Source organism: Pongo abelii, chromosome 3 (genome assembly GCF_028885655.2).
Source record: "Pongo abelii isolate AG06213 chromosome 3, NHGRI_mPonAbe1-v2.0_pri, whole genome shotgun sequence".
In the NCBI taxonomy this organism is placed as follows: Eukaryota; Metazoa; Chordata; class Mammalia; order Primates; family Hominidae; genus Pongo; species Pongo abelii.
The window spans coordinates 105,626,362-105,770,540 of record NC_071988.2 but is presented as its reverse complement, the minus strand read 5'-3'; the positions used below and the strand labels follow the sequence as shown (position 1 = coordinate 105,770,540).

The 144,179-nt window shown below is 38.6% G+C and overlaps 1 long non-coding RNA gene across 1 annotated transcript; it reads left to right on the top strand.

The window, feature by feature from the left end:
* Positions 1 to 30,078: 30,078 nt before the first annotated feature.
* Positions 30,079 to 122,767, top strand: LOC129059019 (uncharacterized). The gene is made up of 4 exons (XR_008524597.2): positions 30,079 to 30,176; positions 51,676 to 51,752; positions 84,957 to 85,115; positions 122,650 to 122,767. It is a non-coding gene; the product is annotated as an uncharacterized LOC129059019 (long non-coding RNA).
* Positions 122,768 to 144,179: the final 21,412 nt, after the last annotated feature.

The window sequence follows — 144,179 nt, the reverse complement described above, 5'->3', positions numbered from 1 at the left end:
GTCCAGCTTGTTAAAGAGTGACAATGCTGTAATGCAAAATAACATCAGATGACAAAATTCCAAAGAAAGGGTACTAGTCTAGGTTCTGGTACTACCTACTCATATGACTTTAAGCAAGTCTTTCAGTATTGTAGAATCCATTTCCCCTAGCAAATTAGAAATGAATATAACCCGTTGCCTCTCCCATAGACTGAAGTGATGACCAAATGAATGAATGTATTTGTGGAATTTAAGTACTATGAAAATGGAAGATGTCATTAATGTTTTAGATTGCAGGTTTTTTTTTTTTTGGCTCTAACATGTAGAAGATGTAAAGGACATACATAATCAGGTGGCAAGAAATGTAAATTTATCCCTGCAGCAAGAATAGACAGACCATTTCTCTAGTTTTCTGGCCAGACTATGCACAGGCATATGATTATGATATCTGTTCTGTAGATAAGAACAGCCACTTGAAGACATATAGAGGGTCCATAAGGAGGTATAAGATTTAGATGGAATATTGAGTTTTGTCTAATAGTAAAGCAATCCTTCCAAACATAGATGGCTAATAGATGAGGTTTAATGCAGTATATAGATGCTTTCAACCTGGTTACACATCAAAATGTGTGGCACTTTCTAAAACTACACATTCATGAATCCCTCTCCTGGAGATTTTTGATGTAGAGGTTTGGGTATTTGTACAGTTGAGAGCCATTGCTGTGCCTTTATAGTTACCGACTAAAGTCATTACTGTGGAATGCAGTGAGGTTAATGTTTCTGTTGGTTGTAGCTGGATTTTGCCAGTGTCACCCACATTGCGTGAGTCTTCATTAACACTGAGGTCTTCACTTTTACACTCTTTTCAGCTTGCATACCATCTGGTTAATCTGCCTTTCCTCCTGAGCTTCCAGTTTCTGCTCTAAGCTTGCAACCTTCTTGGCATTCCTTTTAATCCACCCACTGATGATTGAGGCCATCGCAGGCTCTATCAACCAGAAGTGCCTCCTTTATAAGTGATCTCTCTTAAAACCAGCTCAAATCTCAGACTTCCATGACACCTTTCTAAACCAGGTAAAAGAGAAATGTGGATGCTTGCCACCTTACTTCTGTAGCTTTTATGGATAGGGATTAGTATGATGAAAGCAATATTTTAGAAAGATTAAGCTGGAATTCGGGTGCTGAATGGCTATCAGGGAGCTAAGAATGGGAGTAAGAACATCAGGTGGAATTTTATTGCTTTGATCTAGAGGGATGATGGGAGAATGATATAATTTCCTAGTAGACTGAAGTGGGGATGGTAGTGGGAGTGAGGAGTGTGGAGGATGGAATTGGTCTGGGGATAGCAGTGAGTCTGGTTTTAAACATCCAAGGAGTTGAGTGACAATAGGACTTTTTGTAAGATAGTAGTCCACGAGTGCAAATTTCACTAGTAAACAGTATAGCAGGAAGCCCCTGAACAAGGGAACAGAAATATTTGAGGTCTTGATTCCAGTTCTCACTAGTTGCATGCTCTTGGGCTCCTCACTTATAATTTCTCTGCTTCCATTTCTTTCTCTGAGGATCATAACACCTGCTGTAATTACCACACATGCCGGAATATGTGGATAACATAGGCATCACATTTCTGGTTTCCTTATGTGATAAGGTGTTTGGATAGACTCCACTGGAAGAAGAAAGGCCATCTGTAAATGTGGCCTAGGGAACAGACACCATAAGCACTGCAGCTTCTTCCTACCTCTGGGTTATGCATGTTGCTCTTGGACTTTAAAGGCCTGGTCTTTGCAGTCCAATTGCACTGGGTTTGTTAATAAATGACATCCAGGGAACAGCTCTGGCATCAGGATTTGTCTATTCAGGCAGGGCTTCCTGGAGTGAGGCAGCATGCTGCCTCAACAGAGAACTCTGTTTATCACTTTGGAGATGCAATAAAAATAACAAATGTCCAGAGTAAACCTAATTCACTATGCTACTTAGTATTTGAAATACATAAATATGTCAAGCAAAAGACCTCTAATAGACCCTTTTATCCTGGTAATAGTGTACATATAATTTTCCTCTCATTAGTACAAAAACTACCTAGGGAACTCTCGGCCCATCCTTCATCCATTTAATCTGCATTAGCTTACTTTTACCTTGTGTTTAATCTGCTTTCCCTCAAGGTGTTTTGAATAAATCAATAGGAATACATGATTGTTTAATGATTTTTAGAAGAGCTCCCTTCGACCACAGCTGCATGATTTAGAATGACTAATTCCACTTTTTACAATTGATCCTTCCCTGTGTGGACCATCCATTTCTGCCAGGCCATTGTGAGAGAATTCTACAGCAGACTGCTCCCTATTCCCGGGGCTCCTGGCGGGTGGCTGGTTTGTTGGCTGGCAGGGCCCCTCCCTCATCATCATCTGATTAAGTATCACATCAAGGCCCACTCTCAGCTGCTGCTCAGCTGCTGCTTCTAGGCAATTTTCTGGCAGCTCAAATGCATCCAATTTCAAAATCTCCCCCGCAGTTTCTCTATTGGCTGTACATGCCTGAGAACTGGACTGTCCTTTGAGTACGCTCAGACTTTCCTGAGTATTCTGATGACAGAATGGGTAGAGATGTAACAAAGTAGCAGCAATTCATTTTGCTAGAGGCTCAGGGTGCTGTCTAGGTTGTGTATGTGTGTGTGTGTGAGAGAGAGAGAGAGGGAGATCTTGGAATGCCTTTTCTATATAGTTACTCTGAGAACTCTGAATTGGGACTGACAGTTGCTAATCTCAGCCTGGGTCAGTTGCATGAATGTTCTGAGTAAGGAGCTGTGGATGATGATATAAGGAGCATGGAGACGCAGAGAAAGTTGATCAGTAAAGAGGGGTGATGGAAACTGTAACGCCCTGTAGGAGAGAGAGCCCGAGAGTCGTAGCTGCCTTCTTGCCAGCAGTCCAGGCTCTGCGTCTAGTCCTCTGAGACCTGGCCACATTCTCTCCCTGGGGTTCTCTGACTCTGTTTTCTTATAATAAATCCTCCTTTTTTGCTTAAGCAAGTTTGGTGTTTCTATTACTTTAACCCAAGGAACTTTGATCATAAGAGAATGATGTTGATTTAATTCTATGATGGATTTAAGTGATCATATTAGCCTAGATTCCTATTCCTAGTAGATTCATGAGGATATTCTTGGAGACTTCAAGGTTCATGTAAAAAGAGGTAAACAAACTTCATTCACAATTTCCTGAAGTGATGCCCAATATTAGAGTGAAAGTGAAAGGGTTCATTCTTTCTATATTGTTTATTATATAGAAAATAATACTAATATGTATTTTATTATCAGACAATGCTACATTTTAGTATGCATCTTGGCATTGAATGCCAGTTTATTCTTCCTCTTCAATCTATTATTGTACCTCCCTGAGTCTATTTTCTGATTTATTATATATAAAATGGGAATAATTTCTTCTTCTCAGGGTTGTGAGAATTAAATGCACAACATATGTTAAGTGCCTGGCTCATAGCTAATGTTCATTTCAGCACAGTGAACATTTATTGAGTGCTTGTGATATGTCCAAATAATAATAGCTAAAACTTAAGTAGCCCTCAGTCTGTGCCAGGCACTACTCTATCCCCTTTGTATATTGACTTTATTCTCACACCAACCCCACGAGGTATGTAGCACAGCTGTGTGTGTCCGATCCTCTGCCTTCTGCACTCACCCTTCTTACCTCCGCTGCCCTTACCACTTCCCATCTCTAGCACCTGGCTTCTCTGTCTGACTGCTGGATCCTGCTGAGCTTGCAGGTGGAGAGAGCAGGAGCAGAACTCAGACTCAAACCTGGGCAGCCTGGCCCTGGAGCAATGTGCCACACACGGTGCTACACAGATATAACTTGTTTTATTGAGCTTCACTTTATCATGCTTCACAGCTGTTGTGCTTTTTACAAATTTAGCAATAAAGTATTTTAAAATGAAGGTATGCACATTGTTTTTTAGACATCATGCTATTTCACACTTAACAGACTATAGTATATTGTCAGCATAACTTTACTGACACTGGGAAACCAAAAAATTTGTGTGACTTGCTTTATTGCTATATTCGTTTTATTGTGGTGGTCTGGAACCAAACCCGCGATATATTTGAGGTGTGCCTGTACTGCCTTTTCCAGACTAAGCAGGACACAAGGAGGTCAAATGCAAACCAGAAATGTGTGCCTTCTTTCTTCGTTGCTGGGGTTAGGGAGAATGGAATTATGCACAATAGTATTTCAGAGCTTAGGTCTAGAAGTCTACCCCTTCATTTCTTGTAGGAGAAAAGTAATGCTCAGAGATGGAAAGACTTGAATGAGTTAGCAATGGGATTAGATATAAACTCATTTTGCATATTTTTGGGGCAGTTTTATTTTATTTATCTATTTATTTAGACAATGTCTTGCTCTGTTGCCCAAGCTGGAGTGTAGTGGTGCAATCACAGCTCACTGCAGCCTTGAACTCCTGGGCTCAAGTGATCCTCCTGCCTCATCAAGCTGAGTAGCTGGGACTACAGGCATGCACCACCACACTCAGCCGATTTTTAAATTTTTTGTAGAGACGGGGTCTTGCTATGTTGCCCAGGCTTGTCTTGAACTCCTGGCCTCAAGTGATCCTCCAACATTGGCCTCCCAAAGTGCTGAGATTACAGGAGCCAGCCACAGTGACTGGAGACAGTTTTTAAACTTCAAAATTTACATGTTATCTTTTGTGTCATACCTGACATTGTAATAAAATCAGTTGTTAAGGTTATTAAAATGGCAAGAATTTGGGCATAGGAATCAGCTATGTTTTGGAACTGTAACTGCTGTGGCCAAATGAGTGAGGCTGGTGATGGCAGAGGACTTGGCAAATCAGCTGGACAGGATTCTTTTCCATAGTTCCAATCATGTCCAGTCCCTGACTGCATCAGACTGTAGTCAGTGTAGGACTCAGATGTACTTTTAAAAAAGGTAGGGATGAATCACATTCTCATTTAAGATTATTTTAAATATCTTCTGGGAAGAATAAGTGACAAGAGTGAATCTCCATTGGAAAAAACAGAAAGAAATTCAGTTAATATTTTTAAAGTCACCCTATACACATAGACAGACATTGATCAATTAATCTGAGGGAGATTGCACAATGAACACTTCACTTGCAACTCTTGGTACCTTAGGCTGACAGTGCTGTGTCCCCTGTTCCAACACTTTTTCATTAGGCCGTAAATGCCTTAGTGACCAGTTGTGCTCTGTGTTCATGCTTTTAGTCTTCAGTTCTTTAGTCCCCAAAAGAATTTCAAACACTGTTCTATCTCAGTAACTTCCAGCCTTTCTACAATAAAGAAACTCAGTTAATATTTTTAAAGTTACCCTACATACATGGACAGACGACCACAACAATGTGGTAGTATTTGGTTAAGCATTTTCCCAGCATTCTCTCATTCCATTCTCTCAACAACTTTATAAGGTGGGTACTATGATGAGCTACATTTTAGAGATGAGGAAGATGAGGAAGTTGAGGAATATAGAGGTCTTCCAGATTATAAGTGATGGAGCTGTGATTCAAACCCAGGCAATTTAACTAAGCAACTGTGGATAACCTCTCGTCTTATACATATTCATCTATTTGAGGCAGTTTCAAAGTTTCTGTGTTCCACAATCATGAGAAGGGACATGGGCTAGACTCCTTCTTTACACACTGTGTTTCATTTAATCTGCCCCAATTCTGCGAGTTACTTCCTGCGCATTTTATAGATGAAAACACATGAGCTTGAGCAGACAGTGCTTGCCCAGAGCCCCCCAGCTGGTAGGAGGGGAGTTGCAGTTAACCCAGATTTGCCTGACTCCAGGGCTGGCATCTTCAGCCCCTCTGTAGCACTGCCTTTCTCCATGGCTCTCTCTGTTCATATATTTTTAAGAGGGCTTGAATAAATTGTTGATTAAATAGAAGAACAAAATACTTCATTGTACTTCGTTTAAACTTAGTATGTGAAGGCTTTGTAAAATGAAGTGGGCGGTGGGGGCTAGGGTGGCACGCATTGTGAACTTTACTTTTCTCCTAAACATTGGTAATAGCATAAGAAGATACAGAATAAAAGGAAGGTAGCTTTGAGGAAGTTTGCTGAACTGGCAGGAAGAGAGTGAGTGGGGAGCCTCGTTTGGCCAATCAGGCTAGGGGAATTTCAACCCACAAAGGGAAGACCATGGTTGAATCTTTAGTGTTTATGAATCTGGAGGATACTTCTCTTTCATGTGGGTTTCAGAGAGGGCTTGACTCATTCCAGAAGGATTTTATTCAGTAGAGTTGGGAAAGGCCTGTGTTATTTGTAGCCCAGAGATGCTATGTGTTTTAAAATTTCGTAGCACCTCGTCAGCTTGAACTTCAGTGTAGAAAACACTGGGCTCAGGATCAATCAGAATTTAAAGGCTAGAAATTACTGAGATAGAACAGTGTGTGGAATTCCTTTGGGGACTAAAGAACTGAAATTCTGCTGCCTCTTGCCTCAGGCAGTTCTGCTGTCTCCTCAGGCTCATGTACCACTGTAACTTAGGAAACTGCTGTCCTGCTGCCTTTCTAGCTAGAAGAAGTCTTAGCTGAAAGTCAGGTGACCACCTTTGGTCACGATTGTAACCTGTGATAGCTTGTATATTCATAATGACTTTGTTAAGGGAAACTTATCTCTGGACCTGTGAGTCAATGGTTTTTGTTTGCTTGTTTTTGTTTTTTAAAATAGTAGTTTGGAGCCAGGTCCTCTTATTCTATTAGAATGGATGAAGTGCATATTTTTATAAAATGGATCTCTTCATACTCACAAAGTCCAGAAATAGAATCCAAATGACTCAGGCAGAAAAATATTATTTAGTAATTTATTTAAAGTACAGGAGCCATACCGTTAACCCTCCTGGCTGCCTATTTCATAGGTAGAAATCTTGCCAGATGCTCTCTAAAGCTAGCATACTGAGTCAATGTTTCAGGTTGAGCAAGATCTCAGGGTCCACCCGTGTGGCATTTTACAAAAATGGATAATGAAAAGAGGGAATCAGCCAACAAAGATAAAATTGAGCAGAGAAATGAAAAGTGATCCTCTTAGACATAAAATTCAAATCAAACTTAAGTGGAGTTTTAGAAGGAATAACTGACTGGAGAGACTGTTCACACTGTTACTCTTGTTAGTGCAAGAGACTCTCAGTGTGCAGCCAGAGGTCCACAGAGGTTGGCATTTGACATGTGTAATGGGGCATTATTTTTAGAAGCCATTTGATTGTTATAGTGTACCAGGCATTTATCAGATTGACAAGCACTCAGACAGTCAATAAAAGTAAAAAGTTTGGAAATGTCATTTGAATGTTTGAGGCCTCTAAAAGTATAGAACCGTCAATAAGAAGTAAAAAGTTGGAAATCATCATTTGAATATTTGTGGCCTCTAAAATTATGTGATTAATTCACATCCTAAAATCCTACTTTGTGAAATAATTTATGGTCTGAATAAACACAACTATAAATCACCCTTTTCATGTCTGATGGGTGGATGGAGTATAATCTCTTTTTTCACTCTTTGAGTGGGGGTGAGTGTGAGGTTCAATGAGAGAAGAGTTTAGTTTTGTATTTTTGACTTTACATTTGCAAATGACGTTTCCTTGGACTTGAAGTGAATATGTGTGATAAATATATGGCATTGTTAATAGACTGTGTAAAAATATTCTTGTGCATAGAACCATGCATGGATGATCATATATGTATACACATTTCTACATGAGATTGTTAATGGACTGTTTTAAACTTTTACATGTTTGGAGCATTGCTTAAAATGTTTGCAATTTGGTAGCTGATCAAAGCCTTGAAGGTTTTGTGTAAATCAATAGAGCTGGCGTGACCAGTGGAGAATCTGAGGCCAAGGGAGGTTTTGTTTGAAGAATGGCACTGTTGCGGGGCTTGCCAGCCAGACTGTGAAGAATGCACTTCTGTTTTTGCCTCCCTACTGTACCTTCTTTTATCCTCTGCTTGTCCTCTAAGGACATGTGGAATTCTTCCCAGCCCCATTCTGCTTAACCTTGCTTCTGATCTTTCTATTCAGCCCTTTAAGACTCTCACACACATAAACATCTTTCTCTGACAACATGCCCATGTAAACTGATTCCAAGACCCAGCCTGGTTTGCATGCAGTTAGCTTGGCTCATGTATCCTGAAGGGGGCTGCCTTGGGTTGGACACATAAAGCCCTTGAAGTCATGCCAAGCAAAAACACTGGCAGCAGGACAAAACCTAAAGAGCTGAGTTGGCTACCTGTCGTAAAATGTACATGTGTCAAGCTGCTACTCCAGTCTTAGGCTCATTGTAGTCTGACACTTCCCAGAGTCAAGAATTGCTAATATTTATTTCTCACTTTGTTTGAAATGAAACTTTTGGGGTTAAATTGGTTTTGGTCACAATGTACTGATTTTATTTTATATGTGGAGAGAAGGTCTAATTACAGATGTCTACCTTTTCATTAATTTTATGAGCAAATCATGGTAAAGAAACACACTATAAAAGTAACAAAATACTAATGACACAATAATTATAATACTTTTCCAAAAGTAATATTTAATATTTGAAGAATAATTCTCACTTGTTAAGGAAAAAATTTTCCTGCTTGCACTTTAAATTAAAGATGATAATAAAATATGGATTGGAAATGAAATCCTCCAGTGTTGTTTTATGGGTGATTTTAAAAAATAATTAATGAAACAACTCATTTTGGATACAGACAGCAACCTCTCTGATGGGAAAACAGCACAAAAAGTGTAGCACAAAATTAACAGTTTCCATGACGCAAGACATTGCTTTTTCTCTAGACACAGATACCAGCGGCACCTGGATGGATGAAAGGGACCCTTCTTTGCCAGAGGAATAGGATATCTTTTTGACTCTAAGATGCATTCCAACTTCAAGATGTTGAAATATATAAAAAAGTGTTAAAATCCATAAAATCTGGTCAGTCGGTCTTGGAACTGGGGTAGAATCTTTGAAGCTTTAAAGGGCTTAACAAGTCTTGTTTTTTTCACAGTGAAGGGTCCCTGCCATCAGTCCAGGCGCCTTGGTAGTTATGTCAAGATAGAAAGCAAAGGGGCTTGGATTCTTTCACATTGTGGGCATCCTCAGGGTTTCTGTATAGAGGGAAGCTAGTAGGTGGTGATTTTGATAAAGAAAAATGAGAATAACAATATCTACTTCTTTGTGTTGTTGTAGAAATTAAGTTAGATGACTCTAAAAAGTCCTGGTGTATAGTAAGAGCTCAACTAATATTAGCATCTATCCCCTCTAATCTGAAAACAGGAAAGTAGGAAACATATAGAGAAATTTCAAATTTTGTAATTGTTCATTTACATACCCATTACCCATCTCCAACTTTTGCCTCAAACTGCACTACACATTTTTATTTCTCCAGTGCCTAGAATATTGCTTGGCATACAATTTATGAAGTCATTGTTGAATTAATAAATAGGTAGTGGAAGATAACATAGGATATGTAGATTGGAAGTAAATTATGGATGAATAGACTAGAAAGCCATGGACAAAATCTTTTTCATTCACTATTTAGTAAATGTTTATTTTCTTCCCCCAAAACTTGGTTCTTAGAATCACTCATGTCCTAGACTAAAAACTTTGGGGGTTGTGTCCAACTCTACCTTTTTCTTGCGCAAAATCTTCTCATGTGTGCCTTCAAATTTTTGGATTTATATTTCCTTCTTTATTCCTGTTTATTCCTCCCTGTCAAGAGCCTCAACACATGGATTACCTCAGAAGCATTCCAACTTCCATCCTGGCCTCTGGCATCTTTCTCTCTGTCTTCAACCTCTCTATGTGAGATTCAAGACTAATCTTTCTAGAAGATTCATTTGAGTATTGTATGACCAGGCTCAAATTTGTATCTCATCCTTAATCACCATGTCCTCCTACTTAACAAAACAAATCCACCTCCTTAATGTGACAGTCAGGATCGTCCACTGTGGAGAGCCCATTGTATTTAGCCTATCTTAGTTCTTTCCACACACACCATCAATGTTCCACTCCAGTCAGATTTGTATACCTTTTTTCCCTCTATATCCTCCCAAATCCAAATACTTCTTCCTGCCATTTGACTTTGCTCATGCTTACTTCTTTGAAATCTCCTTTCTTCCTCCACACTTTTCTAAATCCTATTCATGTGCTCAAGTCCATCTTCTCCACCAAGCCTTCTCCAGTTATCTCAGTGCGTGTTGACTTTTTCCCCTGTTTGAAAACTTCTGGAGTTATTTTTAACTGCTTTACATTTGTCAATTTTGCTTCTCCTGCTAAACTGTAAGAAGCCCTTAATGCAAAGTACCAGAGCTTATATATCATTTGCATTTCTCTCAACACAGAACCAGGAGTTTATCAGAGGAATTGAAAATGTTTTGTTGTTGTTGTTGACAAACTGAATTAGGGGACCAGTTAAGATGACTGAGCAAGGAACTCTATCCAATGAGAAAAGTGATTCTCTAGGAAAATAGCATGGTCCAGTGTGGGGAATGCAGTGGAATGGAGGGAGGGAGAATTTGTGTCAGAATAAGACATTTTAGGCAAATTTGTGAATAATTTTGTGAATGCTGTTGAAAGTTACCTGAACTTTATTTCCAAAATGTGTAGATGGTCAAGGACATGGTGCAGAAATACTACTAAAATATCCTCTATGTCTCAAGATGTGAATCTGGTAATGGTGTGAACCCCAATTTCATTTATACTTTTTCTGAGGCTTTTCAAAGCTGTTACATGCAACACTGTATTCTGTGAGAAAGTAATAGTTTTTGTGTTGTTTGGCTTTAGTTTTTTAGGCTCAATATATTTGGGAAATGTGATTAGCCATCTTTGATTTTTTTTTTTCTGCAGAAATGCTGTCTTCAGCTTGCTAATGAACCATTATGAATCTCTAGATTCATGATGATGAAACTCCTCCTCCTCTTTTTTTTTGCGTGGAATATATATTGCTATCACAAGGAGTACTGATGCTCCACAGAACACAATTTAGGAAATACAGTTGTAAAGGTCAAAGACTTTTCAATTGTTTGATTAACACTAGTCTTTTTTGTAATTCACTGTAAGTAAATTTAACCTGTCCCTAATTAGGATATTGTCCCTTCAAATTTCCTAAATGTATATGGCATTGATATGGTTAACAAAAGTCAAGCTGCTCAAAGGTAAATTCACAGGAAGCTTTTGCAATGGGCAAGCTGAACTCTTTCCTACAATTGTGCTATCATGCTAGCAGCTCTAATGTATCAAGCTTAAAATATTGCCAATTTTGATGTTCAAATTGCTATTCTAGAGCAATTGGATTTGCAAACCAGGAACTGGTAAATGGATGTTGGATAAAGCTCACAATGGAGACATAAATGCTTTTTGGCACCATGACTTGGCATGGATAGATATCAAAGTTTATTTGCTCATTTTTCCCTGAACTGGAGGCATTTTAACCTATTTAAAGTTCTAGATTTTCAGAGTCAATGTTCTATGAGTTCATTATAAATCTGTGCCATAATAACCTTCTGAGAAGCTCAAGGATTTCAATTATGTACTTCAGTTCTATTATTTTTTAAAGTTCAGTATTCCATTCCTCTTTTGGGTATCCAACACTGCATCACCATGGCATGACCACCATCAGCACTTTTACTACTATAAATACCATTTAATGAACACTCCTATAAGCCAGACACTGTGCTAACAATATTACACTTGTGTTCTTACTTATATTATCTCTCAGTACTCACAACAATTATTTGAGATAGGCTTTTACATGTGAGGAAATTCAGTTTGTGAGAGATTAAATAACATTTGAACTCAGTTCAATCAGATTTCAAAAGATATACACTTAACCATTGTAATCCATGAGTTTAGGCATAGTCCCTACGAGGTGGATATACACATTATATGTATAAGAAATCACATATGTTCTCATTCAGGTATCCCTTGGCCAAGATGGACACAGATTCCTTTCATCCTATGTTGGTTAGCTAGGTTCTCATACCAAGTCCAGAAACCATTGGATATCAAATATAGGCGGTCCCTACTTTGCAAGATTCTATATGAATAAGTTTCAGTTACCATGGCTTACTTAATCAACAGCAGCCTCCCAAAAATATAGTTCAAATTTCATTCACTATGGCATATTAACTGTGAATAATTGCATAAAGTATAAACGTTGAGGCTGGCTCTTCAGTCTACCAATCACTATGTAAATAACAGGTATGCATTATGATTAGTGACCAATCACATCATTTCTTTCAAAATCTGTCAGTGATTTGTCTCAGAGGATCTGTTATTCAGCTCATGCGCAGACAGTAAAGTGTGTAGTTGCATTGCCTCTTTATCTTTTTTCTTTTCACTCGCCAAATATTTATTGCATACTCACCATGCTGCGTACTAGACATAAAGTCGTGAACAAGACACCCTCAGAGGGGCGGATGCATGGTTTGGGATACTGATGAACCCATGTGGCATTTTACAAAAATAGATAATGAAAAGAGGGAATCATCCAGCAAAGATAAAATTGTAGCAGAGAAATGAAAAGTGGTCATCTTGGACGTGAAATTCAAATCAAACTTAAGTGGAGTTATAGAAGAAATAACTGACTGAGAGACTGTTGACACGGTTACTGTTCAAGAGACTTTCAGTATGCAGCCAGGAGAACTTAGTGAAATAAAACTTATTGACATCAATGAGGGAAGTGGTTGTAATGAAAAGGATAAACATCTCCCCACGAAGTGACATTAGCAAAAAATTTTACATTAAAAGAACTTTCAGAGATACTTCACAACACTGGCATCACAAGAGATAGGAAGCTATCATTTAGAAATGTTGGAAGCTGCTCTTTACTTAGGAGGGGTAATTTATCAAGACATAGAAAAGATGCTTATGTGTATGTGAAAAGAAGGCAAGTACTGTTATATCATAATGAGATTTTTACAAAGGAATAAAACATAAATATTTCTAATGTTTTTAATTATGGTATACTAGGTAAATATTAGTTTTACTATTTTTCACTTTATTATACATTTATGATTTACAGTAAGGGAGTTTTTAACATTTTGACAGAAATTTTTATGTGTCATGGGACCATCATGTTTTTTCTTCTTCATTATTAAGATTGCTTTGCGTGATTTCAGCTTGTAAGATCTTTTTTTATGGTCTCAAACTACCATACAAAGTGAGGACTGCTGGCATATTAAAAATGGTGCCCATACCTATACACCATGGAATACCATGCAGCCATAAAAAAGATGAGTTCATGTCCTTTGCAAGGACATGGATGAAGCTGGAAACCATCATTCTAAGCAAACTATCACAAGGACAGAAAACCAAACACCGCATGTTCTCACTCATAGGTGGGAGTTGAACAATGAGAACACATGGACACAGAGTGGGGGAACATCACACACTGGGGCCTGCTGGCGGGTGGGGGTCTGGGGAAGAGATAGCATTAGGAAAAATAACTAATGTAAATGACAAGTTGATGGGTTCAGCAAACCAACATGGCACATGTATACCTATGTAACAAACCTGCACGTTGTGCACCATGTACCCTAGAACTTAAAGTATAATAATAATTAAAAAAAAAAGAAAGAAAAAAAAAAGAAAAACAGAGAAACATACCAGGGAATGTGAGGAAGAGGTTACCTACTGGAGTGCCTCATCTCTAATTAAGTATTGGAATTAATTATCCTTTGCCAGGTAACTATGCCAACTTTTAGTCTGTTTAAAAAAAAATAAACAGGAAATGGTAAAAAAATAAAAATAAAAGAGGTGCCCATATAATTAATATTGTCAGATACTATCACTTTAAATGGGAAACTATGATCAATATTTACACTGTATTTCCTATGCTGAGCTGTAGTAAAAGACTTCACAAACCAGAAAGGACACTGAGAAAATATCCTGAAAAAAAGTTTTGTAATTGTTCATTTGTTGATGAAAGTCAATTACATGGGACTATAGGGACTCTATAGAAAGGTGTATAATGCAGGTTGAGCATCCCTAATCCAAAAATCTGAAATCTGAAATGCTCAAAATCTGAAACTTTTTGAATGCCAATATGATGCCATAAGTAGAAAATTCTATACCTGACCTCTTATGACAGGTCACAGTCAAAATAAAGCCAAAACTTTGCTTCATGCATACATGCATACAATAATTATTTACAATTATTAAAAATACTGTATAAAATTTCCTTCTGGCTATGTGTATTAGGTATATAATGAGACATAAATGAATTTTGTGTTTAGACTTGGGTCCCTTCCCTAAGATGTCTCATTATGTATATACAAATATTCCGACATCCAAAAAAGTTCAAAATTTGGAACACTTCTGTTCCCAGCACTTCAGGTAAAGACTACTTAGCCTATATATAAAAAATGTTTCCCTACTAATATTCTGATGCCACAATTACTATTCAAGATGTGGCAATTAAAGAAGCAACTTTGCCAAGGGACTAGGGAGGTAATCCGAGCTCCACTGGAAATATCGGACTCTATCTGCACTACAGCTTGAGACTAGAAATGCCACTGTTAGACTGTGAATATTCTTTTTAGGATGAAGTTACCTCCATAATGTCTTCATCATATTTAGTAAAACCAGGCAGAGCTGGGATGAGGGTGTGGCTGATGGAGTCGATGCCTTGGGCTAATTGGCTGACTATTCACTGTCATTCATTCAACCAATAATTTCTACCAATAGTTTCTACCACATTCAAAGCCTCGTGGTCATGGGTGAATAACTCAGTTATCTCTGTTTTTTCTTATGAGGGGGTCTTGATCACATGGATCACATATTCGAAATAATAGCAGGCAAACCCCAGCTACAATTACATAAATTCTTCACTTAATGCAGAGAGTTGTTTAGGAGATTCCATTTTGGAAGACTCAACAAATACTTTGATAATTTTTGCATATGACTAAATCCTGGGGAAAATGTTCTTCTTTATTTGTGGAGAGAGCTCGTCAGAATAGATTCAGCTTGTCAGTTGTATTAGACCCATTTTATACCTCACTCCAGATCTGCCTTGCCCCATCTGCCTGTCTCCTTCCCTCAGTCCCTGGTCATTTCCCTGCTTCCCCGACAGATCCACTCCAGGGAAAGCTCACACTGTTTCTGTGATTGTAAAGCCCTCACTGCCCCAGCCTCATTTTCTAACGCCTGTGGCTGTTCTAGCCTCCCCTGTGGATGAGGGCCAGGCTCCAGCATAGTCTTCATTGAACCTGTGGGGAAATGCAGCAGTGAAGTTGCCAATTTCTGACCCAACCTAATGTGTGTGGGGCTCTGGCTTCCCCATTGGCTGCCCTGGGGGGACTAGAACACATGACTGGCAAACATAGGGGAGCTAACACCCCAGCGAGGAACTCTGACCAATAAAAGACAGAGACAGAAAGGAGCCAGTGGACACTTGCTTGTCCTTCTTCTCTCTGACAGGCTATTCTAAGATGCAGTGGTTTTCTTTAGCCTCGCTGGAAGTATCCAGCATGACTAAGCTACTAAGCTACTAAGTTGACACCAGGGATGCGGTGTCAACTTGGGAACATATGACCTTGTGTCTGCTTTCCCTCTTTCCCTGCCTAGATTCACCTCCTATGCTTGCTTCCCTGGGATTCACTCAATAAAGCATTAACATTGAGATTTGCCTTATGCCCTTTTTTCTAGGAACCCAAGCAGAGATACCAGTGTCTACTAAACATAATCAAGGGCTAGTCTTAAAACACTCTGGTAGCCTATAAGGATGCTGGCTTATGTCATTACTAGTTATATTTTTACTAGTTTCTTAATCTGTTACAAAAAAACCCTTAAAACCCAACAGACAAAACAAAACAAACACCTCCGCACAAAAAAAGCTGTATTTATTTGATAAATCCTACTTTGTATACCATATGGTTAATACTAATCCCTTTTGAGGGTTTAAGATGGCGCTATCCCAAAGGCAATGTTGATTAGAGAAAGTATAAGCACATATAAGCTATCACAAAAATAACTTAAATATGAGTACACCTAAGCTTCCAAAGGTTTCAGGTAATGAATGAAATGGTTTGTCAAAATGTTTCATTCTGCTATTAAAGCCACTAATAATGATAATAAGAATTATTTGTATGAGACCAGATAGAGAAGACAGATCACTCCAAAAATTAAATTTTAGAGAACTGTTGCTGCCTTTACTTCTTTTTCCTGGTCCATGAGGCTCCACCGTCAGCTGCCTGAGGAGCTCACAGAGAGGAGGCACCTAAATTAACATAGACATAATTATTCAAAATAATTTTCATTGGAAAAAGAAATCCCATTTTAAAGGATAAGGAAAGGCAATCAACCTATCGTTCTGTAGCACAGCTGACAAGGTGCACAGGCCTTAATAGGTCAACACACAGATACTGTGCCACATAAAAATGGGTTCTCTTCCCTGTTACTGCCTTCTGGTCCTGAAAACCATTAATCCTATTAATTGCGTATCAAAAGACTGATAGCAATTCTACAAATGAGTAAACACAGAGATAAAAGTGTAATCATACTAGTCCAGCAAATTGGATTCAGGTCTTCATTGAACAATCCTATTTCAATTCAGCAATTTTATTATCACTGTTACTGGAACAAATCACTTTATTAAACAGAAGAAGCTTTTGTGGAGGAATTTCTTCTTGTGGGCAACATTATGAAGCGCTCTGACATAAAAACAGCACTTACACTTGTCAAGGGATTTCTTTAGGCAATTCGACTAATGGCTTGTGACAGGTAGGACTTGAAATGTTCATTCAAGCCTTCCATTTTGCTAGGCAGCTGTATTTTTTTTTTTTCATTCTGAGGAAAAAAGGTCCTTTCGATGCTTTTAGTGGAATTAATATTTTTAGTAAGGAGTTTGCTGACAAGAGGATCTCTCTCTCTCTTTCTCTCTCTCTCCCCCCCCAACACCTCCCTCTCTTCCTCCCTCCTTCCCACCTTCTCTTCTTCCCACCCTCCCTCCTCCTCTCTGGAGGCAGTGGAGTTTCAGGAACAAAAGCATTGCAGAATAGAGCAGCATTTGTTTGTATTTAATTAAGGTAGACCATTCCCTAGGAAATTTTGCACAGGGGCCCTTAAAATATTTGAACAACTCATCCTATTCCTAGGCTAGACTAGAAAATGAACAAAATTGAAATGACAATCAACCATGAGCTTGGTTTCTAAATTCCCTGGGGCAAGTAGGACGCTGGGGAGTTGAGACAAGAGGCAGGAATGGAGTCTGGCCCCTTAGCAGCTGTGGGGCTTGGAGCTGGGGGAATCAAAGACAAAATCCTAGGGAAACGGTGGAATCAGGACTCACCAGGCTGATTTAAAACAATGCTACCCAATAAAACTTTCTGTGATGATGAAAATGTTCTCTGTGTGCTGTCCATTATGGTAGCCACTGACTGTCAACCTGTGGCTGGGATCTCTCAAAATGTGGCTAGTGCCACTGAGGAAATAAAATTTTAATTCTACTTGATTGTATTTAATTTCAGTTAATTTAAATTGGGATATTGGCTATCACATTAAACGGCAAGGTCTAAAGTGTTAGAACTATGAGGTCTAAGCAGAAAAGTAAAAACTTTCTCCAGAGAGAAAGGTCTTTAATAAGGTTTGGCAAGATATGGTGAAATGTTCAGGAGCGTGAGAAAAGGTCAAAAGATATCAGTAGAAACTGAAAAACTCCCACATGAAACATTGACATTTGGTCACTGATTAAAATAATACTTTAAAAAATATTAAATATAGACCTAAGCAGACTAAATCCCCCTATAATATCAGGTCTGAATAAACTGAATATCCCTTAAAATGCTGTTCTAGAGACAGAATCAAAGTTGGTCAACCAAGGCCACAGATCCAGCACAGATTGCTGTAAACTTTAAATAAATAGTCAAAAAAGATTATTTTTTGATCAGTAAACTTGATAAATTATGATTTGAACATTTGACAAATTGATTTTTTTAAGCGAATTGGTTACTTTGCATATTGATCATTTGGTAAAACGGCTTTCAGTGAATTGGGCAGCTATTCGCATCTCTCATCATCAAGCATCTCCAGGATGCTTGAACTGTCTCTCAATTATAGGAAAGCCCATCCTTTTCCATCTTCCTTTGCCTGGGAAACTCCTACATATCATTAAGATCCAAGTACATGCCACCTCCTCTGTAAAGTCCACCCAGATTTCCCCACCCCATGTTTATAGGCAGAAGTAACTGCTAATTTCTGTGGGTTTCCAGAGGGATTGGCAACTGTGAGGATGAGATAAGCCTAGAACTGCTGGTGACATTTCTGCTCAACAGTGGAGACTCTGCCTGAAAACAATAGAACAGGTAGGAAAGCTGAGTCAAGAGATGAAGAAAAAAGGACAGATTGCTTATGACATCATCTTAATACCTGGATCTTGCCACATCTCACAATTTCCAGTTATATGGAAAGTTTTTTCCCTTTTTGATTAAGACATTTTCAAATTGTTTTTTTGTTGCTGAAACTAAAAGCATCCAACCAATGCAGACATACCTGTGTTTAGAAAGTTGAAAGTCATATTCTCTTGAATTCTGCTTATAACTTCTACCCTTTGGCCCTAGTTCTGCATCCACTTCCCCATCTGTGTGATTCCTGTTTTATGCACGAGGCTGCCATATACCTCCATGTCTTAGATTAGCTGGGATAAACACATCCAGGTGTAATCTCATGAACCAGTAGGCTGCAGTGCCAGGTAGCGTAGCATGGGGGAGTGCACACCTGAAGAGTGTCTGGTTCTATTCTGTGCCTCTCTTGCTGAGACAGGGTCCACCTTGAGCACATTGCAGAGGTGGGGGCAGTTTTCTGTGAAAACCACATGTGTTATAGTTTTCTGTTAAGGACTCAGGCTCTGGGATCAGGCTGCTTAGGTGAAAATCCCTGCTCCGTCATTTAGCAGCTGAGTGACCTTAGCAAAATTACTTACCCTCTTAATATCTCATTTTTCACACCTGAAAATGGGAATATTGGTGAATGCACTACCTCATAGAGCTGTGGAGGAATTCGTGAGGCCTTAACAATTGTCAGCTCTATGACTACCTTTCAGGGTACTTGATGTGAGCTCCTGCCCCTCCCTAACCCCCTGAGGAATGCTCGAGGTGGGCCCTGTCTCATGAAGAGGGGTACAGAATAGAGCTGGACACCCTGCAGGTGTGCACTCCCCTGCTGTCAGCTACCCAGCACTGCTTTATCCTTCGGTCTGCTGCCTACTAGTTCATGAGGTTTTTGTTTGTTTGTTTGTCTTTTGAGATGGGGGAATCTCACAATGCCTCCCACAATGTTGTCCAGGCTGGTCTCAAACTTCTGGATTCAAGTGATCCTCCTGCCTCAGCCTCCCAAGGAGCTAGGACTATAGGCATGAGACACCATGCTCAGCTAATTCATGACCATTTAAAAGCTTTATCCAATCAGGGCAAGTTGCCCCACTTAGGCTAATCCCAGATAGCTTTGAGACAGAATTTCACCCTGGACTAAAGTAAAGGAGCTGTTAAAATGACCTAGATGAAGGAAGAGGCACGAAGCCAGATTGCATTTACCATGGAAGACTTAAAGGAAAGTACGAAAAGGAAGGTAAGAGGATGTGCCGACATTTGAAACCACTCTTCTCTTCTAGTTTTATTTCTTGTGTTTGGACTTCTGCCATTGCTGATACCTCTGTTATTTTCTAAATTTTGTAATGTGGTGGTAGCAGATGCCTTAAAACACTGCAAAAGAAATGCCCTTCCCGTAGTAAAACGACACCCAAGTTTGGGATCTTTCTCTCTGGGTTCAGAGTTAAGATCTCCTTCTTCTTAGGCAAGATGTTTAATTTCTTTCTCTCACCTATAAAATGGGATGGTGATAATACAACCTCACAGAATTATGTGAATATTAAATAAAGTGATGCAAGAGAAGAAGCTGTAAGAACATTTTATGTGCTTATGTTATTAATTCTAGTTTCCTCTAGTTTTAGCAGAGTTTCTGCCAAACTTATTTTGTATGGGCTCTGCACCACATACATAATCTCTATACACAGATGCTGCTTAGTGAGAATAGCTACACAGGTGTGCATCCAGAGCTCATCCATGAGAAACCTCCCCCAGAAGTTTCAGATAGATATAAGAGAGGAAAGCAATTGGATTTTAGTAATTTGCACTAGAGTGTGAATGATTGATAGACTTCTCTCACTCTTCCCAGTGATGCTTACTTGTTAATGCAAATGAATCTCTTAAGCTTCTGAACTGAGCCAGGCAGTAGGAAAAGACTCTTTTTCTTAAATCACACATTGAGGCCCTTTGTTCTTATTTCTTTTTGTGTGCAAAGCAGATCCTGAGAGAGAAAATGGGAACATGAGTAGAATCATTTAGGGTTTGTAGAACTGAAATTGGGCAGAAGAGTCATCTGCCCTGAAATACCTTGGAATAATTCTGGATCCATTATTAAGAGAGATGAGAAATGGCATTGGAATGAGAGGAAATAGGAGTTGTGGCTTCCAGTCCCTAGAGGGGGATGATGTTGAGTTGGTTCTGCTTCAGTGTAACCATGGCCACCCCCATCTGTTCCTCTTTCCTGCGGTGAAGAGGGGACAGCACAACCCTAAGGTAGCCTGAATGTTTAACCCATCTGGGTTGTGAGCTCCTTTGATTCTCTCAGCTGGAGAGTTGGGCAGGCTGGTGCCTCTGAGATTTAGATCTAAAATCTTCAAGAGAATTTAGGAATCAGGCCAGGTGCGGTGGCTCACACTTGTAATTCCAGCACTTTGGGAGGCTGAGACTGTGGATCACCTGAGGTCAGGAGTTCAAGACCAGCCTGGCCAACATGGTGAAGTCCCATCTCTACTAAAAATACAAAAAAAAAAAAAAAAAAAAAAATAGTTGGGCGTGATGGCAAACACTTATAGTTCCAGCTACTCGGGAGGCTGAGGCAGGAGAACCTGGGAGACAAAGGTTGCAGTGAGCTGAGATTGCACCACTGCACTCCAGCCTGGGCAACAAGAGTGGAGCTCCATCTCAAAAAACAAAAACAAAAGAAACAGAATTTAGGAATCAAATCATGTCTTGTTCTATTCAGCTGCCTTCTCCCATGACCCACCATCTGACTCTAGAAATTATTGGCTTATATGGATACTAAGTATAGTCATTATGTGCACTCCATCCCTGATTACCATTCATTATAGCAAACACTCATTCAGTCATTCCATAAGTAGTCTTGTAGGTGTGCACCTGTGTGTGGACAAGGATAGTAGAGGGGTCATTGTGGAAAACGGCATGCTTTGACTTGGCCCTCAAGTCATTTAACTTTCAGTTCTGAAAAACTTGTAATAATGTTTGAGTCAGAACACATCCCCAGGTCTCACACAATCTCTGAAGAGAGGGTCAAGAATGATGTGATGCTGAATAGTGTCTTTTACAAAGATGATTTGGTATTAAAAAGAGGAAGAATGAAAAGAAAATACCACTAATCCCTTTCCTTTATTAAAATGGCTGTGTCAAAAAAGCCGGATGGGAATGTCCCGTGCTCACACTGTTTCCAGAAGCATCTGTGGGTTACCCCCTCCCCCACCCTGTAGCCTGTTGCTGGAGAAGCCCTGATGCTGGGGTCTGCCATCTGAGAAGCCATAGTGGTGGAGAAGCAGGCAGGTACCGATTCGACTTGCCCTTGGAACTTCTGACTTATTCACTGAGTGCAACTGAGAGCTTATTTCCTGCTGGGCGGTCAAGGGCTGCTTTCACAACTAGTTGTTCTACATTTTTTAGCAGCAGCAGTGTACTGAATCTGCTGCTTTATTGAATTTACAAAAGTTACAGCTGAAAATACCAGCATTTACTGAACGCAAGATGCTCTCAAGAGAATTCATTCATTCACTCACTGATTCTTTCAACCAAAATTTACTAAGCATATACTCTGACAGGCATTGGTCTCTAGGTAACTTAAGGTCTTCTAGGGGCATTAAATTCTTTTAGTTTGGATGACATAACAGTTTATTTTTGTCATCCTCAGAGTTTTTATGTGATTTGTTTTTTATCATAAATGCAAACCAAAACCTCTCATTTTTCCTATCTCCAGCCAAAATTTCCCCAATGATCCAAAAACCTAAATTTTCTTCTGTCAGTTCTTTTTCCAGAAGTACGTTATGTTTACCGTAGCTCTGCATTTAGTAAGGGGGCAAGAAATTAACACAATTTGCCTGACTAGAGGAGCATTTAAAAACTCTTCTGTTTGGTGATTGTCATATAATTTCCAGGTTTTCACAGAGGAAATGGAATTAAGATGAAGGTCGTCATTAAATTGAAACAAAATTTACTCCTTTTGCAGCTCATCAGCTACCAATTAATGAGACTCTCACAAGCACCGAACAATACTATAGATTAGGAGCTCCTGTCAGCCCTCACACTTAGATCAGAATCCATAAAAAGCCCACTTTCCCAGGGATGGCCAGGGAGCAGCCCTGGGTCTGCCAAGTCTCTGTTATTGAGGATTTATTTAAATATACTTTTAAAAGCATTTTCTCCTTTACAATGAAGACTTTTCTGTGTGTATTTCAGTAGACATTTAAAATCCCATCCATAATCTTTTTGAAATCTTTCCCTCATGAAAATGTCTTGGCTTGAGACCTAGCTAGCATTTCAGTCTCTGAGGAGGGGAGGAAAAGCTGTGAGAAAAAACAATGACATAGAAAGGGGTTGCCACTGAGAATAAACACTTTGCCCTGCCTTGGGTAAGTTTGAACTTGGGGAGGGAGGGCATGAGACCCAGAGAAAGGACTGGTGTTCTTGCCCCTGGCTCTTGTGTCTTTCTTGGAGTAATTCCAAGGACTTGGAAGAGTAGGGACTGGTCCGGGGAATCTGAAATTTAACATCTCAATTGGCTCTTCCTCGTTTTCTCTTTTTACCCAGCTGTGTGACTGTGTTTTATGCACGTTTGTACACTTGTGTGTAATTTTTAATTTTTCCTTTGTTTTCTGACTTTGGTTTTGAGATTCCAAAACAAAGTTCTAAAGTTACTATTATTGTGCTAAAGTTTGACATTGGCAGTCTGAAATTTTGGAGAAAAGACACTCTTTTTCTACTTACAAGGTGATAGCAAGGTTTGAAGGGTTTTTGCCTTTCCCTCAGTAGTATCTCTGATCCATCCATGGTCTCTAAGATGATCCCTTTTATGGTTTGAAGACAGACCCGTGCTGGCAAGACAGTTACCTCGTTATCAAATGTGGTGAGGCCTTGTCCTCCTTATAATGTTATGAGTTCAGGATAAGCCACCAAATCAAAGCACTGTGGATAATATTCGTATTTCTTTCTTAAATTCTTCTCATCCATGCACCTCCCATGCCACTATTAAGGAAAGTCTGGAAGAGAGGGGAGGTGCAGCATGAAGAGCTGGGTAGGGACATAAAAGAATCTTGGGGAATATCTGCTTGGTGTCAGTTTGCAGAATGACTGAAAGCAGTGGAGAGTGGTGGTGAGGGCACAGTACCTGTCTTGTGGGTTCTCCTTTAGAAGGCTGTTGCAAACATGGATTAGCTTAGTGACAACATGAATGGAAAACAGGAGAGCTAATTTTTTAAGCCAGAAGTGATTGGCCTCAGATTAGATGGAGGGACTGAAGGAGAAGGAGTGAAAGATGATGCTTCTGTTTTTGAAGAAAGTAGCTCCCAATCAAGGAGAAGAAGAGTTAACTAATAAGTAATTTATTAAGTGTCCACTCTACATTAATATTGTGCTCAGGCATCAGGGGCACACACAAAAAAATGAAAGCCCTGTTTTCTGCCACAAGACAGCCATACTGTAGTTTGAGATAGTGAAACAATCTGTTACAAGACAGTATAGACTAAAATGACAATAATAATAGCAGTTTCTATTTATCGAAGTTAGTTGTGAGATGGGTCCATTGCTAAGCACTTTCTATTGTTTTTGTCGTATTCTCCATACAGACCTAGGACAGCAATGTGATATAAAACTGAATTTTGATAAAAAACAATAACTTTTATGTAGTACTTACTAAGGGCTAGGGGCTGCATTAAGAGCTTCATAGAGATGCTCATCCCTCTGAGACTGGCACTACAGTGACTCACAGATTGCAGAGAAAATGAAGCTTTAAGACTAGTTCTATGTCCAAGTTACACAGTTAACAAGCTTCTAATAAGGGCTGGGACACAAATCTGGGTCTGCCTAATTCTAAAGCCAAAGTTGTTAATAGACAATGCAATGCTAAATTATCTGGATCAAAAAGAAATATCCCTATACTCCTAAAATACAGGCATTTAAGATTTTTTAAAAACATAATCAAAAGCTCTGGCAGAACGAGTATTCACATAAAATTGCCGTTTACTTATGGCCAAGCCCTATTAATGAGAGCTTCATATCTTCCATTTCCTGTGTTAGTTCTGTTGACTCACTTTATTATTTCTGAATGGGCACAATTAATTGCGAGGAAGCCTTGCATGTGCTCATGCTACCTATGAAAATGCTGTAAAGATTCCCTATTCACTACAAAGTGTAGACTGTGCTATTGAAAGTAAAGTACTGTCAAGATAAATCAGGGAAAAACCCCTCAGAACCGAACGCTGTGTTGGAGAGTATCTTTAAAAGCCTATGCTTAATATTCCCTTGGAATGCTTTAAAGAAACACTAGTTGTTTAAAGGGCTTCAGCCACCCTCTGCAATCTTAAGCATCAAAATGCTCACAGCTGGCTAGAAGAGGGTAACAAAGCAGTGCAGTGTGGTCTCATTTCAAATCCATAGGCTCTGTGGGTTTCTGAGTTTCCCTTTTGTGTATGACATAGAGTAAACTTTCAAGAGAGTTAATATAAATCCTTACATTCTCATTCACCATCTACATGAATGATTGTGGATAAATAGTCCCATATGCAAAAGGCTCTTGTGTGAGTTCAGTTCAGAGCCTACCAACAGCTCCACTCAGTTTTGGGGTTTCCAATCCATTCTTAAATTGTTTAATTCCAAAGGCAAATCTTTTAATGTCACCCTCCTGTCTCCTTCCCTTTCCAAGCAAACTGTGCTACAAAAGCAAAGGCCTCCCCTGGCCCTGTTTACTTAGAGTGCAAACCCTATTCAAGCCAGTGATGTCAGATTAAAGGAAGAAAGGGGAAAGAAATCAAAGCCTTAAACTGCACATAAAAGGCAATCGCTGGCAACCAATCTGTTCAACTTCCAACTATTTGCACTTTATGAATAAAGGTCAATCTGTTATTGGCACCCAAATGTTAATGTTCTTATGAGGGTTTAAGCTGCTTTAACAGCTGAATAAGTGAGAGTGAGCTATAGGGCCACACCTAATCATTCAGGTCCAGCTGGGACACGGGGGAGCATCTCAAAAAGGCAAGAGAGGCAGATAGTATGTGTATGAAGAGCTAGCAGAGGGGAGGTGGGCACACATTTAATGAGGGGTAAAAGATGAGATCACTTGTAATACAGGAAACTCAAGACTAAATGTCCATGTGGCTTTTTTCTTACATGTTTTACATGCTGCTTGCTATATATGGCAGCCAAGCCTGCCCTAGACCTGGACAGCCTTATATAATCAATTAACTTCTAATATGTATTTAATTTCTCTCTTTTAAAAACAATACCTCCAAATATTTCATAGCCCTTCAGTCACAGTATCCTCTGGATCAGTGGTAGACAATACAGTAACGAGGCAAACCTCTGACTTCCTGCTTGTGAGAATGCCCTTCTCCTTTCCAGTCTACATCTGTACTTAGGGACACAGTCACACTAGAGGCATGGAGTTTCTGAGTGAATAACAGTAGATATAGGACAAAAAACCAACTTGGTCATGCTAATGGTAGTCATAAAAGCATCTTTTTTTCCTAACATGTTTTCTGGTGGTGGCTAGCATAGGGACAATTGAATTGTACAGATTTAATTTCTGCATTAGGCAGAAAATAAGTTAATACAAGCCAAATGCCAATTTTTTGTTCCCTCTAAATTAGTCCATTCCAGTGGGGTCAACACTTAGTAGAGGGCACATTTGGTTTTGTTCCTTCTATCTGTGAGGCAAACACATCTCAGAAGTTTCTGGGTCTGTTCCTAACTAAATGTCACATCGCCTCTATTGGCCTCCATTTCCTTATTAGTAAAATGACTGGTTATCTTTAAAATCCCATCCAACTCTGCTGCCCTCTCTCAGCTGATTTCTTCAACTATGTAGTAGAGATATGTTACTGTGAAGTTTAAGGAGTTTCTTTAAAAAGACCTTTTACCCCTAGCAAACTAATGCAGGAACAGAAAACCAAACACCACATGTTCTCATTTATAAGTGGGGGCTGAACAATGAGAACACATGGACACAGGGAGGGGAACAACACACACTGGGGCCTGTAGGGGCAGGGGGTCCTGGGGGAAGGAGAGCATCAGGATAAATAGCTTAGGCATGCAGGGCTTAATACCTCGGTGATGGGTTGATAGGTGCAGCAAACCACCATGGTGCATGTTTACCTATGTAGCAAACCTGCACATGTATCCTGGAACTTAAAATAAAATAAAATTAAAAAAAACTAAAATGTAATACTTATGTAAGACATACTTATTACAAGTAGGACTTTTATGAAAAATGAAGGGTATCCTTATGACCAGACATAGGAAGGGACATAGGGTTATTGCTTATCCCCACTTGCTGTAGTGTGAGCAGAAACAAGCTGTTCACGTCCTCCTTAATTTTCCCCACCAAGCCTTTGCTGACACAGTTCCTTCCACTTGGCTCATCCTTCCCCAATTCTAACCATCTGTGAATATGCAACTCAGATACACCCAGTTGAAATGACTATTTTTCCATCTCTCTTCTGTGATTACCCTTTATTCTGTGGTTTCACACATTCCTTGATGGATTATCATTGATTCTGTATATTTTTGTCTCCTTTAGAAGACAACAAATCCTTTGAGGTCTGGAACTGTGCTTTTATATCCCCTCCAGTGCCTAGGAAGTTCCAGATTGTGTGGAAGGCAAGCAATATCTCTTTGTTAAACATAATTCAAATAATACTTTTTCTTCCTGCCTTCCGAATAAGCTAATTTATTTTTAAAATAGGTAATACATTCAAATGTTATAAATGTCACAAGTTACAAATTAACTCATAAAAAGTAATTCTTCTTCCCACCCCTTCTCCCTGTCCCTCATTTTTCCTCCAGGAAACAACTAGTATTACTGGTTTCTTGTGTTACTCTTTTTAATTTATTTATTTTTGAAACAGGCTTCCAGGATGTAGTGAGTAAAACTGAGACCATATCTAGAAGTGTTTAAATGCTAAAGGAGGGAGAGTCTCAGAAACTGGGAAGAATCATTCTCTATTCTTCCCGTCCTTCTGTGGCAGACAATACTTTTCCAGGGCAAACAACGGCTGCCTCCATTCAGGAACTGCAGGTTCTAGTGGAGTGAAAAGATGTTATCAGCAAGCTGTGTCTTGTTGGGCAAGACCTTTAACCTCGTTGTACCTATTGGGTTGATGTCTACCAAATCTCCCATCCCTACAGTTCTCTGATTCTTATCTGAAAAAGAGTCATTTCACAAAATCAGAGAATCAGCATTTGAGAAAATGAATTCGATATTAGCATTTTCAATAAGGAATTTAACCTTTGAGCTGGTGAAGTGGCTTTGCCAAATCAATCTATTTAGGAAATTAAAAATAAAATTAGGCACATTTATTGCAAATTAAAGTGAAATGGAATTGAACATTTCTAACTGGCGCCAGAAAAGAGATGTCCCGTGGGGATCATTGTGCCAACAAGGGAATGGGGCCAATCTCAAGTGCTACGCATTTCTTCTGGAGCTAGGAGGCTTATTTCTGCTTCTCAGATGGCTTTGGGATAGGGGTAAGGCAGGGAGGGCTGTGAGATCTGTAGAACTGTGCTCAATCTCTTCTGTGTATGTATTGAGTCAGTCAAGGTCCTGGCAGGAAACAGGTCTCACACTCAAGCTAGGTAATCTGAAGAGAGTTTAAAATGGGCTATTTACAAATGGCTAAACAGCATTTTCAAAAATAAAACAGGGAGAGTCTAGTATCTTGAAGTTAGTAAATGGGAAACTGTTATCACCCACTCTTTGGCTTAAAGGGGCAAGGAGGAGAAGAGGTATAGGAGGCTCTAGAGAAAGCAGCTACACAGAGAGGGCTCCTGATGAGAACTGAAGATTGCAACATCCAGCATCCACCCATCCTCCTTTGCCTGAACAACCCTAGCTCCTCCTTTAGGATTCCTCCAGGTATCTTCTCTGCTGGGAGAGCCTTCCCTGAGCTCACCGGTCTGAGCTCACAGCCTTCCCTGAGTACAGGGTTTAGTTGTCAATGTAAGAAATATGTGAATCTTCCTATCCTAGCACAAATCACACTGTTTTGTATAATAATTGACTCTTTACTTTTCTGTCTCTCTCACGTGTCTGTGTGCTTCTTGAGGACCCAGAATCTATCTTATTGGGCTTTTTTTTTTCCATAGTATCCAGTCAAATGCTTGTGGAGTGATGGGAAGGAAGGAAAGGACTAGTTCTGTCTCATCTCATAGTGCTTTCGTGTTATTACCACTGGGGGACGTGGGCTAGAGCTACAGGCAATTCTCTGAATGCCTAGAGAGTTTTGCTTTGTATCTCCTGTCTAGAATTAGCCCTGAGGAGATCACCAGCTAAATGTGAAAGAAAGTTTGCTCAGAATTTTCATCATAGCATTGTTTAGGAAAAAAAATTAAAAGCACTAAACCTGATGAGGAAGATACGTGAAAAGACATTTGTGATATATTGCTGTGTGAAAAAGCACGTTACCTACTAATAAGAGCACTATGATCATATTTTTGTAAGGTATATGCATAGTTATGTGAATTTGGACAATTTATTAATAATTAACCTCTTCAAGCCTCACTTTCCTCATTTGTAAGCTATATCTACCTCCGAGGGTTGTTCTGAGGAGTAAATGCACAGTATCCAAGATAGCTCGTGCATGGTTAAGAACTCAGTATGTGTTAAGAACTCAGTATGTGTTCTATTAATCTTATCTACATGCACAGAAAGACATATGAAGGAATGTTCGCAAAGTATTTCCACTAATTATTGTTATGCACTTTACTTTTTTCTTTGTACATTGCTGTGTTACTTGAAATTTTTTCACAATAATCATCTATCAATTTTGCAACAACACTAGCTACTAGAAAAAGAAGAACTCTTGTTTTAATTCCTCCACCACCACTTGTTAACTTTGTGTCTTTGGGGAAGTAACTGGACACCTCTGTACCTTATTTCCCTCATCTATAAAATAAGTATTCATTTCTTTTCTATCTCTGAAGCTTTTGCTACAGATGAAATGAGTTATTGGATTTGTACATGTTTTTAGAAACCATCAAAGTAATACACAAATATTAGATATTATTATTGTTAACTTAATTAGAATAATTTACTTGGATTTTTTTTCTGCTTCTCATCCGGGTGTTTTGTGGGAGACAAGCTGCCTTTATGAAGAGGCCTTAGGAAGCCCATCAGTGGTGGAATTGCTGGTAACACCAATGACCTGTTACCATCCTCATGATGAAACTGAGAATTCCTAGCCACCAAATGATTAACACGGCATACTATGTTCTGAGCTTACCTTTGCCCTGGTTTGTTTTCACTGCCTGAGATCATTCTTCTCCATCCTGGACACATGTCTCTCTCTTTTCAGTGTGAGTTTTATGTATTTTCATGCTTTGTTGCTGACTTGTGATATTAACTTAACAAGAGTGAGAGGTGAGCCTATTAGCACACTTTTGGTGAATTGGTAAAAGGATTTAGAGGGTGAATCACCACGCTGGTTCATGAGGTTGAACGGGCTTTGGGAGCCACTGGGGATTTGGTAATATTTACCGCAACTTCTGATGCATCATCTCTTTCCTCTTCACTCACGAAAGATGCAGACGCCTTCAGGGAGGAGGTCCCAGTCGAGCTTGACAGCATTCTGGGAACACAAGGAGGGACCTGTAGTCAAAATGCACAAATCTGAAGGAGGCCTTTGTGCACAGAAGCTGTCCTGCCTATAAATGTCCCCAGTCACCAGATTAGTGCCAATTTATTTTCCAGTGAAGACACCAGGGGTCCGGGGGTGGGGTGGAGTTTGCAGGAGGGAACAAAAAGGAAAAGGCATACTTAGCACTAACCAAATGAGAGCCCCGCTCTGAAGTAACGGCCAAATGAGCGTCCACTGAGTGTCTGCTGATGTGCGTGTGCTGATGCCTCGTAAGTAGAACTGCGAGCACATGTGCTTGGGTGAATATTTGTGTGATCAGGTTATGAATATTTCTTTTGTGTGACACATTTAAAATTGTAATTAAATTTTTTGCTCTAGCTGAGAAATAACATTTATTTTTTTAACCATGAAAAACAAGTTTATCGTAAGAAATGATGGATAAGTTTGAGTGTATTTCACTGCCTGCTCCTCCCTCTCCCACCACCCTCCCCTCTGCCCCTTCACCCCCACTCCCCAGACAACATGTTTTAGCACACATTGGGCTCTTGATGTGTTCAGGATTTAAGGCCTCCCTGAGAACCAGAAGGAGTACATTTACTCTTTCCTTTCCCACTCTTTGGAAGGTTTCAGTCCAAGCTTATGAAAGTCATTTCCATTTTCAAAAGCAGAGTTGGTAAAACACTTTGGAAACTTTCCCTGCACCCCCATCCCCTCCCACCCCACTCCATCTTCTTGTTTGAGAAATGCAAATCTAAAGCCAATCCTATTTTATGTTAAAAAGTGAAAAACATTTCAATGTATTCTTGTCTTGTATGACTGGCTGAGAGCCTCTAAATCCCCACCATTTACCAAATTAAACTAATTGAAAGTGCTTCCAAAAGCCACATCTGTAGGCTGACGTTTGTCCCTGCCTTTCACTTTGGGCTCGGGAAACTGTTCTCCATTCCATTGATCCCTGAATAGTCATGCCTGTCAGGAAGCCACATCAGCCATTATCATTCTAATTTTACTGCCTTTCTTGGTCCCTAATCTAATTTGCAATGATGCTTAAGCATTTCGCAAGGCCATAGCACTTTCTTCAGAATTTCAACAAGAGCATTAAACCCCCAATTTACATTAATGAAGTGCACATTTAATTAGGGGAGAGGGTAAATGGAGGGCTCTTCAGGAGCAGTTTGTGTGATATGATAGGCACTCGAAAAGGAAAGGAGATATATCTGATAAAAGACTTGCCATCCATCAGATGGCTTGATTTCTTTCCCTCACCCCCCTAGGATTTTCCCAGCCTCATCTTCCTTCTCATTTCCACCCTTCCATCAACTAACTCTACCTCTCTAAAATTTGCTCCAAAGCCATGACAATAAAATTATGAAAGCAGACCTGTCAACAAGGGAGGGCCGGGCATAGAACTATTTAAGAGGATCATGTGGTTTTCAGTTCCCCTGCTGCCCCCCAAAGGGAAGATTAACTTGTTCTTTTAAATAATGAGAAACATAGGAAACCGTCGCCAGTCTCCCTGTTTAATGAATGCATTAAGCACACGGGCTGAGCGGCACAGAGCTACACAAACTTGGCTTGCTGTTGCGAACAGGGTGGGCAGGGGAAGGGCCGAGGATGAATTTCTGGTCATAGATCCTATGCAATGAATTCCTTACCACATATTATCTGAGATGCAGTGATGTCATGCAATTAAGTCACTGCCATAGGCTCTGCTGGGCAAGGCTTCTGACGCAAAGGAGGTATGCGTGTATGTATGTGTGTGTGTGTGTGTGTGTGTGTGTGTCCACATGCATATTTATCTAGATACAGAAATACTTTTCCTCCCTTTAGCCTTTTGAATATGAATTCTAGCTATGTATACTTTTCTTTTGTTCTGGGGCTACCCGTTTTCTTTCTTACTTCATGAGGTGTAAGGGTTGGGGCAAGGCTTACATATAGGTTTGAATTCTGGAACCTTGATTTTCTTCCTTCAAGTTCTCCTTCTCCTTCATCTGTTATTTAATGATGGTGATGTTGATAACAGTACCAACTCTCTCAAAAATATAGTGATGTAAGTACAACAAAAGCAACTCAATAACGGAATGCTGTTTCATGCTTAACATTTTTGCAAAGTTGATATTTTGGAGCTAAAAATAAAAGCATTTGTTCACAAAAGGATCCTGTTTGCATGTCCCTCAAGTATAAAAGTTACATTTTGTGGAAAAAAGTATGTATTCTACTAGTTCACTAACACCAGCTAGACGTTAATATGTAGTTTAATACATTTTCTGTCTTCCCACTACCTTATGAAGATACTGGATAACAGTTTCCTGGTCTTTGGGATAAGCACCATTTTCAAGCACATACAATTGGAAATCAGTAGCAAATCACCTCTCTTCCAATTACATAGCCCATGGTTATTCAGTATGGCTCTGAGTAGCAGGAAAGAAGCCCCTAAAATTAATTATCTACTTGTACCTTGAACCTGAGCAAAGAAAACTAAAGTTGGCACCACAAGGATGGGGAAAACAATAGAAAATTGATGAAAAGAAAAAGAGGTAAATAATATGAGGGCATTAGATAGTAAACAGGAATTTGAAGAAAAAATGCAAGGGAATAAAAAATTAAGGAGTGAGGTAAGAATATCACTTTTATATCCCGAATCTTGGGGTTCTTCATGGTTAGATCTGGGTCAGCTGTGTGATGTTGCACAATTTACTTTACCTGTTTAATATTTGGGTTTCTTATTTGCAAAATGAAGATAGTAATGGCACTTTATAAGGCTGTTCTGAAGATTACATAAAATACTGCACATGAAGGATTTACTGCCTGGCATCTAATAAACAATAAATGAAAAAAAGAGATAACATAGTAAGTATTCAATAAATGTTATTAGAGAAGAAAGGAAACACAGATACATTACATGAGTGAAAACCCTCAAAAGGATCGAGAAAGTTATGAAAGAGAATACGTACTTAAATGAGAAGTGACAGGGGTGAAAGAACAAATCCCATTTAGATAATAAACAATGTTAAGTGTGTGACCTTCTGTCTTTTCTATGGATGTGTCCAACAGAGAAAGAGAAGGCTGTTAAAGACCATGTCAGAGAAGGAGAAAATAAACTAGGTGGATGATACATTTAAAAATCTGCATTCTAGGCTATTAGAATGTACCTTTCCCACTTTTCCACAGTGGAAATTGATTTTTAAAAAATGCAAATAGGGAAGTTTTGCCTATGTCTGGGATTAGAGGTGTGCCTTTGTTTTCCATGTAAAGCACAATGGGTATCTCTCTGAAAATGACAGTACCTGACTCCTTTTCCTCCTCATCTTCCTCTACCATCCATGGTGGATATCTTAAAGACATCTCTTTCTCCAATTGTCTTCCCAGAGACAATCACTATTGCAAGATATTTTAGACTTCTTTAGAGATATCTATGTATATATGTGAGACTCAGGTTTTAAATTTTGTTCTTTAATCCCTTCTGTCATGCCCAAGCCTGGAGGAAAGTCATGTCAAATGTCAGAACATTCTATTTTTTCCCCCTAGTTATAGAAGTAATACTTGATCATTATTAAAAAATTAGGAACAATGCAAAATTCTATGAAGTCAGGTTTAGGAAGTTTGTAGTTTACAAAGTAAATGTGAAAACATTAGCCATGAGGAATACGCAGAGGGACAATTTAGTTGCTGTGGACTGGTACAGATGTGCTGAGTATTTGGAAGTGATTAGTGATCTGACATCCACTCACATCTTTAGTTCTCATTCCCAAATGTGAGTACTCAATGCTGTGAAAGACAGGTAGCTGAGGGTATAACAGACAGTTGGCTAAGAATTGGCATTTGTCATGTTGGCATTGGGTACAGAACTTGCTGAGGCACCTATTGGCCCAGTGGCTTCCTGGAGCCAAGGCAGACTCCATTTGTTGCCCAGGAAAGGGCTCACTCAGGGCCTTCATCTACAATTACAACATTCATTCCTCATCTCAAAGGTGAAAGGGCTGCTGTATCCTGGTGGGGACTAATTCCTAATGAAACGGGTGATGGTTTTGTATTTGTGTATTTGCACAGCAGATGGACTGTGACTATTTCTCAAGTAAAAGAAACTTGGTGCAGGCCGAAGGGTGTACAGCCAAGACTTGCTCTGAGGACTATGAGGCTGTTCATGGAGAGCGCTGAGCGTGGCCCTCATATAGTATTGCCAGGTCTCTACCAATAAACACCAGCAAGGATTATCATGACCTGGACTTGGAAGCTGTCTCAGCCTATAGCACATGTACAAAAACATGCGAACACACACAAAAAGTTGACTTTCAGTCATGATTTTTCACAATGTACTCAAAGCCTGTCAAAATAGGTGACATTGATTTTTCATGTAATTATACAATTTTTCCAATCCTTTTACCCAGTTTAATTAGGAAAGGGTAGATGGCAAATAGAATGTGTGCTAAGCAATTTCCTTTGTAGGATTTGGTTAAGAATATCTAAGTCATATTTGCCCTCTCTCTAAATATACTGCTTAATTGGTTGTGAGAAGTGGGAACTTGAGATCCTCAGTGAAGAACCTAAATTGGTTCTCTTGTTGACAAGAGCCTGTATATAAAACAGACAGGAGAGGGACTGAAAAGATGACAACAGTTTAAGCACACAGGAATCTTTCTAACACTGGTGCTTAGGAAGAAAACCCATTGTTGCCCATCTATCTCAAAGCTCCTGGAAACTGGCCAGATCCTGGTCTTTTGAGAAATAAACAACCACCATCACAACAATTTTCACTGTACCCTATAGCCTGAGGTAGGTAGCATTTGCCATATCCCATAGATGGAGTAACTAGGGGCACAAGAGATTCAGCAGTTGTCTGAAATCTCACAACAAGTTGAAAATAGATCCCTAGCGGCAGCCAAGTTTCCTGCCCTGAAAGTGAAGAGAGAGACCTAAAAAATGAGATTAGATTTGAAAGAGCATCTATAGTTTCCAGGGGCTTATCTGAACTATGTTTCTTCTGTGACCCTTTTTGAGTTTACCCATCATAAGTAATAGCATGACCTGTTCTTCAAGTCATTCAAAAATGCATTTGTTCTCCATAATAGAGAGAGAAACTCCAGCCAAATTATATTCTAATGTATCATAGCCTTGAACCCAGGGACCATTTTGCATTGCTGACTAGGTGGCTGCTGAATACATTATTATTCCAACATGGTTTGAGTCAGCCTTGCAAAGAGGCAGAAGTTCCCAGATTGTCTCTAATATTGTTATTATTATTATTTTTTGCAGCGTTAGATGGGCAGGGTAAAAAGGAGGACAAGAATGAATACTTGGGTATAATCTGCTCTTGCTGCTAGGTAGGTATTAGCAGCCCCATTAGACCTCATTTCTGCAGGAGTAGATTGAATGAGTGTATCTCTGACAGAATTTCCATGCCCCCAGCTGAAGCAGGTGTAGCTGGGTGGAGGAAGGCCAAAGAAACTCAAGAAGGTAAGTATTTTAAATAGGTGATTCTGAATTTTCAAGTTTCCTCCTGGCCTGAAGGAGTTGTCAGTTATCTACCCAATGGCTTAGACATGGAGAAAAGAGACCACAATGCCTGATACTCCAGGTCCTTTTTTATATGGAGGAAAAACTGAAAATCATTCTTTCATTTTAATTTAAAAGTATGAACTCAGATTCTTAGAAGAGGCAAACCAAGGAAAGCGTAAAACGACTTACTGATAAGAAATGTCTTCTGCCACAGAGCTGGTAGGAGCTAGTCAGTAACCAAAGCCAACACATGAAGTAATAAATATAGCATTGTAGCTAACCATGCCTTGCTAAATCACCTATCACCATAGCATCTAGACCCTTTGCCACTAATCTACCTTAACTAGACTCCAGACACTGCAGTACTAACGTGGTGTACTGAATCGTACCATAGTGCCTGCACAGTGGGAGCATTTCTTCCTAAATACCCTTTTAGTACCATGGACGACTAAGGCGGGGAGAGAATGGAGCCCAATATGCTATTGGACAGAGGCCTCACTTAATTCCATGCCAACTTGGTGATGCCACTGTCTGAGATACCTGAATCCCTCAGGCTAGGTCCAGGAGCAGTTTTCAAACATGAGAAGAGAGCTTGGCACGCACAGGGAAAATGGTTTTCTTTGCCCCAAGGCCTGAGTTGCTGGATTGGGTATTTACACTGCCTGGGTTTGTCAGATGATCACTTCGTTTTTCCTTTTAGGCCACTTTAGCTGTGCACATTCTGCCTGTGTGCAATTAAAAGGAAAAGCTGTTTCTCCACCAATACTGTTCCTGCTAACTTTTCTCTTTACATGTAAATTTGGCCCCTTGGGGCCTTGTGTATTCATGAAAAGGTTTATGTCAATTTGATAGGGAAAAATGTCAGATCTACATTCAAGAACCTGGGAAACATTGGAAATTCACTTTTCCCATGAAAAGTAATAGTTCATTACAAACCAGTTGGGAAAGGAAGAGCATTGTATCTGCACGAGGGATTATAGACTGGCTAAAAAGAAGTAAGTGGAAGGAACAAGAGAAATTATAAGGTGTTTCTTTTATTTCTGTTTCTTACTTTCAAGCCATCCTGTTCATGTTGCAAAGGCAATATAGTGGAAAGATCACCCAACTAGGAGATTGGAGACCTTCATTTGAATCTTGATCCTGACACTAACTTGCTGGATGACTTTGAACTAGCTACTTAACTATTCAGGGTTTCCTCCTACCTAATGTTGGAGAGTTGAACTTGATGCTGTCTAGAAAGTCCCTCCTAGGTCAAATATTTGGTAGTTCATCTGAGTCTTTTCTGTCTTGTGTCTCTCATCCACACCTGAGTGGAGCCATTCATTTGATCACTTCCCTTTTTCATCCATTCATACCACGAACAGGTGTTAGGTCCTTTCTCTTTGGTTCCTATTTTTTAAAGTGGTCCAAACCCTGTGTCTTTATCTTCTTAAGGCTTCTGAGTGCCTTAGCCTTTCTTAATGGCTACAATGCTTCTGTGAAGCTCCTGAACTTTCTCTCTACAAGAGTGAAGGGCTTTTTTTCATCTTTTCTCAGCTTCCTCTGAGGCTGGTGCCTTTGACATGGTTGAGCTTGTACTTCAAGATACTTCTTTCTCTCCCTGACTCCCTCTGTAATACTCACAATACCAACTCTTCCTTCATCTCTAGTTGCCTTTTCTAGAAGATCTAGTTGCAATCTTTCTCTGGGCTTTAGAATCATCCAGTCAGCCATGGCCTGGATTTTTCCTGTTGTATATTTCACCAAACACCAACAATCAGCAAGGGTGAGCCACATTTATCTCCTTGCTTCTGAAACCAATGCCTTGAAATGACATCTGATTCCTATAAAAAGTGCCCGATTCTACTAATTACCAAGACCAGAATTCTTGGTCTTTTAAAATTATTTTCTCCGCCTTACCATAGCATATCTAAAAAATCATCAGATTCTTCAGATTTCACCAGCAAATTGACACTCATATGCCCCCTTCTTTTCCATGTATATTTCCCCATTGTTTCCTCTGATTTAGTCAGTCAGTAAAAATTTACTGATTCCTGGATGAAAGGTACTGGCTTACAGGCTGTGAGAGAAGCGAAGATGTGGAAGATACGATATTTCCCTTTGAATAGTAACAATCCAAAAGAAGTTTCATTTATTAGTTACAAATTATAATTAATTAAAAAGAAAAGTAGAAAGTAAAAGTAAAAAAATTAGAAGGTAATTTAATTACAAAGAAAAGTAGAAAGATATAGGTGACAAAAGAGAGGAAAATACAATATTTGGGAGTTTGTGATAGCTGCAAAATATATCTTTGCCAATTTTAATTCATCTCAAATTCCAGCTATTTTATATTTCCAAATGGTTCTTTCTTGTTGGTCTAAATCACATTTGTAGTTCTCATTTCTTTCTTTCTCCTCTGTGTTTCAGGTAAGGCAGTTCCTCTCTGGTGCCCTGCTCTCAGCATTTGTATTCTCTGGCAGCTCTTCAGGTAGTTGAAGTCTCTTATGACGTTTTCATTTTTCCTCTTTGGTAGCTTTGCAATCCTTATTGTAGAAGCATTATATACTTTCTGCCTGGATAGGGGAACTGTAGTATACTCCCAGATCAATATCAGTTTTATTTCATTCTCCATTTATTCTCACCTAAGTACTATACTCAATCAACCGTTTACACACCTATTATTTGCTCTGTGGTAACAGTTGGATATAGAATGTTGACTGGGACTTGCTTCTGTCCTCAAAGTTATCATATGTTAGTAACAAAGTTAGACACATAAATAATTTTAATTTATTATGATAACATGCTACGATAACTCTTGTTAACATTTATTGAGAACTAAGTATGTCTCAGGCACTGTTCTATATTTCTTACATATATTAATTCATTTAATCCCCACTAAATATAGGAGATCAATACTGATGTTATCCCTATTTCACAGCTGAGGAAGCTGAGACACAATCATGGAAGAGCAAGATTTAAAAGCCGGCAGTTTGACTCCTGATCTCTCACTCATCCACTACTGTAGACAGCCTTCTCTGTGTTTCATTAGCACATAACAAGAATTCATGCTATCGGAGTAGAAAGCAGGGTTTCTAATATCAATAAAAGAGACAGTTTCATAGTGTTTTAGCTGAGTCTTGAGGAAAAAAGTAGAGTTTTAGTGAAAGAAGAAAGAAAGGCACTACATGCTGATTATGTGTTTGAAGGGGCTGCTGTTAAGAGGGTCTAATAGGTAAAGATGCTGTTGTGGAAGATGAATCTGGGATGGACTAAGGATGGAACACTAACATTTAAAGAACAGAGGAAGAGAAGCAGTTGTGGAGAGTGAGAAAGAGTAGAGATAAAGCAGAAAAAATCCTAGAGGGTTTAGTATCATGACCAGGAACTAGGCATTTCAAAAAGGAAGAAACGATCAACAGTGATGAATGAGAAGAGCTGGAAGGAATGTAGATGGAGAAAAGCCTAGAGATTTGTTACCTAGGACGCTAGTAATGACCTCAGAGAACGCAGAATGGTAGAGGTGGAAGCAAAACTCAGAGGATTATTGAAAAAAATGAGAAAAGTAGAAAAGTGGAAGCAGGAATTGCAGACATTTCCTATACCAATGTAGACATATTTGTTTTTATATACATACACATATTCATGTGTATTCCTAGTTTCAATAATGCATACCAATGTAGACATATTTGTGTTTATATACATACACATATTCACGTGTATTCCTAGTTTCAATAATGCACAATGTTGAGGTTAACCTTAAAAAAAGCTTAATTTAGCAAAAGATAGAAAAGTAGATCTGAAAAGAGAATGTATTCCTTGCCATTATAGACTATGCTTAATAAGTAATACTTAGTTTAGTAGATTGTAGCTTGTGACAACATGAGAAGTGCATCCAGTAGATTCATAGTAGTTCTCACTGGGGTACCTGCTTATATTGTTGCTAGCAAACTATTTGGGCATGTTATTTTTTGTATCTGGACTAGTTCCTTCTCTGCCAAGAACTAAATGATTAAGTCCCATCTAACATTTTAGGATGCTCTGATCTCCTTTTAACTTATAGAAATCACCAAAGTTAGACAGCTAATGACCACTCTTTTTAATATTTCCTCATTCATGACATGGGAAATGATTTTTAACACCACTTTAGCCCAATAATTCATACATCTCACATTGTATATGCACGTGTGTGTTCATTTAAGTGCTATTCACAACAGCAAAAACACAGAAAAAACTTAGGTGCCCCTCAATGGTGGACTGGATAAAGAAAATGTGGCACCTGCACACCATGGCATACTATGCAGCCATGAAAAAGAATGAAATCATGCCCTTTGCAGCAACATGGATGCAGCTGGAAGCCATTATCCTAAGTGAACTAACTCAGAAACAGAAAATCAAATACTGCATATTCTCACTTTTAAGTGGGAGATAAACATTGAGTACTCATGGATATAAAGTTAAAAACAATAGACACTGGGGTCTAGTAGAGGGTGGAGGGTGGGAGACCAGTAAGGGTCAAAAAACTACCTATTGGGTACTATGCTCATTACTTGGGTGACAGGATCATCTATATACCCCAAACCTCAGCATCACACAATATACCCATGTAATAAACCTGCACTTGTACCCCCCGAATCTAAAAGTCAAAATTACGTTTTAAAAAAGAAAATATCTCAGAGTCTTGTCTTCTAGATTTTCTTCGTTTCAACAGTTTGCTTTCTATTCTTTTTCAGTTGCTTAGATTTAAACTTCCTCAGAGTCTCAGTCAAAAGGATGAGTTTATTCAGCTAGAAGAATTGAACCTTGAAAGTATACCCTTTAACCTTAAGTTTTAAAACACTGGGTTACAAATAAGAATATAAAGTTTTATTCATCTCTAAACATACTAGCAAAGCAACTGATCTTTTAAACAGAAAATTATCAATCACTAAGGAGGCTACCAAAAATAGAAATATTTAAACAGTGTAATCGGATACCTCTAGTGATTTGTGAATATCTGGAAGTCCTACTGAACCATCAGCTATTTGACATTATGTAGAGTTAGCTTGAGTCTAGGTGACTTGTTCCTTGGAAAGGCTTAGTTAAGCACGGACCTGAAGTACTTCTAGTGTGAATTCTATCCTAATGTCTTTAAGAGCATTGGGTGGAAAAGAGATGTACCAACACACACGATGTTCTGCACATGGAGTCATTAATGAATAAATTGGTCGAAGCACCTAGAAAGGTTTCAAAATGCCCAATAGCATCTTACTCAAGGAAATTTGTTTCCCCAATGGAAAGCATGCCAAAAACAAACAAACAAAAAACAAAAACAAACAAACAAACTTGTAGAACAAACAAGTGGAGAAAATAGAAAAGCGGAGAATAGCAGAAACCTTGAGTCCCTTTATGTTCCTTAAAAAGTTTTTGATTATTTTTGTTTTAATTCATTCAGCAAGTATTTATGGAGTGCCATCTGTATGCTATGATAAGCTCCAGGGTTACATTAATAGATAAAACAGCCCCCACCCCCATCAAAAAAAAAAAATCCTTACTCTCATTAGCTTCTTTTAAATTTATACCATTGTTTAATGGGAATGAGCCCAGTTGAATTTTTTCAGTAATATATTTTAAAATAAGCTTTATTTTCAAAAACAATTTTAGATTTACAAAAAAATTGAAAAGATAGTTCAGAGAGTTCTCATACACTCCACATAGTTTTCCCTATTGTTATCTTTCATTAGGATATATTTGCCACAATTAATGAGTCAATATTGATACATTATTTTTAACTAACACCTATAGTTTATTTATATTTTTTATATTTTTCATTTGTGTCTTTTTTCTGTTCCAGGCTACCATCCAATCCAGAATACCACATTACATTTAGTAATCAGGTTTCTATCACTTTAGGCACTTTATAAAAGTCATTTCATTTAGTCCTAACAAGAACCCTGTAAGGTAAGTACTACTATTGCCACATTTTATATATGAGAAAATCGAGGGTTGGAGAAGTTAAGTAACTTGCCTAAAATTATGCTTAGTTATATTGTGAAGCTGAAATAAAAACTCAAGTTGTCTCACCTTTAACTCCTATGCATACTCTTCTACTGTACCACCCTGAGTCTTAGTACTTTTTTTGTTTCAGCAAAGCAACCACTCTATCTGAATTACTTTTTAAGTTTAGACCTTAGGGATGCTATTATCTTAACACTAGTTGACAAAATTTAAAATCTTTTATTTACTAATGATATATATCCATTATTGAGAAAAATAAGTAAGTCATGAAAGTCCTAAGCAAACACTTTTTAACTACCAACAGAGGTAAAAAAATTTTGTAAATAAAAAAATGTAATTTTATCCAATTTTGCTATTCATTTTGATTGTAATCTACACTTTATTTTTACTTTTTCACTTAAAAAGCTCGTGACTATTTGATGTATATTTTTTCTTCCCTTTCTCTTTCATTAGCCTTTGCCACCACATTGGTTTGGATCTTTATGGCTTTTTATAGGACAATTTAAAAATGCCTTTATTGATCTTTCCATTGTCTCTCCTTGACTGTTTCCTTTCATGTTACTTCCCTGCTCAAACAAACAAAAACAAAAACCAAAAACCTGAGAAAGATAATTTGTGATCTGATCCCATCCTGCTTTTTCCACCCCATCCCTCACTTCTCACTGTGAGTGTACCCCAGCCATACTGGGTAACTTTTTGCTGATTGGATGTGCCATGTGCTCTCTCCTTTGTCAGAACCTTTGTTTATGCTCTTTCACCCAGGGAATATCTTTTCCTGCATCTCCACTAGTCAAAACTCCTTAAGGTTCAGCTCAAAATCCACCTTGTCATTGAAACTTCCCCTGGGTCCTCTAGCTCAGTCGTCTCTTTCCTGGCTCTGCTGTTAGGTACTTAACCCAGAGGAGATATTATGTGTTCTAGATTAAAGGTTCCTTGAGGGCCATACTCCTGTCTCCATCATCTTTGTATCTTCTGGGCATTACTTTAGTGTATTGCTCAATGTTTGCCTAATACATGAGATAGATTGATGGATAGATGGATGGACAGGTAGGTCAGTCAATTGATTGATTGACAAAGGGGGCACCAACAATGCATTAAAAATGTACTTAATGCTAAAATTCCACAATAGTTATAATACTGTGACTCTGGGCTTCACTGCATTTTTAAGGTGTGGGAAAATTAAACAAACCAAAGAGAATGCTCATAGCACTCAGGTAATTTTCCTGCAATTATTTCTATTTTTGGATAGAAAAAAAAATCTGGCTGGATTCTTAAGTTAGCATAAAAATGACTTGGATGTTATGACACAATAGTGCCCAGAGATAGCAGGGAAATTAAAACATTCCATAATGGTTTTAAATGGAATTTAGATTTATGACTGAAAGTGTTGCATTGGAAGATACTATAGGCATATTATGTCACTTTAATTTGGGTTTTGAGAATAATGGGGAGATGGCTGAGGAATTAAATACTAGAACAAAACAAAATAGAATATAACCACAATAGGCTCATGCTGTTCCAAAGGAAAGCTTTTATCCGGCACGGAGCTGTATCGGATCTTGATTCAGTGAAGCTTAGGGCTCCTGTGGTGTTTTCCTCTTCAAAGCCCTGTGCAAACATGAACAAAGTTAATCTAATTAACTTATTAGCTTTTTAAGCTAGTGGTACCAATTAGTCACCTCATCAGACTCTGGCTTGGGTCTCATTGTGCAGTGCATAGCTATAAAGGGCCTTTCATGAAAACCCCCAGGAGTACAGCGCATGGCATTTGTGTGTATTTTCAAGAGAATGGCAGAAAGAACCATGTGCAAGGCAATTATGGGGAATCCTCTCTGGGAAAACTTTAATCGTAGTGACCATTCTCATCACCTTTTTCTAGAAAGGAAATCACATATTAGCTTTCATTCTGGAAGCATGAACCCTTCCTTTCACCTGAGTCTGGAGAATAATTATAAATCTCAGACTTATATTCCTGGATGCCCATGGGAGAGAAAGCCTCACCAGCAACAGGGAATCATAGAAGGTCTGGCAGTTTGGGTGGTATTTTTTTAAAGGGGGAGAAAAGGGGATTCAAGCAGGGTGCAATGAGAATAGTGATCCCAAAATACAGCCCTGCAGGAAGACTTCCAGAGAAACAATGGGGAAGGAATAAATAAAAAGAAAGTTATAAATTCATCTATTTGCTCTTCCCTGACCCTTGCTTTTACTCCTCTTCACTGCAACTACCCTGGGAAAGGCACAATACTTTCCCCTGTCACAATATTGAGAAAAATTGAAATGGGGAAGAAAGACCACCAGATGCTTTATTGTCTTAGACGTTTCCACATAATTAGCTGGGGATAAAGGGCCTCTGCATGGTTTCATTGCATTGAATGAACTTGGATATTGCTACACAGTAGTGTGTTTTATGATTCATGCTCAGTTATCCTGTGGCTTTTTGAAAACTGCCAGCTACTTTATCACTGCCGGCCAAGCCTGGGCCCACCACTTAAAATGCAGCAATGCAAAGTTAACTGTGCATGACAGATGTCCATGAAATTGTTTAACACACACATACACGCTCACACAGAGCACAAAGCTGGCTCTGGCCCCCTTACGAGTCTTGCTGGCTCAGTGTCCTTATTAAACATAAATAAAAACTATAGGACTAGGAAAGAAAGAAAAATTCATGAAACAACCAAAAAGAGGGCACATTTTGGACTGTGGTTACATTGGATGCATTTAGAATTTCAAAAAGGCTCTTGAAAAAGTTAGAAATAATGAAGTCATGAGAAAAGCAAAGAACTGGTGTGTTTGGGGGTTAGGTTAGGAAATTGGGTATTAGAGGTCATCTTCTTTTCCCTCTGAACTGATATCACCAAAGCATTATTGTGTCTCCTCCCTTCAGTCTTCAGTCCTGCGTGCCATGGAAAGTGATTTCTTAGTGTGGTCCCTCATCTGTTTTATACCTTGACATCTTCTCTCTAATCCTCCCATTTCTTTTAAGTACTATGTATCTTATATTTTGACTCCATTGCACATCCGCCCTCTTCACTCAACATGCCAGCTCCCTTGATCCCTTTGGCTTTTGCAGAAGGAAAATGCTTTTCCTACTCACTCTCTATTTTTGTAGAACAATTTTTATGTCATATTGCATTGTGAGTTTTGATGTAAGTGCCTGTCTCCCTTACCAGATTCAAAGCTCTTTGAGTGCTGAGGCTGTGACTTACTCATCATTGTATCAGGGTCAACATAGTAGCTAACATAAAGTAGATGCTCAACCAATGTATAGTGGACATCAAGGTTGACTGAGAGAAAATCAAGCCTGCCAGGGTAGCTGGGTGAATGCACACTTCCAGTCGTTCCCTTGAGTGAGGCTTTCTATGTCTTGGTTTTATACGTTACTTTTTGGCAGTGACATGCTCTCTTTTCCTGAAAACCCTGATGAATTACTTTTCAGAAGTTAAGGGATTAAAAGGGACAAGAAGTTGGTAAAGAGCATGGTAGGTTGGGTTGGAGATAAGTCTCAACGTCAATCAGTCCTATCCCTGGCCGTTTGTGAAGAAACACCCATTTTTTTTTTTTTTTTTTTTTTTTTTTTTAGAAAAGAGTTTCCCTCTATTGCCCAGGCTGGAGTGTAGTGGTGTGATCTCGGCTCACTGCAACTTCCACCTCCTGCGTTCAAGCGATTCTCATGCCTCGGCCTTCTGAGTAGCTGGGATTACAGACGTGTACCACCACGCCCAGCTAATTTTTGTATTTTTAGTAGAGACAGAGTTTCACCATATTGAACAGGCTGGTCTCAAACTCCTGGCCTTATATGATCTGCCTGCCTCGGCCCTACAAAGTGTAGCACCCCATTTTTGACACTGGCACACAGTGCTTGTTTTACTCTTTCTCTCTCAAAACTTTCAGTCATTTACCACATCTTGGGGTGTGTATTAGTCAGCTTGGGCTGCCATAACAAAATACTACAGATAGGGTGGCTTAGACAACAGGAATTTATTTCTCACAGTTCTGGAGGCTGGAAGTTCAAGATAAATGTGTCACCAAGTTAGATTTCATTCCAAGACTTCTCCTTCTTGCATGAGGAGGTTGCCATTACCCTGTCTGTGTGCTCACATGACCCTTCTCTTTGACATTTAACGACATCCCAAAATTGCTCTTCTAAAAAAAGGCGAGAGGACCTACTCACGGTGCTGGGATAGAAACATGGAAAAATATAAGTAGAGATATAATACACTATACAGAAGCTACATTCAGAATCTCTAGAACTTTTTGGAATAAATAAGCAAATACTCGCCATAGAAATAAAATGAGAAAACATCCATGAAATTTCCACTGTGAGGATTCTGAGTTTTTGATATCCATTTTCCCTCCCTTTTTCCCCTTGACTTATGACATGAAGGAGAAATGCAACTTCCCTTCAGGCTGGCTGGCAGCCAGCAGTCAGACCCAGTTCAATCAGTGGGCTCCGGGTGATGGGACGAGTAACCCCAGCTCCCCTTCTTCCTGAAGCCTGTGTTTCAGAAATGCTTTGCAATGGAGTTTAGTCTTTTGTGCTCTGGCAGGTGAATCCAGAGTTTACAAAGAGCCTCTTGATAAATTGTGATACTCCTGTACCCAGGAATCATAACTTGGAGAGGAGGAGACTCATAGGCACCTTCTTCCAAATCCAAGGGGATAATTTTCACGTTTTTGTTGACATGTTTTCCTATAATTGTATATTGCTGTTCTTTATGAGAGGTTAATGTCCCCAAAAGGAGGATTGATGAATATGGGTTTTATCATGTTCTTTAAATCTGCAGTAATTTAATTTGCCTTTTAAAGTATTTTGTGGTATGTTTTTAAGATTGTGCACTAAGGGATTATTACTATTTTACATGTAATGAGAAACACCTCAGAGGAAAAAAAAAAAAGCAAAAACCCTGAACTCTTTCTTTAACTTTCAAGACACCCCTTCCCTCAACTTAGTATATTCCTTATCATTATTAAGGGAGCCAAACTCTTTGACTCCTTGTAAAACTGTTTATCCCCCTTGGGGAACATAAAGTATGTCACAAGGGTACCAATGAAATCTTGGGGGAAAGAAAAGAAAATGGGTGAGGGCCCCAAACGTGTATGAGTTTGTGTTTATGTTATAAATATGTGCAAATTGCGTGTGTGTGCTGGGAGGGACTGTGTATTGTGTGTGTGAATTGTGAGTGTATGTGGATTGTGTATACTTTGTGCATGTGTGGAGTGTGTGTGTTTGTGTGTGGATTCTGGGAGTGTGTGTACTGTGTGTGTATGTGTGCTCGGTGTGAATGTGAGGACTGGGTAAGTGTGGATTGTGTATGAGTGTGTGTGTGTGGGCTGCATATGGGTGTGGGTGTGTGAGCATGTGGTGTGTGTGTGTGTGTGTGTGGACTGTGGGTGGCCTGCTCAACATTTTGGTGGATGTTTCATTCCCACCCCTTTTACTACGACCCTGGTCAGACCACTTTTATGCCCGTGACAGCTTCATGAAGCACAAAACATGGAGCAATACATGGCATGAAATTGGCAACAAAGCCGAGCAAAAGGAGGAACAATTCTCTGGCAGGATGTGTTCACAATATGGCTGATTGGATCTGGAAGCAGATGCCAGCAGCGGGTATTGTCCTAGTGACTGAAAAGACATGACCCCTGAGAAACCGAAGACAAGGAGGCTCTCCTCCCGAACCAAGGGGGAGGGGAGAAGAGGTGAAACCAATGAATAAATCAGGCAATGAAAACCGGGGAGAAAAGAAAATGCTAAAGAGGACTTTTTATGGGGAAAAGGGGGCAGTTCAGTATGCAATCGCTCTCGCTCCCCAGCTAGCTGAACACTTTCTCAGACAATGGCTTTTCAACAGATGGGAGACCTAGTGAAAGAAGCCAACTTTTGCGCAGTGGAGAATCCCTGTTTGTTTAGTCTGCTGCTTGGGCAGGTGTCTGGAGAAAGGCGATCTAGCAGGTTAAGTGCTTCTGTGCCAGTTTAATATGGAGCAGCCAGGATGTAAGAGGCAACTGGTTTTATTGGGGAGGACTGGGCTCATTAGAGTGGTTTCTGAAATTCTGAAGAAATAAAGCAACTAGAAGTTGCCTCCTGAAGTGCCAGCTCTTCCCCGCCCCCTTGCTGCTCACTCCCTCACCTCTCTCTCATCAGCCCTGGGAGTCAAAAAATCTGTTGAAGGGCTGTCCATCAAGTAAAGGAAGAACGAGGGATGGGAACATACCACAGCCTGCATTCTCAAACCACACATTGTATTTCCAAATACGTTTTAAACACATAGGGCAATGAAATGGCCTTAACAGTGAAATGTAATCTTATTTTCATCAAATGGGCTTTCTGGAATTTTACATGTAATAGAGAGGGCTTTGCATTGCCCAACAGATTCTGGAGCTCTTGAGACATGGCCACTACCCCTAGAAGTTCTTGGCTTGGCTTCTTGTACTGTCTAGCACTGGGAGCTGGCTTGAAGGCTGTGAGTAGGATACCTTGGAGCCGTGGCTGGGGCGTCTGTGGGTTCACTCTTCCAGCGTAACAACCTTGCTCTTCCAGAGAGTCTCAAGAAGGTGAATGTGCTTTTTCAGAAATGAAAAAAACACCTGAAGAAGAAAAGTGTGTGGGTGGGGAGTGGGTGTGTGTTTTGCTTTGTAAAGAGGAAGTGTTTCTCCTTCACTACAAGACATATATGTAATAGCCACCAAAAGATTTGCCAGATGAGGAACCAGGGCTTGGTTTCCAGCCTGAATTGTATTTTACCACGAAGAGTCACTAGAACGTGTTAAAGGGCAAAATGAAGAACTTGGGTTGTGTGGGTGGTGGAGATTTTCTCCCCTTTTGTTTGTGAGATGTGAGTTGTATGAAAGGAAAACACAGCCCCCCACCAATGTCCTTATCCCTTCCTACCAGATAATTCTCATGAAGAAGTATTTTATACACCAGCATTGCCCAGGCTGCAGTGCAGGGCAATCATACCTCATTGCAGCCTTCAAATCCTGGGCTCAAGCGTTCCTCCCACCTCAGCCCCCCGAGTAGCTGGGACTACAGGTGTGTACCACCACATCCAGCTAATTTTTAAAGTTTTCATAGAGTTAGGATCTTGCTCTGTTGCCCAGACTTGTCTAAACTCCTGGCCTCAGTGATCTTCCCACCTTGGCCTCCTAAGGTTCTGGGGTTACAGGTGTGGGCCACTGTGCCTGGCCTTTCTAAGCCATTTTCAACTACTTTATGCCTAACTTAACAAAGGCCTTATCATGTGGACCAGTATTTGCCTCACTCTGACATATGGTTCTCCAGAGTCAGAAGCATAACTCAAGCAGCTAAGGTCACAGGGCTCCAGGAGGCAGGGCTTGGCCAGTAGGTCAAGGGCCATTCGTAAGACAAAGGCTACTTTGAAAAGACTGGGGAGGATAGTCATCAGATAGGAAATTGTAAAGGAAATAAGAAACTTATCATTATGTTAATAATGAAGTTTAATATATTGTTTCTGTGCAATCTTGTGAAATATAACTTGTTTTATAAGAATTTTCAATAAAGTATTAGTTTCCTTTTGCAAAAAGTTATTAGTTTGGCATTCAGCAGCTTTTAAATATGTTGAATTTTTTTTACATAATTAAGAACCTCAATATTCTTGTTATCAAAAACATTTAGTGAGTACCTCCATGTGCAAAAAAACTGGGCTAAAGAGTCACAGGACAGAGCCCTACTGTCAAGGATCTTTGAGTCTGTCTTGAGAGATACTTCATTCTTTCACCTCTTCCTTTGCTGTGGTTCAGATCTGATGTCACAAAAACCAGTGGGGGTTGGGAGTACACCAAAGAACAAGAATACTGAGACATTTTGCTGCAATATTTTGTGCATCCCTAAAGGCCATTTCTAAATAACAACAATGGTGATGACAACAAAATTACACCTGTCATTTATCGGGAACATACAGTGTCAAAGCACTGTGCTGAATGATCATTTATCTTTAAATGATCAGATGCTTTCAATGACCATCCAATTCTTTCACCTACTCTCTGAGGTTTCTACTCCTATTTTTGACATTTTATACATGGAGTCTGAGCTTAGAGAGATTAAGAAACTTCTATTATTTTAATAGTTGGCAGAGTTCAGATTTAAACTCAATCCTGTTAAGACTTCAAAGCCATATTTGTAACCATTTTACTATGCCGGTTTGTTCTGCCTGGCCTATAAATAAGAATGTATTTGTTTGTTTAATACTTATTTGTTGGGTATCTACTATGTGATTAAAAAAAACAATGCATATATAACCAAAGGCAAGGTTCCAATTAAGAAATAAATCTTAGGAGGTACCTATGGTGAAATACAATGTGACCAAATCTTTATATATCTTATCAAGTGTATAAACTGCAGATGGTTACAGACATAAATATTGGTAACTTCATATACCAGTTTCAGTTAGCCAAGTCTATTGAAGAATTTCACCACATTATTATTATTATTATTGTTATTTATTTTATTTTTGAGACAGTCTCGCTCTTGTCACCCAGGCTGGAGTGCAATGGCATGATCTTGGTTCACTGCAACCTCTGCCTCCTGGGTTCAAATGATTCTCCTGCCTCAGCCTCCCAAGTAGCTGGGATTACAGGCACCTGCCACCATGCCTGGCTAATTTTTTGTATTTTTAGTAGAGATGGGGTTTCACCATGTTGGCCAGGCTTGTGTTGAACTCCTGACCTCAGGTGATCCACCCACCTCAGTCTAACAAAGTGCTGGGATTACAATGCGTGAGCCACCGTGCCCAGCCGAATTTCACCAAATTATTTCAGCAGGTTGAAAATGTATTTTTTTTTTTTACTATCTTCTTAATCAACAAAGCAGCAACTCAAAAACTTATTATTCTTTGATTATTCTTGCAAAGACCACTTAAAAAGATTTAGACTAAAGATTATTAGCAGTTGAAATGCCCAAACTAAACTAATACTGAAATCTTCTAGGTAGGCTGTGTCATGAAACACTAAGCTGACTCTATAACAAGAAAGTGACTTTTGGTATAGATGGGAAATTTCATGTAGTACATGCATGTCATTCCTGCTAAGCTCCTCCATCAGTGGCCTCGCTATGGTTCCTGCACCTCATCTGACATCCAGATTCAGTGTAAACATGATTCTACTTGCATGAAAAAATTACTTTAAATTTTCATAAAGAAAACAGGAATGGTCTGGGCGCGGTGGCTCACACTTGTAATCCCAGCACTTTGGGAGGCCGAGACGGGCGGATCACCTGAGGTCAGGAGTTCGAGACCAGTCTGGCCAGCATGGTGAAACCCCATCTTTACTAAAAATCCAAAAAAATTAGCTGGGCGTGGTGGCGTGCACCTGTAATCCCAGCTACTTGGGAGGCTGAGGCAGGAGAATTGGTTGAACCTAGGACGTAGAGATTGCAGTAAGCCAATATTGCACCACTGCACTCCAGCCTGGGTGACAAGAGTGAAACTCCATCTAAAAAAAAAAAAAAAAAAGAAAAGAAAAAGAAAACAGCAATGGAGTCTTCTACTATCTCTGTTAAATGGTTGTGTGGATTGTGGTTTTATAGTTCTTCACCATGACAAAGATAAGAGGACACAAAAAAGAAACTGGTGTTCTTGTCTAAATGCCAGCTGAAAGAAGAATGCTGTCAAATCTCTTCATTCACCAACTAAAATTTGGAAATACATGATTTTAAGATCCCATTTAATAAAAATCCAGTTTGAGAAAGACCTTACCACTATAACTTTAACTCTCTTCTGTTCCACAGCAGGGATTAGCACAAATGCTTCTATTGGTGCTTTGTAAGTACTTATTAAATATTTACTGAAAGAATAAATGGATGCGCATCTTTTCCCCCCATTATTCTAGACTGTATGCAACTAGAAAGCCCAGACCAGCTAACTTCTGTTTCTGGTCCCAGCCATCTGCTCCCTACCAAATGCTCAATATATATTTGTTGAATGAATACATTTATTATCCTCATTTTACAAACAAGGAAACTAAGGCAGAGAAAGGTTAAATAGTCAGCCTAGATATATGACCATTGAGTGGTGGGGAGTAAGTTTTGGAATCCAGTCTCAGAGCAGGAGTTCTTGACCATTATAATAATGTGTGGCAGGTTAAAGAAGTTCACAGGTTATTTGACATTCCTCTCATCTAGAGATGGGATCTATGCCCCTCTCCCCTGGAATTTGGGTCCCCTAATCCTAACCCTAACCTTATGACTTCTTAGATTAAGTGAATATAGAGGAGATTATATTGTGACAGTTTGGGGCTCAGGATTTAAAGATTGGCTGCTTTCACTTCTTTTCTTGTTAGGATTCCTGAGCTACCGTGCAAGAAGTCAGACTGCCCCATGATTGGCAAGCTTGAGAGGCCTCTTGTAAGTGCTCCAGGTGAGATCCCAGCCATGCCCCAGCCTTCCAGCCACCCCCACTAAGACACCAGACATGTGAGTGAAACCATCTTGTCTAGCCATTCAGTCTAGTCCATCTGCTAGCTGGGTACCACCAAGCGTTCTCAGTAAATGCAATGTGAAAGAAAAGAAGCTCCCAGATGACTCCAGAATCCCCAACCTATTAAACTGTGAGAAACTGAAAAATGACGATGATGACACCACCACCACCACCACCAACACTAACAATAACAAGGCTGCTGTTGTAAGCCACTAAACTTTGGGGTAGTTGATCACATATAGGAATAGGTAACTAGGAAGAAATATGCAGTTGAGTGGAAAAATAGAGAGATCCACAAACCCGAAGTGTGAAGAACCCCTCTGAGAGGACAAAAAGAAATAAAGAGAATTGCTTTTGTTGTTGGAAGTTACTAAAAACTGCCTAGTCACAGGTGACTTAGATTATGCATTCTTGACACAGGCAAAATACAATAAGGATGGGTGAATTATTCTGCTAAAAAGTGAGCGTGAGAGTAAATGTGGACTCATTTTGCTAATAATTTGAATGCTTAAGAGGTAGAGGATGTTTGTAACAAAGATAACTGATCCTTAACTAGAGATTACTACTGGCATGTCTAATATGCATCTCAAAACTGACAGGTCCAATACCAAATCAGGGTTTCCACTCTTTCTTTCCCAAATTACTTGTCGTCAGTCTGACACATCTCAGTGAATGACAACCATATTTGCTAGTTTCTTAGGCTCACAAATTTGAAGTTTTTGACTCTGTCCACACCCAACATTCAATCCATTAGTAATTGTATCTATATTACCTTCAAATCACAGCAATTTCATGGGAAGGCAATAACAAGCTTAGAATGGAGAAAAATAAAAGAATCCCATGGTCAATTATATTTTAAAAATTGATGAGTGTATTAGTCTGTTCTCATGCTGCTAATAAAGACATACTTGAGATGCTAATTTATAAAGGAAAGAGGTTTAATTGACTCACAGTTCCAGATGGCTGGGGAGGCCTCACAATCATGGTGGAAGGCGAATGAGGAGCAAAGTCACATCTTACATGGGGGCAGGCAAGACAGAGCTTGTGCATAGGAACTCCCATTTATAAAACCTTCAGATCTCATGAGACTTATTCATTATCATGAGAATAGTATGGCAGAAACTGCCCCCATGATTCAATTATCTCCACCTGGACTCATCCATGACACATGGGGATTATTAAAATTCAAGGTGAGATTTGAGTGGAGACACAGGCAAATCATATCAATGAGTTTTTTAATTGTAAGATTAAAAAGAGAAACAATTTAGAGCCACCATAGTTTAGAATAATGTGCTTCATGACTTAGGCATTGTTGTTTTTTCCCCCCAATATTTGACCAGGATTAGTGTTACATGGAACAAACTTTGGGGAAAGCTGCTGTAGGCATCAGATATCCTATACTTAGTAAACTGATAGTTTTTAAAATATCCTTGTGGACATGAAAGAGAAATGTGGGATAAGTGAGAATATTGTCAGGTGAATTTACATCTGATCGAACATTTACAACAAATGATAAAGAGACCAATTTTAATACAGTTTTTCGATGGCCATGCCTAATTTTTTAATCAATAGATTAAAGTTAAATACAGAAGCTTGGCAAATTTGTAGGTGCTCCCCAAATTGGGTAAACCAGCTGATAGATTTGGTAGATTCAAAACCTTTTCTTTAGATCAGAACGTTGGACTGAAAGCATCAAGAAGATAATGTGCAGGCATCAGTAGAAATATTTACATACTTAATGTTCTGGAAAAGTATGCTAATTAAATATAATATTGAGGTAAACTTTGCCTGGCAATAGTTTATGTGAAGAAGACAAGTTTACCTAGTTGCAAAAGCATGCCCATACAATATTAATCTGTATTTACAGAGAAGTCCAGATAAAGGGGCCTGATAAATACATGTGCAAATGTCATAAACTTGCTCAAGGTACGATTTTAAGTCACCTATTAATTGTGGAAGTCTGGTCACCTCTACTCAATCATATTATTTCTTGTTTCTCTGGTCAACAATCACCCATTCCCAAATCTTGCCAGTTCCTATTACCTTAAGCCCTTACTTCAAGCCTTCTCTACCTTCCCTTGGCTTATTCCTCTTCTCTCTTAGGAAAGATAGATCCAGCTGCTACAAAAGCCCTCCAAATTTCTTACATTTCTTATGTAGTCTATTATGGGTGATTATAAATTAACCCCCAGATTTTAGTGGATTTTTAACTCACACAATAATTTAATGGAGGTTTCCTTTGTTAGGTAGATCTCCTATTCCCCTCTGTAGCTTCTGTGTGCAATACCTCTAGCAAAAATCTCAAATGAGTTACTGAGCATAGAGTTCACAGAAGAAATAAGATATGTTTACTATTATATTTCTAGCATTCAGCAAAGTTATTGGCTTTATTAATTTATTTAACAGATATTTATTGAGTGCCAACTTTATGTTAGCTATTGTTTTGGGTCCTGCTAAAACTGACAAACAAGAAAAAAAAGTTTGTGTTTTCATAGAGTTGGTATTATAGGTGAAGGAGACATAATTAAACACATTATCAATGAATGAGATCATTTCTGATAATGACAGAACTATGAAGAAAATACAACTGAATGATGTGATGGAGATTATAGTGGGAGGTATTTTAGATTGGTAGACTCTTTTGAAAAGATGACATGTAAGCTGATACTGTCAGGATGAAGCTGGCCACTCTAAGATCTGGTGAGAGGGTGTATCATGCAGAGGAAGCTGTGGTGCAAAGGCTCCAAGTAGCAATGAGCCTGGTATGTTCAAGGACCAAGACCTCCCAAATCGGGGTTAAGGTCTTATAGGCCCATATAGGCTAATGGCTCCATATGTGCTAAGGAGTTTGTATTTTATTCTGAATGCAGTGAGAAGACAGCTGAGGGTTTTCAGCAGGGAGTAATATTAACTAATCTACCCATTTTAAAGTTGGCTATGGCTGCTGTGTGGAGACTACGTTTTGAAAAGGGCTAGAGCAGAAACAGGCAGTTGCAATAATGCAGGCACGACACACTGGACTTCATTGAGGTGATGGTAACAGTGGAAATACATAGAAATGAACAAACATGGGGTATTCTTTGGAGTGAGAGTTGACAGAACTTATTAATAGATTTGGATTTTGCATGAGTGGTGGTGCCATTTAATGAGATGGGGAAGACTGGTAAAAGGAGGGGAAGTAAGTAGTCCTTATTCAAAGTTTGAGTTACCAATTCAGGATCCAAATAGAACTATCAAGCAGGTAACTGGATATACATAACTGAAGTATAATGGATGGGTTGGAACTGGAGTCATTGGCCATGTGCAAGATGGCTACAGCAGTTTCTTGTATCCATCCAAATAAGCAGAAAAGAGTCATCCTTGCTTTGTCTCTAAGAGAGAAGAAACTTTATCATACTTATCCTCATGTTCATTGGCTACAATTGCATCACATGACATGGTATAAGCCAGCCATTGGCCAGGGGAAAAGGATCACCATGGTTGGCATGGCTTAATCAAAACCATTCCCTGGGCTGAGGTTAGAGCCAGTCTTCAGCAACATGTAAGACAATATGGACAAGAATAGAGGTGTGGACAGCTCAGGGTTCTTTTGGAAAGGAAGGAAGAAGCAACAGACATTAGAGAGGCAACAAAGATTCTAGTTAAAGTCCAATTTGACTTGTTTGCTATTAAATGGGGCAGTATATTACCTCAGAGGGTGTATGTGAGATTATACGACACCATGGTGTGAAAGCTTTTTGTAAACTATAAAATAGTATAGAATAGGTAAGTTAGTCTGAGTCAGACTATTCCTAACATTTTCCCATTTTTCCTGTGTTATGTCAATATTTGTTTTGATGCTGCTTAATTCGTTTTTCAAAGCCTTAAGATAGAAATTGAAGATGATAAAAGTGGGTGCCCTTAGCATATTTGCTTTCCAAGAGATTCACATCTTTCCCTTACTACATATTGCTAATGTTTTTCTCCTTCTTTCTTATATCCACAAGCCCCTTCACATGAAAAATGGTACCATTTTGAAATTAGATATTTATGGAAAGGAAATGCTTATTAATAAAAACCTGCTGAACTCTTCTGAGGCATTCATTTGCCCATTGATAGCCACACATAAGAAAATGACTTAACCTTAGGTCAGCTGTTGACAGAGTTGAAATGATCATTTTACAGTTATTGAGGGCCTACAGAATGGTAGGTTCTGAGGAGAACATATAATAAATGTAATCCCTGACCTAGAATGTGGGAATTACTTGTTGCAATTATAGGTTCAATGAACATTGTAATCTACCTGCTTTTAAACCTGTAACTATGCCTTTTCATTTAAACCTTAAAGTCATAGTAAAAATAATGTAGTTTTTTCAAAGATAATTTTATTTCATTTTGTATCTCCATTTTTTTTTGCTTAAAAAGAACATAAACTTTGAAAAATTAAATCTACATAGAATAAAATGACAATGAACCAAACTTTGGTGTGGAGATGGAGGTTGGGGATTCTTGGTTGAAGTGGAGAGCATGGGCTTGTATTTTTATTTTTATTTTTGTACCATATTCTTTAACTCTTTACCATTCATCAGAAATTATTGGTGTGACTTGTTAATGGAAAACTCTTTGGACTGTGTTGATGGTAAGTGAGAATCAATGGTTTTATGCCGTGGTACACTGACTTCTATTGTCAAAGGCTGTCAGCACTAGGTGCTTGCCTGATACAAAATGGTATCTTCCTCTCAGATTTGCTTTCATTACAAGTGTGTTGAGGGGCAGGCACAGGGCTATATTGTGTAGCAGCACTTTGTTTTTAGCCATTTATTAATTCTACAAATATTGCATGCCTAACATATGCCAGGCTCTGTACTAGTGGGGGACTAGTATTTTAAATAAAATAAATATAATCTTAACACTTTATGGAATATGTCATTAGTGAGGAAGACAGTTATTACACTAATAATCAGGTCTGACTCTAATGTTTGTGGGGCGTGGGGCCAGAGTAACAATGGGAGCCACATATCAAATATTTAAAGATTTTAAAGTGATCAATTAAGCTATGCTTTGTCTCAGTTCATGCTCCTGTTCAGAGCCTTGATGCTCCACAGCCCAGGGATTACCCCTGTGATCTGGAGGCTAAAGGAGACCCGTCTCCCAAGGTCAGTCTTGCCATCTTGACCCTGAGTGGCAACAGGAGCTGCTGGCACAGGGCAAGGGAGAAGGTGGGCTGGAGGTTCAGTCCTTGGGACTAAAGTCACCCGAAACTGGCCTAGGAACACATTGTTCAAGTGTCCAGGGAACTGGAATAGGGAGGTCCCATCCCTCATATATCACTTTCTCACACCCTTTTGTTAGGTGGTTCTAAGTATTAATACCTCTCCACTAGAAGGGATGAGAGGGATGGTGTGCAACTTACTGGGAAATCCTGTCTGCTTTGGGTATTCTGGGGCAGACAACTTTAAATGGCCTCTTGCTATCTCATTTCTCAGGGCAGAGGCTGAGCTTGTCTTCTCCCTGACATCTGCTCCCTTGTTCTCAGCCCGCCATGCCCTGTCCTGCATGATTCGGTTTGTTCAGTGCATCCCTCTTCCCTAATTCACTAAAAAATAAACTGAACTGTCAACAGTCTTTCTTTTGAGACTGAAAAAAAATTGTATGTGCATTTTAATGTTCGTGGTATGTATGGTTCTCTAAAGCAAGAGGCCCAGGACAAAACCCTTCTTGCCTGGATTTAGGTCAGGTTGCCAATAATCTTACACATACTTGTGTAGTTACAAGCCATGATAAGTGTCATGAAGGAAGAAAACAGAGGGCTGAGGGCTAGGAGGGAGTACCTACAGGATCCCAGTGTAGAGGAGTAGTAATGGGCTGTGTACATTAGACAAGGCCTCCGGGAGGAAGAGATATTTCATCTGAGACTGGAGCATAGGCCATGATTAACACCAAATCTAAGCAATGTCCTCAACTTGACTAACCCATTTCATGCAATAAGGTATAGAGACTACAATTTAGGCTGTTTACAAAATACAATTTTCATGTTTAGTTGATCTTTATAAAAGTAATACCTGTTCATTATAAAATAATTGAGAAATTTACTAAGGTAAATAAATATGACTATTGTCCTTAAGGTAAAATGATGACTATTTCCCGTAAGTCCATCTCTCAGAGTAAATTTGAAATTTACGTATGATTTAATTTTCTTCTAGATTTTTTCTCATGCATACAACAATTTTTCTATGTGGATATAAAATAATGTGGATATAGAATATAATCACTTATTATTTTGTAATCTTTCACTGCTCCAAGGTGGGGCTATCTCCATGGTTAACTAATTACGTACGTTCTAACTCCCAGCAGCGGGGTCTGGAGGGCACTGAGCATGCATTCCTTTGTACGGGGTAGATAAAATGTGGGCATCTAAATGAACCTAAAGCTAAGATCCCTTTAGTTCTTGTGTCATTATGCATGAACCTAACGACTTCCAGGCTGTGGTGTAAAATCTAATAGGCTGGAAATGATTGCAGTTCAGTTATTGTTCACTTCCCTAAATGGTCTTCCTTATTTTCAGATGATGCCCTGAGGTTGCTGTATTTGTCCCTCTTTTAATGTCTGGGCACCGTGTCTTCTTTCTCTCTATATTTGTATTCAGACTTCAGGCCAGTTCTGTGAGTATGCTCCACACCAATTAATGAACTATTTTTTGGATTTGTTAGCTATTCTTACCTATGTTGACCCAGGGACTAAATTTAGAGGGTCCTAAACATAGATTCAATTTCTGGGTCAGTCACTTACTGATGGTGTAAACTTGGACAGACCACTTCACTTCTTAGTGTCTTCCTTGAAACACAAGATATCAGAGTTTGCCCTGTCCTCCACATAGGGGCAATGTGAAATAACATTGAGATAATGTGTGTGAAGGAGCTTTGTAAATTGTAAAGCTTGTACCACTCATTTCTAGGACAAGCTTCCACTTAACTGAGAAATCACTGTTTCTATCTGTTCTTTTAATGATGACTTCCAGAGTACCATTTCTTAAGAAGCATGTCCTGAACCAAATGAGACAGGGGATAGAACGTGTACCCATTTTAATGCCTCCAACACGAAAACACTTCTTTTATATAGTAAAGTTTATACATAATTTTGTATATAGCTTCCTTTGGTTTAGAATATAGCTTAAAACTTATAAACAACCACTACACAAATATTCCCCAATTTTAAACATACTTTCTTTATGGATATTCTGATGGCAGGATAAAGGGAACCTGCATTTTTAATCAGTTGGCTGTCTGCATTTTTTAATGGTTGATATAGAATTATGGTCTATTATCTATAGTTTGTTACAAATAATGCCTAGGAAAGGATTTAGGTGATTCATTAGGTGGTAATTTAGGTCCTTGCATATTATTATTGTTAATTAATGATAATAAAAACAACCCAAATGTTGGAATAGGGAGAGATGACACCAAATTTGATAGACCTTCTTGAGAAGATTCCAATACTCCATAGAGTGGGGGCTTTGGTTTGAGCAGTTTTGTTGACCACTTTCATGATCTCTGAAGCTGAAGCCAAGATGAGTTATCACTCATTTAATGTGTAGGCTGTTTCTTCCCCCACCATCCCTAATTGTAAATTATACAATTTCAACCTCTACAGCCAGCATTTAATATATTTGACTTTATTGCTTTCCATTTTATGAAAATTAATTACAGTTCACATTCTGACACTGAAATTAAAGGGTAAGCGCTAAATCTTGTACACAACAATAGGAAATTAAGAGAACATTCTTTATAATCAGAATAATGAAGACCAGAGATGCTTGTTTTTCTTCTCTTAGGCCACTGGGGAGTGAGATAAAACCAGATTTAAACAGGACATTGCCCCTCCATAACTCATGCCATTGCAGCCTGAAAAACGGAATAAAATCATAACATTTTAATTTAAAAATTCCACTCTCTTCCGTTTCGTTTAGAGGGGGATTATTTTGTGATAACATCTTAGGCTACAGAACTCTGTTCCTGGGGGCTGTTTTACCAGGGAACCAAGACATTTAGGAGAGGAAGCTGATTAGTATCAATCATGGACCAACTTCAGTGGATTCAATGAATGTTTCTAAAAGAAAAAAACAGTTTTGTAAAAATAAAAATTTAGATAAATGGCAAAGAGCTTGAAATGTGTATGTGATATAAATGTGTTTCTTTTGGTAGCCTATCTGGCCACAGGTTTCTGAAGGGCAGCAACAGTATATAATATTCCATTTGATAAGCATTTTACAGTTTGCAAATGCAATGGACCACGTGCTTATGTTCTGTTCTCCCCCCAGTTTATATGTTGAAATCCTATCTCCCAAGGCAAGGAGATTAGGAGGTAGGGCCTTTGAAGTGTAATGGTTTGAATGTGTTCCCCAAATTTCATGTGTTGGAAACTTAATCCCCAAATTCATACATTGATGGGATTTGGAGGTGGGGCCTTCAGGAGGTAATTAGGCTTAGATATGATCATCAGCATGGGCCAACCATGATAGGACTGGTGGCTTTATAAGAAGAAGAAGAGAGACTTGAGAGAACTTGGCATGTTCTTGGCCTCTCACCATGTGATGCCCTCTCCATGCTATGACTCAGCAAGAAGGCCCTCCTCAGATGCCAGTGCCATGCTCTTGGACTTCCTAGTCTTGAGAACCATGATCTAAATAAATGTACTTTTCTTACAAATTATCCAGTCTGTGGTGTTCTGTTATAGCAATAGAAAATGGGCTAAGACAGGAGGTGATTCTATCGTTAAGGGGATGTCTCATGACTGGGATCAATGCTCTTATAAAAGAGACTCCAGAGAACTAGCTAGCCCTTTCCTCCATGTGGGACACAGTGAGAAGGCACAATTATTGAACGAGAAAGCGGTCTGTAACCAGACACTAAATCTGCTGGTACCTTGATCTTGGACTTCTCAATCTCCAGAACTGTGAGAAATAAATTTCTGTTCTTTATAAGCTATCTAGTGTATGATTTTGTTACAGAAGCTTGAATAGATTTAAGACAGCAGGGTGTTTTCATATACATCACTTCATTTAGCACTCACAATAATCTAGTAAGAAACATATTTTTAAAAATAGATCAAGCAACTGTGTTTACCCTGCATAGTATTAGCGCAGTCATTTCCAAATCTTTTTTTGGGGGTAATAGATTCATTAAAAAATTATGACCAAACCCAACATGTAAAACATATGGAAGCAGAGGTAAAAAGATAAAAGGGGTAAAAAACCTGTTCACTTGGTCTTCCCAGTCCTTAAATACATTACCAAGGCACTTCTATGGGTATTCATGAAGCACAGCTTGAAAATTGATGTCATAAAATGTAAAGTGTTCCATCAATGTTGTCCAAGCAGCATTCGCTGTGTCCTCCCTATGTACAATCACGTAGTAGCTGATGGAGTTCTGCTATTTCTTTCCCCGGCCCAGTCTCCTTCTGATAATACATAGAAGGCATGTCTTTGAAAGGCCCTAAAATAAGGATGGCACTGGCATCTGTCCTTGCTTACTTACCTAAAAACTAAATCAAAAATTAAAAATCTTTGACAGATCTTTTTCTGCATTATTATGAAATATGCTGAACTAGGTATTTGCATATTTTAGGGCAATGCTTTTGTGTATGTGTTGAAATTTACCACAACTACATCTTGGCTTTCTAATGTTAAAAGGTGTGTTGAAACATGTAAGCCCAAATAAATTAGTGTTACCGAATTTCATGAATCAAGTGTTGGTAACTACAAGTTCTCTTTCCCTGTGGCTTATAATCCATGAGACCCTCCTATTGGAAAAAACAATGTCTTGTAATGTTTTGTTGGCTGATAAGTTTTGAGAAACAGAATTTTTTTTATAACATCATTTGTTGACATACACCTGACATTTTGTGTACTTGGCTTGAGTAAAAGATTATGGCTAGAAATTGTCCATTGACCTCAGTTCTGTCTCCATATTGGCAACCACAATTGCTACTCTGGATACATGACTCTTTGCATTTAAATTCCATTCAATTAATCCAAGTAAATTCACTGTTTTCATTGAGTGTCTACCGTGTGTCAAATGCTGCTCTAGCTGCCTAAGATACATCAGTGAACAGAGGAGACAAACACTTTTTTCTCTGTGAGCTTATAGTCTAGTGAGGGAGTCAGACAAGTAAGCAAAGAGTTACAGGAAATGTAAAAAATTCTTTGAAATCAGTACAGGGTCCTATGTCAAGGCATCATAGAGGAATTTAATTTAGGGTTAGGAAGTGATATCTAAAGGATATCCAAAGGAAGTGGTGTTGGATAAAAAACAAAACTGATAGGTTCAGAAGGGAACTTCTGGAATAGCAGACTAAGAAGCTAGTTATTTTTCCCTCCTCAAAAATCAATGATTGAACTAGATAGAGCTATCAAAAACAATTATATAAGTACTCTAGAAATTGATAAAAGGCATACAACAAATTTAGAAATATTTATTCAAGTAAAACAACTGAAATTCAAGTAAAAGTGGGAGTCTGTGGCATTTTAGCCCTTCAGCTCTATTGGTGTGGAAATTCTATCAGGTTAGGGCAAGCTATAGGAACTACTTGAGGGGAATGATTTGATTTAGAGCAGGTGCAAGTCAGTGGCATTGCAAACAGTAGCAATCTCAGTGGCAAACAATCAGAAAAGGCCAGCTTCACAGTTAGCTTGAGGTTGCCATTAGGTTGGGGTAAGCAACAGACTAGTAGACTAGCTAGTTTCTAGTAGACTAGACTAGAAATTTAACAAAGAAAATGAGGTGGCCATAGTGAGTCTGAATAAGCTCCCACATACTCATGGTGGTTTGGAAGGATGCACACTTGTAAAAGGTTATACACACACTCAAGAGAGACTGGAGAGGTCATAGCTATCTACCACTCTCTGGATGAATGTAAGGCACCTGCTTTAAATCAAGTCACCCCCCTCTCTAAACATGGTTCAAGACAACATGAAAAGACCCAGCAAAAACCAAAAGTAGAACAGCATTTTAAGATGCCTGAACTTATGAATGAGGACATGCAGTGTTTGGTTTTCTGTTCCTGTGTTAGTTTGCTGAGGATGATGGCTTCCAGGTTTATCCATGTCCCTGCAAAGGACAAGATCTGATTCTTTTTTATGACTGCATTGTATTCCATGGCGAATATGTGCCACATTTTCTTTATCCAGTCTACCATCAATGGGCATTTGGGTTGATTCCATGTCATTGCTCTTGTGAATAGTACTGCAATAAACGTACACATGCATGTGTCTTTATAACAGAATGATTTACATTCTTTTGGGTATATACCCAGTAAATGGGATTGCAGGGTCAAATGATATTTCTGGTTCTAGATCCTTGTGAAATCGCCGTGCTGTCTTCCACAATGGTTGAACTAATTTACATTCCCATCAACAGTATAAAAGTGTTCTTATTTCTCCATAGCCTCACCAGCATCTGTTGTTTCTTGACTTTTTAATAATTGCCATTCTGACTGGCGTGAGATGGTATCTCATTGTGGTTTTGATTTGCATTTCTGTAATGATCAGTGATGTTGAGCTTTTTTTTCATATATTGATGGCCACATAAATGTCTTCTTTTGAGAAGTATTTGTTCATGTCCTTTGACATGATGGGGTTGTTTTTTTCTTGTAAATTTGTTTAAGTTCCTTGTACATTCTCGATATTAGACCTTTGTCAGATGGATACATTACAAAAATTTTCTCCCATTCCGTAGGTTGTCTGTTTACTCTGATGATAGTTTCATTTACTGTGCAGAAGCTCCTTAGTTGAATTAGGTCACATTTGTCAATTTTTGCTTTTGTTGCAATTGCTTTTGATGTTTTGACCATGAAATCTTTTCCTTTGCCTATATGCTGAATGGTATTGCCCAGATTTTCTTTTAGGATTTTTACCATTTTGGGTTTTACATTTAAGCTTTTAATCCATCTTGAGTTATTAATTTTTGTATAAGGTATAAGGAAGTGGTCCAGTTTCAATTTTCTGTGTATGGCTAGCCAGTTTTCCCAGCACCATTCATTAAATAGAGAATCCTTTCCCCATTGCTTGTTTTTGTCAGTCTTGTCAAAGATCAGATGGTTGTAGATGTGTGGTCTTATTTCTGAGATCTCTATTCTGTTCCATTGCTCTATGTGTCTGTTTTGGTACTGGAACCATGCTGTTTTGGTTACTGTAGCCTTGTAGTATGGTTTGAAGTCAGGTAGCACGGTGCATCTAGCTTTATTCTTTTTGCTTAGGATTGTCTTTGATATCTGAGCTCTTTTTTGGTTCTATATGAATTTTAAGGTAGTTTTTTCTAATTCCATGAAGAATGTCAATGGTAGTTTAATGGAAATAACATTGAATCTATAAATTACTTTGGGCAGTATGGTCATTTTCATTATACTGATTCTTCCTATTCATGAGCATGGAATGTTTTTCCATTTGTTTGTGTCCTCTTGTATTTTCTTGGGAAGTTTTTATAGTTCTCCTTGAAAAGGTCCTTTACATCCCTTGTTAGCTGTATTCATAGGTATTTTATTTTCTTTTTAGCAACTGTGAATGGGAGTACATTCGTGATCTGCCTCTCTGCTTGTCTATTATTTGTGTATAGGAATGCTTGTGATTTTTGCACTTTGATTTTGTATCCTGAGACTTTGCTGAAGTTGCTTATCAGCTTTTGCACTGAGACTGGGGTTTTCTATATACAGGATCATGTCATCTGCAAACAGAGACAATTTGACTTCCTCTCTTCCTATTTGAATATCATTTATTTCTTTCTCTTGCCTGATTGCCCTGGCCAAAACTTCAAATACTTTGTTGAATAGGAGTGGTGAGAGAGGGCATCCTTGTCTTTTGCCAGTTTTCAAAGGGAATGCTTCCAGATTTTGACCATTCGGTATGATATTGGCTGTGGGTTTCTCATAAATGGCTTTTATTATTTTGAGATATGTTCTATCAATACCTAGTTTACTAAGAGTTTTTAATATGAAGGGTGTTAAATTTTATCAAAGGCCTTTTCTGTGTCTATTGAGATAATCATGTGGTTTTTGTCATTGGTTCTGTTTATGTGATGAATTATGTTTATTGATTTGCATATATTGAACCAGCCTTGCATCCCAGGGATGAAGCCAACTTGATTCTGGTGCATAAGCTGTTTGACGTGCTGCTGGAATAGGTTTGCCAGTATTTTATTGAAGATTTTCACATCAATGTTTGTCAGGAATATTGACCTGAAGTTTTTTTGTTGTTATTGTTGTATCTCTGCCAAGTTTTGCTATCACAATGATGCTGGCCTCATAAAATGAGTTAGGGAGAAGTCCTCCTTTTCAATTGTTTGGAATAGCTTCAGAAGTACCAGCTCCTCTTTGTACCTCTGGTGGAATTCAGCTGTAAATCCATGTGGTCCTGGGCTTTTTTTTGTTGGTAGGCTATTTATTGCTGCCTCAATTTCCGAACTTGTTATTGGTCTATTCAAGGATTCTACTTCTTCGTGGTTTAGCCTTGGGAGGGTGTGTGTGTCCAGGAATTTATCCATTTCTTCTAGATTTTCTAGTTTATTTGCATAGAAGTGTTTATAGTATTCTCTGATAGTTGTTTGTATTTCTGCAGATCAGTGGTGATATCACCTTTATCATTTTTTATTGTGTCTATTTGATTATTCTCTCTTTTCTTCTTTATTAGTCTAGCTAGCAGTCATTTTATGAATTTTTTTCAAAAAAAAACACCTCCCGGATTCATTGATTTTTTTAAGGGTTTTTTTGTGTCCCTATCTTCTTCAGTTCCACTCTCATTGATATTTATTGTCTTCTGCTAGCTTTTGGATTTCTTTGCTCTTGCTTCTCTGTTCGTTTAGTTGTGATGTTAGGGTGTCGATTTTAGATCTTTCTTGCTTTCTGATGTGGGCATTTAGTGCTATAAATTTTCCTCTGTACACTGCTTTAGCTGCATCCCAGAGATTCTGATACATTTTCTCTTTGTTCTAATTGGTTTTAGAGAACTTGATTTCTGCCTTAATTTTATTATTTACCCAGGAGTCTTTCAGGAGCACGTTGTTCAATTTCCATGTACTTATGTGATTTTGAGTGAGTTTCTTTTTTTTTGAGACAGAGTCTTGCTCAGTCACCCAGGCTGGAGTGCAGTGGCATGATCTCAGCTCACTGCAAGCTCCACCTCCCAGGTTCATGCCATTCTCCCTAGCCTCTTGCCTCAGCCTCCTGAGTAGCTGGGACTACAGGTGCCTGCCACCATGCCTGGCTAATTTTTTTGTATTTTTAGTAGAGATGGGCTTTCACCATGTTAGCCAGGATGGTTGTGATCTCCTGACCTCATGATCCTTCGCCTCGGCCTCCCAAAGTGCTGGGATTATAGGCATGAGCCACCGCACCCAGCCTTGAGTGAGTTTCTTAATCTTCAGTTCTAATTTGATTGCATTGTTATCTGAGAGACTGTTTGTTATGATTTCCGTTCTTTTGTTTTTGCTGAGGAGTGTTTTACTTCCAACTTTGTGATCAATTTTAGAGTAAGTGCCTTGTGGCACTGAGAAGAATGCGTATTCTGTGGGTTTGGGGTAGAGAGTTGGGTAGATATCTCTCAGGTCCACCTGATCCAGAGCTGAGTTCAAGTCCTGAATATCCTTGTTAATTTTCTGTCTCAATGACCTGTCTAATATTGACAGTGGGGTGTTAGTCTCCCACTATTATTGTGTGGGAGTCTAAGTCTCTTTGTAGGTCTCTAACAACTTGTTTTATGAATCTGAGTGCTCCTGTATTGGATGCATTTGTATTTAGGATTGTTAGCTCTTCTTGTTGAATTGATCCCTTTACCATTATGTAATGGCCTTCTTTGTCTTTTTTGATCTTTGTTGGTTTAAAGTCTGTTTTTTCAGAAACTAAGATTGCAACCTCTGCTTTTTTCTGCTTTCCATTACTTGGTAAGTTTTCCTCCATCCCTTTGTTTTGAGCCTATGTGTGTCTTTGCATGTGAGGTATGTCTCTTGAATACAGCACACCAATGGGTCTTGACTCTCTCCAATATGCCAGTCTGTGTCTTTTAATTGGGACATTTAGCCCATTTACATTTAAGGTTAATATTGTTACATGTGAACTTGATCCTGTTGTCATGATCCTAGCTGGTTATTTTGCAGAGTAGTTGATGCAGTTTCTTCATAATGTCATTGGTCTTTTACTTCGGTGTGTTTTTTCAGTGGCTGGTACCAATTTTTCCTTCCCATTTTTAGTGCTTCCTTCAGGAGCTCTTGTAAGGCAGGCCTGGTGGTGACAAATTACCTCAGCATTTGCTTATCTGAAAAGGATTGTATTTCTTCTTCATTTACAAAGCTTAGCTTAGCCAGATGTGAAATTCTGGGATGGAAATTATTTTCTTTAAGAATGTTGGGCCAGGTGCGGTGGCTCATGCCTATAATCCCAGCACTTTGGGAGGCCGAGGTGGGCAGATTACCTGAGGTCGGGAGTTTGAGACCAGCCTGACTAACATGAAGAAACCCCATCTCTACTAAAAATACAAAATTAGCCGGGCGTGATGGCACATGCCTGTAGTCCCAGCTACTTGGGAGGCTGAGGCAGGAGAATCACTTGAACCTAGGAGGTGGAGGATGCAGTGAGCCGAGATCGTGCCATTGCACTCCAGCCTGGGCAATAAGAGCAAAACTCCATCTCAAAAAAAAAAAAAAAAAAGAATGTTGAATATTGGCCCCCACTCTCTTCTGTATTGTAGGGCTTCTACTGAGAGGTCTGCTGTTAGTCTGATGGGCTCCCCTTTGTAGGTGACCTGGCCTTTCTCTCTGGCTACCCTTAACATTTTTTCCTTCATTTTGACCTTAGAGAATCTGATGATTATGTGTCTTTGGGGCTGATCTTCTCATGGAGTATCTTACTGGCATTCTCTGGATTTCCTGATTTTGAGTGTTGGCCTGTCTTGCTAGGCTGGGGAAGTTCTCCTGGATGATATTCTAAAGTGTTTTCCAACTTGGTTCCATTCTCCCTGTCTCTTTCAGGTATTCCAATCAGTCATAGATTCAGTCTTTTTACATAGTTCCATAGTTCTCAGAAGTTTTGTTTGTTCCTTCTCATTCTTTTTTCTCCAGTCTTGTCTGTCTGCCTTATTTCAGCAAGATAGTCTTCAAGCTCTGATATTCTTTGTTCCACTTGATTGATTAGGCTATCAATACTTGTGTTTGCATCAGGAAGTTCTTGTGCTCTGTTTTCCAGCTCCATTCGGTCATTTATGTTCCTCTCTAAACTGGTTATTCTAGTTAGCAGCTCCTGTAACCTTTTATCATGGCTCTTAGCTTATTTGCATTGGGTTAGAACATGCTCCTTTAGCTCAGTGACTATTGTTATTACCCACCTTCTGAAGCCTACTTTTGTCAATTCATCCATCTCAGCCTCTGCTCCATTCTGTGCCCTTGCTGGAGAGGAGTTGCGATCATTTGGAGGAGAAGAGGCACTCTGGCCTTTCGAGTTTCCAGTGTTTTTTCATTGATTCTTTCTCATCTTTATGAGTTTGCCAGTTTCAATCTTTGAGGCTGCTGACCTTTGGATGGGGTTTTTCTGGGGACTTTTCTGTTGTTGCTGCTGTTGTTGCTTCCTGTTTGTTTTTCTTTTAACAGTCAGGCCCCTCTTCTGTAGGGCTGCTGAGGTTTTCCGGGGTTTCACTTCAGGCCCTATTCACCTGGGTCCCTCCTGCACTTGGAGATGTCACCCAAGGAAACTGAAGAACAGCAAAGATGGGTGCCTGCTCATTCCTCTGGGATCTCTGTCCCCCAGGGGCACCAACCTGATGCTTGTAGGAATGCTCCTGTACAAGGTGCCCAGTGACCCCCTTTGGGGGTGGTCTCACCTAGCTGGGGGGATAGAATCCAGGACCTGCTTAATGAAGCATTCTGGCTGTCCCTTGGTGGAGGGGGTGTGCTGTGCTCTAGGGAAACCCACTTGTCTGGTCTGCCCGGATTTCTCAGAGCTAGCAGGGGGAACGAGAGTGTGTGCTGGTCAATGGAGACCATGGTCACCCCTTCCCCTAGGGGTTCAGGCCCAGGGAGATCAGAGTTCTGTCCCTAAGCCCTTGGCTAGAGTTGCTGAAGTTCCTGTAGGGAGGCCCCACCCATTGAGGAGGGATGGGTCAGGGTTTGGCCTAAAGAGGCAGTCTGGCCACAATCTGCCACAGCCAGTGTGCTGCACCGTGGGGAATACTGCTTGAGTCCACGCTGTCCAGTCTCCTTTGTACTAGCAGGGGAAAAATGGCTGCCTGGATCAGTAGTGATGGCTGATGCCCTTCCCCTCTGAGAGTTCAGTGTCTTATCTTAGGCAGCTGGCAGCTGCAATGATGGCTGACATCCCCTCCCCTAGGGAGCTTAGTTTTCTTAGGCAGCCACAGTGATGATGGCCACCCCTCCCCCTGGGAATTTGGCAGTCTTAGGCAGACTCTAGCAAAGTGGCTTTTGAGAATCTGCACAGCTCTGTGGTTGGGACCCAAGGTCCTGGTGGCGTGGGCTCACGAGTGGGATCTCCTGATCTGCAGATTGCATAGATCTGTGGAAAAGGCATGGTTTCCCAGGCTGGGTAACATGCTCACTCACTGCCTCTTTTTCCTGGGATCTTGGGGCTCCCCTTGCCCCATGTGGCTCTCAGGTGGGCTGACACACCACCCTGCTTTTCCTTGGTCTCTTTGGGTCATGCCAAGCATCTAGTCAGTCCTGATGATAGAACTTGGATACATCAGTTACCAGTGGGAACCTCCAACTGCAGCTGTTTCTAGTCAGTCATCTTGTTCTTGCCTCCCCAAACATTGAATGTGTTCAAATTCTATTGGCTCAGGATGATTAAGCACAACTTTTCACCAGTCTTTCACTGATGACTAAGCTATGCTAAGCAATAGACAACTCTTAGGAAGACAGGCTTAACTATGAAAACAAGAATTTAAAAACAACAAACTCAGCATAAACATCAGCAGCTAAGCACTGTAAGGGAGGAAGATTCTATAGTCTGTCAAACACTGAACAAACAATAACTTCTTGGGGAGGGAAGGAGATCAAAATCTAAAGTTGTTACATCATTTAAAATGCCTAGTTTTTAATAAAAAACAATAAAATATGCATAAGAACAGGAAAGTCTAACCTACACAGGGGAAAAAAAAGCAGTGAATAGAAACTGTCTCTGAGAGGTCCCAGGTATTAGATTTAGTAAAGAAAGGCCTCAAAACAGCTATTGTAAATATACTTAAAGAAGTAAAGAAAATTTATGTTTAAAGAATTAAAGGAAAGCATGACAACAATAATGCATTAAATGAAGAATATCAGTAAAAGGAGAGAAATTATAAAAAGGATCAACTGAAAAATGTAAAGCTGGAAGATAGAATCAGAAAACTTGAAGATAAATCAATAAAAACTTTAAGGGATAAAGGAATATAAAGGAAAGTGAACAGAGCTTCAAAGGCCCATGGAATACCATCAAATACACCAACACACACACAGTAAGAATGCCAGAGGGGAGGAGAGAGAAAAAGGGAAAAATTTGATAAAAATTTGAATAAAACATTAATTTACACGATGAAGAAGCTCAATAAGCTGTGAGATTAAAACAAAGAGGCCTACACCCAGGCACAACATAGTTAAACTGTTGAAAGCCAAAGAAAAGAATATTGGAAGCAACTAGAGAAAAACAACCCATCACATATACAGAAACCACAATAAAACTAACAACTGACTTCTCATATGAAACAATGCAGGTCACAAGGCAGTGGGATGACATATTCAAAATGCTGAAAGAAAAAGAAAAAAATTATGAACCAAGATTCTATATATAGAAATTTGAATCTACATGAAGAAATAAAGAGCATTAGTAAAAATAAATGAGTAGGTAAATGCAAAAGACAGTATAAAGACATATTTTCTTTTTTCTCCTCTTATCTGCTTTAAAACATAATTGCATAAAGCAGAAGATATGTGTGAAGATATAACTGATATTACAATAATAGCACAAATGTGGGGGAAAAATGGAGCTACAAGGGATCAAATTTTCTATATTTTATGGGAATTACAGTTAATCTGAGGTAGATTGTGATATATTATATTGCAATCCCTAGCGCAACCATTAAGACAATAACTAAAAAATACAGTTTAAAGGAATTAAAATGGTACACTAAATGTATCTATTTAACACAAAAAAAAGCTGTAAAAGAGGAACAGGAGAACAAAAAAGACATGAAATATTGAAAACAAACAGCAGAATCAAGATGGCTGACTAGACACAGCCAGGAAGAGCTTTGCTCATTGAGAGAGACTGGATCATCAAGTAGACTGACACACTAAGCAGATCTTCCCTCAGAAAGAAGACATTGAGAGTGGACAGAGGGAGGACATGGACCCCAGGCTGAAAGGGGAAGAAGTTGGGAAACCTGTACAAGGTTGCTGAGCAACAGGACTTGTTTCTGGCTCTGAGCTGTTCCTAGGGAAAGGGTGAGTGAAGTAAGTATAGAGTGGCCCATCTCACCACAGACGTCAGGGATCCAAGCTGCAGGAGACCTCATGACACTCATGGACATCTCAGCTGGCAGTGAGAACTACCCAGAGAGTTGGCAGAGACAGAACTCCAGCCTGTGTGAAGCCCAGAAGGTTTGGCCTAGGAATGGCTGCAGTGGACTACAGCCAGGGCCACCCATCTCCCAAGGCTTGCCATACTTCTCTAGGCTGCCTTAGCCTTTGATAGCTGCTGGACCTGGACAGAGAAGGGCTTTCTTGCTTCTCTGTGGGATGAGTCCCGACTTATCTGAGTACCCCTTATCTGCCAGCCTCTCCCAGGGCTCCTGCCTGGCTGCACCCACTTGCAATGTAGCTTCAGCTTACTAGTGGCCACTGTCACAGCTCTTTTGCCAGTAGACCCTGCCTACCCCTCAGAGTGCTTTTGCAGAGGAATCCTCACCAGAATTCACCTGCTTGCAGCCTCCCCCTGCTAGCATGCACCTGCCTGTAGACTTCCCCGCCAGCATGCACTTGCCCAAAGTCTCCCCTTCTACCACCCCACCAGTGTGCACATGCGCACAGACCTGCTGCCACCCTACCAGCATGTGCGCATGCAGGGACCCCTGCTGCCCTGCTGGTGCACATGCATGTGGAGGCCCACTGCTGCCCTGCTGGAGAGTGGCTGCCAAAAGCCTTCATCAGAATGTTGCTACCAATAGACTGGGAACATCTTAGCTTCTCCATTGCAGCAGGTACTTAACCTTGAAGGGCCAGAGAACAAAGCCACAGGCCTGGTCCCAGCCCCCCAGGGTTAGAGCATGCAACCCATGAGTGTTGAGCTGAGTCTTTGTCCCCTTGAAGCATCCAGAAATGGAGCCAATTGACTAAACCCAATTTATACTACACTCAAACCCTCAAGGGCATCAAAGAATATAAAAGTAAAAATCTCCATCTAAAAAACAGCAACTTCAAAGATTAAAGGAACATCAGCCCACATAGATGAGAAAAACCAAGAACTCTGGCAACTCTAAAAGCCACAGTGTCTTCTTACCTTCAAGTGATCACACTAGCTCCCCAGCAATGACTGTTAACCAGACTGAAATGGCTTAAATAACAGGCATAGAATTTAAAATCTGAATGGCAAGGAAGCTCACTGAGATATAGGAAAATGTTGAAATCCAATCAAAGGGAAACAGTAAAATGGTCCAAGAGTTGAAAGACAGCATAGCCATTTTAAGAAAAAAACAAACTGAACTTCTGGAAATGAAAAATTCACTACAGGAATTTCAGAATGCAATTTGAAACATTAATAACAGAATAGACCAAGCTGAGGAAAGAATCTCAGAGCTCAGAGATTGTTCGTTCAAATTAATGCAAGCAGAAAGAAAAAATTAAAAAATGAACAAATCCTCCAAAAATATGGAATTAAGTAAAGAAACCAAACATATGACTCACTGGCATTTCTGAAAGAGATGTAGAGAGAGCTAGCAACTTGGAAAACATATTTGAGGATATGGTCCACAAAAACTTCCCCTACCTCATTAAAAAGTTAACATGAAAATTCAGGAAATTCGGACAACCCCTGTGAGATACTATACAAGATGACTATCTGCAAAACACATAGTCATCAGTTTCTCCAAAGCCATGGCAACCAAAAAAACATTATAGGCAGCTAGAGAGGAGGGGCAGGTCATGTACAAAAGGAATTCAATCAGGTTAACAGTGGACCCTTCAGCAGAAACTTTATAAGCCAGAAGAGATTGGAGGCCTATATTCAGCATCCCTATAGAAAATAAATTCCAACCAAGAATTTCAAATCCAGTCAAACTAAACTTCATAAGTGAAGGAGAAATAAAATCCTTTTCAGACAAGCAAATGCTAAGAGAATTTGTCACCATCAAATCTGCCTTACAATAGGTCCTTAAGGGAGTGCTAAACATAGAAATGAAAGACCTGTTATCTGACCCAACGTTAACACACTTAAGTACATAGCCCACAGGCACTAAAGCAATTACAAGCAAGTCTACATAACAACCAGCTAACAACAGGACAGAATCAGATCCTCATATATTAAACTTGAATGTAAATAGGCTAAATGCCTCACTTAAGGACACAAAGTGTCAAGTTGGATAAAGAAGCAAGACCCAACTATATGCTGTCCTCAAGAGACCCATCTCACATGCAGTGACAACCATAGGCTCAAAGTAAAGGGATAGAGAAAGATCTATCATGCAAATGAAAACCAAAAAAGAAGAGGAAGTGCTAATCTTTTTTTCAGACAAAACCAACTTTAAACCTACAATGATCAAAAAGGACAAAGAAGGGCATTACATAATGATAAAGGGTTAAATTCAACAAGAAGACTTAATCCTAAGTATATATGTATGTAACACTGGATCACCCAGATTCATAAAACAAGTTCTTAGAGACTTACAAAGAGACTTAGATAACAGTACAATAATAGTGGGAGACTCCAAATATGTTTTCCAAGTTGTTTGCTCTCTCTACATCTCTTTCAGAAATGCCACTGACAATGTTAGATCACTGAAGCAGAAAACTAATAAAGATATTTGGAACCTAAGCTCAACACTTGATCAAATGGACCTAACAGACATCTAAAGAATAGCCCACTCAACAACAACAGAATATACATTCTTCTCATCTCCACATGGCACATACTATAAGATCTACCACATACTTGGCCATAAAGCAATTATTGACAAATTCAAATAAACCAAAAATTATACCAACCACACTCTCAGACTATAGCACAATAAAAAGATAAATACCAAGAAGATCTCTTAAAACTATACAATCACATGAAAATTAAACAACCTACTCTTGAATGACTGTTGAATAAAGAATGAAAAATTCAGGCAGAAATAAAAAAACTCTTTGAAACTAATAAAATCAAAGATACAATTTACCAGAATTTATGGGACACAGCTAAAGCAGTATTTAGGGAAGTTTATAGCACTAAATGCCTACATCAAGAAATTAGGAAGATCTCAAATTAACAACCTGACATCACACCTAAAGGAACTAGAAAAACAAGAGTAAACCAACTCCAAAGCTAGAAGAATAAAAGCAATAACAAAAATCAGAGCAGAACTGAATGAGATTGAGATGCAAAAATTCAATGAAACCAGATTAATAAAACTAGCTGTGTTTTTTTTTTCAAATAATAAATAAGATTGATAGACTGCTAGCTAAATTAATCATGATAAAAAAGAGAGACCATCCAAATACACATAATCAGAAATGGCAAAGATGGCATTACTGACCACACAGAAATACAAAAATTCCTCAGAGACATTATGAACATCTCTATGCACACAAACTAGAAATCCTGGAAGAAATGGATAAGTTCCTAGAAACATACAACCTTGTAAGACTGAACCATGGAAAAATGAAATCCTGAACAGGTCAATAACGAGTTCAAAAACTGAATTAGTAATAAAAATCCTACCATCTGGAAAAAGGCCTGGACCAGATGGATTCACAGCCAAATTCTACCAGACATATAAAGAAGAGCTGGTATCAGTCCTGCTGAAATTATTCCAAAAAACTGAGAAGGGACTCCTCCCTAACTCATTCTATAAAGCCAGCATCATTCTGATACCAAACATTGCAGAAACACAACAAAAAAGAAAACCTCTGACCAACATCCCTGATGAACATAGATGCAAAAATCCTCAAAATACTAGCAAACTGAATGCAGCAGCACATCAATAAGTTAATTCACGACAATCAAGTAGGCTTAATTCCTGGGAGGCAAGGTTTGATCAACATACACAAATCAATAAATGTGATTCACCAAAAAGGTAGAATTAAGACAAAAACTATATGATCATCTGAATAGACACAGAAAAAGCCTTCTATAAAATCCAACATCTCTTTGTGATAAAAACCCTCAACAAACTAGGCATCAAAGGAGCATACTTCAAAATAATAAGAGCCATCTATCACACACTCACAGCCAACATCACACTGAGTGGGCAAAAACTGGAAGCATTCCCCGTGAGAACTGAAACAAGACAAGGATGCCCACTCTCACCACTCCCATTGGACATAATACTGGAACACCTAGCTAGGGCAATCAGGAAAGCAAAGGAAATAAAATGCATCAAACTGGAAAAAGGGAAGTAAAATTATCTCCGTTCACTGATGACATAATGTTTACACCTAGAAAACCCCACAGTCCCTGCCCAAGGGCTTCTAGAACTAATAAACAATTTCAGTAAAGTTTCAGGATACAAAATCAATGTACAAAAATCCAAGGCATTTCTATACCCCAATGACATCCAAGCTGAGAGCCAAATCAAGAACACAATTCCATTCACAACAGCCACAGAAAGAATAAAATACCCAGGAATACAGCTAACCAGGAAGTTGAAAGATCTCTATTACAAGAATTACAAAACACTGCTGAAAGACATGAGACAACAGAAACAAATAGAAACACATTCCATGCTCATGGATAGGAAGACTTAATATTGTTAAAATGGCCATACTGCACAAAGCAATTTACAGTTTTAATGCTATTTCTATGAAATGATAAGGATCATTTTTCACAGAATTAGAATAAAACTATTCTAAAATTTGTATGGGACCAAGAAAAGAGCGTGAATGGCTAAAGTAAGCCTAAGCAAAAAGAACAAAGCTTGAGGCATAACATTACCCAACTTCAAACTATACTACAGGGCTACAGTAACTAAAAGAGCATGTTACTGGTACAAAAACAGACACATGGACCAATGGAACAGAATGGAAAGCCCAGAAATAAGGCCACATGCCTGTACAGCCTGCAGAACCCTGAGTCAATGAAACCTCTTTTCTTTATAAATTACCCAGTCTCAGGTATTTCTTTATAGCAATGCAATAATGGCCTAATACACTGAGCCACAAAACAAATATCAGTATATTTAAAAGGATTGTAAGGATTGAAGGATTGAAATCATACAATGTATGTTCTTTGATCACAATGGTATTGCTAGAAATTGACAACAGAAAGAAATTTTGAAAGTCTACAAATCTATCAGAATTTAAATAAAAACATGTCTAAATTATTGGTCAAAGGAGAAATCCCAAGAAAAATTAGAAAATTTTTAAAATTAAATAAAAATGGAAAAATAATATATTAAAATTTACTAGATAAGCTAAAACAGTGTGCAGGGGGATATTTATGGCTTTAAACACCTATATTAGTAAAATAAAGTCACAAATAAATAACCTGAGTTTCAACCTCAAGGAAGTAGAAAAAGAAAAGCCAACTAAGCCCAACACAAGTTAAAAGAAGGAAATAGATATCAATAAAATAGAAAACGGAAAAACAATGAAAGGAATCAATGAAACCAAGAGTTGGTTCTTGAAAAGATTTTAAAAATTGGCAAACTTTTAGCTAGATTTAGCAAGAAAAAAACAAAAGATCAGGAAGTTAGGAATAAAAGAGGGGGCATTACTACTATTCTTACAGAAATGAAAAAGATCAGAAGAGAATCATATGAACAACTTTATATCAATATATTAGAAAACTCAGATGAAATTAACCAATTTGCAGATAAATGCAAATGTCCAAAACTGACTAAAGAAAAAATAGAAACTTTAAAAAGACCTATAAAAAATAAAGGAATTAAATGAAATTAAAACTATTCCCACAAAGGAAACTTCAGGCCCAGTTGGCTTCACAGTTACATTTTATCGAAATTAGAAAGAATAAATAATACCAATTCTTCATAAACTCTTCAAGAAAATAGAAGGAGAGGGAACACTTCTTAACTCATTCTCTGATATCAAAGCCAGACAAAAAAATATAAAAAAAGGAACTATAGATCATTATCCTTCATGAATGTAGGCACAAAAATTCTCAACAAAATAGCAAAGTGAATAGAGTTACAGATATAAACAACTATGTACAGTGACAAATGGAATTTATTCCAGGAATGCAATGCTGTTTTCACATCTAAAATCAACTTGTGGCTGAACACAAGTGTCTCATGCCTGTAATTCCAGCACTTTGGGAGGCCTAGGCAGGTGAATCATTTGAGGTTAGGAGTTCAAGACCAGCCTGGCCAACATGGTGAAACCCCATCTCTATTAAAAACACCAAAATTAGCTAAGTATGGTGGCACACGCCTATAATCCCAGCTTCTTGGGTGACTGAGGCATGAGAATTGCTTGAACCCAGGAGGCGAAGGTTGCAGTGAGCCGAGATCATGCCATTGCACTCCAGCCTTGGCAACAGAACAAGAATCCATCTCAAAATAAATAAATAATTAAATAAATAATAAAAATCACCTTGTGTAAATACCATATTAATAGAATAATGGACAAAAGAGACACAATTATCTAAATAGGTACCCAAAAATAATTTGACAAAATAAGCACCCATTCATAATAAAAACTTGCAAGAAACTAGGAATAGAAGGGAACTTCCGCAATCTGATAAAGAGCATTCATGAAAAGCCTACAGTTAACATCATACTTAATGATGAAAGGCTAAATGCTTTCCCCCTAAGAACAGAAACAAGATCAGCATGTCTGATCTCACCAATTCTACTCAAAATTGTATAGTTAAATCAGACAAGAAAAAACTACAAAAGGCACCTCAATTGGAAAGAAAGAAGTAAAGCTGTCTTTATTCAGAAATGAATGATCCTGTATTTTGAAAATCCTGTGAAATCCTCAAAGAACCTAGCAACCAGATGGAGGTGATCAGTTAGGACAATGTGACAAAGAGATAACAATGGTGAGAGAGCAAGCAAGAGGCAAAAAAAGGCACTGGCTCCTAGTGCTCCATTTTTCTCCAAGGCACCTGATAAGAAAGCCTTTGAATTGAGATGACTTGGTCAGGAATTCAGATATGCATATAAGCATGGCTGGTCCACCTTAGGGGAATTGAGTCCTTGACTGTGAGATTTAGAAAACTGCAATGCATTGGCTGTGCACCAAGTCTGGAACGGGAAGAGAAGCTTCCCTTCATGATGTCTGCCAGGCAGTCTTGTAATTGCTTATAGTCAGGCTTGAGGGATCACACATAGGATTTTGGCCTGAATTCAGACTCCTCAGAAACTACTACAACTAATAAATGAGTTCAGGAAGACTATTGGATATAATGCCAATATAGAAAAATCAATTGTATTTTTATGTAGTAGCAATGAACCCTCCAAAAATGAAATTAAGAAAACAATTCCATTAAAAATAGTATTAAAAAGAATAAAATAAAGCTAAATTAAATTTAAAAATTACAAGATGTGTACACTGAAAACTAGAAAACATTGAACAAATTTAAAAAGAACTGAATAAATGATGAGTTATTCTATGTTTATGGATAGGAAAACTCAATATTGTTGATAAGGTAATTCTTCTTTCATTGATCTATTAATTCAGTGCAGTGGCTATCAAAATCTTATCAGGTCTTTTTACAGAAATTGACAAGTTGATTCTAAAATTTATTTGAAGTACAAAGACCCAGAAAAGCCAAAATAATTTGGAAAAAAACAAAGTTGGAAGATTTTACACTTCCCAATTTCAAAGTTTACTATATAGTAACCAAAATAGTGTGGTATTGACATGAGTATAGACCTACAGATCTATGGAACAGATTTGACAGTCCAGAAATAAACTCTTACATTAATGGTAAATTGATTTGTGACAAAGGAGTCAGGCCAAGTTAGTGGAGGAAAGGATAGTCTTTCAACAAATGACTGTGAAATAATTGGATATCTACATGCAAAAAGATGAATTTAGAATCATAAGTTCAGTGTACCATACCAAAAAATCAACTCAAACTGGATCATAAACTTAAATGTATGAAATAAAACTATAAAACTTATAATGAAGACATAGTGGAAAATCTTCATGATCTTGGGTTAGGCAAAGAGTTGTTAGATACAGCATCAAAGTATAATGCATAAAAGATAAAAATTGATACATTGGATTTCATCATTATCAAAATCTTTTGTGCCTCAAAAGGGAGCCACTAAGAAAATGCAAAGACAACACAAACTAGGAGAAAATTTTTGCAAAGCATTAATTTGATAAAGGACATTCATATCTAGAGCACACAAATTGCTCTTACAACAATAATCAGAAGACAAAAAAGAAGCAAAATATTAGAATAGCTATTTTACTAAAAAAGTGTACAGATGCCAATAAACATATGAAAAGATGCTTAACATCTGTAGTCATTATAGAAATGCAAATTAAAACTATAATGAGATACTACTTCACATCCACTAGAATGACTATAAAAAGAGAGATAATAACAAGTGTTGGTGAGGATGTGGAGAAATTGGAAGCTTTCTACATTGCTGGTGGAAATTTATAATGGCACAGCCACTTGGGAAAACAGTTGGATGGTTTCTTGAAAATTTAAACATAAATTTTTCATATGATCCACAATTCTACTCTTAGGTATCTACCCAAGAGAAATTTTTGAAAATGTATATCCACATAAAGACTTTTACATGAATATTCATAGCAGCATTATTTATAATAGCCCATTTGGAAACAATCCAAGTGTTCAACTGGTGAATGCATAAGCAAAAGTGATACATAAGTAGTTATTTAGCAATAAAAAGGAACCAAATATTGATACATGCAATGACATAGATAAATTTCAAAAATACTATGCTCTGAGGAAGAAGTCAGACATGAAAAAGCACATATTGTATGATTCTATTTGTATGAAATACCTAGAAAAGGCAATGACAGAAAGTAGATTATTGATTACCTGGTGCTGGGAGTGAGAATGGGTATTGACTACATACTGGTATGAGGGATCTTTTGGGGATGATCAGAATGTTTTAAAGCTGGATTTTTGTGACGATTATACAATTTAGTAAGTTGCCTAAATTTACTAAAAATCATTGAATTATACACTTAGAAGAGTAAAGAAAAATAGATATTGGCTAGGTAAGATATCATTGATGATAGTGCCTGATAACTTCATTAACAGAAAGGAATTATCTGATTTGCTCTCTCTTTATGTATACATATACATATTTTTTCCATCTTTTCTGAAAAATTGCACATCAGCAACAAAAGAACCAAGTCAGAACATTTTATCACACAAAAACCTGGCTGAAATTTGGATTTGGGGTATGTTTTAATTTTTTGGTTCTCTAAGAGTTGACATTTCAAATAATATAGCTAGATCTTGAAAATTTTTACTTTTCAATACCTAGTTTTAGTTTTTTGTGAATTTTAAGTATAAATTTCATTTTAATTTCAAAAGAGAAGGGAAATGGGCAACATACCCAGAATTAGCAGTGAACTGGAAAACTGTCTATAAAGATATGAATTCTGACATCAAGTTATGGACACTATTGTCTTTCTCCCTCTTCCCATCAAAACCCCCCAGAAATACTGTCACCTGTGGTTGTTGTCAGATTTACCCTAAGTCAACTTTCATTCTCAACCCCATCTTGGCTTTTCTGTCACCTATGATCCCTCGACTCTCGGGAATAAAAGCAACCAGGCTGAATAAAAGCAACAGGGTGATTGTGTGATGGGGACCAGTGGTTCCCAGACACTGGGTTAAGAGGCCACAAAATTGATTTCACTTGAGAGCAAATTCAGATCTGAACCCAGTTTTTCAGAGGTGAAAGAGATCTATTGATTTTTGTCACAGTCAGTTTAAAACTGAAATGATCACCATTTTAACGTGTCAGACTGAACAGATCTATTGGAAATGAGTATCATTGCCACTGGAAGCTGTTTTTCTTTTGACTGAATTCTATATTGTACATCTTAGATGGAAAATAAAGTAATAAGACAGTGAAAAGCAGCTGGGGAATTCTATGGCAGGTGTTATTTACCCCTACAGGTAAATGATGCAGGCAAGGAAGGAAAAAAAGTTCATTTGCCGAAGTGCCTACAAAACCTGAGTCTTCCCTGAGTGGAGACAATTCACCTAAGTCATGATCAGATCAGTCTATGGGGCTGAAATAATTTTTGTAAAAGTGTCAGCTGATCCAGTTGTTGAGGGTTTGCAGAAAGAGCTTTCTCAAGGCATGTGGAAGAGACACCTCTGAGAGTTGTGGGTTTTTGAGAAGTTCTTGGCAGAATTTGGCTTGGAGCTTAATAGTGAACATTAAACAAACATGACAGTGAATACACATACATACTAGACTACTTCTGGAAAGTATAAGTAATATTATAGTGTTTTAAAATGAACCTAAATTTCATTCATAGATATTGCATTTTTATGTTAGCCCTTCCTCTTGGGAAGTGCCAGAGTGAAAAAGACTTGATATCTCTTTAATCAATTGGTTTTCAAACTGATTATTCTTAGTCTAGCCACTTGAGAAAATTTTGGGGGGTTGTTTCCTAGAGATTTAAGTGTTCTTAAAGCCGATCTTTATCCAGGGAAAATATTTTTCTTCCTGGTTTTTGAAAGTGAACAAATTGAGTTCATTACTTTTCTTAAGAGTTTGAGTTCTATTTTCTATGGTTTTCCAATTATAAGCCACTGTGATAACTTTTCAACACATTTTATCCAAGAGATGAAACTATTTTGCCAACTACAAACTGTGACATTTTGGTGCAGTGACTCCCTTTCTACTCATGCTCTTCTTTCTCCTCCTTCTTTATAATCATCATTATCACCGTCATTTCTTTTGAGTACCTACTTTATAGAATATATTTGTGTATATGTGTATGTCTGTGTGTGTGTGCAAATATATGTGTGACACATTAAAATATGTACAAAATACTGCCATCACTGTGATCAACTTATGTATAGTGATTGTAGTAGGGAAATGAGATCTATTATGTTCCTTTTATACATCAGACTCTTGGTAAGTGATTTATTTATGATATGTCACTTCTTCTTTACAACAAAAACATAAGGTGTATATTATTATTCCCATGTTGTTGATGAAGAAATGGGAATTTAAGTAGGTTAAGTAACTTGTTTGAGGTGACATAGCTTCTAAGTAGATTCCCGGACCAAGTCTTTTGGAGTAATAAAGCTCTGTTCTTTCTCAAAACTGTGCTTCTCCTAGGTATCCCTGCAAGGTAGTTTAAGTACCCATTATGGTCTAGTTCTGGCACTTGAAGGATGTGTCTACCTAGCAGGGTAAAAATGCTTACAGATCATCATTGCTCCATGTTCCAGGGGCTTCATCATAGCAGTATATACATCACTAGGATAGAGTTGAGTGCTCTCATGGAGAATGTCTACAATTGATTTTTTTTCAATCAAAAGTTATAGTTTAAGCTGTCTTATAAACAGATCTGTCACTGAAACTATATAAACTAAGACAGCTTAACAGCTAAATTTATCCATAAGCTACAAAAACAGTCCCATGATAAAGCAAATTATCATGCATTAAACATGTCAGTTCATCTAAAGTTTTTATCAATGATCTGAAAGGCATTTCTTGATCATTTAAATGGCATAACATATTTTATTTCCTTATGTACCACTTGCAGTTTATGGTTAGATTCTTATTACACTGAGTGTAGACAAAACCTCTTGAAGTAATTTTTCTACCTGCCCAAAATGAAGAGGAAAAAGTACAAATCAGATTTAACAGAAAATGGCTAGGTGAGGAATAGGTCATGCAAACCAAACATTAAAACCAGGTGGATTAGAAGGCTGAATGCCATGGCACTGATGAAAGATTTCAGGGGAGGTCATCTGGTTCTTCCTTAGATAAAGATCAAGGTGGAGTCTATGAGGCTCTGAATTTAAAAATCTTGGTAATGCCATATGAGGTCTACAAGACTAGGCCAGTGTTCCTTAGCTTGGTGATGCATCAATAGCACTTGTAAAATTTTTAACATATCCTGAATCTCACTGTAGATTACTAATCTGGGGTTTTGGAATCTGTATGTTTAAAAAATCCCTACCCCCAAAAAACTATGCAGAAAAAAGAGAAAGGAAAAGAGAAGAAAAAAGGAAAAGGAAGAAAAGTAAAGAGGAATGAAGCACAAGTAATAAATCAAATAGGATAAAATGCCAACAGTAGGTAAACCTAGGTAAAGGGTAGCCGTGCTGGGCTACAGCTGGCATGAATTGGATCATTATTTTCTGCATCTCTTCCCAGCTCCTTGTCAGTGACTTCACATTGGCAGCTTAAAACTGGCCATGCTGAGCATAAATGCACCATAGAAGTCAGCAAATGCAACAAATTAGGGCTTACCCTCCCCAAGAGCCTACTCACCAGCTAACCATTGAGTATTTGGGTGCTCTTTATAAAAATTACACCCTCCACCCCAACCCCTCCCACACAAAAAACCCAAACACTCTTCTAGTGATGCAATTGCAACCGTCTTGGCATTTGGGAAGTGCTGTGCCTGACGGCAAGTTTCCTGAGGGCAGGGACCATGTCTACCTATATCTCTGCTACATCCCCAGCATGTAGCCTGGTGCCAGACATATGCTGGACAATAAATATTTATTGAATAAATAAATGAAGTTTTCATTTTAAAACACTTTATGTTACCCGTGTGTTAGCTTAATTTGGGATGAGTGGAGGGAATGGAATAAGATGATAATACATAATTAACATTCTGTATGAAACTCTCTTTAGCTCCTGTGGGGAGAAGGTATTTAACAAACGGAAAGTATAAGGTCCAAAATTAATCTCATTTTAACCTCAGGAAATGCATAGGGGAAGAAAATTCACATTACTGATTACACACTGGTACCTGACAGATAGAAATGAGATAATAAGTAGATATTGACTTCTGTTGAGGTGAACATCAAGATCTATTGACCTGAGAGGTAAATATTGACCGAGGTGAAGTCAAGGTCAATATTTGCCTCAAAGAATAGGAAATCTTAATGCTCACCAATATATAAAGGTTATATGTGAATTTTTACATACATTTTCCTGGCATAACATTATGAAAGTGATATATTTTCTCAAGCAATGCACAAAAGTCTATTTTAAAAGTTTAAGTTCCATACAAATGGCAGCTTTAAGGAATAAGAATTTCTACTGTCTTTTCTACTGTTGATTTTTGCTGAGCCATTAGTTAAGAGAATTTGATATGATCTGATTGTGGTACAGCAAAGGTTAACAAGAGTTTAATAGAACTCAAGCCATCCCTTAAGAGGGCACAAAGAACATCTTCCCAAGTCATCATGGCTACCAGTGACATTTTCTCTTGACTATCTTTGTCAATCATGACAATCTTTCTTTCTGTAACAACACATCTTAATCATAGAGTCCTAAGATTTTAAGTCTGCAAGGGTATTCATCTAATCATTAGATTCTAATTTATTTTCTGACTTTAAGCTGCACTCAATCAAAAGATGATCCTGGGCCAGTAAGCCCTGATCAACATGAATCTCTAAATTATTTTATTCTGTAGGATCCTATGGTGGAGAAGCAGCAGTGACTCTTTCAGGGAGTGGAACATTTTAATTGCTCTTCATTCCTCTGTTTTGTAGAGAAGTCCCCATCACTATTGCTGGAAACTTCAAACCATCTAGAACCTAATCTCCAAAACCTGCTAGTTTCCATAGTAACAGAATGTTCAGGCCAAGCCAGGAGGAAACTCCTTTTCCACAAAGCTCAATTACCCAGTCACCTCCCAAGTTACCATTCACTAGTGCTGCCTCTGCTGGTATAGGTCTTGCTTAACTTGGAGTAATTTGAATGGAAGCATCCTCACCTGGCTTCCTTTGGGACATGCTCCTGTTTCATAAGGTCCTGTTTCTTTGTCTAACTTTCAGACCACGAAACAAAATTAAAGACCCCTCAAAGTAACGCAAATGTCAGTGGATGCAACAACACAGTTGGTGTCCTGGTTGCCTTTCAGTTCTGATAAGCTACTTGAAGATACCTCTTCATTTACCTTTTGGCACCCAAGAAGGGGAGTGGATCTTGAACAGGTAAGTGCTGAATGATCAAGTGTGTGAATGAATGCAAAAGCCCTTCTCATTGTTTTCTTATTCTTTCCTTCTACCTCAAGGCATTTGCAGAAATGTCAGGACGATAGGATGAACAGCACATATAGTCAATGCAAGGATTTGAAAATCCCCACCCACGCTCCCCTTCCTCATGAGCTAGGCTCTAATATATGCATTGCTTGATTTTCATACATGCTGATTGCATAGCGATTTATTCTACAAGTGCCAAGGAGAAGAGTCACCCCCGGACTAAATGTAAAATCTTTATTCTCACCAATGTCTAAATCATTGTTTTCTCGCGGCTGAGATCATGTGGCACACATTATTAATAGCTCTGGTCTCTCCACCACTTGACACGGCGCTCCAGCTGTCATTCTGCTCCCTGGCTCGTATGATTCTTGCACTGGTGAAGTGCCAGGCCCGGGCCTAGCCCATCAGTCACTGTCACCCACCACCCAGTGATGAATAGCCTGGCCATCGCTGTGGCGAGGCCCGGGCTCTGATTCACACACGCCTGACTTTTACCAACTTCAGCACGCCAGCTGGGGCCTATCCCAGCTGAGGAAGGCCGCAGTGACCTGGAAATGGCACCGCCTCTGCTCCCCAACTCTCCCTCGGCCCCTCCCCCCACCCCGATTAGTTAAAAATGAAACAAATCCTAATGTGATCATGTCACTAATTATGCATTTAATTCAGTTATAAGGAGCTAATGGCTCCCTCAGTGACAGCTTTTACTGCTAAAAGGCAATTCATTCCTGAAACGGAGAAATCTAATTACACAAAATGCTTCATCCTAATCCTTTCAAAGAATAATCTTATTTGTAGACATTAACATCCCAGATGCTGCTGCTGTTTGTCCATTATGACAGTGTTTGTCCTGAATAATGTATAAATAGCTCTTTCTGGACAGTTGCATGTCACTAAATCAATACAATTTGCTGCCTTCTGTTACATTAAGTCGGCCTGGGCAGGCTGGAGAAAATTAACCTTTTGTTTTCCTCCCCTCCCCGTTTCTCAAAGGGCTTTCAGAATTAGAAATGAGAAAAGGATTAAAGGGGCCTGGGGTGGGGATGAAAGGGGACAGTAGAGAAAGAGAGAAAGAGAGGAGTGAAGGAAGACAGGTATGAACGAAGCTGCAAACAGAGAGAGAGAGAGGAGTGAAGGAAGACAGGTATGAAAGCTGCAAACAGCTAGGGGAGGAAATGTCAGGTATAGAAATGCCATCAGATGAACCACAAATGATAGGTAGGAGAAAATGGCAAACTGCTATGATGATTATTTTGGAATTACTCCAGATGTAGACCTGAACCAGAGCATTTTATGTGCTGACTCTTGGTGTCAGGCTTCTTAATTCTAAATGATGCTTTCTTTGCAATGGTACTTTGATGTAACATGGAGAGTTCACGTGGAGTGGGGAGGATGGCAACCACATGCCTCAGTTGACTGTAATATTCTTGCTCAGAATGCCATTTTTATGGAAAGCATTCAAGATGCTGCCTAATAACCACAACATATATTTGTGTAATTTATGGCTTAACAAAGGATTTGCGCATAGATAATAATTTCATTTGATTTACACAAGCTTGAATGGGAGGCATCAGGGTTCCCATCCTAGAGGTGAGGAAATGGGGGCTAAATGACTTGTCCGTGGGGGTCTAACTATGTCTCATCTCTATTTATTTTTTTTTAATCTCTTGGTTTTGAGTTGAATCTTTCAATTATACTACAGCTGACTCTGCATATGCCAAACCTCCAATTATTCAGGAAAGTCTCATAGCAAGTGTCTTTTATATTTTATTTTAAGGCATCCCTCAAATTTGTGTTCATATACACAACACACACACACATACACACACACAGACACATTTTTTCCATATGAAACATATGGTAGGTGAGTTTTATCATGAAATTATTCAAAGTCTATAAAAGTATTGGGTGTGCAAGTGTAAGTTAATTTCTAAATACTCTGAGTTCTCTTCTGAAGATTAGATAACAGGTTGACAGACTCTTTCTATTAAGGACCAGAGAGTAAGTACTTCAGGCTTTTTGTGCCATATTGTATCTGTCATAAGTTCTCAATTCTGCAATTGTAGGACAAAAGCAGCTGCAGACAATAAGTAAATCAATGGTTGCTGAAGAGGTGGCAGACTGGATTTGGTCTTTGGGCTGTAGTTTGCAGACCCCTGGATTAGGTCATGCTATTAAAAAAGTTAATCTGAAACAATGCTACTTGATTTGTAAATTTTACTTTTTTTCCTTCATATTTCTACTCTTGCTTCCAGTCAATGCTTTTTTATTTTTAGTATTGTCTTATCATTAGAATACAGATATCTATTGCTTTCCTACAAACTCAAAGAAGCCTACAGAGGTTCCTGCAAAAGGACAAAGGGGAGTGAGAGTGCATTATGTTCTCCTTGTCACTGCCTGATTTCTGTATAATTTATTCTGACTGCTTTTGGGTATGTGGGCCAGCATTCAGTTTCATAGCTACACTATTGACTGTTTTTTATTTTTGGTACCAGGAATGGGATGAGGAAAGAGGGGTACAATGCAGCTATTGAAGTGAGGTTCTGCTGTTGGAAACATCCTGCTAAAAGCTTGTTTTAATGCTTTTCAGCAGAGAAAATAATTCACTATAAGGCAGGACTGTTTTTAAAGGGGGGTTAGATTGGTGAGCAGATCCTTATTACAAATAAGTTCTCGATTATCCAAAGCATGCTTAGAAGCCCACCTATGGCATACATTGGTAAGTGCCAGAAGCTATTTTCAATAGCGCTTCAACAATGGAAAAGAAAAAAAAACTTGTTTAAAGTTGATGCTGAGAGCAAGACTTTAAAAAGCGGCTCTCACACACCTACAGTCATCTGATATTTGACAAAAATAAGAAATGGGGAAAGGACTCCCTATTCAACAAATGATGCTGGGATAACTAACTAACCATATGCAAAAGAATGAAGTTGAACTCCGACTTTTCACCATATACAAAAACACATACACACAGACACATTTTTTTCCATATAAAACATAGGTAGGTGAGTTTTATTATGAAATTATTCAAAGGTTATAAAAGTATTGGGTGTGCAAATGGATTAAACTCAAGATGGATTAAAGATTTAAATGCAAGACCTCAAACTCTAAGAATCCTAGAAGAAGAAAACCTAGGAAACACCATTCCAGACATTGGCCTAGGAGAGAATTTATGACTAAGTCCTCAAAAGCAATTGCAACAAAAATAAAAATTGACAAGTGGGACCTACTTAAACTAAAGAGCTTCTGTACAGTAAAAGAAGCTATCAACAGAGTAAACAGAGAACCTATAGGAAGGAAGAAAATATTCATAAACTATGCATCCAACAAAGGTCTAATATCCAGCATCTATAAGGAACTTAATTCAACAAACAAAAACCAAATAACTTCATTGAAAAGTGGGCAAAAGGCATGAACAGACACTTCTCAAAAGAAGACATACAAGAGGTCAAGAAACATATGAAAAAATGCTCAACATCACTAATTATCAGATAAATGCAAATCAAAACCACAGTGAGATATCATCTCACACCAGTCAGAATGGCTATTATTAAAAAGTCTGTGGAGAAAAGGGAACATTTATACACTGTTGGTGGGAATGCAAATTAGTTCAACCACTGTGGAAAGCAGTTTGGAGATTTATCAAAAAACTTAAAGCGGAACTACCATTCAACAGAGCAATCTCATTACTGGGTATATATCCAAAGGAATATAAATCATTCTGCCAAAAATATACATGTACTCGTTGGTTCATTGCAACAGTATTCACAATAGCAAAGACATGGAATCAACCTAATTGCCCATCAGCAGTGGATTGGATAAAGAAGAAATGTGGTACATATACACCATGGAATACTATGCAGCCATAAAAAAGAACAAAATTATGTCCTTTGCAGCAACATGGATGCAGCTGGAGGCCATTATCCTAAGTGAATTAATATGGGAATGGAAAACCAAATACCACATGTTCTTATTTATAAGTGGAAACTAAGCGTTGGGTACACTTGGACATAATGATGGAATTGATAGACATTAGGGACTACTAGAGTGAGGAGTGAGGGAGGAGGACAAAGGCTGAAACTACCTATTAAGTATGCTCACTATCTGGGTGATAGAATCATTTGTACCCCAAACCTCAATGTCATACAATATACCCATGTAACAAACATGCACATATACCCTCTAATCTAAAATAAAAGTTTCAATTATAAAAAGGAAAAAATTATTAACAATATTGTATGAAAGTAAAATAAAATAAAATAAAGAGAGGCTCAGAAAAAGGACAGAATAGTAAAGCATTCAAGCCTTCCTTTGATGAAATTAAATGGGAGCACCACTGAGATGGTGCAGGAGTTGCAAAGCATTAGAGAGATCTTTGTAGAGAAGTTCAGAACATTCTTTGCTTTTTCTTTTATTATAGCTCTTTGGCTTGTGTTATATTCCTTTACACCTATGCTAAAGTATGATTTTTCTTGCTTCCTTCCTGTTTCCATAAAAATGTATGTGAGATAATCTATTTTGAAAGTAATGCTATACATGGCATCAAAAGGTTTACCCTCAGGTAAATCTTCAGAGTCTAATTCTTGTGTTACTATACTTTCTTCCTGGAAGAAGCCTTGATTTTTGTTATCTTCTGACTGTGAGCTGCTGAGTTTCTTTGAAGTGAATTCTTTAGCATCTAAGAAGATGTTATCAAGTCTTTGGCCTTGTAAATTCTATATTGTCAGACTTTCCAAATGGTTACTGCCAGTCAAATCGACCATATTAATAATCCAATTACTACTTGGAATATGAGATTTTAAAAGTAATGTTAACTAGTCAACTGTGGCAAATGTTAATCCTAGACATAACAATATATTCTCTAGAATTAGACAGGGCTTCTTTAATGGTGTCTGGGTTTATTGTGGGAAAGGAAGTTATGATAGGGTGAGATGCAGAACAGAAAGTATTATTTCTGGAAAGTAATTTGTTTGGGGTGCCCCTTTAAACCATCAGGGCCAATGTCACTGAAGAGGGCTCAGATTAGCTGATCTGGTTGTTTGGGCCTTAATCCATCACTGCTTGAGCCCCCTCAAATGTGTTATCACCAGGGATTTGTCTGGCTACATATGATTTCACACATCTGTCATCTAAATCACAGATCCAAATGCAAAGTCCAGCACTAGGAATCATCACAGGCATTTGTGAAAATCCTTGGAGGAACTTGGGACCATAAATCAATGAATGGATTACAGTTCAATAGGATGACCTTCTCATTTATGATGAAATGATGTTGTCCACATGAATGCCTAGGTATTATGGTGATGAAGCTATAAAGATGTATTTGAGAGTAAATCTCTGTGGTTCTTCCTTATGCCAGTCTCTGAGTACTATCTCCATGATAAGAACCTTTTTAATTAAGACCGACCTGAAGAAAAAAATAAGCCACATGAAAGCTTGCTTGGCATTATCTTTGTGAATGGGCCAGAAAAATAATTTTTTTCTTCTTAGATGGAATAGTAGTAATAGTAATGGTAACAGAAACTAATATTTCTTTAATGTTTGCTATAACTATATACTATGTTAAACACTTACATGTGTTATCTCATGAAACTGAGGCTCAGAGAGAGAGGTAAATCATATACCTAGTGTTTATAGCTGGAGAGTGACCAGAGCCAGGATTTGAACCTAGGTCTTCTGACTCTAACCTTGTGTCTCACCACAGTGTAAGGAGAGTCTGTATCACAGTTGACTGCTTTGTTTAAGAAGCAGAGTGAGAGGGTTAGAATTTTTCTATATGCCCCATAAAGCCAGGGGTTTATTGACTCAAATATTCTCCTTTCTGACTCCAAGCATTGCAGAAAACATCCACAGGAAGAGAGTCCCTATGAGTGCTCTCAGCTGTGACCCAGCTCTCCCTCTTGCCCACTGAGCCTGCTTTGGAGCCCCACCAACCTGTAACTTCTGACACAAATGGGTTAAAAGCCGGTGGGCTTGGCAGGAGGCAGCATATTCCAGGAGCCTTCCTAACTTGGACAGTGGAGAGCTTTAACAGTTCCCAGCAGGATCATATTTGATCCACATTTTCTTATCACACTGGAAAGCAAAACAACCTAAGAAAACAAAACAGCAAAAACCAGGACTACGCACTTCATGAACCTGGAGTTATTGTGTTGCGACATCAGCCTGGCATCATTCTGTTTGCAGGACTTAGAAGTGCTGCTCAGTTAGCTCTTGGGAGGAGAGTCCTGAATGAAGTAATTTTAATGGTCTTAGCTTCCCTGGGAGTAAGAATATTTACCCCTTTAGTACTTGCCATAGTTGAGAATTTAAATTTTTTCCTGAGATGGAAGTGTGACAGGCTGGGGAAACTTTCTGATGTTTTCACAGAAGGCAAATTTTATAGACCTTCAGTCTTTCATTTCATGAAAATATTAACATTCCATGAGAGTCTACTTATATATTCAGTGTAAATTTCTTTGAACATTTTTTGTTAAAATGTAAACTTATTAACTAATACTTGAAGATGATATTTTTTGCCTTGATTTTGTGATTTTTTTTTTTTTTTTGAGACAGAATCTTGCTCTGTCATCCAGGCTGGAGTGCAGTGGTGCATCTCGGCTCATTGCACCCTCTGCCTCCTGGGTTCAAGTGATTCTCCTGTCTCAGCCTCCTGAGTAACTGGGATTACAGGCAACCACCACCATGCCCAGCTAATTTTTGTATTTTTAGTAGAGACGGTTTGGCCAGGCTTGTCTCGAACTCCTGACCCCAGGTGATCTGCCCGCCTCAGCCTCTCAAAGTGCTGGGATTACAGGCGTGACCCACCGTGCTCAGCCGATTTTGTGATTTTTAAATAACTTTTATTTAATTAAAATGGTTAACCTTCATTATGTTCCTAGTACCTTACTAAGTGCCTTCTGTGCATTATTTTATTTATTTCTCACCACAATCCTATGATGCAGCTATATTATCATTCCATATTAGAAATGAGAAAACTGAGGCTCCAATAGGGTAAGTAGCTTGCTCACTATATCTAATTAGTGGCAGAGTCAGTATCTGAATTCAGGTCTGGCTGACTTCACGACCCTTTCTCTTAATCACTTTCTGTTGCCTTTCAATCTCTGAGAAAATTAATGCCTGTGAAAATGATGAATGTTAAAAGTGATTGTAGAGCCCATAGATGTTATGTAGCTGAGCAAAAGCTTGGACATCATTTGTTATCTTTGTTTTCCTTGGACATCATTTGTTATCTTTGTTTTCCTAATAGATAAATCAGAATAGGGGATAATGACTATGTCAATATGACATTAAATGCCTGTGTCAAGTCAGTCAAATATCCAGTCACATTAATTGTTTGGCATCAAACAGAAAAAAATGTTGATTATCTCAAATTTCTGCTTTTCAATTGGTTATTCTGGCATAAAGGACTCAATCCTAGACAAAGGATAGAGATCACAAAACAAATACATTGTAAAACTGATAATTCAAACTGTTTTGGATTTCTACTCTGAATATACCATGCTTACTTACGCCACTGAACATGAGAACCATAATCCTCCCTGCTTTATTTAATTCAGAGGCTGCACAATGTCAAATAGCTTGACAATTTTGTTTCAACTGAACTGAGTATAGAGACTACCAAAGTCAGCTTCACCCCTTCAGGGCTGCAAGATTTCTCTTGGAAATAGGCAAACATCTTTATTTTTCTTCTAGTTATCTTTGAAGTAGTCATGCTGTCTTACATAATAACTTCTCCACCAGTGTTTGTCAGCTCAAACCCATTTGACTTTCATCATAGAATCAAAAGTGGAAGTGGTAACTTTCTATATAGCTAAGAAGGTCATAGAATCAATCCTTATGTATTTCACTTCTCTGCTGTAAAAGGCAGTCAGGATCCTACACACTTATGATGAAGCAAAATCAGATCAGTTCCCCCCTCACCACCACCCTGCCTTGGAGGATTATTGTTATTGGGGCTGCTTTAAGAGACAAGAGTACATGCATCTCAGTGTTTAGATCTTGTGTTGACCTGACAATGCCGGCATCTACAAAAAGCATTGCTTGATCTAAACGCTGAGGCAGTTTGATATAGAGGCTATTGACAGGAATCAGCTTGAAAGTCCCAACACGCCTTTTCCAGAGTCACTTTTCATATTGCAACTGCAATTCACACGTATTTGCCCTCTGGCACCATCAGGCATTATGAGAGAGCCAGGAAACCTGGAACTCAGACATTATGGGAAAATAAAAGGAAGTTATTTTATGTTGTTCAATAATGTTATATTATTATCTTTGTGATAGGCTAATTCATATACTCTGCAGAAGACTATGAATTAATGGCTTGGGAGTTCAAATTTGACTTAAAAAATATGTAACTTTAGCTGATGGATTCAATTTGCAATTCAAATGAGTATTTTGTACATTTGCCCAGGGTCTTTAAGTCAATAAGCTTAAATAAGTAAATAAAAACTTTTCCAATCATTTTAATAACATTCTCTTGGCTATACTTCAAGTCATTATGACCAGAAGTGACATCAGCAGCATAATTATGCTTTTATATTAGCCCAAGGTATTCTTTGAGCTAAAAATCTGCCACCCATATTTATCTCTTTAATGCCCTTTTTGCCATGTAAAGTATTTGAAGGGAAGTTCTTTATTCAGATTTATTTTCTCTCTTTAATCCTGTTCATTTTTTTGCAAATAGAATTTTAGATTGAACTTATTTGCTTAATTTATGATGTAATAATTTTTGTTGTTGTTGTTTTTGTAAAAGACTAAGACAGTGGATGGGGGAAAACCCAGGATTAGGCTCAGAAGAAACATAGCAACATCAAATTTTAGTTACCATGTATTGAGGGAATTGGGGTAGCTTGAAGTTAGTCCTTCAACTTTAAGAACTCTGGAACTCAAAATAAAGTCATAATATAGCTATTCCATCTATCCCTTTCTCGCCCCTTCTGGCTGACTCAGGATCAGGACTCCTGAAATTGGCAGCATGTTGTATAATCATCTTTAAATTGAAAGTATTCAAAGCATATCTCATAGAATGTTAAAGCTGGAAGCAAACAGGTATTTCAAACTGCATCTTCTATAGATAAATAAACTGTGGTCCAGGGAGGTTTAGTATTCTGAAGTATACATCTTGCTAGACAAACTCAGATACTTCTGTCATGTTCTTTGCTTCCATGGCTGGCTTAGTCTTGGTGCTGCCCCATTAAATCTGCTCATTCTTTCATTCATTCATTCATCAAAGCACCTATTATGTGCTATGTAATGTGCAAAGTTTAGGAATATAGATGAGAACAGACAATACCCCTGACTTCATGGAATTGACATTCTAGACAAGGAGAATGAAAAATAAAGGAGTGTGTTAAGTACTGACTAGTAAGTATTCTGAAGAAAAAATAGAGAAAGATGTTAGAAAGTGACAGGCTGATAGAAGGTTTTCTCTACATCAGAGAAAACCTAACTCGAAGACCTGAGGAGGTAGGGACACCAGATATACAGGTATTTAAGGGAAGAGTGCTCTGTGAACAGCGAACAAGTGCAAAGGCCCTGAGGCAGAGTGTGTTCATCCATTGCTTCTCCAGAATTGCTTTTTGAACAGCCTCTGAGTTGGGTGTTCGTATACTTCATAGTCACTGCACTATATATGAGCCAGAAGTCTCCTGAGAGGAACTGGAGCAGGACCAAATTTTGAAGTCAGATCCACTGTGATATTTCCTAAAGCCCTTGATATTTAGTTCGTGATGTTGGGCAGGTGGGCCTGATTGTGTGTCAGCAGGAGGGAGAGGAAGAGAAAGAAAAATGCCTTTAAGGAATGAATATCTCCTCTGGTCACCAGAGATAAGAAGTTCACCTGAATATCTTGTCTCTAAACAGTATTAAACTTCAAGATTGTGACAAGGAATGTTTATTTAATTAATTTGTTTACAACTGATCCCCAAAGAGTGCATTAGACTTTTTAAAGGTCCCTTGGGGCCATGAGCAGCCATGACACATTGATAGCTACCTTCTCTCCGCAACACTCAATACACGCATTTGTCCAGTGAATATCTGAGAAGGTAAGAAAAGGCTTCTCATCAGGGCCAAGCATCTTCAAACAGAAGAGACATGCCATCAGAACTTGGGGCTTATCCCCTCAGAAAGGGGAAGAGATAGAAGATAAATGGGGAGAAGATGGATCTTAAGTTAATTCTTAGATCTGAAAATGCTCCTCTTCTGAGTGACATCTAGAAAAAAAAGAAAATTAAAAATACTGGATGACTAGAGTTTAAAAATTTTACTCTAATTTCTTAATGATCGCCATTCTAACTGGTGTGAGATGATATCTCATTGTGGTTTTGATTTGCATTTCTCTGATGGCCAGTGATGATGAGCATTTTTTCATGTGTCTGTTGGCTGCATAAATGTCTTCTTTTGAGAAGTGTCTGTTCATATCCTTTGCCCACTTTTTGATGGGGTTGTTTGTTTTTTTCTTGTAAATTTGTTTGAGTTCATTGTAGATTCTGGATATTAGCCCTTTGTCAGATGAGTAGATTGCAAACTTTTTTCTCCCATTCTGTAGGTTGCCTGTTCACTCTGATGGTAGTTTCTTTTGCTGTGCAGAAGCTCTTTAGTTTAATTAGATCCCATTTGTCAATTTTGGCTTTGTTGCCATTGCTTTTGGTGTTTTAGACATGAAGTCCTTGCCCATGCCTATGTCCTGAATGGTATTGCCTAGGTTTTCTTCTAGGGTTTTTATGGTTTTAGGTATAACATTTAAGTCTTTAATCCATCTTGAATTAATTGTTGTATAAGGTGTAAGGAAGGGATCCAGTTTCAGCTTTCTACATGTGGCTAGCCAGTTTTCCCAGCACCATTTGTTAAATAGGGAATCCTTTCTGATTTCTTGTTTTTGTCAGGTTTGTCAGGAAACAGCAGGTGCTGGAGAGGATGTGGAGAAATAGGAACACTTTTACACTGTTGGTGGGACTGTAAACTAGTTCAACCCTTGTGGAAGACAGTGTGGCGATTCTTTAGGGATCTAGAACTAGAAATACCATTGGACCCAGCCATCCCATTACTGGGTATATACCCAAAGGTTTATAAATCATGCTGCTATAAAGACACATGCACACATATGTTTATTGTGGCACTACTCACAATAGCAAAGACTTGGAACTAACCCAAATGTCCAACAATGATAGACTGGATTAAGAAAATGTGGCACATATACACCATGGAATACTATGCAGCCATAAAAAATGATGAGTTCATGTCCTTTGTAGGGACATGGATGAAGCTGGAACCATCATTCTCAGCAAACTATCGCAAGGACAAAACACTGAACACTGCATATTCTCACTCATAGGTGGAAATTGAACAATGAGAACACTTGGACACAGGAAAGGGAACATCACACACCGGGGCCTGTTGTGGGTTGGGGGGAGGGGGGAGGGATAGCATTAGGAGACATAACTAATGTAAATGACAAGTTAATGGGTGCAGCACACCAACATGGCACATGTATACATATGTAACAAACCTGCATGGTGTGCACATGTACCCTAGAACTTAAAGTATAATTAAAAAAAAAAAAATTTTTTTATTCTAATTTCTAACTCTTATGGAGTGACAATTTTTAAAGATCTGCTTTTGAATTATTCTATGCACTGAATTATATCCCCCACTTCCACCAAATTCATATGTTGAAGCCCTGACCTGCAATATGACTATATCTGGAGATAAGAGTCTTTAGGAAGTAACTAAGTTTAAATGAGGTCATAAGGATGGGACCCTAGACTGATAGACTGTGGATTTATGAAAAGAGAACACTGAACCATGTGAGGATACAGTGAGAAGGTGGCTGTCTGCAAGCCAGGAAGAGAGCCCTCACCAAAACCCAACCATGGTGGCACCCTGGTCTTGGACTTTCAGCCTCCAGAACTGTGAGAAAATAAATTTCTGTTGTTTAAGCCAGCCAATCTGTGAAATATTGTTGCTGTAGCCCTAGAAGACTAAGACAAATTAATATCTAGATAGCTACCCTGTGATCCAAATTAATATTTACACCCAATGTTGGGGTACGCCAATCTGGATCCTGGCGATTCTTCGCAATCTGGCAATTTAGGATTACCATTCCAAACCTCATGGGTTTCTATGTCCTCACATCTCCAAATTAAATTACATTTGGAAACAGGAACTAAGGATTTAGCTATGTCTGCTTAGCCATTTTAGTTTCTAATTTGCTTTACTTACCTCTGTCACTAATAATCTATGTAAATTCAGGTAGGCTACTTAGCCCCTCTCTCAGTTCTCCCATTGAATGAGGGTTTATGAGGGCCAAATGTCATTAGGTCTAAGTAAAAACTTCGAAAATATTGAAGTTTTAAATAAAGGCAAAAACATTAAGTATTCAATAGACATGCATTCTATTCATTGAGTTTAGAGGGCTCCTGACATTTGAAGCCAGGCCTTCACTGGAGCTGCTTAGAAATGGTAACAACCAGATTTTCATGGTTCATTCAGCCATTCTCATACCTTAACCTACTGATTATTCAAGACAGAAAAACCTTGTAAAGCACACTTCAGAGGCCTCCGGAAGAGAGGCTCCCTCAGTCAACAGAAATGGTCAAAATACACTCCTAGTTGCCTTGTCCCTGGGCTCTGTGAAAAGTTAGAGCTGGCCTGTGAGGTCAGGCAGCAAGCCTTGCCAGGCATCCGAGGCTGGCCACCCCTCCATCATTGTCAATAAGCGAGATGGAGAGACCTGTACATCATTTCATTTACTATTGCAATGATTACATAGCTCATTGCCTTCCCATTGTTTCAGTGATAGATTTAATTAACTTCCAATTAATCATAGAGGGTGATATTTAATGCTCAGCCCAGCACTGTGCACAGTGTCACAGACCAAAGAATATATTCTGAAGGCTTCAGTAATCAAGAGGTCATGGAAGATAGATGTTCTTCACTGAAGAAGAGGGAAGATAAATCTGTGTGTCCAGACCACTCTGGCTAACTGTTTTAGGATAATTGTTTTGCATCCAAATGATAACTTTCCATAAGGCCCAACCATGCACAGCACAGGAGAGATAGATGAAGGGAGAGAGAGATAATAGGGTTACAATATGGAGAATTCACTTGGCTGTAATTTCCATCTAATGTCAACCAGATTGAGCTCACCAGGGAATTCTGCTTGGATCTGAGAAGTGCATGTGCCATAGAGACTCTAGTTTAGGACCTAAAGCTGGAGAGGTGCTCTGTAAATCTTGGTCCAGTTAATAAGGAAGAAGGCCCAGACATCTTGGTTAGGTAACCTTTTTGTTTTCAACAATCTTGAGAGCATAATGACATTTTGCTCATGATGTGACATCATGTATTTTTGTCTTCTGTTTCTTGATATGCAGTGAGACTTGCATGTCTGAGCAATGGAAAGCTCGGGACCCTGGGTTTAGCAATGTGGTAGTCTCTCTTCATGCTGTGTTCCCGAAAAAGGACATGAGTCATGTGATAGAAGGTCCTTGGACTATAGCCCAGGCATCTGAAATGTTTCCAATGAAATGAATCAGAACCTTTCAGGAAAAGATTCTAGCAGTTTCCTGAGCACTCTAAGAAACTCATTGACTCAGAACACAAAAACATACTTGGAAAAAGCGGTTATTCTCCCCATAGTTAAATTTATATTCAGACAGTGATCTAGTAACAAATGATAAAACAGATTAAGGTCTGTTATTTATTCTTTCATTCATTGTTCTATTCATCTATTCACAATTATATGCTAAGCATTTTTATATCAAGAAAATGTTCATTTCTGAATTATTTCAAATGATATCCGGAATAGTAAAATCTCAGATAAAAGAAGTAACTCAAACTGAACTAGAAAGTCATTGTTAACAGAATTTGAGCTAGAGTGATATTACAGTCCTTGGAAAATATGTGATCACTAGTAGAATAGAGATTATTGGAGTCAATAAAGTCCCTGATATAATATAAAACATTGTTTGGGTATGTGTATATTTTTCAGAAAAGGTATCCATGGATCTAAAGTGGTTTTGAGACAGTGAAAGGAACACTGGTGCTGTAGCCATTTACACCAAAGAAATACAATACATCTGTGTCAGTGTACCTGAAATAAGAAAATATTAATCAATTCTGTAGACTTACATAATCTCTTGTTCTCAGAAAAGTAAAATCTGATATGTAATGTCTGGCATCAATAACAAATTTATTTAGGTAAATTTCTTCTTAGCGAACTGTTCAGAATAAGCGAGGCTTTGGAGATGCTGTTTGCTTTAAGTCTCTGGAGACTTGCATCTGACAAATAGCATACCTAGTGTCTGAATATGCTTGTGATTGTTGTTGGTGTGTGTGTGTGCATGCATGCGCACGTGTGTGTGTGTGTGTGTATTTGCCTGTATGCATCCACACCACAGAACCCAAAGCTCTGGAAATAGCTTAACAAAGAGATTAAAGTGTGGGGAGGTCAACCTTGTCCATCTGACTGCACACACTAGCAGTCAAATGCAAAATGAAAGGTGCATGCCTTGTTTTATGATGGAGACACCCCTCTTCACTTTGGGGTGAACAAATTGGAGATGGAATAAGAACGAACTCTTGTATCATCTACCTGTCCCTCCAGTCAATAGGTTGACATCTGAGCAGGGCCATGAGATTACAGTCATGACTCAGTATAAAAGAATGAGGGACATTTGGCACTCTTCTTTCAATTCTGGTCATAAAAATGCATTAAGTTTGGCATGAGTTTCTGTTCTTGTGGAAAGCGCATTCATAGGAAAGCAGAATCAGGAGATGTCCCCAGAGGATTCCTTAGAATATATCATAACATGCACCTGGTTTGCTCTCCTTAGCTAAGGACTTGAGCGATTTCTCCCTTTGATCCCAAAAAGCCATTAGAATATAACTACCTGGACATGAAAATAAAGATTCTCTTTCAAGACAAACTACTTTTCCAAAGAAACATGGAATGCTGGCTGTGTGAATATAAACCAACCACTGCCTCTTGGGTAACTCCACCCAAGGAAAGCAACAGCAGAAACCTACATGCATTATATTCTCTATCAGAGCAAATAATACAACATACCAAATTGGTTTATTGGCTCCCAGCCTCTCTTCTAGGTACCTTTTTGTTCGTTTTAAATGGTGGTGTTACCTGATGCTCTGTGCCCTCTTCAAACTTTTAGTGCAGACCTTAGTGCAGATATGGTGCAGACCTTCCCACTTCAATGTCACTTTTCTTAATCTCTTCTTCCTATGAACTTTGCTCAGTTCTTGGTCTTATTTCCTTATGTTCCTTGTATTTTCTATTCATTCTAATAATTTAATCCCTATGGAAGTGCATAGGTGTGCCAGAAGTTTGCTGCCTTTTCACATGCGTTTTGGCAAACTTTTCAGAGAAACCTGTCTTACTTAGCTCAAAGAAATGAATCTAATGGTAGTAAATCTCAGTTTGTTCCAGGGGCTGAGATATTTGGATGTGTGATGAAGGAAAAATGGAGAAACTGTCATATTGTATGTGAAACTATGTCGTTTATGATACATGTATCTAGTTTTAAACTGTGATCAAGGAAGTATAATTCACCCCAAAACTCCATCTACATTGGTTTACAAATAAAAATAGGAATTTTCCTATTATGAAAAGTGCTTATCCTACAATCACTTTTCATAGACTCCTTATAATGTGGAGTTAGGCATTGCAATCCTTTCTTGTTCTTACATTAATTCAAAACATTTATTGAATGTCAACTATGTGCCAGACCCAGTGATTGGCGCTGGGATGCAAAGATGAATAAGGCACAATCTCTGACCTCAGAGATTTCAGGTTAGTGTTGGAGATGGACAAGGAAGCAGGTAATATCAATACAGTGCTATGGCTTGGGATGAAGTTACTGAGGAGGGGCACCTAAGCCTGTTATGAGGAGATAAAGAAAGACTCTTGGGAAAAAGACCATTTCATTGGGGACTTGAGGAAGTTGAAGGTAAGGAAAAAATTGGCATTAGTTAGGATTTAGGCTTAGATTTGTAACAAAGAGACTACAAATACAGTGGCTTAAACTAGCTAGAAGTGGATTTACCGCCATGAAAATCTTAAGGTAAGAGGCTTAGCGTGATGCAGCTTTCTCATCAAGTGCCTTTCACCTCTAGGTCCAAGAGGGCTGCTCCTACTGCAGCCACCTTCCTGCTAGCAGGAGTGGGGAAAAGACTAGAGAGAACTCATAGGTGGGAATTGAACAATGAGAACACATGGACACAGGAAGGGGAACATCACACTTCAGGGACTGTTGTGGGGTGGGGGGAGGGGGGAGGGATAGCATTGGGAGATATACCTAATGCTAGATGACGAGTTGGTGGGTGCAGCACACCAGCATGGCACATGTATACATATGTAACTTACCTGCACATTGCGCACATGTACCATAAAACCTAAAGTATAATAATGATAATAATAATAATAATAATAAAAGAAAAAAAAAGAAAAAAAAAAAAAGAAAACAAAAAAAAAAAAAAAAAAAAAGAGAGAGTAACAAGTTGGGTAGACTTATAGTTCCTCAACAAAGAGAACTGACACAGAGTGAGAGGAGAGCGAGAGCAGAGTGGCAATATATGCTGCACTCAGAAATTTGGATTTTTTCACTGAGAGTGACAGGAAAACTTTGTAGGGTTTCAGGCAGGACAACAACCCATTTAGATTTTAATTTTAACTTTATTTATGGTTAACTTTATTTTAACTTTATTATGTTATATACACACACACATAAATATATATATAAAATTTTTTTTCCCCCAAGATGGAGCCTCATTCTATTGCCCAGGCTGGAGTGCAGTGGTGTGATCTTGGCACACTGCAATTTCCACCTCCCGAGTTCAAGCAATTCTCCTGCCTCAGTCTTCCGAGTAGCTGGGACTACAGGTGTGAGCCAACACGCCAGGCTAATTTTTGTATTTTTAGTACAGACATTATTTAACCATGTTGGCCAGGCTGGTCTCAAAATCCTGACCTCGTGATCTGCCCACCTCAGCCTCCTAAAGTGTTGGGATTACAGGCGTGAGCCACTGTGCCTGACCTAGATTTTAACTTTAGAATATTTACTCTGGCTGAAGAATAGAGAATAAAATGGAGTAGACAAAGAATAGTTCTTTAATGATCAATAACTCAGCATTTTGTACAGCTGAACTACTCTGGAGGAGTGAATATAGAGACAAGTCACAGATTACATTTTTCTTGCAACAAGAGCCCACTGCATACTTTTTTTTCAACTAAGTGTTACTCAGTATAAGAGCATGGTCTGTCGCCTATAAATGAACAGAAAATATTTTTAATTTGCTATCATATAAAGGCTCACATACTACTTAAAACAACAAATGAATGAACAAACTTTTCATGGCCTGATGATACAAGTAATTCATGTTCATAGTTGGAAATTTAGAAATAAGAAAAAATTATAAATTGTAACTGTAATGGTGACCCAGGTCAGATGCACAAACTTTTCCAATGGGGATATACAGACAAGTTGGATAAAAATCTTACTGAAAGGCATTGCAGAGCTGACATAGCAATGAAGGATTATAGATCTCATATCTAGGAGGAGACCAATATCTAAAAAAGTGAGCTCAGCTTTTGGGTAGCTTTCCGTAAGGGTGACTGTCAATCTAATAAAAGTGGCTAAGAGACTGAAATTGTTTTTGACAGCCTTGTGAGATTAAGACCACATAAAATGGAATACATGGCTAAGAAGGATGGGTCTAGGTAAACTCTATCCTTGGGTTAGAACCCAAAGGGCTGTATACTAATAGTAAGGTTGGACTGGAAGGAAATCAACATTCACATGGATGTTGACTCAGATCAAATTATCCTATTGGCTTAGAAAAATATCTGTGCCTGTGTGGTGATTCCTCAGGGATCTAGAACTAGAAATACCATTTGACCCAGCCATCCCATTACTGGGTATATACCCAAAGGACTATAAATCATGCTGCTATAAAGACACATGCACACGTATGTTTTTTGTGGCACTATTCACAATAGCAAAGACTTGGAACCAACCCAAACGTCCAACAATGATAGACTGGATTAAGAAAATGTAGCACATGTACACCATGGAATACTATGCAGCCATAAAAAATGATGAGTTCATGTCCTTTGTAGGGACATGGATGAAATTGGAAATCATCATTCTCAGTAAACTATCGCAAGGACAAAAAACCAAACACCGCATGTTCTCACTCATAGATGGGAATTGAACAATGAGAACACATGGACACAGGAAGGGGAACATCACACTCTGGGGACTGTTGTGGGGTGGGGGGAGGGGGGAGGGATAGCATTAGGAGATATACCTAATGCTAAATGACGAGTTAATGGGTGCAGCACACCAGCATGGCACATGTATACATATGTAACTAACCTGTACATGTACCCTAAAACTTGAAGTATAATAAAATAAAATAAAAAGAAAGATTAACACCTAAAAAAAAAAGAAAAGAAAAATATCTGTGCCTGAAATTGGATTTATATGAACTGAGATTGCTAATGCCCGCATATACATTACAGGAACAAATGAGAATCCTCTCTGAAAAAAGTTAGCATTATCCTAAACCTCAGAGTATTTGTATAAGCAATTTTAAAAATGCAATGACCAGCTCACAATCAAGGATAATCAGGCAAAAAAGGAGATAAGTAAATACAAGCAAGAATCCTTAGAAAAAAGACAATCAGACACAGAGATAGTTCAGATACTGGAATTATCAGACAGTGACTGTAAAATAACTTGTGCTTACTAAGCTCAAATAGATAAATGACATAACTGAAAATTTCGCAGTGAACTATACACAATAAAAACAAACTTATAGCAGTTTAGAAAAAGAACCAAGTGGAAATTCTAAAATTGACAAATAACCTAAATTATGATCTCAGTGGATTTGTTTAATAGCAGATTAATCAATTCCAAAGAACGAATTAGTGTAACTAGAAGAAAATTTACACAATGAAGCATGGAAAGGGAAGAGGATAGATAAACAGAAGAAAAAGTAAACGTCATAGGGGATACCACGAGAAAGTCTAATATTTCATTGGCATTCCAGAGGGAAGATAGTGTGCTATCAAAGCACTGTATGGACCAAAATATCTAATAACTTTTCAAAAATTATGCTGGTTGTTTGTCCATAAATTAAAGTGGCCCAGCAAAGTCCAAGCAAGATAAGTAAGAAGAAATTTACATCCAGGTAGCTGATAGTAAGAATTCAACAGTCAATTGTAAGCCAATAGCTCAGAGATAACCACTATCCACATTCTTAGCAGTTACTTTTACCCCTTTCCATGGCAATTTTACATAGTTGCTATCCTACTGAATAGACAATTTTGATTCCTACTTTTTAATTAACAGCTTTACTGAGATATAATTAACAGCCTATAAAATTCACAATTACTTTTTTTTGTTTAATCTTACACGCATTTTCACAATGAAATATTTTCATATTCAAATATTTGATAGGATTTGTGATTAGTTCTTTAGGATGTATTTACAGAAATTGAATTACTAGATCAAACTATGTGAACATTTTATTTATTTCTATTGATATTTGTATATATTTATTATGAGATACATGCAATACTTTGTTACATGATAGAATGTGTAATGATCAAGTCAGGATTTTTAGGGTATCCATAACCTCGAGTATTTATCATTTCTATGTATTGAGAACATTTCAGTTCCTTTCTTCTAGTTACTTTGAAATATGCAATACATCTTTGCTAAATATAGTCACCCTACTCTGCTGCTGAACATTAGAGCTTACTCTGTCTAACTGTATGTTTGCACCTATTAATCCACCTCGCTTCATCCCCCCAGCTTTCCAACATACATGCCATTCCCAGGTTCTGTTATGTGTAATTCTATTCTCTACTTTCATGAGATTCACTTTCTTAGCTCCCACATATGAGTGAGAACATGTGATATTTGTCTTTATGTGTCTGGCTTATTTTATTTAATATAATGACTTCCAGTTCCATCAATATTGCTGCAAATGACATGATTTCATTCATTTTTATGGCCAAATAGTATTCTTTTCTTGTGTATATATACTTCATTTCATTCGTGTATTCATTAATGGATACAGGTTTATTTCATATCTTTGCTATTATGAATAGTGCTGCAATAAACACAAGGATGCAAGTATTACTTTGATGTACTGATTTCTTTTCCTTTGGATAAATACCCAGTAATGTTATTGCTAGATCATATGGTAGTTCTAGTTTAGTTTTTTTGAGAAATTTTCATGCTATGTTCCATAGTGGCTGTGCTAATTTACATTCCCATCAACATTGTATAAGATTTCCCTTTTCATTCCATCTTTACCAGCATTTATTACTTTTTGTTTTTTTAATGATATGCATTCTCACTGGGGTAATATTTCATTATTGTTTTGATTTGCATTTTCCTGATGCTTTGTGATGTTGAGCATTTTTCATATATCTATTTAACATTTGTATGTATTCCCTTCAGATATGTTCATGTCCTTTGACCACTTTTTAATGAAATTATTGTATTTTGTTTTGCTGTTGTTTGAGTTCTTTGTATATTTTGGATATTCATCTCTTCTTGTATGAATAGTTTGCAAATATTTTCTTCCATTGAACATGTCCTTCACTCTATTGGTTGTTTCCTTTGCTGTGCATACGCTTTTTAATTTAATATAGTTCCATTTGTCTATTTTTGTTTTTAATGCCTATGCTTTTGAGGTTTTAGTCACAATGTCTTTGACTAGACCAATGTCGTGAAGTGTTTCTGCTATGTTTTCTTCTAGTAGTTTTATAGTTTTGGGTCTAACATTTAAGTCTTTAATCCATCATGAATTAATTTTTTGTATACGCTGAGATAGGGGTCCAATTTCATTTTTCTGTATATAGATAATTTTCCTAGCACCATTTATTAAGAGAGTGTCTTTTCCCTGATGTATGTTCCTGATGCCTTTGTCAAAAATCAGCAACCTACTCATCTGACAAAGGGCTAATATCCAGAATCTACAATGAACTCAAACAAATTTACAAGAAAAAAACAAACAACCCCATCACAAAGTGGGCAAAGGATATGAACAGACACTTCTCAAAAGAAGACATTTATGCAGCCAAAAGACACATGAAAAAATGCTCATCATCACTGGCCATCAGAGAAATGCAAATCAAAACCACAATGAGATACCATCTCACACCAGTTAGAATGGCAATCATTAAAAAGTCAGGAAACAACAGGTGCTGGAGAGGATGTGGAGAAATAGGAACACTTTTACACTGTTGGTGGGACCGTAAACTAGTTCAACCATTGTGGAAGTCAGTGTGGCGATTCCTCAAGGATCTAGAACTAGGAATACCATTTGACCCAGCCATCCCATTACTGGGTATATACCCAAAGGACTATAAATCATGCTGCTATAAAGACACATGCACACGTATGTTTATTGTGGCACTATTCACAACAGCAAAGACTTGGAACCAACCCAAATGTCCAACAATGATAGACTGCATTAAGAAAATGTGGCACATATACACCATGGAATACTATGCAGCCATAAAAAATGATGAGTTCATGTCCTTTGTAGGGACATGGATGAAATTGGAAATCATCATTCGCAGTAAACTATCGCAAGGACAAAAAACCAAACACCACATCTTCTCACTCATAGGTGGGAATTGAACAATGAGAACACATGGACACAGGAAGGGGAACATCACACTCTGAGGACTGTTGTGGGGTGGGGGGAGGGGGGAGGGATAGCATTAGGAGATATACCTAATGCTAAATGACGAGTTAATGGGTGCAGCACACCAGCATGGCACATGTATACGTGTGTAACTAACCTGCACATTGTGCACATGCACCCTAAAACTTAAAGTATAATAATAAAAAATCAGCTAGCTATAGATACATGGATATGGGTTTCCTTCTGGGATTTTTATTCTATTTCATTCTTCTATGTGTCTTTTTTTATACAGATACCATGCTCTTTGGTTACTATAGCCTTGTAATATATTGTGAAGTCAGGTAGTGTGATGCTTCCCGCTTTATTCTTTTTGCTTAGGATTGCTTTGGCTATTCAGGCTCTTTTATGGCTCCATACAAATTTTAGGATTTTTAAAATTTCTGTGAAAAATGACACTGGTATTTTGATAGGGATTGTATTGAATCTGTAGATTGCTTTGGATAGAATAGTCATTCTGACAATATTAATTCTTCCAATCCATTAGTAGGGAATGTCTTTCCATTTGTTTGTGTCCTCTTTAATTTCTTTCATCAGTGTTGTTTGGTTTTGCTTGTAGAGGTCTTTCACCTCCTTGGCTAAATTTATTCCTAGGTATTTTATTTTATTTTTCTGTAGCTATTGTAAATGGGGTTGCCTTCTTGATTTTTTTCTCAGCTAGTTCGTTACTGGTGTACAAAAACTCTACTGAGTTTTGTATGTTGATTTTGTATTCTGCAAATTTTTATTAATTTATTTATGAGATCTAAGAGTTTTTTAAAGAAGTCTTTAGGTTTTCATATGTATAAGGTCATGTCAGCTTCAAAGAGGGACGATTTGAGTTTCTCTTTTCCAATTTGAATGCCTTTCTTTTTCTTGCCTGATTGCTCTAGCTAAAACTTCCAGTACTATGTTGAATAGAAATGCTGAAACTGGGCATCCTTGTCTTGTTCTAGCTCTTAGAGGAAAGGATTTTGGCTTTTCCCCATTTAGTATAATGTTAGTTTTGGGTTTGTTTTATATGGTCTTTATTATGTCAAGTTGTGTTTCTTCTATGCCTAGTTTGTTTAGAGTTTTTATCATGAGGAGATATTGAATTTTATCAAATGCTTTTTCTGCATCTATTGAGACGATCATATGGTTTTTGTCCTTCATTCTGTTGATGCAATGTGTCACATTTATTGATTTGCCTATGTTGAACCATTTTTCTATCCCTAGAATAAATCCTACTTAATCATGTTTTTGTTTTTTTTTTTAAATGTGCTGTTGAATTCAGTTTGCTAGTATTTTGGTAAGAACTTTTGCGTCTATGTTCATTGGGCATATTGATGTGTAATTTTCTTTTTTGTATGTGTGTCCTTATTTAGTTTTGGGTTCAGGATGATGCTAGCCTCTTATAATGAGTTAGGGAGAATTATTTTCTCCCCAATTTAAAAAAATATTTTGAGAAGAAGTGGTGTTAGTTCTTCTTTGTAAGTTTGGTAGAATTCTGTAGTAAAGCCATCTGGTTCTAGGCTTTTCTTATTGGGAGACATTTAATTACTGATTCAATCTTACTACTTGTTATTGGTCTTTTCAGTTTTTCTATTTCTTCTTGTTTCAATCTTGGTAGGTTGTATGTGTCCAGGAATTTATCCAATTCCTCTTGATTTTCCAGTTTGTTCGTGTATAGTTGCTCATAATAGTCTCTGATGATCTTTTGCATTTCTGTGTAATCAGTTGTAATGTAGTCTTTTTTCATTTCTGATTTAGTTTATTTGCATCTTCTCTTTTTCTTGGCTAGTGTATCTAGTGGTTTACCAATTTTGTTTACCTTTTAAAAAACCAACTTATTTTGTTGATCTCTTGTATTCTTCTTAGTTTATATTTGGTTTAGCTCTTCTCTGAACTTTATTATTTCTTTTCTTCCACTGATTTAGCTTGTTCTTCCTTTTCTAGTTTTTTTAAGGTGCATCATTAGATTATTTGAAATCTTTCAACTTTTTGATGAAGGTGTTTATTGCTATATACTTCTCTCTTAGCACTGCATTTGCTGTGTCTGATAGGTTTTAATGTGTTGCATTTTGCTGTTTATGTGCTCCAAGAAATTTTTTTTTTTAACATTTTCTCCTTAATTTCTTCCTTGACCCAGTGGTCATTCAGGAATGTCTTATTTAATTTCCATGTATTTTTACAGTTTCTAAAGTTTTTCTTGTTATTGATTTCTAGATTCATTCCATTGTGGTTTGAGAAAACACTTTGTATAATTTCAGTTAAAAAATTTGTTGAGACTGGTTTTGTGTCCTAACATATGGTCTATCCTGAAGAATGTTTCATGTGGCGATAAGAAGACTGTGTATTCTGTAGCTGTTGGATGAAATGTTCTGTAACTGTCTCTTAGGTCCATTTGCTATTAATGGCAGTTTAAATCCAACATTTCCTTGATAATTTTCTTTCTGGACAATCTGTCTAATGGTGAGAGTGGGGTGTGGAGGACCCCAACTATGGTCGTATTGGAATCTATCTTTCCCTTTTGATCTAATAATATTTACTTTGTATATCTGGGTGCTCTGGTGTTGGGTTAATATATGCTTAGAATTATGATGTCTTCTTGCTGAATTGATCCCTTTGTCATTCTGTAATGAGCTTCTTTGTCTCTTTTTACTGTTTTTGATTTAAAGTCTGTTTTGTCTGATGTAAGTATAGCTACTCCTGTTCATTTTTGGTTTCTGTTTGCATGGAATACTTTTTCCAACTCTTTATTTTTCAGTTCATGTGTGTATTTACAGGTGAATTTCTTGTAGGCAGCATATAGTTGGGTCATTATTAAAAAATCCATTGAGCAAGTCTGTATATTTTAAGTGAATAGTTTAATCCATTTACATTAAAGACTATTATTAATATATGAAGGCTTGTCCTATCATTTTATTTTATTTTTGGTTCTTTTGTATAGCCTTTCTTTCTTTTTTATTGTTTATCATTATGGTTTAATGGTTTTATGTAGTGGCAACATTTGAGTCCTTTGTCTTCCTTATTTGTGTGTTTTCTCTCAAAGTATGTGAATATTTTAAATCTCTCATACATTTGAGAAGGTAGAACCAATTTAAATTCCCATTGATATGAACTGATAGAAGTGAAGGAAAGGGCCTATCTCATTGCACTATTACCAGTATAAGGTAATAGAATTTAGATAATCTTAATTTAGTAGGTGATAAATATTACTTTTAGTCCATAACAATTTTTTCTCATCAAATATTTGACAATTTTTATGGATGTGAAATACAATCATTAATCAAAAGATACCATAGTTTGATAATTTTTCATAATTTCGGAATTAAATTTCTTTCATTCTCTTTAAAATGTTCTGTTGATATTGAATACATGATTTTTTTTTTCTGGTCTGGCTATTTCACATTCTCTTGATCTCTTAAAATCTTACATGTTTCAACATCTATGTTCCTCTTCTTTAGCATTAAAAAGTATTGTACTTCTTTTGTAACCTGGGTTACTTTAAATAATTAATTTTGCATTATGTTTAAGGGAGAGCCACAACTTGATAAATAGCATTATTAATACATTAGGTCAGTACAAACTCTAGCAAGAGTTTGTTCTTTTTCTATCAAAGTTTTTGAAACTTTCTTCATTTCTTAGAGTACCATGTAATTGTTCAGAATTTAAGAATACCTTTATCCTGAATGTTTTGCCTCAAAATGACATTTGCTAACACCATCAAAAAGTGGGCAAAGGATATGAATAGATGTTTCCTAAAGAAAATATGCAAATGGTCAACAAATATGAAAAAATGCTCACCATCACTACTCATCAGGGAAATGAAAATTAAAATTACAATGAGATACCATCTTATTCCTGCAAGAATGGCCATTATTAAAGTAAAAAAAAAATAGATATTGGCGTGGATGTGGGGAAAAGGGAACACTTGCACACTGCTGGTAGAAATGTAAATTACTACAACCTCTGTGGAAGATCGCTTAAAGAACTAAAAGTAGATCTACCATTTGATCCAGCAATCCTGCTACTGGGTATCTATCCAAAGGAAAATAAGTCATTATATGAAAAAGACACTTGCACACATATGTTTATAGCAGCACAATTCATATTTGCAAAGATGTGGAACCAACGTAAGTACCCATTGACTAATGAGTGGATAAAGAAAATGTGGTATATATGCACCATGGAGTACTACTGAGCCATCAAAAGGAATGAAATAGTGTCTTTGGCAGCAACTTTAGATGGAGCTGGCGGTCATTATTTTAAGTGAAGGAACACAGGAATAGAAAACCAAAAACTGTGTATTCTCACTTATAAGTAGGAGATTAGCTGTGATATGCAAAGGCATACAGAGTAATATAATGGACTTCAGAAACTCCAAAGAGGGAGGGTGAGAGGTGGGGATAGGGATAAAAAAAACTACACGTTAGGTGCAATGTATACTCCTCAGGTGGCGGGTGCACTAAAATATCAGAATTCACTGCTATATAATTTATCCATGTAACAGAAAAACACTTGTACTCTAAAAGCTATTGAAATAAAAAAAAATTTAGATGACATTTTGCTCCCTAGCCCCTCCTCATTCAAATATTTCTATATGACTTATCTGAGTTGCACTGTCTTTGCTCTTTTCCTCCAAAGCCTTGAGCTTTCCAATGAGTACACCAGGTAGAAATGTTCAAGCACAATTTTAAAAAGCAGGTTACTGAATGTAAGTAAAGGTAGTTTCTATTCTTCTTTGTTATGGGCTGAATAGTGTGCTTGCAAATTCATAAAGTTAAAGTCCTAATTTCCAATACCTCAGAATGTGACTATATTTAGAGATAAGGCTTTAAAGTATCAATTAAATAAAAATGAGGTCATCAGGATGGGCCCTAATCCAATTTAACTGGATCTTTATAAGGAAAGGAGGTTAGAACACAGACACACACAGAGGGAAGACAGTGTTGAAGGCACAGGGACAAGACAGCCATTTACAAGCCAAAGAGAGAGGCCTCAGAGGAAACAACCTGCCAAAAATTTAATCTTAGATTTCTAGCCTCTAGAATACTGAGAAAATAAATTTCTGTTGTTTAAGCCACTCAGCCTGTGGTACTTTGTATGGCAGCCCTAGTAAACTAATAGATTGTGAATGAGTGGAAGGGCAAGCTGAGATTTAGGTAGGACAAACCATGAATACTCTTCTTTTCCTTGGAAAAAGAAAACCAAAGTAAAGTTTCTCAGCCAAAAGTGTAATATCAGCAAAGACTTATAAAGTGAATACAATGCTCTTTTTTTCTTTGAAAGTACACATTCTGAGGTGATGAAAAAAGAAGATAAGAATTTTGAAAAAAACTCAAGAAGTCTTGATCTCTATATGAGGTTTTAATGATTCATGGAGCCCTAGTCCCTGGAACGTCTGTAATCACTAGAAATGTGTGTTTATTATGGTGAATCATAAGAGATTTATGGATTTGATTTCCAAATCTGAATTTACAGCAGCTTGATTTAAATTAAATTCCTGTCTTTATCCACACAACACTGCGGTCCCTGAATGCTGAGCTGGCCTGAAACTTCATAGTACCAATATATGATATTAGTTATCTTGTCCAGGTTATTGTGATGTGTAAAGATTAATTTTATAGCATGGAACCAAAATACACTCAGCTTTATTGGACCTTTTACCTTTAGGTGAGGAGAGTTATTAATAAGCATCAGGTCCTCCTTCAGCCAAAAAGTTATAGATTTTTCCAGAAAAGAGGAAAGGCATACTTTCCTTTAAAGAAATACTCCTAACTCTTACTAACAATAATCATGATATACATTTTTATAGGACAGAACAATTTGCAGAGTGCTTTTAGTATGCCTGTTTTTTTAATAGTCATCACAATCCTAGATGAGAGTTATCATTGAGTTTCCCAGAGGCAAAATGATTTTCTAAAATCACAAGGTTGCTTGGTTGGTTAGCTGGTAATTTTACTAGAACTCCAAAATTAAGCCTACTGTTTTTGCCACAATTATCTTTCAGGATAAAATTTTTTATTGTCCTTTCCTTTCAGTCATGGTCTGGAGTCAAGAAATGAAGAGGGCAAGCAATGTTTTTGGCATCCTGACTACAGTTACATGCAGTTTGGGGCTGCTGCAATGGCAACTCAACGGAGTGGTTAGGAACACCAACTCCAGCATCAGGCAATCTTTGAATCCCTGTCACTAGCAGCTTTGTATATTGGGGCAAGTTACTTAACATCTGTAAGTCCTAGATTTCTCATCTGTAAAATGGGGGAAAATGCCTCTTCATAGCATTTTAAAAAATCTATAATGTATATAACAACCTTATATAATTTACTACCAGGTACTGGTTCAATGTTAAATGCCTCAACAGCACCTTTTAAAAATTCAGGGCCAGGTGCGGTGGCTCACGCCTGCAATCTCAGCACTTTGGGAGGCTGAGGCAGGCAGATCGCTTGAGGTCAGGAGTTTGAGACCAGCCTGGTCAACGTGGTGAAGTCCCGTCTCTACTAAAAAATACAAATGTTAGCTGGGCGTGGTGATGCACGCCTGTGATCCCAGCTACTTGGGAGGCTGAGACAAATTTGCTTGAACCTGGGAGGCAGAGGTTGCAGTGAGCTGAGATCTGGCCACTGCACTCCAGCCTGAATGATAAGAGTGAGACTCTGTCTCAAAAAAAAAAAAAAAAAAAAATCAATAGTATTTAGCAACTTTCAAGTCAGACTCAGGTTGGGTATTATCATTAATGAAACAGAACATGCTCTCTTAACACTTTTTTCCCGAAACTTCATATGAAAACAAACATCTGTATATGGAAAATTTGGTTTGGGGATTAGGTCAGATTGTTCATGGAAAGGTTTTTTTGGGAAATGATCTGAATCTTTGTTGTCATACATGGGCTCTTCTCTCTGGTTGATCCCTTTTTCCTTAAAATTTATATTGTGGGAAAAAGTTTAAATAAAACATTTTTCAAGAATTGGAACTTCAAGTGGAGAGGAGATAGGCAATGTGCCAATTTTGAGGTGGCGGAAGTTAACACAGTCTCGCAGGCCTTCCCCTCTTGTGCTGACTGTGCCTGTTTCCCAAAGATTTGTACTAATATACAGCATATTTTATACATAACTCTATAATACAATTACATTTCTCCAATGCCTGTAGTATTTTCCACTTTATGGAATAATTCATTTCTAACTATGGTATTTACATTTCACCCTGTAGTAAATTTTATCTTTTGTTTGAAGTATGCTTTTATAACATCTAAGTTCAACAAATACACTGAGGACAGAGGTAAAGAGGTTACTCTAGGTCAAGGCACAAATGGAAAACGTGCTAGCAGCATTAAGCTCCAGTGATTAGAATTCAGAGAAAAAGACTTCTTTCTTTAGTATGATTAATCTAGTTTTGTTCCATTAGGAGATGGTTTCAGCCCTTGTTGATTAAAAATGAAAGACAACACTAACATAAAACACAGAAAACAAAGATTACTGGATTATTGGCAATTCTTTTTCCAGTTTTAACTTATATACTTTATTTTATTTTATTTTGTATTATACTTTAAGTTCTGGGATACATGTGCAGAACGTGCAGGTTTGTTACATAGGTATACATGTGCTATGGTGCTTTGCTGCACCCATCAACCTGTCATCTACATTAGGTATTTCTCCTAATGCTATCCCTCACCTAGCCCCCCACTCCCTGACAGGCCCCTGTGTGTGATGTTCCCCTCCCTGTGTCCATGTGTTCTCATTGTTCAACTCCCACTTATGAGTGAGAACATGTAGTGTTTGGTTTTCTGTTCCTGTGTTAGTTTGCTGAGGATGATGACTTCCAGGTTTATCCATGTCCCTGCAAAGGACAAGATCTCATTCTTTTTTATGGCTGCATAGTATTCCATGGTGTATACGTACCACATTTTCTTTATTCAGTCTATCATTGATGGGCATTTGGGTTGATTCCATGTCTTTGCTATTGTGAATAGTGGTGCAATAAATATACACATGCATGTGTCTTTATAACAGAATGATTTATATTATTTTGGGTATATACCCAGTAATGTGATTGCTGGGTCAAATGATATTTCTGGTTCTAGATCCTTGTGGAATTGCCACACTGTCTTCCACAATAGTTGAACTAATTTACACTCCCACCAACAGTATAAAAGCGTTCCTATTTCTCCACATCCTCTCCAGCATTTGTTATTTCCTGACTTTTTAATGATCGCCATTCTAACTGGCGTGAGATGGTATCCCATTGTGGTTTTGATTTGCATTTCTCTAATGACCAGTGATGATGAGCTTTTGTTCATATGTTTGTTGGCCGCATAAGTGTCTTCTTTTGAGAAGTGTCTGTTCATATCCTTTGCCCACTTTTTGATGGGGTTGTTTGTTTTTTCTTGTAAATTTGTTTAAGTTCTTTGTAGATTCTGGATACTAGCCCTTTGTCAGATGGATAGATTGAAAAAATTTTCTCCCATTCCATAGCTTGCCTGTTTACTCTGATGATAGTTTCTTTTGCTGTGCAGAAGCTCTTCAGTTTAATTAGATCCCATTTGTCAATTTTGGCTTTTGTTGCCATTGCTTTTGGTGTTTTAGTCATGAAGTCTTTGCCCATGCCTATGTCCTGAATGGTATTGCCTAGGTTTTCTTCCACGGTTTTTATGGTTTTAGGCCTTACATTTAAGTCTTTAATCCATCTTGAGTTAGTTTTTGTATAAGGTATAAGGAAGGGGTCCAGTTTCAGTTTTCTGCATATCGCTAGCCAGTTTTCCCAACACCATTTATTAAATAGGGAATCCATTCCCCATTGCTTGCTTTTGTAAGGTTTTTCAAAGATCAGATGGTTGTAGATGTGTGGTGTTATTTCTGAGGCCTCTGTTCTGTTCCATCGGTCTATACATCTATTTTGGTACCAGCATCATGCTGTTTTGGTTACTGAAGCCTTGTAGTATGGTTTGAAGTCAGGTAGCATGATGCCTCCAGCTTTGTTCTTTTTGCTTAGGATTGTCTTGGCTATATGGGCTTTTTTTTTGGTTTTATATGAAATTTAAAGTAGTTTTTTTCTAATTCTGTAAAGGAAGTCAGTGGTAGCTTGATGGGGATAGCATTGAATCTATAAATTACTTTTGGCAGTATGGCCATTTTCATGATACTGATTCTTCCTATCCATGAGCATGAATGTTTTTCCATTTGTTTGTGTCCTCTCTTATTTCCTTGAGCATTGGTTTGTAGTTCTCCTTGAAGAGGTCCTTTGCATCCCTTGTAACTTGTACTCCTAGGAATTTTATTCTCTTCATAGCAGTTGTGAATGGGAGTTCACTCATGATTTGGCTATTTGTCTATTATTGGTGTATAGGAATGCTTGTAATTTTTACACATTGACTTTGTATCCTGAGACTTTGCTGAAGTTGCTTATCAGCTTAAGGAGATTTTGGGCTGAGATGATGGTGTTTTCTAAATTTACAATCATGTCATTTGTAAACAGAGACAATTTGACTTCCTCTCTTCCTATTTGAATACGCCTTATTTCTTTCTCTTGCTTGATTGCCCTGGCCAGAATTTCCAATACTATGTTGAATAGGAGTGGTGAGAGGGGGCATCCTTGTCTTGTGCCGGTTTTCAAAGGGAATGCTTCCAGCTTTTGCCCATTCAGTTTCATATTGGCTGTGGGTTTGTCATAAATAGCTCTTATTATTTTGAGATGTGTTCCATCAATACCTAGTTTATTGAGATTTTTTTGGCATGAATGGATGGTGAATTTTATCAAAGGCCTTTTCTGCATCTATTGAGATAATCATGTGGTTTTTGTCATTGGTTCTGTTTATGTGATGGATTACATTTATTGATTTGCCTATGTTGAACCAGTCTTGCATCCCAGGGATGAAGCCGACTTGGTTGTGGTGGATAAACTTTTTGATGTGCTGCTGGAATTGGTTAGCCAGTATTTTATTGAGGATTTTTGCATCAATGATTGCCAGGGAAATTGGCCTGAAATTTTCTTTTTTGGTTGTGTCTCTGCCAGGTTTTGGTATCAGGATGATGCTGGCCTCATAAAATGAGTTAGGGAGGAGTCCCTCTTTTTCTATTGTTTGGAATAGTTTCAGAAGGAATGGTACCAACTCCTTTTTGTATCTCTGGTAGAATTAGGCTGTGAATCCGCCTGGTCATGGGCTTTTCTTTGTTGGTAAGTTGTTAATTACTGCCTCAATTTCAGAACTTGTTATTGGTCTATTCAGGGATTTGACTTCTTCCTGGTTTAGTCTTGGGAGAGTTTATGTGTCCAGGAATTTATCCATTTCTCCTAGATTTTCTAGTTTATTTTTGTAGAGGTGTTTATAGTATTCTCTGATGGTAGTTTGTATTTCTGTGTCTTCAGTGGTGATCTCACCTTTATCATTTTTTATTGTGTTTATTTGATTCTTCTCTCTTTTCTTCTTTATTAGTCTGGCTAGCAGTCTATCTATTTTGTTAATCTTTTCAAAAAACCAGCTCCTGGATTCATTGATTTTTTGAAGGGTGTTTTCATGTCTCTATCTCCTTCAGTTCTGCTCTGATCTTAGTTATTTCTTGTCTTTTGCTAGCTTTTGAATTTGTTTTCTCTTGCTTCTTGCTTCTCTAGTTCTTTTAATTGTGATGTTAAGGTGTTGATTTTAGATCTTTCCCACTTTCTCCTGTGGGCATTTAGTGCTATAAATTTGCCTCTAAACACTGCTTTAGCTGTGTCTCAGAGATGCTGGTATGTTGTGTCTTTGTTCTCATTGTTTTCAAAAAATTCATTTATTTCTGTCTTTATTTCGTTATTTACCCAGTAGTAGTCATTCAGGAGCAGGTTGTTCAGTTTCCACGTAGTTGTGCAGTTTTGAGTGAGTTTCTTAATCCTGAGTTCTAATTTGATTGCACTGTGGTCAGAGAGACTGTTTGTTATGATTTCCATTATTTTGCATTTGCTGAGTAGTGTTTTACTTCCAATTATGTGGTCAGATTTAGAATAAGTGTGATGTGTTGCTGAAAAGAATGTATATTCTGTTGATTTGGGGTGGAGAGTTCTGTAGATGTCCATTAGGAATTCTCGTGTCTCAGCCTCCCAATTACAGGTGTGCACTACCACGCACAGATAATTTTTGTATTTTCAGTAGAGACAGGGTTTCACTATGTTGGCCAGGCTGGTCTTGAACCCCTGACCTCAGGCAATCCACCTGCCTCGACCTCCCAAAGTGCCCAGATTACAGGCATGAGCCACCGCACCTGGCCATGCAACTTTTCTTAATGTTGTGTTCTTACGGACACTAGAAGACAATGATGATTGTTTGAAGTTTATAATATATCAGTATTGTAAAAGCAACATTTTTTGTTCATGAGACAAGGTGCTCACCAGAAATCTGGGGTTTAGGAGAAACTACTAAGTGAGTGAAGTTGTAGTTGGACAAAACAAGAAATGCCAGAACAGAAATTAGAACCGTGAGACATTTTATTAATTATCGTGGACACCAGTCACACAATTTACATCTTTTGTTTCTACCTGTTTTATGAGGTCCGCTTGGTCCAGAGCTGAGTTCAAGTCCTGAATATCCTTGTTAATTTTCTGTCAATTGATCTGTCTAATATTGAAAGTGGGATGTTAAAGTCTCCCACTATTATTGTTTGGGAGTCTAAGACTCTTTGTAGCTCTCTAAGAGTTTGCTTTATGAATCTGGGTGCTCCTGTATTGGGTGCATATATATTTAGGATAGTTAGCTCTTGTTGCATTGATCCCTTTACCATTATGTCATGCCCTTCTTTGTCTTTTTTGATCTTTGTTGGTTTAAAGTCTGTTTTATCAGAGACTAGGTTTACAACCCCTGCTTTTTTCTTGGCTTTCCATTTGCTTGATGAACATTCCTCCAACCCTTTATTTTGAGCCTATGTGTGTCTTTGCATATGAGATTGGTCTCCTGAATACAGCACACTGATGGGTCTTGACTCTTTATCCAATTTGCCAATGTGTGTCTTTTAATTGGGGTATTTAGCCCATTTACATTTCAGATTAATATTATTATGTATGAATTTTTTGATACTGCCATTATAATGCTAGCTGGTTTTTTGCCTGTTAGTTGATGCAGTTTCTTCATAGTATTGATGGTCTTTACAATTTGGTATGTTTTTTTCAGTGGCTGGTACCAGTTTTCCCTTTCCATATTTAGTGCTTCATTTAGGAGCTCTTGTAAGGCAGGCCTGGTGATGACATAATCTCTCAGCATTTGCTTGTCTGTAAAGGATTTTATTTCTCCTTCACTTATGAAGCTTAGTTGGGCTGGATGTGAAATTCTGGGTTGAAAACTCTTTTTTTTAAGAGTGTCCAAATATTGGCTCCTACTCTCTTCTGTCTTGTAGGGTTTCTGCAGAGCAATCCACTTAGTCTGATGGGCTTCCTTTTGTGGGTAACCCGACCTTTCTCTCTGGCTGCCCTTAACATTTTTTTCTTCATTTCAACCTTGGTGATTCTGACAATTATGTGTCTTTGGGTTGCTCTTCTTGAGGAGTATCTTTGTGGTGTTCTCTGTATTTCCTGAATTTGAATGTTGGTCTGTCTACTGAGGTTGGGGAAGTTCTCCCAGATAATATCCTGAAGAGTGTTTTTCACCTTGGTTCCATTCTCCTCGTCACTTTCAGGTACACCATTGAAATGTATGTTTGGTCTTTTCACATAGTCCCATATTTCTTGGAGGCTTTGTTCATTCCTTTTCATTCTTATTTCTCTAATCTTGTCTTCACGCTTTATTTCATTAAGTTGATCTTCGATCTCTGACATCTTTTCTTCTGCTTGATTAATTTGGCTATCGATACTTGTGTACGCTCTATGAAGTTCTTGTGCTGTGTTTTTCAGCTCCATCAGGTCATTTATATTCTTTTCTAAACTGGTTATTCTAGTTAGCAATTCCTCTAACATTTTTTTCAGGTTCTTAGCTTCCTTACATTGGGTTAGAACATGCTCCTTTAGCTCAGAGGAGTTCATTATTATCCACCTTCTGAAGCCTGTCAATTCACCAGACACATTATCCATCTAGTTTTGTTTCCTTGCTGGTGAGTAGTTGTGATTTGTTTGGAGGAGAGGAGGCTTTCTGGTTTTAGGAATTTTCAGCCTTTTTGTGCTGGCTTTTCCTCATCTTCGTGGATTTATCTACCTTTGGTCTTTGATGTTGGTTACTTTGGATGGGGTTTTTGTGTGGATGTCCTTTTTCTTGATGTTGATGCTATTCCTTTCTGTTTGTTAGTTTTCCTTCTAACAGTCAGGCCCCTCTGCTGCAGGTCTGCTGGAGTTTGCTGGAGGTCCACTCCAGACCCTATTTGCCTGGGTATCACCAGTGGAGGCTGCAGAACAGCAAAGATTGCTGCCTATTCCTTCCTCTGGAAGCTTCGTCCCAGAGGGTCACCTGCCAGATGCCAGACAGAGCTCTCCTGTATGAGATGTCTGTCAACTGTTGCTAGGAGGTGTCTCCCAGTCAGGAGGCGCAGGGGTCAGGGATCCACTTGAGGAGGCAGTCTGTCCCTTAGCAGAGCTCGAGCACTGTGCTGGGAGGTCCTCTGTTCTCTTCAGAGCTGGCAGACAGGAATGTTTAAGTCTGCTGAAGCTATGCCCACAGCCGCCCCTTCCCCCAGGTGCTCTGTCTCAGGGAGATGGGAGTTTAATCTATAACCCCCTGACTGGAGCTGCTGATTTTCTTTGAGAGATGCCCTGCCCAGAGAGGAGGAATCTAGAGAAGCAGTCTGTCCACAGTGTCTTTGCCCAGTTGTCATTTGTTCCACCCATTTTGAACTTCCTAGCGGCTTTGTTTACACTTTTAGGGGAAAACCACATACTTAGGCCTCAGTAATGGCAGACGCCCCTTCCCTCACCAAGATCCAGCGTCCCAGGTCAACTTCAGACTGCTGTGCTGGCAGTGAGAATTTCAAGCCAGTGGATCTTAGCTTGCTGGGCTCCATGGGGGTGGGATCTGCTGAGCTAGACCAGTTGGCTCCCTGGCTTCAGCAATGTTTCCAGGGAAATGAACGGTTCTGTCTCGCTGGCGTTTCAGGTGCCACTGGGGTATGAAAAAAAACTCCTGCAGCTTGCTCAGTGTCTGCCCAAATGGCCACCCAGTTTTGTGTTTGAAATCCAGAGCCCCAGTGGCATAGGCACCCGAGGTAATCTCTTGGTCCGCAGGTTGTGAAGACCATGGGAAAAGTGTAGTGTCTGGGCTGGAGTGCACCGTTTCTTACAGCACGGTCTCTTGTGGCTTCCCTTGGCTCGGGGAGGGCATTCCCTGACCCCTTGCACTTCCTGGGTGAAGTGACACACCACCCTGCTTTGGCTCGGCCTCCATGGGCTGTACCCACTGTGTAACCAGTCCCAATGAGATGAGCTAGGTACCTCAGTTGGAAATGCAGAAATCACCCGCCCTCTGCATTGATCTTGCTGGGAGCTGCAGACCATAGCTGTTCCTATTTGGCCATCTTGCCAGTCGCCGATTATTGGCAATTTTGTGTATTGGGAATATGAAGTGTTGGAGTTTTATTTGATGGAGTGAGTAGAGGCATCTTTGGAGTATTTGACATGATACAAGAGTTTCAGGTTTTGAAACTCAATTGTAATTCAATAAATAGTCATTCCCCCAACTCAGCATAGAAATGGGTGCCTAGAGAGAAGAAAGAGAGACATCACAAAACATTCCTTCTTTTATAGAATTATTTGAGGGAGGGCATTGCCTAATAGAGTGATTTGCTCAGTTTTGTAATTATCCATGGTATTTATAGAACTCACATAAAGCAATCTAATATTACAGAAATAATATTACACTGGACTTAGATGGACTAGAGAGAGCCCGAAGCGATTTGGATGATGCCATTGTCCAAGTGAGTGAATTTATTTCCAATAGCAACAGAGTACAATACAGAACTTGAAGTAAAGCATGTTCATTTCTAGAAAATGTGTTTATTCTCTTGTGAGCTGTTTCTGTCTCTGATTAAGAGACTGTTATAGTAAGCTAAGAAGATTCAGGTCAGACTTCCAGGAGCTCAGGCAATAACTCAATCAGAAACAGGTAAGAGCTGAATTGGAGGGTACTGTCAATCACTGCTCATTTAGGTCAAACTGATCATGACTGCTGGCATGGCTTCACCTGGCAAACATTTAGAGTACTAAGAGAAGGAAAAAATAGACACTCATACACCTATGTTCTCAAAGTAAAATTCATTTTGGCCACTTGCCTGAGACCCCCTGGAGAATCCCAACAGAGATGAGACTCAGCTTTACTAGTTAGAAAGATAGACTTCTTCTCAATGTACCAGCAGTTCTACATGGTTGCTTCCAGCACCAATTTATTTGATAACAAACTTAGTTACCAAGCACTACACTTCCTCTCTCTTGCCTAACCCAGGGAAAAATTCAATTGGTTTTCAATTACTCGTTTTTGACTGAATTTGTCCAAGAAAATATCTTTACCCTTCAGTGAGCAGGAGGAAGAGAGAATTTGGAGATGAGAGATGGAGAGGGGTTGTAAATCATGGCAAGAGGAGGCCCACAGGTGGAAATTATGTGCGGCTATTACCTGAGCTCCTACTAGTCATTACATACGTGGTTTCTGGGATCAGCTGGCTTGTTTAGTTGTGGTTTCAACACATGAATGTGGTTCCAACACAAGAATGCACTAGAAAATGCATTCTTAGGAAAGTATTTCACAATCAAGCCATATTTTGACATTTAGAGTAGCCCAATTAAACAGTAACTATTGTTTTTTATGATTTTTGTCTTCCGGTTTCTAACAATTTTATTTATTCCTTCCTAGGTATTCAGTGACATCTTTCTAAAGTGTTTAAAATGAGAAGCATTGCACACTGAGAGTCAGGATCCAAGTGTCTTTGACTGAGCCAACTCAGCTCTGCTATTAACTTATGGTGTGATCGCAGGCAAGTCACTTATTTTTCCTGATATTTAAAACAAAGAAATTGAACAAGGTAGTCTGTAAGGCATCATACCACTCTAATAGCCTGGGTATCCCTGGTGGAACTGCAGCACGCTGCCTCTCGCTGAGGTCAGGATTCAGCCACAGCCCCTGCTGTCAGTGAGGTCTTCTCCACTCTTAGATAGATTCTGCTCTTCAGAAAGATTTTTACCCAACTATTTTTGTCCTATTCATTAATTAACAATATAAATATATATGTTTAAATTAACAACTCCTCCAAAAACAGTGAACCATTAATAATAAAATTTTATAATCATCATAAAACCGTCCAGGGCATGGAAGATGGTGTAATAATTCACACCTAATTGCTTTCAACCTCAGGCCCACAAACACACTAGTTAGAGAAATGAATTCAGATACTGTAATTCATGCCAGGTCCTGTTTTATTATTTAATTCATCCTTGATACTTGGAAAAAAAAAGACTTTGGTGTTCAAACAGTCCACAAACTCACCATTCCACAAACTCCATGGGGATCTAGAGAAATTCCTCATTTGTCTATATCATGAGCCCCTTGGATGGGAATTCAACCTGAATCTTGGTGTTTTCTATAGCACACAGATTATTTTTACTTAATAATAGAAATAACTTACATAATATAAACAATTACCTTAATTACGAGATTAGAATACTGAGAAAATTCTTTGTTAAGGAAAAAAAGAGCAAAGGATGAGCAGTCCACAATATGAGTAAAAATAGCCATTTAAAACCAAACTGTAGAACGATAGCAACGTATTTAACAGCACAAACTCTGGAGCCAGAGTACCTGTGTTTAAATCTCAGCTCCACCGCTTACTTCTTGTATTTGACTCTTAGTAAGTTAATGTCTCTGAGCTCCAATTTCCTTATCTGTACAAAGGAAATGATAATAGTACCAGGTTGTTAGGAAGATTATATAAGTTGATATAAGTGTTTGGAAGAATGTCTGGTACTTAGTAAGTGAAGCATATATGTAATTAGTAGTGTATTAGAAATCATGGCATCCTTCCTTAAAGGATTGTAAAGGTATGTGTGTGCTTCATGTGTATGGTAGCCTAGGTACTTATACATCGTCTACCCTGAGGACTGTTTGCAAATTTAACAGAGTTAATTAATCTAGGAGGGTTTAAGATACACTGAGGATTTTAGTATGAGTGAGGAAAAGAAGGAAGAATGGGGAAAAATTTTGTGTATTTTAATAATAAGTTAGCAGCATTCAAATGGTTTTTTTTTTAAAAAAACTCAACAATTAGGCTTTTTCTTCTTGGATTGTTAGTGTGACATAAAGATTTCTGTTCATAAATCTCTATTAGAGATACACAGTGATTATTTTAATAAAAGAATACATTATGCAAGGGAAGAGAGACCCTTATACTGATTTTTTCTTGGGTACAAATGCATGGTTTGCTGGGTGAAGGTCTAAAACAGTGTTGCTGCACCTCTGGAGTGTTTTTCTGCCTCACAGTATCTAGGGCTGTCAGCTGAACCAAGACCCATAATGACTGAGAGCTTATCAAAACCAAAATGGTAAATACATTTCTATGGGATTAGGTGACCAACTTCTTTAGCAAATAACGAAAACTCAGAAAGGGCATCTGCTTGGATTTTGTATCACAAACTACATTTCTCTCTTAGTCCATCAGCTATTCAGGCTCAATTAATGTGTGTTTACCTTGCTTAACAGAAACTGTTCTCAGGCAAGAGACGCTGCTTGCTTTCAACATGAAGTGTAAATCAGAGACTGGGATGAACCATACAAAGAAAGCAACTCAATAATACTATCTAATGGAAAGTTCAAGGTTCTAATCCCAGCTGTCTTGCAGAAGGGCATTTAATTGTTCTAACTGTGATTTCCCCATCTGTAAAATAAAGAGATTGGATTAGATGACCTCTAATATTGGTTCAAAATAGTCTGTGTATTTTATTAGTTTCAGGAATCTCAAAGTGGATTTGTTAACAAGGATGTTTTAACTTAACATGTTTGTGGATTTGGGGATATGTCTAGTACGCCTGCTTTTTTATATACTAATGGTGTCTAATTATTTTGTATATTAATTAAATATTTTTGAAGCAATTATTATCTTCCAGGCAGTCCATTACACAGTGGAAATATAACAGTTAAAGAAAAGTGATAAATACCCTGCTCTCAAAAAAAAAGATGATCATTCATTTTTCCAATGAAAAGATACCAATCTGGGGAGTAAATTGAATATATATATATAAACTTTTGGGCTAATAGAGAAGAAAGCCAGTTATCTATTCATGGTATTTATGCATTTATGATAACATTTGCAGTCCATCATATAAATAATGCTAATATGGAAATAATATTTTATTCACTCTCACATTTCATAAAGCAATATTGGTCATGCTCTTTAGAAACATATTTGCCATCGGTGTCTTTGCCATCATCAGAGCCACTTTAATAGTTGTTATCACAGTTTGCCAGAGCATGTAATTTTTTCTCATCTAAATTGTTTGATTTACGTACTTTTTGAAGTGCATGTATATTATATGCTCCCCCTGGAAATTCTATACTAAGCCACAGTTTCATAAACATGATCTCTGCATGCAAGAAAGTCATTTACTGTGCACGTGTGTGTATGCGTGTGTGTGTGTGTGTGTGTGTTTAAAAAGGCTTATTTGCAGCAAGATCCAACACTTGCATTTGGGAGGTCATCCCCCAAGAACAGTGACAAATTGTGCTACAATTTTTAATTTTTTTAAAAAAGTTTCTTATTAATTCAGTTAGATATCCTCTATGAACTAGCATTGATTGAAGTAGTTATGAGGTAAAGCAATTTCTTTATAAAAATAATCAATTCTTCAAAAAAAGTTATTGAAATAATTCTTTCTATCTGAGATACGCTAAAGAGATTCTTAAATAAGGTGATTCTTCCCCTTTTTTGAGAAGAACATATATGAAGCTTTGAGAGGGCATACATTCTCCAGGCTGTATCTGCAGATGAGAGCATGGGATGGGTGATAATAGATAAATCATTTTTATATTCCATATAAATCCTGACCTTACAACTATTGGTCACTGGACACATTCACCTTATTATGATAGCAGACATTTTAATAATACATCATAGAACTTTTTTTTTCTTTTCTTTTTCTGAGACAGTCTTGCTCTGTTGCCCGAGCTGGAGTGCAGTGGTGCAATCTCATCTCGTTGCAACCTCCGCCTCCCAGGTTCAAGCAATTCTCGTGTCTCAGCCTCCCGAGTAGCTGGGATTACAGGCATGCACTACCACATCCGGCTAATTTTTGTATTTTTAGTAGAGACAGGGTTCCACCATGTTGGCCAGGCTGGTCTCGAACTCCTGACCTCAGGTGATCCACCCACTTCGACCTCCCAAAGTGCCAGGCTTTCAGGTGTGAGCCACCACACTTGGCCATAAAACTTTTCTTAATGTTGTATTCTCACAGACAATTAGAAGACAATGAGGATTGTTTGAAGTTTATGATATAGCTGTATTCTAAAAGCAACATTTTTTGTTTGTGAGAAAAGATGCTCACCAGAAATATGGGGCTTAGGAAAAACTACTACTAAGTGACTGAAATTATAGCTGCACAAAACAAGAAATGTCAGGGCAGTAATTAGAACCATGAGGCATTGTATTAATTATTGTGGAGACCAGTCACACAATTTACAACTTTTGTTTCCACCTGTTTTATGAGGTTCATTTCTGCCAGAATAAGAGTGATTTTTCCCAGGCAAAAGGCCTCTGATTGGTTGTAAATGAATCAATATCCATCAGTTTCACAAAAAAAGCATCCTAATCAGATTAGTTATCAATGGATTCTATCTTGCTGAATCTTTGTCTCCTTTAGCTTTGGAAGGAGACTAAACATTTTTAGCCAAACTGCGGTCTAGTCTGAAGCACTGCAATGCTTTATTGATCTGGATAGAGAAGAAAGGGCTCAGAAGAGACAAACTGGCCAGATATCTAAAGCACTGTTAAAAAGTTAGCTGATTTTAATGAAAATCTTCTAAACTATACACATACTTCCTTATTAAACAGAGTTTCTCAAAAATAAATGAATCTTTTTGTTGGGTCAGGATCACTATTTGATGGGCATCTATTACTGAAATAGCCCTGTCCCTGACTGGCTGATTTGGGTATTCTCATTTCATGCCATGGTACCAGCTGTCCCTTCTTACTGTAAGGGCATCTAGCAAAATTCCTCAGCTCTCTTGTTATCTGCGATCTGCTGGCAATTGTGGTGCTGTCGTGTGCCAGGGAGAGTTTAATAACCATGCTTGGGAAGCAGTAGTGGGGCAGAATTTTTTACCCTCACTGAGCTTCTTAGTTGCTGAGTCACTCTGAACCAGTTTCTTTACTTCTTCTAGCCTCAGCATCCTCATCTAAAAACATTAGGAATAATAACGCCTACTCTTCAGAGTTGTAGTAAAGCTTAAATCAGATAAAAATAAGTTCTGAGGTCAGTATCTGGCATATAGTATTCTATTTCTATCTAAATGCTCCCAAGCTCCCCCTAATCAACAATAGTAAATGAATAAGCACTGTTTTCTCTCTCTTCTTACAGAGGAAAAACTTTTTGGATAGCTACTTTTCAGTTCCTTTGATATGGCAAGCTGTAGATGAAGCTTTGGGGAGGGATGGTGAACAAGGCTGGCCTAGTTCCTGCCCTCATGGAGCTTAGTGAGTCTATTACAGAAAACCGACATGAAACAAGTAACGACAGGGTACTGTGACCACATGTAAAGAGGAAACCTGTCTCGATATTGAAGGTCAGGAGAAACCTCCATGAGGATACCATCCAAGATGGGGCCAGAAGGATGACTAGGAGTGTGCTAGAAGGAGGGGCAGGAAAGTGTGCCAGACTGAAGGCCAGACACACTTGTGTGAGGGCCTTGCAGTGGAAGACATGATATATTTAAGGGCTTGGAATTTTAGGTGGGAGGAAGCAGGGATAAGATGAGGGTTGGGAGCTGGGATGAGGCAGGTGTGGTACACAGTCTAGACCTTGGGCACAAGGACAAGTTTTGGACCACATTCTGAGAGAGATGAGGGCCATGAATGGGCTTAGGCAAGGATGATAATCCAGAGGTTTGCAACCATTGGTAGAATATTGAAATGTTTCCATATTGCTGGATAAATAGCTCGACCCTGAGCCTCCTATTCCTTAACCCTTTCCCAAACCTTCCCTGCTCCTAGCTCAGCCAGAGGCCGGCAGGACCTTCTCGTATCTGTTCCAACTGTTCTGTGGCCAATACCAAATAGATTGCTAAATATATTAAATGCTATATCTGGCTTTAAGTAAGATTCCACCTCCTTATGTTTCTCCATTACTTATGCATTTACAGTTGTGTTCAGGATTGTTAAAAACGTCAGAAAGTATTATAATTTAATGCAGTTAAAATATTTGAATGGCCTTACAGCCATTTTTCTACCTCCCTTTTCCTAACCCACATTGTGAATTGAAGTTAACATGGAGTTCTATTGATTCTACTTCTGAAATGTCTCTTAAATGAATCCTTTTCTTATTATTACTGAGTGCATTCAGTCCCTTTCCTCTCTTCCTGCATTACTTTAATAATCCAGCAGCCCTTGCCTGGGCTCCATGTTTTTCTTCTCTCCCCGGCCCAAACCATTCTCTGCATGCTATTGGTGTCCAGAACAGTGTCTAACACAAGACTTGGTACTCTATAAATGTTTTTTGAATGAATGAATGAATATGTGAACTGAGACCATGAACAAATGAGACATACACAAATGGGTACAAGTGGAAAAGCACAGCCAATTATTTGACATTAGTGCTTCCCAAAGTGTGACTTTGGAAGGTGCATGGACAAACATTTTTTATTTTATTAGTTATTCATGTATTTTAACATGCATAAGAAAAATGTTGATAAATACACTAAACTCGTGTTTTATTGTTTAGAACAATGCTAAGTGAAAAATGGAGTCAGGTTAAAATTGATTAGAACATATTAAATAAAAAATGGTATAGTACCATTCAGATATAGCAGAAATGATGTAGATGTTATGCAATCACTGAAGTTGGAAAAAAAACTGGTCAACACAATATCTTGCGATGAAGTTTACTGATTTTATTGCCCCTTCCCTGAAGTAGAACTGACTTGGGAGAACTGTTAGGGTGAAGCAAGATCATGAATACATGGTTTACAGATTCTGATGGGCACTAGGGCTTCCCCATATCAGTCGTGTTTTAAAAAAACAAGAAAAAAAAAAGATAGCTTAGAGAATATATGCTACACAAGACTTTTGGGGTATAGTAAACAGTCTCAGGTAATTTCAACAAAGTTGAAAAACCTTTCCACAATCTGAGAAATATAAAACAAATGGAATTTTATCCCAAAAAGCTGAGTGCAGGGTGAAGTCATGGAAAGAGGATGGATTTTGTAGTTAGATGTGAGTTCAAACACTACCCTGTCTGTCACTTATTTGCTGCTTGACCTTGGGCAAATATTTATGCTTCTTTGAGTTTCTTCACTAAATGTTTTCAGCAACCTGAATGGAATTGAAGACCATTATTCTAAGTGAAGTAACTCAGGAGTGGAAAACCAAACATCGTATGTTCTCACTCACAAGTGGAAGCTAAGCTATGAGGACACAAAGGCATAAGAATGATACAATGAACTTTGAGGATTCAGGGGAAAGGGTGGGAGGGGAGTGAGGGATAAAAGACTACACATTCGGTACAGTGTACACTGATCGGGTGATGGCTGTACCTAAATCTCATAAATCACCACAAAAGAACTTATTCATGTAACCAAACACTACCTGTTCCCCAAAAACCTATTGAATTAAATAAATAAATAAAGGCAAAGCAATTATGGCATTGGCAAGAATACAAGGATTAACATAGATACACAGGTTAGCACAGTTTTTGGTGTATAGTTGGCATTTCATAAATGCAGCCTCTCATTTCAACCCTCTTAAATATAATCCATTTAAAAATAAAATAAGAGTAAAAATAAAGTTAAATAAAACCAGATTTTGATAGCACCATGTTTTTTTCTCTCTAAAAAACAAAAACAAAAACAATTAGAAAAATCCTGATGAAAGAAAAGTAATTTTCTTTTTCTTTTTTTTTATAGTCAGCAAAAATTTTATTTGAATCTCTTTATGATTACTTCCATATAACCATTTTCTAGCCTAAATTCTGTAATAATTATGTCCTTAACTTATAGTTGGTGGACACAGATGTTAGCTTTTTTTTTTTAAAATTATTATTATACTTTCAGTTTTAGGGTACATGTGCACAATGTGCAGGTTAGTTACATATGTATACATGTGCCATGCTGGTGTACTGTACCCATTAACTCGCCATTTAGCATTAGGTATATCTCCTAATGCTATCCCTCCCCCCTCCCCCGACCCCACAACAGTCCCCAGAGTGTGATGTTCCCCTTCCTGTGTCCATGTGTTCCCATTGTTCAATTCCCATCTATGAGTGAGAACATGCGGTGTTTGGTTTTTTGTCCTTGCGATAGTTTACCGAGAATGATGATTTCCAATTTCATCCATGTCCCTACAAAGGACATGAACTCATCATTTTTTATGGCTGCATAGTATTCCATGGTGTATATGTGCCACATTTTCTTAATGCAGTCTATCATTGTTGGACATTTGGGTTGGTTCCAAGTCTTTGCTATTGTGAATAGTGCCGCAATAAACATACGTGTGCATGTGTCTTTATAGCAGCATGATTTATAGTCCTTTGGGTATATACCCAGTAATGGGATGGCTGGGTCAAATGGTATTTCTAGTTCTAGATCCCTGAGGAATCGCCACACTGACTTCCACAATGGTTGAACTAGTTTACAGTCCCACCGAGAGTGTACAAGTGTTCCTATTTCTCCACATCCTCTCCAGCACCTGTTGTTTCCTGACTTTTTAATGATTGCCATTCTAACTGGTGTGAGATGGTATCTCATTACGGTTTTGATTTGCATTTCTCTGATGGCCAGTGATGATGAGCATTTTTTCATGTGTCTTTTGGCTGCATAAATGTCTTCTTTTGAGAAGTGTCTGTTCATATCCTTCGTCCACACTCTTTGATGGGGTTGTTTGTTTTTTTCTTGTAAATTTGTTTGAGTTCATTGTAGATTCTGGTTATTAGCCCTTTGACAGATGAGTAGGTTGAGAAAATTTTCTCCCATTTTGTAGGTTGCCCGTTCACTCTGATGGTAGTTTCTTTTGCTGTGCAGAAGCTCTTCAGTTTAATTAGATCCCATTTGTCAATTTTGGCTGTTGTTGCCACTGCTTTTAGTGTTTTAGACATGAAGTCCTTGCCCATGCCTATGTCCTGAATGGTAATGCCTAGGTTTTCTTCTAGGGTTTTTATGGTTTTAGGTCTAACGTTTAAGTCTTTAATCCATCTTGAATTAATTTTTGTATAAGGTGTAAGGAAGGGATCCAGTTTCAGCTTTCTACATGTGGCTAGCCAGTTTTCCCAGCACCATTTATTAAATAGGGAATCCTTTCCCCATTTCTTGTTTTTGTCAGGTTTGTCAAAGATCAGATAGTTGTAGATATGCGGTGTTATTTCTGAGGGCTCTGTTCTGTTCCATTGATCTATATCTCTGTTTTGGTACCAGTACCATGCTATTTTGGTTACTGTAGCCTTGTAGTATAGTTTGAAGTCAGGTAGCGTGATGCCTCCAGCTCTGTTCTTTTGGCTTAGGATTGACTTGGCGATGCGGGCTCTTTTTTGGTTCCATATGAACTTTAAGGTAGTTTTTTCCAATTCTGTGAAGAAAGTCATTGGTAGCTTGATGGGGATGGCATTGAATCTATAAATTACCTTGGGCAGTATGGCCATTTTCATGATATTGATTCTTCCTACCCATGAGCATGGAATGTTCTTCCATTTGTTTGTATCCTCTTTTATTTCCTTGAGCAGTGGTTTGTAGCTCTCCTTGAAGAGGTCTTTCACATCCCTTGTAAGCTGGATTCCTAAGTACTTTATTCTCTTTGAAGCAATTGTGAATGGGAGTTCACTCATGATTTGGCTCTCTGTTTGTCTGTTATTGGTGTATAAGAATGCTTGTGATTTTTGTACATTGATTTTGTATCCTGAGACTTTGCTGAAGTTGCTTATCAGCTTAAGGAGATTTTGGGCTGAGACGATGGGGTTTTCTAGATATACAATCATGTCATCTGCAAACAGGGACAATTTGACTTCCTCTTTTCCTAATTGAATACCCTTAATTTCCTTCTCCTGCCTAATTGCCCTGGCCAGAACTTCCAATACTATGTTGAATAGGAGTGGTGAGAGAGGGCATCCCTGTCTTGTGCCAGTTTTCAAAGGGAATGCTTCCTGTTTTTGCCCATTCAGTATGATATTGGCTGTGGGTTTGTCATAGATAGCTCTTATTATTTTGAGATATGTCACATCAATACCTAATTATTGAGAGTTTTTAGCATGAAGGGTTGTTGAATTTTGTCAAAGGCTTTTTCTGCATCTATTGAGATAATCATGTGGTTTTTGTCTTTGGTTCTGTTTATATGCTGAATTACATTTATTGATTTGCGTATATTGAACCAGCCTTGCATCCCAGGGATGAAGCCCACTTGATCATGGTGGATAAGCTTTTTGATGTGCTGCTGGATTCGGTTTGCCAGTATTTTATTGAGGATTTTTGCATCAATGTTCATGAAGGATATTGGTCTAAGATTCTCTTTTTTTGTTGTGTCTCTGCCCGGCTTTGGTATCAGGATGATGCTGGCCTCATAAAATGAGTTAGGGAGGATTCCCTCTTTTCCTATTGATTGGAATAGTTTCAGAAGGAATGGTACCAGTTCCACCTTATACCACTGGTAGAATTCAGCTGTGAATCCACCTGGTCCTGGACTCTCTTTGATTGGTAAGCTATTGATTATTGCCACAATTTCAGATCCTGTTATTGGTCTATTCAGAGATTCAACTTCTTCCTGGTTTAGTCTTGGGAGAGTGTATGTGTTGAGGAATTTATCCATTTCTTCTAGATTTTCTAGTTTATTTGCGTAGAGGTGTTTATAGTATTCTCTGATGGTAGTTTGTATATCTATGGGATCGGTGGTCATATCCCCTTTATCATTTTTTATTGCGTCTATTTGATTCTTCTCTCTTTTTTTCTTTATTAGTCTTGCTAGTGGTGTATCAATTTTGTTGATCCTTTCCAAAAACCAGCTCCTGGATTCACTTATTTTTTGAAGGGTTTTTTTTTGTCTCTATTTCCTTCAGTTCTGCTCTGATTTTAGTTATTTCTTGCCTTCTGCTAGATTTTGAATGTGTTTGCTCTTGCTTCTCTAGTTCTTTTAATTGTGATGTTACGGTGTCAGTTTTGGATCTTTCCTGATTTCTTTTGTGGGCATTTAGTGCTATAAATTTCCCTCTACACACTGCTTTGAATGTGTCCCAGAGATTCTGGTGTGTTGTGTCTTTGTTCTCGTTGGTTTCAAAGAACATCTTTATTTCTGCCTTCATTTCATTATGTACCCAGTATTCATTCAGGAGCAGGTTGTTCAGTTTCCGTGTAGTTGAGCGGTTTTGAGTGAGTTTCTTAATCCTGAGTTCTAGTTTGATTGCACTGTGGTCTGAGAGACAGTTTGTTATAATTTCTGATCTTTTACATTTGCTGAGGAGAGCTTCACTTCCAACTATGTGGTCAATTTTGGAATAGGTGTGGTGTGGTGCTGAAAAAAATGTATATTCTGTTGATTTGGGGTGAAGAGTTCTGTAGATGTCTATTAGGTCCGCTTGGTGCAGAGCTGAGTTCAATTCCTGGGAATCCTTGTTAACTTATTGTCTCGTTGATCTGTCTAATGTTGACAGTGGGGTGTTAAAGTCTGCCATTATTATTGTGTAAGTCTCTTTGTAGGTCACTGAGGACTTGCTTTATGAATCTGGGTGCTTCTGTATTGGGTGCATATATATTTAGGATAGTTAGCTCTTCTTGTTGAATTGATCTCTTTACCATTATGTAATGGCCTTCTTTGTCTCTTTTGATCTTTGTTGGTTTAAAGTCTGTTTTATCAGAGACTAGGATTGCAACACCTGCCTTTTTTTGTTTTCCATTTGCTTGGTAAATCTTCCTCCATCTTTTTATTTTGAGCCTATGTGTGTCTCTGCACGTGAGATGGGTTTCCTGAATACAGCACACTGATGGGTCTTGACTCTTTATCCAATTTGCCAGTCTGTGTCTTTTAATTGGAGGATTTAGTCCATTTACATTTAAAGTTAATATTGTTATGTGTGAATTTGATCCTGTCATTATGATGTTTGCTGGTTACTTTGCTCGTTAGTTGATGCACTTTCTTCCTAGTCTCGATGGTCTTTACATTTTGGCATGGTTTTGCAGTGGCTGGTACCGGTTGTGCCTTTCCATGTTTAGCGCTTCCTTCAGGAGCTCTTTTAGGGCAGTCCTGGTGGTGACAAAATCTCTCAGCATTTGCTTGTCTGTAAAGTATTTTATTTCTCCTTCACTTATGAAGCTTAGTTTGGCTGGATATGAAATTCTGGGTTGAAAATTCTTTTCTTTAAGAATGTTGAATATTGGCCCCCACTGTCTTCTGGCTTGTAGAGTTTCTGCCGAGAGATCTGCTGTTAGTCTGATGGGCTTCCCTTTGAGGGTAATCCAACCTTTCTCTCTGGCTGCCCTTAACATTTTTTCCTTCATTTCAACTTTGGTGAATCTGACAATTATGTGTCTTGGAGTTGCTCTTCTCGAGGAGTATCTTTGTGGTGTTCTCTGTATTTCCTGAATCTGAATGTTGGCCTGCCTTGCTAGATTGGGGAACTTCTCCTGGATAATATCCTGCAGAGTGTTTTCCAACTTGGTTCCATTCTCCCCGTCACTTTCAGGTACACCAATCAGACATAGATTTGGTCTTTTCACATAGTCCCACATTTCTTGGAGGCTTTGTTCATTTCTTTTTATTCTTTTTTCTCTAAACTTCCCTTCTCACTTCATTTCATTCATTTCATCTTCCATCACTGATACCCTTTCTTCCAGTTGGTCGCATCGGCTCCTGAGGCTTCTGCATTCTTCACGTAGTTCTCGAGTCTTGGCTTTCAGCTCCATCAGCTCCTTTAAGCACTTCTCTGTATTGGTTATTCTAGGTATACATTTGTCGAAAGTTTTTTCAAAGTTTTCAACTTCTTTGCCTTTGGTTTGAATTTCCCCCTGTAGCTCGGAGTAGTTTGATCATCTGAAGCCTTCTTCTCTCAATTCGTCAAAGTCATTCTCCGTCCAGCTTTGTTCCGTTGCTGGTGAGGAACTGCGTTCCTTTGGAGGAGGAGAGGCGCTCTGCTTTTTAGAGTTTCCAGTTTTTCTGCTCTGTTTTTTCCCCGTCTTTGTGATTTTATCTACTTTTGGTCTTTGATGATGGTGTTGTACAGATGGGTTTTTGGTGTGGATGTCCTTTCTGTTTGTTAGTTTTCCTTCTAACAGACAGGACCCTCAGCTGCAGGTCTGTTGGAGTTTGCTAGAGGTCCACTCCAGACCCTGTTTGCCTGGGTATCAGCAGCGGTACCTGCAGAACCACGGATTTTTGTGATCTGCGAATGCTGCTGTCTGATCGTTCCTCTGGAAGTTTTGTCTCAGAGGAGTACCCGGCTGTGTGAGGTGTCAGTCTGCCCCTATTGGGGGTGCCTCCCAGTTAGGCTGCTTGGGGGTCAGGGGTCAGGGACCCACTTGAGGAGGCAGTCTGTCCGTTCTGAGATCTCCAGCTGCGTGCTGGGAGAATCACTGCTCTCCTCAAAGCTGTCAGACAGGGACATTTAAGTCTGCAGAGGTTACTGCTGTCTTTTTTTTTTGTCTGTGCCCTGCCCCCTGAGGTGGAGCCTACAGAGGCAGGCAGGCCTCCTTGAGCTGTGGTGGGCTCCACCCAGTTTGAGCTTCTGGGCTGCTTTGTTTACCTAAGCAAGCCTGGGCAATGGCGGGCGCCCCTCCCCCTGCCTCGCTGCCACCTTGCAGCTTGATCTCAGACTGCTGTACTAGCAATCAGCAGACTCCGTGGGCGTAAGACCCTCTGAGCCAGCTGTGGGATATAATCTCCTGGTGCGCGGTTTCCTAAGCCCATTGGAAAAGGGCAGTATTCGGGTGGGAGTGGCCCTATTTTCCAGGTGCCGTCTGTCACCCCTTTCCTTGACCAGGAAAGGGAGCTCCCTGACCCTTTGCACTTCCCGGGTGAGGCAATGCCTCGCCCTGCTTTGGCTGGCGCACAGTGCGCTGCACCCTCTGTCCTGCGCCCACTGTCTGGCACTCCCCAGTGAGATGAACCCGGTACCTCAGATGGAAATGCAGAAATCACCCGTCTTCTGCGTCACTCACGCTGGGAGCTGTAGACCAGAGCTCTTCCTATTCGGCCATCTTGGCTCCTCCCAAGAAAAGTAATTTTCAATAGCACTGAACTATTCCCGGGAGCCTTTAAAAAAAAAAATCTTCTATTGAAATGAATGAATATGCAAGTGTCACTTATTGGTGGCCTCCTTCCATAAGCAGTGAATTGCTTTGAAATCATGTGGAGGTAATTGTAAAAGGAAGTTATATGCATACAATTACTTCTCTGGTGCAATAAAGATCATAAATCAGTTCACAAGCAATTCATCTGCAACTTCTTCAGTTTCACTGATTTCATAGATTACAAACAAAAATAAGCTGAGAATGAAGAATCAAAAGGCCATGGAGAGACTCTGAGGGTCTGATCTTACATGCAACTCTCCTTGTGATGGAGACTGGATGAGGTTGAAAGAAGGCAGTAACAATTTTAGGAGGGCTAGTATGACACCAGCTCTTCCCGGCTCTTCCTTGTTTCTTGAGAAGACAGATTTGATCTCACTGGCAGAAGCTGTTCCTTACCTATTTGCCATGCCTCCCACTGTATTCCTGTTGGCTCAGGGTGGTCCAGCAACTATAACCACTGATACTTGGGCTGGGGACCAGACATAATTATTCTGACCTTTAGAAGCAACTCTAGCTTGAAAGGGTTAGAATATGACATTATGAAAAACCCCTCAGAAATTTGTGGTTAAGAATTTTGTCTATAATGACAAGCTCCTCTGGTTTGTCTCATAGAGAGTAACTAGGGGTAGAAAGGTATCTTCCTTTATTTACCTTTGAATTCTTAAGTGGCAATATAATATGTCACTTTGTCCTCAGAAGGATCCAACTGCTGAAAAGTCTTCCAGATACTTCCTTCTCAGTGGTGCCTTTAGACAGTCATGGCAGGAATATTGATCGGGAATAGCCTAATGAAATACTAGTGCCAGTGAATGTGTTACAGAAGGAGCAAATCCCGTCTGTGAGAGTTATATTGGTGAAGAATTGGGCCCATTAGGGGCCTTGTTGAGTATTCAGCAGAGACAATTCTTGCTTTATAAAATATGCTTTGGTTTGCCTTATGGAAAATTTATTGTTCATTCATTTGATGTACTCCTTTAAGAGGTCAACTTTGACTTGCAGTGCTCTCAGAATTTATTCTTCACTCCATTGTTCCTTGCAAACCATCCTTATTGAATTTCTTTAAGCATTTGAGTTGTCAAATAGCCAGGGCACTCTCTAAACTGCTCTATGCAATTAATAGATATTTTTTTGATTGGGGCAGGATGAAAATCAGGGTTAGTACATATAAGGCAAATTAATTAGCCTATGGTGTTTTCAGAAATAGAACTTGCTAAAGCCAATGTTCCCATACCTGTATAGGTCAACTAACTGGGGAATTGTTGAATCATCAGGACTGTACAACTATGAAAATAACGGATGTCCATGAAAATGTTCAGGCTCTGCTCTTTTTGTGGTGGGACTGAGAGCTTTTTGGTAGGAGTGCATTTCAGTAACTAGGAAACATATAAGAAGGAAAGAGATCTTTGAAGCCATGTCATAGTTAGGCTCTATTTGATAATCTGTGGCATGGCTAGTTGATATATTAATTTTAATTCTAAAGATAAAACCAGATTATTTTAGCCACATGGTTACCTGAAATAGCCTAGAAATCCTTGAAAAAAAACGCCATTCCACAGCATCCAAAACTGACCTTAGGAAAAATTGCGGTTTAACGTTGGTTCCTTCACCATAAAATAGGGATAGCTGTTAATACTGTGGTTCAGAATGAGTTTTTCCATTGATTCTATGTGATGGCATATGATTTTTTTTTCTTTTATTATTATTATTATTATTATCATTATTATACTTTAGGTTTTATGGTACATGTGCGCAATGTGCAGGTAAGTTACATATGTATACATGTGCCATGCTGGTGCGCTGCACCCACCAACTTGTCATCTAGCATTAGGTATATCTCCCAATGCTATCCCTCCCCCCTCCCCCCACCCCACAACAGTCCCCGAAGTGTGATGTTCCCCTTCCTGTGTCCATGTGTTCTCATTGTTCAATTCCCACCTATGAGTGAGAATATGCGGTGTTTGGTTTTTTGTTCTTGCGATAGTTTACAGAGAATGATGATTTCCAGTTTCATCCATGTCCCTACAAAGGACGTGAACTCATCATTTTTTATGGCTGCATAGTATTCCATGGTGTATATGTGCCACATTTTCTTAATCCAGTCTATCATTGTTGGACATTTGGGTTGGTTCCAAGTCTTTGCTATTGTGAATAATGCCGCAATAAACATACGTGTGCATGTGTCTTTATAGCAGCATGATTTATAGTCCTTTGGGTATATACCCAGTAATGGGATGGCTGGGTCGAATGGAATTTCTAGTTCTAGATCCCTGAGGAATCGCCACACTGACTTCCACAAGGGTTGAACTAGTTTACAGTCCCACCAACAGTGTAAAAGTGTTCCTATTTCTCCACATCCTCTCCAGCACCTGTTGTTTCCTGACTTTTTAATGATTGCCATTCTAACTGGTGTGAGATGGTATCTCATTGTGGTTTTGATTTGCATTTCTCTGATGGCCAGTGATGGTGAGCATTTTTTCATGTGTTTTTTGGCTGCATAAATGTATTCTTTTGAGAAGTGTCTGTTCATGTCCTTTGCCCACTTTTTGACGGGGTTGTTTGTTTTTTTCTTGTAAATTTGTTGGAGTTCATTGTAGATTCTGGATATTAGCCCTTTGTCAGATGAGTAGGTTGCGAAAATGTTCTCCCATTTTATAGGTTGCCTGTTCACTCGGATGGTAGTTTCCTTTGCTGTGCAGAAGCTCTTTAGTTTAATTAGATCCCATTTGTCAATTTTGGCTTTTGTTGCCATTGCTTTTGGTGTTTTAGACATGAAGTCCTTGCCCATACCTATGTCCTGAATGGTAATGCCTAGGTTTTCTTCTAGGGTTTTTATGGTTTTAGGTCTAACATTTAAGTCTTTAATCCATCTTGAATTGATTTTTGTATAAGGTGTAAGGAAGGGATCCAGTTTCAGCTTTCTACATATGGCTAGCCAGTTTTCCCAGCACCATTTATTAAATAGGGAATCCTTTCCCCATTTCTTGTTTTTGTCAGGTTTGTCAAAGATCAGATACTTGTAGATATGTGGCATTATTTCTGACGGCTCTGTTCTGTTCCATTGATCTATATCTCTGTTTTGGTACCAGTACCATGCTGTTTTGGTTACTGTAGCCTTGTAGTATAGTTTGAAGTCAGGTAGTGTGATGCCTCCAGCTTTGTTCTTTTGGCTTAGGATTGACTTGGTGATGCGGGCTCTTTTTTGGTTCCATATGAACTTTAAAGTAGTTTTTTCCAATTCTGTGAAGAAAGTCATTGGTAGCTTGATGGGGATGGCATTGAATCTGTAAATTACCTTGGGAAGGATGGCCATTTTCATGATATTGATTCTTCCTACCCATGAGCATGGAATGTTCTTCCATTTGTTTGTATCCTCTTTTATTTCCTTGAGCAGTGGTTTGTAGTTCTCCTTGAAGAGGTCTTTCACATCCCTTGTAAGTTGGATTCCTAGGTATTTTATTCTCTTTGAAGCAATTGTGAATGGGAGTTCACTCATGATTTGGCTCTCTGTTTGTCTGTTATTGATGTATAAGAATGCTTGTGATTTTTGCACATTGATTTTGTATCCTGAGACTTTGCTGAAGTTGCTTATCAGCTTAAGGAGATTTTGGGCTGAGACAATGGGGTTTTCTAGATATACTATCATGTCATCTGCAAACAAGGACAATTTGACTTCCTCTTTTCCTAATTGAATACCCTTGATTTCCTTCTCCTGCCTAATTGCCCTGGCCAGAACTTCCAACACTATGTTGAATAGGAGTGGTGAGAGAGGGCATCCCTGTCTTGTGCCAGTTTTCAAAGGGAATGCTTCCAGTTTTTGCCCATTCAGTACGATATTGGCTGTGGGTTTGTCATAAATAGCTCTTATTATTTTGAGATACGTCCCATCAATTCCTAATTTATTGAGAGTTTTTAGCATGAAGGGTTGTTGAATTTTGTCAAAGGCCTTTTCTGCATCTATTGAGATAATCATGTGGTTTTTGTCTTTGGTTCTGTTTATATGCTGGATTACATTTATTGATTTGCGTATATTGAACCAGCCTTGCATTCCAGGGATGAAGCCCACTTGATCATGGTGGATAAGCTTTTTGATGTGCTGCTGGATTCTGTTTGCCAGTATCTTATTGAGGATTTTTGCATCAATGTTCATCAAGGATATTGGTCTAAAATTCTCTTTTTTTGTTGTGTCTCTGCCAGGCTTTGGTATCAGGATGATGCTGGCCTCATAAAACGAGTTAGGAAGGATTCCCTCTTTTTCTATTGATTGGAATAGTTTCAGAAGGAATGGTACCAGCTCCTCCTTGTACCTCTGGTAGAATTCGGCTGTGAACCCATCTGGTCCTGGACTTTTTTTGGTTTGTAAGCTATTGATTATTGCCACAATTTCAGCTCCTGTTATTGGTCTATTCAGAGATTCAACTTCTTCCTGGTTTAGTCTTGGGAGGGTGTGTGTGTTGAGGAATTTATCCATTTCTTCTAGATTTTCTAGTTTATTTGCATAGAGGTGTTTGTAATATTCTCTGATGGTAGTTTGTATTTCTGTGGGATCGGTGGTGATATCCTCTTTATCATTTTTTATTGCATCTATTTGATTCTTCTCTCTTTTTTTCTTTATTAATCTTGCTAGCGGTCTATCAATTTTGTTGATCCTTTCAAAAAACCAGCTCCTGGATTCATTTATTTTTTGAAGGGTTTTTTGTGTCTCTATTTCCTTCAGTTCTGCTCTGATTTTAGTTATTTCTTGCCTTCTGCTAGCTTTTGAATGTGTTTGCTCTTGCTTTTCTAGTTCTTTTAATTGTGATGTTAGGGTGTCAATTTTGGATCTTTCCTGCTTTCTCTTGTGGGCATTTAGTGCTATAAATTTCCCTCTACACACTGCTTTGAATGCATCCCAGAGATTCTGGTATGTTGTGTCTTGGTTCTCGTTGGTTTCAAAGAACATCTTTATTTCTGCCTTCATTTCGTTATGTACCCAGTAGTCATTCAGGAGCAGGTTGTTCAGTTTCCACGTAGTTGAGCGGTTTTGAGTGAGATTCTTAATCCTGAGTTCTAGCTTGATTGCACTGTGATCTGAGAGACAGTTTGTTACAATTTCTGTTCTTTTACATTTATTGAGGAGAGCTTTACTTCCAAGTATATGGTCAATTTTGGAATAGGTGTGGTGTGGTGCTGAAAAAATGTATATTCTGTTGATTTGGGGTGGAGAGTTCTGTAGATGTCTATTAGGTCTGCTTGGTGCAGAGCTGAGTTCAATTCCTGGGTATCCTTGTTGACTTTCTGTCTCGTTGATCTGTCTAATGTTGACAGTGGGGTGTTAAAGTCTCCCATTATTAATGTGTGGGAGTCTAAGTCTCTTTGTAGGTCACTCAGGACTTGCTTTATGAATCTGGGTGCTCCTGTATTGGGTGCATATATATTTAGGATAGTTAGCTCTTCTTGTTGAATTAATCCCTTTAACATTATGTAATGGCCTTCTTTGTCTCTTTTGATCTTTGTTGGTTTAAAGTCTGTTTTATCAGAGACTAGGATTGCAACCCCTGCCTTTTTTTGTTTTCCATTTGCTTGGTAGATCTTCCTCCATCCTTTTATTTTGAGCCTATGTGTGTCTCTGCACGTGAGATGGGTTTCCTGAATACAGCACACTGATGGGTCTTGAGTCTTTATCCAATTTGCCAGTCTGTGTCTTTTAATTGGAGCATTTAGTCCATTTACATTTAAAGTTAGTATTGTTATGTGTGAATCTGATCCTGTCATTATGATGTTAGCTGGATATTTTTCTCGTTAGTTGATGCAGTCTCTTCCTAGTCTCGATGGTCTTTACATTTCGGTATGATTTTGCAGTGGCTGGTACCGGTTGTGCCTTTCCATGTTTAGCGCTTCCTTCAGGAGCTCTTTTAGGGCAGGCCTGGTGGTGACAAAATCTCTCAGCATTTGCTTGTCTGTAAAGTATTTTATTTCTCCTTCACTTATGAAGCTTAGTTTGGCAGGATATGAAATTCTGGGTTGAAAATTCTTTTCTTTAAGAATGTTGAATATTGGCCCCCACTCTCTTCTGGCTTGTAGGGTTTCTGCCGAGAGATCCGCTGTTAGTCTGATGGGCTTCCCTTTGATGGTAACCCGACCTTTCTCTCTGGCTGCCCTTAACATTTTTTCCTTCATTTCAACTTTGGTGAATCTGACAATTATGTGTCTTGGAGTTGCTCTTCTCGAGGAGTATCTTTGTGGCGTTCTCTGTATTTCCTGAATCTGAATGTTGGCCTGCCTTGCTAGATTGGGGAAGTTCTCCTGGATAATATCCTGCAGAGTGTTTTCCAACTTGTTTCCATTCTCCCCGTCACTTTCAGGTACACCAATCAGACGTAGATTTGGTCTTTTCACATAGTCCCACATTTCTTGGAGGCTTTGCTCGTTTCTTTTTATTCTTTTTTCTCTAAACTTCCCTTCTCGCTTCATTTCATTCATTTCATCTTCCAGGGCTGATACCCTTTCTTCCATTTGATTGCATCGGCTCCTGAGGCTTCTGCATTCTTCACGTAGTTCTCGAGCCTTGGTTTTCAGCTCCATCAGCTCCTTTAAGCACTTCTCTGTATTGGTTATTCTAGTTATACATTCTTCTAAATTTTTTTCAAAGTTTTCAACTTCTTTGCCTTTGGTTTGAATATCCTCCCGTAGCTCGGAGTAATTTGATCGTCTGAAGCCTTCTTCTCTCAGCTCGTCAAAGTCATTCTACGTCCAGCTTTGTTCCGTTGCTGGTGAGGAACTGCGTTCCTTTGGAGGAGGAGAGGTACTCTGGTTTTTCGAGTTTCCAGTTTTTCTGCTCTTTTTTTTCCCCATCTTTGTGGTTTTATCTACTTTTGGTCTTTGATGATGGTGATGTACAGATGGGTTTTTGGTGTGGATGTCCTTTCTGTTAGTTTTCCTTCTAACAGATGGAACCCTCAGCTGCAGGTCTGTTGGAGTACCTGGCTGGCCGTGTGTGGTGTCAGTCTGCCCCTGCTGGGGGGTGCCTCCCAGTTAGGCTGCTCGGGGGTCAGGGGTCAGGAACCCACTTGAGGAGGCAGTCAGCCCGTTCTCAGATCTCCAGCTGCGTGCTGGGAGAACCACTGCTCTCCTCACAGCTGTCAGACAGGGACATTTAAGTCTGCAGAGGTTACTGCTGTCTTTTTGTTTGTCTGTGCCCTGCCCCCAGAGGTGGAGCCTACAGAGGCAGGCAGGCCTCCTTGAGCTGTGGTGGGCTCCACCCAGTTCAAGCTTCCTGGCTGCTTTGTTTACCTAAGCGAGCCTGGGCAATGGCGGGCGCCCCTCCCCCAGCCTCGCTGCCGACTTGTTGTTTGATCTCAGACTGCTGTGCTAGCAATCAGCGAGACTCCGTGGGCGTAGGACCCTCTGAGCCAGGTGCGGGCTATACTCTCCTGGGGCACCGGTTCCTAAGCCCGTCGGAAAAGCACAGTATTCGGGTGGGAGTGGCCCGATTTTCCAGGTGCCGTCTGTCACCCCTGGAAGGGGAACTCCCTGACCCCTTGCGCTTCCCGAGTGAGGCAATGCCTCGCCCCTGCTTCGGCTGGCACACGGTGCGCTCACCCACTGACCTGCGCCCACTGTCTGGCACTCCCTAGTGAGATGAACACGGTACCTCAGATGGAAATGCAGAAATCACCCATCTTCTGCGTCGCTCGCGCTGGGAGCTGTAGACCGGAGCTGTTCCTATTCTGCCATCTTGGCTCCGGCATATGATTAGTAGTTCCTATTTCCCAGCTGAAGTACCTGATTCAAGTAAAATGAGTTAGAGTTACCCAAACTAAGGATCCAATAGAGAAGTATAGATAAAATGTTCTACTTTTAAATTAGTTAATAAGGCTTTTCTACAGTCTTGGCCTGGTTACCTTTTCAATTTGGTTATGTTCTTTCCCCTATTTTTACTGTGCCAAAAT